General features: G+C 38.9%; 1 protein-coding gene and 1 long non-coding RNA gene across 9 annotated transcripts; both read left to right on the plus strand.

The window, feature by feature from the left end:
* Positions 1-10812: 10812 nt before the first annotated feature.
* On the plus strand, positions 10813-26557 carry INHBA (inhibin subunit beta A). Of its 2 annotated transcripts, XM_015855015.3 has the most exons (3): positions 10813-10946; positions 13612-14133; positions 24815-26557. In XM_015855015.3, the coding sequence occupies exons 2-3, from the start codon at positions 13746-13748 to the stop codon at positions 25699-25701; spliced, it is 1275 nt and encodes a 424-aa protein (XP_015710501.1). In that variant the 5' UTR covers positions 10813-10946; positions 13612-13745; the 3' UTR covers positions 25702-26557. The 2 variants fall into 2 exon arrangements, with proteins under 2 accessions (XP_015710501.1, XP_015710500.1); XM_015855014.3 differs by lacking the exon at positions 10813-10946 and having other exon boundaries at positions 13326-14133.
* A 25214-nt stretch (positions 26558-51771) lies between these two features.
* On the plus strand, positions 51772-96092 carry LOC107309864 (uncharacterized). 7 transcript variants are annotated; one of them, XR_014943485.1, is made up of 4 exons: positions 51772-51959; positions 52949-53029; positions 55814-55963; positions 95310-96092. It is a non-coding gene; the product is annotated as an uncharacterized LOC107309864 (long non-coding RNA). The 7 variants fall into 7 exon arrangements; XR_014943486.1 differs by lacking the exon at positions 95310-96092 and adding an exon at positions 74683-75281; XR_014943484.1 differs by lacking the exon at positions 95310-96092 and adding an exon at positions 60954-61978.
* The last annotated feature ends 48087 nt before the right edge of the window (positions 96093-144179 follow it).

The following is a 144179-nucleotide window of genomic DNA, read 5'->3' on the forward strand; positions in this document are numbered from 1 at the left end:
AGGGACCTCAAGGATCCTGAATCTCCAACCCCCCTGCCAGGCAGGGCCACCAACCTCCCTATTTACTAGGCATTTCATACTATTTGAAGCAAAAGCTGAGCAGAAATTGCCTGGTGTAATGTACCAACACTGAATTCAGAGTATGATGGCCTATGTCTGAAGCATTTAAATATATTTTGGAAGATGATGTTTTCACTATGATATATATCACTAATGTTTTATAAGGCAAGTGTCGTCATACTATGAGGATCTCCTGGAATGTCCCAGCTTCCAGTTAAAAGTTTTCCTTCATCTCTAAATAGATTACACCTTCAGCAGGTGTTTGAAATAGGCAAAGGTCTGTAACCTCATAAAGAGGAAAAAAAGAGGATGATTGGTCAGACATGGAAAGTGTGAGGTAGTAATTATTTTCATATGACATGCAATAGATGCTATAGCAAAGCTGACTAAAGCTGAGCATGAATTAGCCAGTTCTCCTGAGAAGTGATGTCAGCCAAATTTTGCTTTCTCCACAGCTATGATTAATAAACAGGGAGGATTATTACAGTAACTTACTCTTAGTGGGCAAGGAGTGACATCAGCAGCAGCTGAGCAAACTGACCAAACTTAGTTGTGTGTCGTTGAGTTTTTTTGCTAGCAGTGACTAACAAGGGGCTAACAGCATCCCAGGGTACAAAGAGCCCTTGGAACTGAAAGGAGGCTTCTGGTGGAGCTTTGCAATAGCAACCACCATTTTGATTTTCTGCTTTATTTTACAGGTGAAAATGTTTTTGGCTGGCCTGCAACAAGCTCTTAACTTTCTCTGTTCGTTAGCTGTACTCACAAGCAAACTCAAAACCAGGCAAAAACTACCCCTCTGCCTTTCCAAAATAAATCTGTATGCACAGTTTCCCTTTTCTGCCTCTTCTGTTGATATACAGTAACTTTTTTCTTAGTTACTAATTCCAGAATATCATTATAAGAGGAACTTATGTATCCTTGGAGCATGGATTTTAACAGTAACAGCATAAAAAGTTTAGATGTGAAATGTAGAATTCGGAGCATCAAGTTAATCTTGTGAAGAGTGCTGTGTTTAATTACATTTTCTTTTTCCAAACTGATAGAGACTTATAGGAACCCTGCCTGCCACTTAACCTTTGTAAATTTGCCCTCCCTAAAATTAGACCTGGCCACCTGGAAATATTTACTAACTGAACTGAAATACTCTTGTGAAAGCACTGCCAGTGTAAATTGAATTTTTACCCCTGTAAAGTAACAGCACTTGCATTGTTCAGCCCTGAATGTAACTGTCAAGTACTCTGAGAGAAGGTCAGATACTTTGGACTCTGTATCATGTTAACTTTTTCACATGAGGTGAACAGCATTTGCACTGACAATCAAAAAAGCATATGACACTGCTTTCAACTTCTGTGTTGCATGCACTAAGAAAACAGTTCCAAACAGGAGCCAGAGGTTTGACAACATATTGCTAAAACCTCCCTGAGCTGATACTATTCCAATGCCCTTTCTGAACAAAAAACCAAAACCAAAAACAAAAACAAAACAAAGGAGTGTGCAAGCCAAGTTCAAACACTAATAACACCACGCTTCACATTTTCACACAGACATCTTGTGAGAGAAACAAAAGGAATTTTCTAATCAGTGAATAATGGTCCCAGTAGTAATATGTGCAGGCTCAGCCAGAAACTGAGATACAAAGTATATAGATATTGAAATCATAGAACTGTTTGAGTTAGAAGGGACCCTTAAAGACCATCTAGTCCAACTCCCCTGCAATGGACATGGACACCTGCAGCTCAGACAGGTGTACTGAACCACCTTCAGCCTAACGTTGAGCATCTCCAGAGATGGAGCATCCACCACTGCCCCTCTGGGCAACCAGTGCCAATGCCTCACCACCCTTATTATAAAAACTTCTTCCTTATACCCTACCTCCTCTCTTTTAGTTTGAAACCATTTTCCCTTGTCCTGTAACCACAGACCATGCTACCATGAAGGCTTCTCTTCTCCAGGCTCCAGAAATGTTCTATCATATAACAGTTAACCATATTCTAAACGGTTTCTCTTGGAGGTTTTGCCCAGCACAGAGTGGTTTTTCAGTTCCTAAGCCATATTTTAGCCAGCAGGAAGAAAAGCTCGGAAACCATGGCAGGTTCCCATTCCCATCCTTCCAAGTATGGATTTCTTTGGAAGCCCTGGGCAGCCAATCAAGCACTATGAGCAAACTTCCACTTTGTATCTTCCAAGTTAAAATAGAAAGACAACAAATACTAATTTCAACACTTACCTACACTGGAAATTAATCAATAGATTTCTGAAAAGATTTTTACCTATTGCGTAGTATCTGAATACCAGGAATGCATGCTACCAGAGACCCCCGATACTTTGAAGTTCAAACACATTTTAAAAGACAAATTTAAGTTTTGTGCACTTATTACTGTATTTTAGTCTGTTTTTGAGTCCCAGAATATTCTTGGGAACTTTTCTTTTCCTGGAGGTATCAGATTTTCAGCTATTGACTCCCAGTGTCTCCAACTCCAGTAATATTAGAAATGTCTGTATTTGCTTGCAGAAGCAGCTTATTCTACGTGGATTTTTTTAAATGAAATACTGCTTATTCTATTTGGATATTTTGTAACGAAATACCAAACTGTCGTACAAACAGGTATTTCATTTCTATGAGATAGACTTGTCAAAGGAAGCTACTGAGATGGCTTCATGTGGAACACTCACCTCCTGACTTTCACCCCCCTTTTCTGAGTCAGATGTCCTACTGCAATTCCAGCCTCACCTCCTGTTTCTCTTTCCAGATGGTGACATGCAGCAGGCTTCCCACAAACACTGAGACATCTAACCATACCTGGGCAGCTCAGAACAGCTTCACAGCTAGACAGCAGAAGCAGTCTTTCCTAGTGATTCAGCTTTGAGACTGTGAGAAAGCAGTCTAACATATACAAAAGATGTTTTTTTAACTTTTCATCTTAACCAGAGTTTGACGTACTGTTTCAGCATCACTGGCTGAGGAAATCCTTCCAATTGCATGTGATCACAGTTAACCAATAATCTTTCTAATAGTGCTGAACTCTAATACTATTTTTCCTCTTAAAAGCCACCAACAAGCTGACCAGAGGTGGGGGTGTGTGGAAGAACTGCTGTTTGGTGTATGACAGTTTTTTCAGTTCCAGATTGAAATCCAACCTGTGTCAGTTGTGACTAAGATGGTTATTCACAGGACTAACTTTTGTCTAGGGCAAATTTCCTGTGAAACTGATGGTGAGAGATAGGCTTTTCTGACAAATGATTCAGGGCAGGAAAAGGTAGACTCTGCTCTGAATCACCTTCAGAAGTGTTCTTCTCCATGGCATGGAGACAGGAGCCTCAGTGCCACATGAGGAAGCTTTTTGCATGGTCCTGCCAGTAGTCCATCTAACCCTTTTTTTCTCACAACAACAACAAATGCTCTGAGCAGAGAGAATGTGAGCCTGGCCACTTTCTGTGGGTCTTTCCCTTCAAACTCCCCAGCATCTGCAATTGTTGTATTAAGGATGTTAAAGGATATGTCCCTGCCTATTCCCTCTGGTAGTTATTTATGGACCTTTTTGAGTCTGCTGATACTGTCTGCCCCACAGCCTCCTGTGGCAACAAATCCCAGAAGTTCAGTCTCCATTGTGTAAGCACTGTATCTGTTTTAAATCTTTTCCTACTAGTTTCAACGAGTTCCCCCTGGTTCTAGAACTGCAGGGGTTGGTGGATAACAGTTCTACATTCACCTTATCTGCCATTTTCATGACTTTCTAAACCCCCCAAGCATGCTTTCCTCAGCCTTCCCTCCAAACTTCAGTGTTTTTGCCTTTTACTCGTTTCAATTATACAGCTGCTCCGCAACCACAATCATTTCAATGTCTCTTCTCTGACTCCACTGTGTTCTTGAGATGGAGAAAGCAGAACTGCACACAACATCTATGTCAGAGATGCACCAAGGCCTTATGTACCAATGCAAATAATGCCTTCTGTCTTACTCTCCACACTCTTCCTGACAAAAGCACACATTTTGTTGGCTTTTTGATTTCCACTGATCATGACATAGATAACTTTGAAGAACTGTCTCTCCCTAGGGTGCAGATATCTCTCAGCAATAATACCCTGAGTGCCACTTCCACACTGACTATGTGCTGACTGTTATGAAAGGATTCCGTTCTCTCAGGTCAGTTCCCACTCAGAGCAAGTCACAGCATCAGGCAGCTCTGTTGAGTGTCGCATAAGCTTGCTGGACTGTGGGGATGAACTAACCTCTGCTAGCTCCTGTGGGTGAGGAAAGCTGTCCTGTGGCTCTCCCTGCTGTAATTCTTCCATGAGCAAGCAGATTACATTAGTATTCAAAGCTGTCATTTTGGCTCTGATCAGAAGAGCTAAATTCAGTTTAAGCGGGAGCAAAAAAGAATGAGAACTAACTCAAAAATCTGCTTCATGAGAAATATCTGAACACTTCTTTGTTGTTTTTATACTTCCTAGATGCTTGGTTACTGCCTCTGAATTGACAGCTTCAAAGAAGCAATTAAAAAATGTGTGCATGGACACACAGATGAGCCCTGTTTGCGCACAAAAACTTTATTCTGAGCTACCTTATGTCACCCCTTTTAGCAGGAGTCATCACGAGGGCATGACACCAATAAGCAGACAATGAATAAAGAAAATAACTGTTTATAAGTTCATAGCTGGCATACAAAAGTTTTTGAAGAGGAACTGATATTCTAGGCAAGTGGCCATCACTGCTGCATATCAGCCCGCTTCTCCCAGTGATTACAGGATGATTTTAAAACTCATATTAAAAGTACTTCTAAGAGATCTCTGAGCTTGGCAGGTACAATTTTGTGCACTCTGATAAGCAAACTTGCCTCATGTTGTGTGCACACTATAGTCTGTAGACAAGGACACTGGGCAAGCAGGCACTGCATTAGATGCTGTCTTTCCCACCTGCACTGAAATACAAGCACAGTGTTTCAACTACAGCAGACAAAATCACATGAGAAAAGTTAGTGGAATTGGATTACTGAGTTAAATCCAGATCTGGGGACACCGCATCCATTCCAAAGGATTAGCCTCAGTGCTACCAAGGCAAATCCCAAGTGTAATTACTCCTAGATATAGGGAAAATTCTGAAATAAGTTCTCAGAACTTAGATTTTCATCTGAATGTGGAAATTCTGACTTGTAAAAGGGGGGCAACTTAGTTACATTAGCAAGTGATGAGTGTTTATTTTACTCCTCTCACTTCAAATGTGGAACATTCTCAGAAATTTCCTAGTTTCTAACAAAAATAATCACTGAACCCCATCCCTCAGAGGTTACATGCCTGTGCTGGACACGAGTCTGAAAGTGAACTTAAATCACTGAAATTGAATCTGGTGTTGGTAGTAAGGACACAGAACAACATTGCTCACTGCACATTATATGCTTTGTCTGGAGATCATTTCAGGGTAGGGAACTTCTGAATTTGGTGGTTAATGACACATTGAGGTTCTTAATAAACACACAGGTATTTGTGTCCTCTTGCTCTGTGAGAGCCATAGCAAAGTTACAGAGCTTGAAACCGCCTCCCTTAGAAAGTCATTGCTGACTGAGAAACCAGCACTGGTGGATACTTCCAAAGGTACCAGAGAAGTGCAAAACACACTGGGAGCACTGACTACACTTCACTTGATATCAGCTGAGCTTGTGCATTTACCCACACCCTGCTTCCATTTACAGCTTCCCTCCTTCAGATCCCAAAACACTTTGAAAAACCAAACAACTGCAATGATTTGTTTGCTATTTCTGATCCACAGATCTCAGTACTCCCCATCATTTTGGTTCCATTTTGCAGGTGGGGAAGTTATAGACTTATGTGCAGTTATACAATTATACAGTCAATAGGTAAACAGAGGTTAAACATATGTTTTTTTCAAAAGATTATTGTCATAGAAAAATAATCTATGATAAATGGAAAATGCTCACTGATGCTGAAGGTTCTCAGTAAACTCCACAAAGAAGCAATTGCCAGAGAAAGAGATCCTGTCTTAGTGGTAGTCAGCCCTTAAATGAGATATGGCAGAGGTGAAGCCAAGCTCCACCCCTTCCGGTAGGGCAGCTGAATTACCTTCACCTGTGCTCCTGCAGCTGACTCATTGCTTGCCTCAGGTAGTTAATCAGCAGTTCAGGATGTGATCAACAGTTTCCCACACAACTTGTCCTAAAGGTCCAGCAATCAAGAGCAGAGCTAGAGAATCCAAAATTCCTAGGAACCCATCTAATACTCTGCTTAGAAAAGCTGTAAGCAGTCAGGTTTCCCCTTATCATTTTCACTTCTGGATATGTTGATTTTTCCATGGTGATTTGTTCTCTTGGGGATTCACAATGGGAAAAGCTGTAGTGATGCACAAGATCAGCATGTCCTCTTTAAGGCATGTATTGGTGTCCTCAGTGTTTTACTTATGCCATTTCTCTACCTCTCACTCTCACAGAGAGGGAATATCCATCAATGTGGGACACTACAAATTTTCCCAATGGCCTGTGCATGATGACTACCTTGGAAGATTTGCCAGAGTAATCTCTTGTTGAGTTCAGTTCAAAGCAAATGACCAGCTCACGAGCTTCATTCAGTTTTCTTCCACTCATCTGCAGATTTAGAAGTATACAAAACAGTAAAAAAATGCATCCCAATCATACAGGGAGCTAAAGCTCCATTGTACATTAACTAAGCATTCAGCCCTCCTCTTACATAAAGAGTTGCAAGTCTTTCTGAAATGCACATCAGCTGAACAGGTTTTGTATAAGCCTTGATTTCTAGTCTCTCTTTCCATCTCTTAATGGTTAATCTTCAAAGTCAAAGTTCAGTTCAACTGACTTCTGGTCCCACAGACAGTGTTAACTTCAGCGGCCTAGAGAATCGGCTCTAAAAGCAGGAAGATAATAGAGTTTGCATTCAATATGCAGTGATTAACTGCAGTAAAAGGAATACAGAGCAGAGAATTCAGGACTTGTAAGAGAAATAGACATCCATTATTCCTGACAAAAATCTACTGGCCTGAGAACAATTGTTACTAGGAATGATTGTGATGTATTCACTATGCAACTTTATTTAGTGCAATCTACTTTTCATGATTAGCTTTAACTTACCTATTAATGCTAAATACTTCTCCAACCTTAGCCATAGATTTTTCACCCACCTTGATACCAAACAGAATCAGTCATCTGGGGCTTCCTCACTCTGTGATTTAAATCATTGTCATGACACTAATCACATCCTCTGGAAATATCTTTGAAGAGAGTATCACTCAAGACACATTATAGAACTGCTTCTCAACGTAAAAAAATGACTATTCCAGTAACGTGAAAATCAGCCTGTCAAGCCAACAAGGCAGGACACTAGGTTTTATGAACCACTTCATTTCATTTAGTCAGAGTTTAATTCCATACTCTCTGTGGATTCAAAAAAATTCTCATTATAAATAGATTTTAGCCCCATATGAAATGCTTTAAACAAGCACTGATCACAGAACACATAATTTGTATCATGCTATCTCATACCAATATCATCATATGGTGTATCTATTCATTTATCCAGCTTCTTGTTTTTAAGTGTGAAATGGCAACACACATGCTAAAATAACACAGACATAAAATATCCCTTTTAAAGGAATAACTCACTGTTCAGGGATTGGAAACAAAAATCAGTGAATTGCATAGCAGAAGATGTTGTTACAGTTCAGACAGAAAGAAAATATACTTGCTTTTGTTAGCCAGGCTGACTTTATACAAGAATCACTTCAATCAGAACATTTTTATTATTATTCTGCCCCCCTGAGAAAAGTGTCATCCATTAGTATAAAAAAAAAATATATTAAAAAAAGGCAAGAAGTTGAAAGCTATTATTTACCCCACCCTCTAGATTGAGTTCTTATCCTCAAATGAACTTTATTTTTTGACCAGCTCACTAATTATGATTGAAAACACTGGCCCCTCCAAACAGCATGTAAGTATTAGAGTTTGCAGCAAAAAGACAAGGCATAATTGGTCATTATACATAAAAGTGAAAACATAAAACTTCTAAATATAAGTTTCTGGCACATCTTTTGTTGCTATTACAGTAAAATAAGGTACACCAGAGTGAAATTCCAGCTGATTTGCACAGAAATCTGTGCCAAAGTGTTTTCTAGTGACTGCTCATCAAAGGAGGAATGGAGGCACACAAATGCTATTGTGTGCAATTTGGAATTCCAAAATAGCCAGTAAATCACACAACCTCTGCTAGGTGAATAACGAAGTGGCATCGGGCCATCCTTTTTAATGGCTTGTAGGATAAAACCCACAATTAGGAAAAAAGAAGCTGCTACACTAAACTTTCTCTCTGGCCCACTACTTTAGTTATTTCTGATTCATCACGGAACAGAAACATGCCCACAAGCCAGCTAGATAGGCTTGTTATCACACTGATGTTTTATGTGGTCTCAACTGGTGGCATCAGAATTTACATTAGAAATCCCAGCTTCACTAAATGAACAGTGATTATCTGGATTCTGAAGCGGGGGTGGGAAAAAAAAAAAAAAAAAAAAGAGAAAAAAAAAGAAGGAAGGAAGGAGGGAAGGGAAGGAAGGGAAGGAAGAGAAGGAAGAAAGAGAGAAAGAGAGAAAGAGAGAAAGAAAGGAAAAAAGAAAGAAAAAAACCAAAACAGCTAAAGTCTTTCCCAAGAGCAATTGCCCTTTCTGGAAGGAAGGGGTAAAAATAGAGGCAGCTCATTAATATGGCTTGGCAGTGCTTAATGGCAGCTGGTCTGAAGAGCCAGATCAGTGGGCCTTTCCAGTAGTACTCCCGGACCGCTGCCAGCAGGTGTTGCTGTGTTCAACAAAATGAGAAGAACTGGAGGGGTGGGGAGAAAAATATTTATAGAGAGAGAAATAGGTGTGAAAAAAAAAATTAGTCACTGAGTAAAGCTTTCATTAGGCCTTTGGTAAAGCTATACACGAATTCCCTGAGGCAACAAGGAGCATGCTCTGAAATGAATAATGCTTTTCACTTCTCCTAATCTCCTTTCAGAAATTATCCTGGCTATAAATCATGCACACGGTTGCTGTGCTCTGCGTGGTAGCCCTTTGGTTCTGCCACAGACCACACACCCTCCCCGGGACCCCAGCCCTCAGCAGCACCCAGGTCTGATGCTTGGGTACCAGCACAGAGAGCTCTGGTACTTGTGGGGCAGATTTTCTACTCTCTATTAAAACCAAGGCAGTACAAGATCTCTTGCTGAGTGCTTGTCTGCTGCCAAATGACAGCAGTCACTGTGCCACCAGTATGTAACTAATTTCAGAGGACACTGGTTAAAACCAAATTCAGTTTGGTCCTGAGAAAAACACCATTCTGAGACCTCTGTCAAAGCTTGGGTTTAGGATCCCCATAAAAGTGACTGTCCTGCAAAGAAGTAGGTACGTGCATGCTCACAATCTGTTTCTTCAAGCATGCCTCTCTCGCTGTCCTTCAAGGAGGAAAAATAAAAATAAAATGTTCTTTGCAACAACTGGAACCCTCAGTGTCAGACTGCAGAAAAAACTAATGAAACCTGTTTCAAGAGGCTTCAATCCACAGCACATTGCAGCTTGAAAACTTATTATATGCATGTAAAAAGTGGGAAACAAAACAACCTATCTGGTCATATGTTTCCCATTAACTCCTGATTTTTTGCTCATTCTACTAAAGCTGTTGTGTGAATAGAGCACATACTTTGGTTGGAATCGGTGCTGCTCTGAGTACTCCCTGGTATCAGGGAGTTGAAAATTTCAAGTCTTTTTTTTGCCTGATCCACAGCAGTCTTATTCTGAGACAGATTAAATTTACATTACCAACAGGACATAAAAATACAATTGTAAGTACGATTCAGGCCAAAAAATAAAAAAATAAAAAATCTGAAGGATGGGGATTTTCTGGTAATCAGTGGGTGTTTTGAATGAGTAAAGACTGCATGATCATGCCATTTGTCATAAACGGTACCTCATAAAACCAGTTATTATGTGTATTTAAGAAAGGAGACTGATTTTGAATTTACTTTTGACCTTCTGTATATATATTAATTTTGTACTGCCTAATTGGCAGGCAGTAATTTTTGAGTTTTGTTAATGTAAAATGAAATGGAAATTTAAGTTGGTTTTATTTCACCTGTAATTCATTTTAACTTATTTTTAGATGTCTAAATAGTTTTTAATAGTGATGTAATCTGCACGTCAAGAAGCCATGAGACTTGGACATGAGCAATATGATTCATTTTTGAAGAACTTTAAAAGTATGCCTAAGTTAACAAAAGGACATATATATACAAAGAGTGAACTAAAAATTATATCCTCTGCAAAAGGATTCTTAAGCAGATGCATTTTCCCGAATTTGAAAATAATCCAAATTTGCAGTTAGATTATCTGGTATATCCTTAGCGTGATAGCAGACTAAAACAATTTGCTAACTAGTAATTAAATATCTGGCAAATACTGCATTTGAACTAAATCAGTGTTATCTACACTACATAATATCTATAACTAGCTATGCAATAAAACAAGTTGGAGAGTGTCTTCCTGACTCATTGTGTTTGCATTCAGTCTGATTTGAAGTTCTATTCTTTAAATGGATACAGAGATCTCCACTACAAGTTGAATCCACGATATTTTGTCATGCTAGACAATTAGGAGTTTCCATTAGATAATTACCAGAAGTATGTCTCATACAGGAAAAACAGTCAATTGCTGATGTAACAGGATTAACCAATCCAGCACACTGATCCGGCCCACTTACTTTTGACAGACACTATATGTGAGTGTACACACGAGAAGTACAGTATAAAGCTTCGCATTATAAGTACCACAAAGAGGAACTTCAGCAGTTCTTAATGCACAATACAGCAGTCTCCTTCTCAGAGTGAGGACTAGAGAGGTAAAACTTTAAACCAGCTTCTTCCTTTTTAAAACTAAAACTTTTAATTCATGTGCATGCTGTTGCTATTGCTAAGGCAGTGCTGGATGAATGCATATGCAGAGCTCTGCAGCTCAGGTAATTTTATGGAAAGAATCTGAGCCATCGTATCTGTATTTATTCAAACACTGTGTTTTTTTGACATGAACATCTATGTATGTATGCATGCATATTTGTAAGTATGAATGAACTCTCTATCAATGGTACCAGCAAACTCGCTTTTAGAAAACAATGCTTTTAGAAAGTTATGCTTTAACGTTAAATCTGTCATCACCATGGCATGTGGGTATGCTACAGTATACCTATATGTAATAGACTGTGATAAGTGTACCTGTTATATAGGCAAGCAGCATACACCGCACAACATGAACTCAAATGTACTGTCTGTCTTTTAAATTGAAATGTGCCTATCTCTTACTTTTCATCAGACGCTTTTGGGATAGATACTATATTAGAACTATAAATAACGCCTTTAATTATGTCATCTGTTAGTACATCTAATCATGAATGCGTATTTTCATCTCTCTCTTTTTTTTTTTTTTTTTTTTTTTTTGTCCAATTAAACTCGTAGTTCTATTTCAAGCTGACTTTCAGACTTTGGGCTGTTCACAAGATCCAAGAAATTTCAATGTATTATAGCGAGGTTTGTGTTACCAAGATGTGTTTATAAGAATGGCTGCAGGGCTTATAATGCTGACAGACCTGTAAGTGTAACAGTATATAACAGTATAGCAACTGAGGTCAGTAAAACGCAGATGAGGGTGTACTGTGAATGCCTTCTAACAGTGAAAGACTTATAAAATACCTTAATTGAAAAGGACTTGAAATATATAACATTTGTAAAACTTGGTTGATTTTTCAATTACTTCTGTATGTTTCACTTACTCTAACTATAATCCCTTGCCTGTCTCTCTGCCCGCATGCCTGTAGTTATCTCACTAAAACGACAGACCTTACAATGCTTATCTTTATGAATTATTCTTTCCCCCTAAAATACAATGGTTGATGGTAATACACTGAGAGGGAAATGTTTTCTGGGAAGGAGGTAAGCACACCTGAGAAGAAGAAAGAGGTTTGTGCGTGTGTGTGTGTGTGTGTGTGAGAGAGAGAGAGAGAGAGGGGGAGAATGAAAGAAGGTAAATACCAAAGAAGCAGAAGCTCTGAGAAAATCAGAAAAAGTTCAAGTCCAGCGTGAAAGAACCTCAGAAGTTAAACTCCATCAGCTGTAGTTTTCTCAGTTTCTGTTACGAACTCCAAGTGTGAAGGAGTTTGTTAGCTTTATCCTCGCTAAGTAAGGTGGAGAATGGAGATGCTGCTGAAGTTAAAGGCAATGTGAAGCCTTAACAGAGACTTCCCATTGCAGGGCAGAAGCCTTACTGGAATAAACTGCTAAGGTTCTGCTGACATGGACTGGAACTCTGGCTCCTAGCAGTGCTTTAAGATTGCATTTCACTCATTATGTCTTGATCTAATATTACGATTGTGTAGTTTAAATGGATGAAACAAAAAGTTCCTTCGAATAACAATGGGCCAAATGTAGAAGATCTTACTCAGTCTTCACTCAGACAGAATTATTATTGGCACTGATGAGGGATTTGCTTGAGTCAGGAGCAAGTACGATTTGGCCAGATGACATGTAATATGTTCCGTCTTCAAAGCATTTTTCAGACATTACTTGATTATTCCCAAACCTAAATAGGAACTTCTAGGCACAGACTAGCATAGTAGCAGGGATGTTTTTGGTTCCTGAGTAGTACCTTTGCATGTCACAGACCTGTGCCCTACCAGCTCCTCCTGCTCTCAGTGCCTGGCTTGCATTCTGCAGCTGGAGAGAGTATCAAGTATAATAGAGCCCTCCAAACAACAGGATTATTTTGTTTCTGTCAGATCTCCTGCCAGTGTTGATAACCTCCAGCATTTACAAGTGAGCAGAAAAGATCTTTTCTACTCAAGGCAGAATAGCATTCTGCCCAAAATATTCTCAGCCCCTGCCATCATCCCGGTCTCGTTCACAAGCTATTTAAGATCTCCTGCTAACCCTAACAATACCATACAGGACAAGAGCAAGGTGCTCATTAATAAAAGGTTTCACTCTTCATTCATTCATGTTTCCTCTGTTTAGTTAAGCCAGAGATACTGTTGAAGGAATAAAACAAACAAAAAAAAACCAAACCAAACAAAACAAAACAAAAAAAAAAGAAAAAAAAAGGAGGGGGGACGACAGCCAGGAGGGAGCCCCAGGAGGGTCAAACTGGGAAAAAGGAAGAGTAAATTTACAGGAATTAAGAGATTTTACACAGGAGGGCAGAAAGCCTGAGTAGTGATATTTGAAGAGAGGTGTGTGTTAGAGGAGCAATGAGCATAAGGAAGCCAGCCTGCCTGTTCCTCCCCCTTCCTAATCATAGCCTTTACTCACAGACAAAACTCCCTCCCTCTCCCATTCACTCACTCACTTTAGGCCAATCCGTCCTCTCCCTCTCTCTCCCTCTCTCTGTGTCTCTCTCCTACTCTGAGACAGAGTCAGAACTCTTCTCCCTGACAGCCACTAACATCTACAGCACTTATTGCATTCAGAGAGGGAACCTGCAAACAAAACTTCACAGAAAACTTTTGGTTCTTGTTCCAGAGAATTTGCTGAAGAGAAAGAAAAACAAACAAACAAACAAACAACACAAACCAGCCCCCAAAAAAACTGTGCGTGAAGGGGGAGGAAAAGCAGGGCCTTTTAAAAAGGGAATCACAACAACTTTTGCTGCCAGGATGCCTTTGCTTTGGAAGAGAGGATTTTTGTTGGTGATTTGCTGGATTATAGTGAGGAGTTCCCCAACCCCAGGATCCGAGGGGCACAGTTCAGTCACTGACTGTCCATCATGTGCCCTCACCACGCTCTCGAAGGATGTGCCCAGCTCACAGCCTGAGATGGTGGAAGCAGTAAAGAGGCACATACTGAACATGTTGCACTTGAGGGACAGACCTAACATCACCCAGCCGGTGCCCAAGGCAGCACTTTTAAATGCCATCAAGAAACTCCATGTGGGAAAGGTGGGAGACGATGGCTATGTGGAAATAGAGGATGATGTTGGAAGAAGAGCAGAAATGAATGAAGTTGTGGAACAAACCTCAGAAATCATCACTTTTGCAGAATCAGGTGAGTGCTTAAAAACAAAGCAGTAAAACAGCCTATTTGTCAGAACTGCAATTAACTTCTCTGTAGCAGTACTGCTTTATGCGAGGTTGTGAGATGAGACCTGGGGGAAGGGAGAAGGACGAATGGGGTGGGGTGGGGGGTGGAGGGGTGACGGGGACTCTGAAGGAATTTGATTTTTCTGATTTAGTCTTGCCTGCAGATTGCACTTGCTAGTCACAGGCAGACGCGCAGGGAAGAAGCTCTTTAACCCATCTCAAGCAGAAAGTCAGGCTGCAAAGGGGTGCTCCAAACTGCTTCTGAAACCAAAGTACTTGCACTAAAGTACTGGATTGCAGTGCTGATGGTGAAAGAAAAAGGGCTCAAGGCATTTGGGGATTTTCTAAGGACAGAAAAGTAAGCTGCAAACTACTTGAGAAACTGCCCTTTTAAAAATTACAGTGGAAGTTATAAAATCAGATGAGCCAGCTTTAACTTTTAGAAGTGAGAGGGCTTTTTTGTTTTCTAATTTAACACAGCATCTTCGGCAATAAAGAGTTGCAGGGACTGTCAGATGACTTCAATAGAATTGGACAAGTTGCTGTAGCTGATCCAATTTGTAATGCAGACTTCTGCATGATGGAAAAAAAAATTCTGCTCCTAAACTGCTTCTGCCAAAAAGAAAAAAGAAAAAAAAAGCAACTTTGATAGTTTATATTTTGAACTTTTTCACAGTTCTGTTTTTTCCTAACTCTTGTATAGTAAGGGTTAAGAATATAGATATTTATTAACTAATGGCTAAGGCTCACATCAACTGCCTATCAGAAACAGCTTTAAAGTTGTAGTTTACTGTCTTATTCCTACATGAATAGGACAAAAACTCATTTTAAATCAGTGGATGTGTATGTGCATATGTATCTGTTTGCATATATATGTTTATGCATGCATCAATGTCAATATCCTGCAAAAACTCTATCATCTAACAGCAACTTTTTATGATGCTGTCTAGCCAAAGCATTTTTCCTGTTGCCAAGACAGTTTTAAAAGAATGTCATTGTTTTGTTTGGTACAGCATATGGTAGGCAAAGTATGCAAAGGAACACCAAACATTTTTGTTTAAAAGTTTGCTGCAGCAGTATAAACAATTAAGACAACACTCAGAGTTTCCAGTCCTGAAAACCTGTTGACTCAGATGTTCTGTTTGCAGGGAAGCCATGCATAAGAAGTGTGCATGCTTTTAAGATCAGACATTCCTGCTGCCTGTCCAATTTCCAACTGCACAGGGACCCCTTGCCTTCGGTGTTCTTGTCAATACACACATTATCAGTCCCTTCAGCATGCAAGCTCAGGCTTTTTTTCTTTCTTTCTCTTTCTTTCTTTCTTTCTTTCTTTCTTTCTTTCTTTCTTTCTTTTTTTTTTTTTTTTTTTTTTTTTTTTTTCATCCCCACCACTTCAGAAAGCAGGCAGACATCAGTGCCAGAGGTCCCCAGAACCAGGGGTGGCTCAACCTTAGTTTAGAAATGAGCTTTTAAAAGCAGCGAAATCTCTACGAGTCAGATTCCCCACCTGGTATTCAGCAGCTCATTCTGAAACATATATGGCATGAGCAGTGGTTTCTCGTCCCTGTGTGAGTCCCAATCATTTGTAAACACATTATTGTCTCTCCTGAGCTCTCACACAAAGGAATTTGGAATTTGATATATGCCCACTCAGTACGACATTCTCCAACGGCGGCTCTTGAAGCCAATGGCTCCCAGGGCCACGTGAGCAGAGAAAATCATGCCCAAGCCCACAGGCTGGCCAATAGTTCAGCCACTAATCCCCCTGCTGCAACAACCCCACACCAGTGCATCACTGAATTTGATTTAGATAGTATTGTCCCATAACTGCTAGCCAAATTCATTTAAGAAGACTTATGTTATATGTTATGGAGCATGTTAGGGACATATGCTATGTTCCTATGCCTTTCCTTTCTTGCTCTCCTCTCCAGCTCCCCACCAAGCCTGTCCTGGAAGGCTACTCCAGGCCCACATCCCATGCATGATAGGCTTTTAACTGCAAGAAACAACCTAGAAACTGAGTTCTACGCTTTGGCTTACTGTGGAAATGTTAACTCCACTCTGCAGAGAGACTTCCAGTTGTTGAAACATTACTTTTCATCTGTAGCTGTTCATAGTTGGAGCCTCACTAACAGTGGTGGACCCACCATGCTGCACAGGTTCCAGGGCTGCAATAACTTGAGAAAACTTTTCCTGGGTTCTCTTTCATTTCTCCACCAGCAGTATTGTGTCTCAACTTTATTTTGAGGAAACTGAGACAAAAAGAAGGCAAGTAGTGTGTCAGATAGGAATTATTAGGAATAAATAGTCAGGAACATACTATAGCCGCATGAGCAGTTACCAGTGTTCACTCTGTAGAAACTGGAATAAGTTTAAAGCACCAAGGAGCAAAACTGAGTGTGTTACTCTCACAGTCAGATTAAAGTTCTTCCTGCTTTTAATATGAAACTTGCTGCTTCTCCAAAAGGGGATAGGAAATCAATGAAAATGAATGGAAGCATATTGCCTTATATCAAATAAATGTCTACTGAAAGAGAAGTAAGACTTTAGGCTTTTTGCTCCTTTAGGTATAACTTGACATAAGCCAGCCATTCCCCTTACCTTTTAGAAGCCATGTTTACTGCTTGCCTTCATAAAAAAAGTAGTATTTCCATCCTTCACTAGCTGTATCCTCAGACATACAATGAAACTGAGTGAATGATCAGACAGTACCCTGTGCATGTGGCTCTGGCTTGAGACTGCTCTTTTATAAAAATTCAGGTGAGCACAGGATACAGACAATTAGGAGAAAAACTACATGCAGTGAACTTGTCTGAAACACAGGTGTAGTTACGTCCAGGAAATCAGCAAAATAGTTGGCAGGTAGTTTTCACAGCTAACAAATCCAGGCAGATCTTTGCAAATGTAATGACTGTATTGGGCAAAAGTTTACAAATGCACCCTACTGTCCTCTGGCACTCTTACAAGTAAAACATGGAAATGATTTTCTACTTGCATATCAAACTGCAATTGCTAACCTCGATTAGTTCTGCTATGAGGATAGCTGTGCCAGAGCTCTGTGGGTTCCTTCAAGGACTTAGAAATTATTTTGAGGAGAGGGATCATATACATTTAAACAAATCCAACAGGTTCTATAACTGAGATAGCCTGCACTCATAAAATGTGGTTGTCCACTAAGTCCTTCATTATTTTAAATAGGTCGCTGATTAAGCAGACCTGGGATTTTTCCAAGTAAATTTGATCCTGGCAACTAAACTGCCAATTAAATGGGTTGCTAACATCAGCCCCTGAAATGTTGATGGGAATTGCTGTGTAGAAACATAGAAATCCAAAGGCTTATCATTAGGTGAACTGTCGGGGGGGGGGGGGGGGGGGGGGAAGGATAGAAAAGTCTGACAGATATTTACATTGCTTCTGCTTTTTTGTACCCCTTCACATAGTTGCAGGTAAACTACCTTGATCTTGTAACACCTACTTTTATTTTCAGATATGCGTAGGTGCACATTCACAGCTTTTCTTAGGAAGATGCCTACTCCTATAAAGCCAGGCTGGCAGATCAGGAGGAGGAAAAGGATGGGCCATTCATGACTCTAAATAATTTCATCAGTTTGCTCTTGGAAGGCAGTATATTTAACGATATGGCTATCTGTGCTGAATAAGGAATGGCCACGAGAGGGCACAATCCAAAGGCTTTTTGCTCCATGTAGGCAACCTTGCAAGCTCCTATTATACCTAACTAAATCCTGAATCCCAGAGATCTTTAAGCTTATGTGTAGCTTCTCTGAGTGGAGCTCTTGTTTCTCTCTTCTGGGTTATTTAAGAGGCAGAGATTCACTGCAGTGGAAGACTGCAAGTAAAATAATGTGCCAGATGAAAAAAACTGATTAAATGACGGAAGCTAGATGTTCTGGAAATCTGAAAAAATCAGAAACGTTCATTATTATTTTTTACCAGATACTGTGAAATGTGACCGTGATTCATCATCTGAGCTGATTTTCTCATATCTGTTTTTAAAGCAGCTTTTAACTTTTAGAAAACAAGTCTCCTTCCCTCCAGTTTTATTTTGTTTTGTTTTGTTTTGCTGTTGTTGCTTTGTTTTGTTTTGTTTTTTTTTTCCTTTGGCATATTTTATCAAAGATTTCAAGTTTAGCAAATGAAAGCAAGTTACTTCCAGAAGAAGAATGCCATTCTGTATTTATCTGTTTCACTGTAAGAAAATGTGAGAATTCAGAGAGGCTGGTTAGTTGGAGAACAATTTGAGAAAGCATGGATGAATCTGAGAAGGTGGGAAACCAGATTATGAAAAGATACCTGAGAGAAAGAGAGAGAGAGGGAGGGAGAGAGGGAGAGTGTGAAAGTAGTGCATGGGCCCCTGCCTGTGGTTAGCCATGCATAGGTACACAAATATAGCTGGAAATACATGAGAATGTATTTGCTTGTATTTGTGTAGAAGCATGTCCAGAGGCATGAATATGCTAGAGAAGGCACACTTATACTGCTGAACCTGCACCACTGAAATGGGAATAGATTCCTACATATAACTATGTACGCATATGTGACTTCCTGAATGTAAGGTATACCTACACTGCATACATGTAAATTTATGCTGAGCAGTTCTTCTATCCCCTTATATCTATATGAATATGAAAAAACAGTCTCATGTCATGCAACAGTTTTGCAAGATGTAATTCAGAACTGAGCCTTAGTCTATTGAAAGTTGAAGGTTTTGCTATATTCACTTCAGTGGACTTGTGTATTAGACCTTAACACACAGAAATTAAGTATTTGAATGAAAAGAAATGCAGCTTCTGATGCATTTGATCTTAGAATTTAAAACAAAATACCACAAGTGTGTACAATAATAATAATAATAATAATAATAATAATAATAATAATAATAATAATAATAATAATATCTTTTCTGAAAGACAAAGGCTCGGTATTATTTATATCTTGAAATATGTTATTGGTGCAAGCGACTCTAAAATTACTGGCTATTTTAGATGTAAATGTAAAAAACAAATAATAAAAAATCTCAACTGAACAAAAACCTTTTCTCTTTCTAAATATTGAATACCATTTGGGGGAAGGGCTTTCAATTTGGAAGGTGCTTTAGACTGTGGATGTAAAGTGTTTCCCTCTTGACAAAATAGCAAAGGAGAGTCAAGGTTCACCAGAACTGAATTATTTCACATTCTGAATGACCTTGTCAATGCCTCTTTGGGTTAAGTTTTCAAGAAAAGTTATTTAAATAAGGTTGCTGCTGCTTTCTCTTCCACAAATGCTTGGGGAATATTTTTTTTTTTGTTTGTTTTTTTCTTTTCTTTTTTTTTTTTTTTTTTTCCTTCTCATAACAAAAATCCCTTTCAGCTTGCTGAAAAGAGTATATGAACATAACGATAAATTGTTTATTTGTGCCATAATTCTAGAGGTAACAGTCACCCGGACAGGGAGCAGAAACAAAACTGTGCAACCCAGATGACCAGTCACATACACGAGGTGTTGAATAGATAGAATAAATCATTTGTCAGTGATCCATAGGCTGAAATGCATTCACAGAAACAGCCACAGCCTAATCACAGTAATAACACATTCGTAATAATCAGCCTGCCCAGGAGATAATTGTCAGACGATAACAGTGCTAAATTCACTGAATAAATTCTGTACCCTGAACAATTCATCCAACTCCAGTGGTCACTCATTAGTAAACATTTTGAGCAATTATCTCTCAATAACTGTGCTCCTCTCTTCACTCTCTTTATAGGAACCTTTCTAGTAACCTATTTTTTTTTTCTGTCTCCTGGGGAACGGAAATGAGAAGTGAAGAGAAGGATGCTTTTGAATGTAATTACACATTGGTACGCTGCACAAATTCCCCCAAATCTAAACATAGGCAGTAGTAAATTACCAACTAAAAAAGGAAAAAAAAAAAAAGCCCTTGCTTTGTATGGAAAAACAGTTCACATACAGTATAAATATAAAAATGGCTCAAAATGAAACAGTGGTGAAGAATGGAAATTTAAAGTAACAGTGCCTTCTTCCACACAGCATTTTTGAATGGAGAATTTAAATGCTACTTGTTAAGAGAAATTAAGAATAAGTCACATGACTGTTAGGAAGCATAATCACTTTCATTCTGAAAAAAAAACAAATCAGCCTTAATCATTTAAAAGCATGTGGTTATAGGGGAAAAAGTAATTTAAAGTATTAGCATTTTACTCAAAACTAAACAAAACCAAACAAACGAAAACCACTTAAGTGTATAGTTTAGGCCCTCCCTTGAACACATGCAGCTCAAGCTAAGCAGGCATGACCTTGAGGCAGGTTGCAAGCTGCAAATCAGTGTTTTTGACTACACAATTACATCCAGTGGTCCTGTAGGTGGGATCCTTTAGCCCCAAAGGCCAAACCCTGCTTGGTGGGCCCAGCCTCAGGCCCTCTACGCTGGCTGTGCCTGGGAGCAGGCCAGGCCTCTGGCTTGGACCCTGAAAGCCTTTGTGGAGGCTCTTGCGAGTGAGGTACCTGTGTGAGCACCTCACCCATGTTTGGGTTTCTGTCCTAAAATGGTGTGTGAGCACTGAAAAGAAATATATATGTGAGCAAACCCCTCATGCTTATATAGTGATGCAGCACTCTTTCCATTCAGTAACTCCTTCCCTTAAACATTTTAGCATAAACGCACTATGTCATAGGGCTTGTGTTTTTAACCATCTTTCGTGGATTTTGCTATGTTCCTGGCACTGCTGGGTGGTTCCAGCAGAATCCCAGCTTTCTTTCTGGAAGAGCATTTAGCCCAAGAGCAGAGAGGTGGCCTCTCCAGGACACTGGGAAGTGGAGATGAAGAAAAGCAATCATGTGGGGCCCAGTGTAATCCGTCATCTCCTTTTTCTGTTGCTTTCTTCAACAGTAACAATTCAGCCTGTTGACTCTGCTGTTTATAGGAGTGCTGAAGTGTTGAAGGCATTACCACTGCTGGTCTAGGGGTCTTAGTGCCAGAGTAAGGCAGGAGGAGCAGGATGACTACAAGTACAAAAATATGCCTGTAAATCAGCTGTGGCAGATGAAAAGTCAGGACAAAAGGATAAACCAAGTGTAATTATGAAAGTGATACTGAGCCCAACTTTCAGGAGGGTCTCCTTTTTCCTTTCAAGTAGATGAACATCATATATCTCTAACAGTTTGAATGGGGTTGTTAACTCAGGCTGGAAGGAAAAGACTGCTAAATCCCTATGCAAAATGTGGATAAAATGAAATTCAGCAGAATTTTGGTCTTGGGACAACTGAAGTGTACACTCTAGTGCAGTACAGAACATTTTGGAGATATAAAGATCCTGTAATAAAGTGAACATGTAATAATTGTAAGCCAGATTCAAAGATTTCCATTCAATTTCAATACAGATCAAACTTGGACTTCAAAATGAACTGATCTGAGCTTAAGTAACCTTGCAAAAACTGCAGGATTCATACCATTTGTGCTGTGTGATTGCAATACAGTAATACTAAATGTGGAGAGAGCTCAGAAAAGCTTTTCTTCCTGATGTGAAAGTATGATTCAGTTCTGGACCATTCCTAGTATCCTTGTAAAAAGATCTGAGAAAGGAAGTGATTTTTTAAATTGTTATTAAACCTTTCATTAGCTATGCAGGTGTGAGGACTCAGTATTTCATATCATGAAGTAATATAAGGTTCATATAAGCTTCCTAAATCTTCTCTCTTCAGGAGCTGAATCAACCATTTGTGTGTGAAAATGCAGCTAACCACATCCAGGGAGTGTGTTACTGTAGGTAACAACCTACAGGGAGGCTCTTATTACTGAATAAGGACAGGTCATCTACTTCCTTGCTCTAGGTTACTTCCCTACAGTGAAAGGAAGTACTGCAAGTATGCTCCTATGCCTTCACTTTCTAACATCTTTAGTAGTGAGAAAAACAAACAAACAAACAAACAAAAACAAACAAACAAAAAACTTTCACACTTACAGGATCATATGAATCTTTTTTTTTTTTTCACGTAACATCAGTCAGAAAGAATGATTGCATTGGTACACTTCTAGACCACTGCATAAGTTCATATGAATATTTACTGTTGAAGTTATGTCGCTTTGTAACTATTTTCAGTTCCCACTAGAATGGAAATTATAAAATATGAAATACCATGCATTAACACTTAGCAACATTAAGTTATTCAGTAACATGGGGCTGTCCAGCTTTTCTGGCCTGCTGGGCACTGCAGCTTCTTCCCCTGTCAGTGTAGCAGGCACAGCTCAGAAGCCCTTGTCAGAGCACATGAGAAGGCCCATCATCAGTATCCATGTCCAGTACAGCTGATCCCGCCTAGCACCAGAACTGCTGTCTGTGCTCATCGTGGCACCTCAGGAACATAAAAGTTTTGCATTTATCATTGTGTTTGTATTTGTGTATATAGCTATTTACTGCCCTGGTCTGATTTGCTCTAGGGAAAGAGGAGCTCCTGGAGTAGCCCGCTCCCCTCAGAAAGGGACCATCAGCACTGTGTTAAAGAAAGAGATGAGCTTGAAAGCAGCAGCTTGCTCTGTGAGACAAGGTCTGGGAGCTGAAGATGCAGGCTGGATGAGTGGCACTCACAGGCCTTAGAAGTGTCATTCTGATAGAGCACATTCTGTATAACATCTCTATGTAGAATGCGGCCAGTCTCTAGAAGCAGGTTTGCTTTGGACTGGTGGAACATCACTGTACACCTCCACGTGCCCTTGAACCCAGGAGGGTGGGGATTAGTGTCTTATCAGCTAACCTTTAATCCAGGGCAGCTTTGCCACAATTGCATATCCAGAATGGAAAAACTAATGTTACCCTCTGATAGCTACCTAATGATACTGAACAAATCTCATTTAAAAAAATACTACAAAAATAGTAACTCCAATACTCTCCAGAACTTACCTTGTCTTTTCTACAGTCTGTTTTCTAAGTCACAGTCTCATAGGTTCACCTATCTGCCTTGGAAGTTAATGGAGCTAACTTTGGAGATGTTCATCAGCAAAGTCTGTGAGAAACAGTTAACACAAACCATGTGTTTTCCTACCTTGTTGACAGAACTGAGTCTACAATTTCACACTCTCACAAACAAAAACCACAAACAAAACACTGCACTAGCCCTTTGGCCACTCTAAATTAGACATGTTTGTCTCCTTGACCTGGGAATGCCACCAAGGAAAGCTGAACATGTCAGTGCAAGGACTTTGCAGAGGAGGAAAGCAACAGGTAGCTCAAGGGGCAGTACAGCCTACAAACACACTTTAGAAACCAGAATAGTCAGGGAGCTCATACTAGAGGAGTTCAGAGACAGCGGGAAATGAGGAGCAGAGCCTTGCTGCCACAGGAGCAGTTTTTGCTCTATGCTTCCAACCACTTCTTTGTTCATCACTTGCCCTTTCCAAGGTACAAAGTTCCCCTTCCCTGACAAGCAGTGCTATTGCATAGCAAAACAGATCAACAGTCATGAGTTGTTCAAAAATAATATCAGTGAAAAACTGGTAATTATGAATATTGCTTCTGTCTAGCTAAGGTGAGATATCTGCGCATTTCACACGTGACCTCTGGCCTCCATAATGAGAAAGAACAGAAGATGCTATCAGGGCTTTTCCTTTTGTTACGAAAACAGAGAAGTTCCTCTCTTAAAAAATAATATACCTTCCCCCCAGCAAATTCATTCTTTCTTAACTTTTTTATGCTCTAGTGATCAAATCATTAAACAGCCCTCATTATTCATTCCAACTTCTGCCAGGGATATGAGCTCTGTATCAGAGAAACACCCCCTCACCATCATAATCATCATCATGACATCTCAGCAAGTTGATACAATTATGCCAGAGAACCATCCTTATAATTATACAGTTCTTTAGCTCATTTTTTTTTTTTTTCAGTGTGTTCACCATTACTATAATCGCTGCAAGTACAGTGTGTTAAATTAAGAACAGAAACTACAGCTAACATCTCACAGGATGAAGAATCTGCCTGCTGCAATTCTGTAATTCCTTACAATTTAGCTGCTAACCTCTCAACGCTTATATTTTGGTATTTCTTTGTTTTTGAGAAAATTGATATTTACTACTCATTTTAAGATGCACATGATGATGGTGTTTTGCAGAGGGAAAAAGGACATTGCTCCCACCTCATTTTCAAAAGAATTGTCAAAGAATTGGCAGGACTGGAACCCACTCCCCAGCTTTAGCAATTAGGCTTAGATTTATGTGGATGGTACATGTAGTCACAGGCTGTCATCACAAATACATTTTTGCCTTTCAGCTAACAGTGATCACTAAGACACTAATTCTTAGCAGCTACTGGAGCTTATTTACCATGAAATGCTTTGTGTAAATGAACATAAAGATCTCAGTGCTATAACAAAATGCTTAAAATATGCTACTGGAAATGTTAAAATATGATACGGAGAAACAACGGACAAACTAATAGCTTTCTGAAGAGAGAATTTGCACAAAAGAAATCGAGGAGGGGATTGGGTGAGGGAGGATTAGAACAGAAGAATCATAAAAATGTGGAGTCAAATAGGAAACCTAGGGAGCTCCATGCCTGCAGTGACAGTGAAGTCTAACAGAATGTAAATCGACATACTAACTAGCTCTTCCTGTCTATTTTCATTTACCAAATCAGGAACACCCAAGAAAATGTTGCACTTTGAGATTTCCAAGGAAGGCAGTGAATTATCAGTGGTTGAACATGCTGAAGTATGGCTCTTCTTGAAGGTCTCCAAGGCCAACCGGAGCAGGACAAAAGTCACCATCCGCCTGTTTCAACAGCAGCGGCAACCAAAAGGCAACTCTGAAGGAGCAGAAGATATGGAGTATGGGGGGCTGAAAGGTGAAAGGAGTGAAACTCTGATTTCAGAAAAAGCAGTAGACACTCGAAAGAGCACTTGGCACATCTTTCCTGTCTCCAGCAGTGTCCAGCGACTCCTGGACCAAGGCAAGAACTCCTTGGATGTGCGGATTGCCTGTGACTTGTGCCAGGAAACTGGGGCCAGCCTGGTGTTACTAGGCAAGAAAAAGAAAAAGGAAGATGATGGGGAAGGGAAAGAAAAGGATGCTGGAGAACTCACAGGAGAAGAGGAGAAGGAGCAATCACACAGGCCCTTCCTGATGATGCTTGCCCGGCACTCAGAGGACCGCCAGCACAGACGGCGGAGGCGAGGCCTGGAGTGTGATGGCAAAGTTAACATCTGCTGTAAGAAGCAGTTTTTTGTCAGCTTCAAGGACATAGGATGGAGTGACTGGATCATTGCACCTACAGGTTATCATGCTAACTACTGTGAAGGAGAGTGCCCCAGCCATATAGCAGGCACATCTGGTTCATCATTATCTTTTCACTCCACTGTAATCAACCATTACCGCATGCGGGGCCATAGCCCCTTTGCCAACCTCAAGTCATGTTGCGTGCCCACAAAACTGCGGCCCATGTCCATGCTGTACTACGACGATGGCCAGAACATCATCAAGAAAGATATACAAAACATGATTGTGGAGGAATGTGGCTGTTCATAGACATGTATGCATGAGACCCTTCTCTTTACATTGTAAAGAAAATGTTTTAAAAGCGCAAGAGGAAAGACCTGGCATGGTGTATAACCTTTCTGAACAAAACAATCATCTGAAATACAGGAAAAAAAAAAAAAAAAAAAAACCCAACAAAAAAACCCAACAAAAACAAAAATTAAAAAAAAAACAAAAACAAAAAACATAAAATGGAAAAGAAAAAAAAGGAGGGGGAAGGTTTTTTTGTTTCTTTGTTTTTTTTTTTTTAAAAAAAAAGACTTATGGAGAAGAGGAGTACAGCTATTAAGAGGAAGAAAGCTTCATGAACCCAGGCTTGAATGAGATACATCTGAATGGCAATATGGGTTGGGGAGTTTCTCCTTCCTTTCAGTGTGCTCCTTGTCTTATTAGTATATTAAGCATTAGTTATCACTAGAGGAGTTGTGTTCCCTCTTCTAGTTACCCATCAGTTCAAGCCTTGGTAGCAGCTCATGTAACCTGCAGCAGTTTGGACTGAGTCCAAAATGTTATTGAAATTTCTTGAAAAGCCGTGTGTATGAACACTACATTCACTGGCACTTTCCTCCCAAATTTACGGAGGTACTGAGTAGGTGTGTAGTGTTTGTGTGGACATATATGTATCTACATATTTATATACATATATTTATACATACAGACACCACACACTTACATATATTTATTCTGATAAAGGGACAAAATTGTGCAGGTGTATACACCTTTATCTTCTGCACTAGATTTGCAAAAAGAAAAGAGAAAAAAGAAAAAAGAAAAATGAAGAAAAAAGATTAAAAAAAGAATGAATGAAAGAATAAAAGTTACATTTTGAAAAGGTGCTTACGATGTTAAAACTATGCAACCTAGTTGGTTTGAAACTGTTTACCTGCAAGAAAATGAAAGAAAAAGCAAAAACAAAAACAAAAAAAAACAAAAACAAAAAAAAAACAAAAACAGAAAGACTTTTTTATAAATGGAAGTAACTTGTTTAAAAAAAACAAAACAACAACAAAAAAAAACAAACAAAAAACAAAAAACAAACAAAAAAAACCACATTCTTCAGTGAGAGATACTTGAAAGGAATATGTTTGTCCAGATACTGGAGCCAAACATTTCTATATTTTGTAAAAAAAATTTTTAATCGTTTACTATTTGCACTATGATGGTGTCTGACCTGTCTAATCCTTATTTAACAAACATTTGCAAGGGAGAGTGGTTGGGCGTGGGAGGGGTTGAGAGCTGCATTTATTGTGAGCTATACAAGAACTGCTATGGCAGACAAAAATAGCTATTTTTATTATTATTATTATTATTATTATTATTATTTTGTACCTTAAAGTGAATAGACATATACACCAAAGACATTTTTTGCGAGCCTCTAAAAAGTCTATTTGTGGTTGGTACCATTCACTTGTAATAAGTTACAGGTTGAGTTAAGAGTCAGTTGGTTGATTGCATTCAGGGTAGTACATCTGCTAACCAGTTAAATTAAAATTCTACCCTAAACAGGAAATTGCAATTTGGAGTAAGCTCAGAAAAGCGCACTGGATGCAAGGCGCTTGGATCCACAGTCCATCTAAGCCTAATTATACTTGTTTTGCATGTGCAACACTTAGACTTATCCCTGATGCACAGAAACTGCATCACTGAGAAACAACTTTATAAAAGGGATATACATATATATATGTATATATTTCTATATGTATATATGTGTGTATACACAAGGTATAAGCACTTCTGGCTTCACTTTAGAATTCTTAAAACAATGAATGTTTGTGTGCAAAGCACAGTATATTACAAACTTGTTTGTTTGTTACTAACAAGCAGGGGGGAGCACATTCAGAATGGTATTTGTGTGAGAGGAACCTAAAAGTGGTGGTGTACAGAAAGTATTGATGTAAAACTGCAAGCAGCTTTGGGCCTTGCCCACCTTCACCCTTGCAAATACAATGGCAGCTGTGGTTGGATTTCTGCTTGAAATGCAGTCTTCAGCAAAAGGCTGGCTGTCTCAACCACCACCCTTTAAGCACGACAACTCTTAATGGGTTTGCGCATTACCTGTAAAATGTATAATCTAATTTTCAGTATCAGCACCTAACCTGAAGGGTCCAACCTGTAGGGCATAGGTAGATAGGTTTTAAAAAAATTCTATTGCTGTCATATTTAAAAGAATGTTAAAGTTATAACTTGTGTCTTTGAGTACAGGAGATGAGAAGAGGGAATGGGAGAAACCTTTTGGCCCTGTTTACACTGAATTTGATAACCTTGATCCTGAACTTTTGGACTCTCACAGGTTTGCTGGACCAAGTCCTTGTTCACTGCCTTCTGATAGGATGGGCTTTCAATGGCCTCCCAATGAAAGCAGCTCAAAAACGGCTCCCCTCATTGCTGAGAGCACAGTTTGTAAAAAATATTTAAAAAAAAAAACAGAAAGGAAAAAGATAGCACAATTTAACCCAGTCACATTGGCTAGGGATACAGTGTTAGCACCTTCATGGAGGGACCCATGTCTAAGCAGTGTAATCAGGGCCTTCATTTGTTGTCAGCCAAAACTGCTTGTGTGTGTGCGGTGCGGGTGCGCTCCAAGTCTGTATGTGTGTGTGTCCCAATTTGTATGTATTGATAGAAACATTAAAAAAAGAAAAAAGAAAAAAAAAGAAAAAAAAAAAAAGAAAAACAAAAAGGAAAAAAAAAGGAACGACAAAACAAAGCCCTTTCCTCAGTTGAATAGATATCAACATACGTGCTTATAGCTAAGTTTTCTATCTAATTTATTCCACAGTATTTAGATTGCATAGTACAGCTAATTGATTATACATGTATGTACTTTTTATACAGTGCATTTTTACAGACCTATTTGCAGTTTGCAAAAAAAGAAACAAACAACAAAAAAAACCAACCATTCAAAAAGTTGTAACAATTGGGCAACCAATAAATTTGTCACTAAATTATTCTGTAAAATATCAAGGCTTTCTGATTTAAATTATTTACAGCAGGTGCTTTTTTGTTTGGTTTGCTTTGGTTGGTTAGTTGTTTGTGTTGAGAAGTTTTTTGTTTTTTTTTTTCCTGGGGGGGAGTAGGAAAAAAAAAAAAAGATGTACAACTAATTATCTTTATAACGTAAACCAAGTTCCTGACTCTGTTTCATTTTAAGCAATTAGCAGAATGGCTATTTTGTTTTTCAGGAGAGCCAGGCTCTGGAATAGCAGGAGCAGGAGCATAGCCTGTGACATCTGAGGAAAGCACCTTTTATTTCCCTGAGCTTTGGACCAAGACTTAAAATTAGGTGCAGATCATCCCTCCGCACTCACTAATGTCAACAGGCTCACTGACATCTCCTTACAAGAGCAGTAACACTGCTTATATGAGTAAAGGTTAGCCAGGCTGAACCACAGATACCTTGTGCTGTAAGCAGTGTGAAGGGAGAGAATGGATTTTGAATGAGTGGTACCATATCCAACACCATTTAATTCAACTAACTGTTAAAACTATGCTGCTTGCATCATGGGTTGTTCTCTGAATGTAGTGGCAAGGGAAGCAGGTGAGATAGCTCATGTTGGCAAAAATTATTCTCAAGTGTTATTAGTTAGAGAGCATTGGAGTTCTGAAATCCCAGCACCTTCCCCAAAAGGACTATGACAAAACTCCCATTGACTGCAAATAAAGTAGGTTGAGGCTCACTGTCTTCTTGTCCAAAGTTGACAGAGCCCTTAAAGTGAAGTCTGAGTCTGATACCTGTATGGTGCACTAGGGCTGGCCCTAGAAAGCACAAAATTAGCTTGAGACAATTTGCATGTGAGAAAAGAAAGGAGGATTTTACATGTGGTGAGTGTGGTTTATAATAGGTACACCAAAACCAGAAGAAGCTTTTTCAAAGCAAAAAGTAATTATTCCTAAACCCTGCCTTTTAGCTTTCATCTGTCTGTGTATACTATTCGCAAATTGAAAAGGTTTCTCCCTCCAATCTCAGTCATGGAGTTTTGATTTGTGAGCAAAGTTATTTAAAGCAGAGGAGAATGAAAAACTATATGATAAAATATGATAAAATTGTGATGTTAGTCAAGACTGACTGATTCCAGCAAAACACCCTTACTCCCTATAATTTGGTTTAATTAAATCCGCATGAACTTATAACAGTATTAGAAACTGTTACCATATTTAAACAGTTTTCCAGGGAGATGCAGTCTCAAAAATTACTTCTCCTTTCAGGTACTACTATAGGGGAAAGAAAAAAAGAAAAAAAAAAAAAGGAAAAAAAAAGGCTTTTAACTACTAACACATTCCTTTCTGTATAATCCATTTCCTGTTTATACTGAAAATGTATTTTCAGTATATATTTGATCACAGAATGTACTTGTTTAGTACCTCCATCTTCCTGCTCCAGGGCTGACATTTGGTGGTCTTTTCCCCTCTCCATGTCAGATGCTCACTGTATACACAGGCCTACAGAGCTGGCAGAATTACACATTACGGTATTTGTTTGGAGGGATGAATGTATTTGTATTCTCGGGGTTTAGCAAAAGGAAATGTTTACAGAAGCTTATGATTATTCTGCACTTACATGTCACAGCAGAATACAGATCTAGGGCCTGGAACTGCAGAACTGATTGAAATGGGAGTTTTGTCATTGATTTCAATAGAAACAGACCCTTAGCCCACCACAGCAAACTAGGACTCTGTTATAAATATCTACTTCTTTGTCTTTAGTTAAGTTTCAAGCCATCCGGTTCATTTAACTGTGACACCACAAGGCCACACAGAGGCTAGCAGCAATATCTCTGAGTTAGAGAAATTCAGGCACCTGTAATGTCTATGTGCAAAAGGAGAATTTTTATGGACTATCATTACTTATGTGGAATAGTGCCTTACTCTGTAAGCAATGCTGTTGATTTCAGAGTGTCTCCTGCCCTAGAAAGTTACTGTCAGCATGAATAACATGAGAGGAATCTATTTCTGGAGTGTAGGTAGAAGAGATGTGACCGAAATTAGTTATTTCCTTAAGCCTCATGTCAATACCATGCATCTGTATAAGAATCAGATGCTAATCACGTTCCAGACACTGAATGAACTTTACTCCCAACCTACTCTCATTGCCTTACACATGGAGTAAAAAGGTTTTCAGTTTGAGTAATGAAAATCATAATTTGACCTTTCATGAACAATTATGAACAACATTTTCATGGGCAGAAGCAAGCAACACTTCTGGGCTATATAATTATTTATTTTTTGAGATACAGTGAATCTGTGTTAATTATCAGTGGGTTTCTTTGTATTTAAATACTTTCAAAAACAATACATTGACGATGGGTTGAAGATATATATATGTATGTATGTATATATACATATAATATATATATATATCTACAATATATATATACACATACAACCATATATATGTATATACATATATATATATATATATATAAATTATGAAAGCCAAGATATTATGAAGCCTATTTTTTTTTAATCATTTTGTGTTTTGTTGTTGATATTATTATTATTATTGTTATTATTATTATTTTGCATACTACATGCAGTGCTTTAACCAATGTCTGTTTGGCTAATGTAATTAAAGTTGTTAATTTATATGAGTACATTTCAACTATGTCAATGGTTTCTTAATATTTATTGTGTAGAAGGACTGTTTTTTTTTGTTTTTTTTATTTACATTATGTTTAAAGAGGTAACAGTTTGATATGTTCTCATTTGTTTATATTAGAAGTTATTTATTTTCATGGCATTCCGTCTGGTATTTTGATATTTGGAAGGCATGCTACCTATACTTTGTACAGTTAGTGGGCAGTATTCAGCAGCTCCCGGTAGATCTTTAGGCCCTATGTTAAATAAAAGATCTGTTTGGGACTTTTATTTTAGATCTTTCTTATTGGTTTGCCAGGAGCACTCAGTGCACTTACTGCCAGACACCCTGCCTGCGTGACCAATTTATTCCTGCTGTATTTACCCAGGACAGAGGACCAAAACCACCTCTGGTGTAAGTCCGGTGACTTCAGTGAAGTTACAACAGAGATGTCTTTGGCTCACCAAGAAAACACTTGTGCAAATCAATGCAAAGAAAGGACAGAGAGAAAGTGAGAAAGAAAGAAGGAATGAGTCTTTGCATTTGGAACGGGATTTCAATATATTAAAAATGTTTGGGTCAGCTACTATTTTACTTGGTTCTTTTTTATTTTGCTCTTTCTTATACAATGACAGCAACAACACAAGTGAAATAAATAAAGGGAGTTTCACCAACCATTGTGTAATTGTCCCTTAATATACATTCCTGGTTGGGATATACATAGGAGTTCGAAAAATACTAGAAAAATTTAACCTTAGAGGGGAGACATATAGGTGTCTCTTCAGATACAGCAGTGTAATGCCTTTGTCTCTGATGTGACTTATGCTAACTGTTCAGTCAGACTCCTAGTCCTACATGTAATACAATTTTAGGCCATTCACCTAGTATGAAAACTACAGTCAGTGTCCGCTTCCCTCTGTCCATGGGCCATTAGGTTCCCAGCTATCACCACAGCTCCCTTGAATAACCCAGAACTAGATGCTTACCCACATAAAAGGAGAATTTGTATTTCCCAGACAAAATTGCAAGGATGTTGGTTCACATGCACTAGTTTATAAATTGATTAGTAGGCAGATGAAGTGATCAGAGAAGCCTGCTCACAGGCAGCAATCCCTGGGCTGTGTGAGGAGCCATCTGAATAACACTGCATTTGAAAGTAAAGTGTACTTATGAGGGATTTTTACCAGTCATTGCATTCCTAGGGTGATAAATGGACTCCTGCTACATTCCAGTGGGCTGAGAATCAGGGAACAAGAATTCTGAGGTTGATCTTTAAATGGATTATTTGCACGGTGCTCAAACACAAGCCACCACAGCCATTAGCAGGCCTTTTAATAGTCACACACTGCAAGTTGTTTTCCAAAGGCTGGAAAAGTGAGTTTCTTTCCTCTTACTGAGAGAGAGGTTTTCAACAGATCAGTGCAATCACAGTTACAGAACACCTTTGTTTCAGAGACAATTAAGATTCGATTGAATATTTGCTTTCTTTCCTTTGTTATGATAGAGGTCTCCATTCCCCTGATTAAGAAAGTGGGCAGGAGAGGTAGAAAACCGGCATGGCTCAGCAAGGACCTGCTAAGAGAACTGAGGGTGAAGAAAGGGGTGTACAAGCTCTGGAAACAAGGCTGTGTCACCCGGGAAGAATACAGGGATGCCGTCCGAACCTGCAGACGTGGGATCAGGAAAGCCAAGGTGCAGGCAGAACTGAACTTGGCGAGGGACATGAAAAACAATAAGAAAACCTTCTACAGGTACATTGGCCAGAAGAGACAGGCCAAAATGAGCGTACCTACTCTGGTAAATTTAAAAGGAGAAATGGCTTCAACAGATGAAGAGAAAGCTGAGGTGCTGAATGAGTTCTTCACCTCGGTCTTCACTGGTGGCCAGGATTCTAGTCTTTTTCACGTCCCTAAGTCTTGCACCCCCATACCTCTATGTGGGGAACAAGGAGGTAAATCCCTCCCCACTGTAGGGGTAGAGCAAGTCCGAGAGTACCTCCTTAGACTGAATGAGTATAAGTCTATGGGGCCAGATGGCGTGCATCCCAGGGTCCTGAAGGAGCTGGCTGAGGTGGTTGCTGAGCCGCTCTCCATCATATTTGAGAAGTCGTGGCTGTCAGGTGAGGTCCCGGATGATTGGAGGAAGGGTCACGTCACTCCCATTTACAAGAAGGGGAGCAGGGAGGACCCGGGTAACTACAGGCCAGTGAGTCTCACCTCCGTGCCTGGGAAGATTATGGAACAGATCCTCCTGGACAACATGCTTGATCACATAAAGAACGAGCATGTGATCTGAGACAGCCAGCATGGCTTCACCAGGGGAAGGTCATGCTTAACTAATCTTGTGGCCTTCTATGATGGAGTGACGGCGCTGGTGGATGAAGGGAAGGCGACCGATGTCATTTACCTGGACCTGAGCAAGGCCTTTGACATGGTCCCCCATCACATCCTCGTCTCCAAATTGGAGGGAGGTGGATTTGATGGGTGGACAACTAGATGGATAAGCAATTGGTTGAAAGGCCACAGACAGAGAGGGTGGTGGTCAATGGCTCTATGTCCAGGTGGAGGCCGGTAACGAGCGGTGTCCCTCAAGGGTCTGTCTTGGGACCGGTGCTCTTTAACATCTTTATTAATGACATCGATGAGGGAATGGAGTGCACCCTCAGCAAGTTTGCTGATGACACCAAGCTGAGTGGTGCAGTCGATATGGTGGAGGGAACGGATGCCATTCAGAGGGACCTTGACAGGCTGGAAAGCTGGGCTCGGGTGAACCTAATGAGGTTCAACACGGCAAAGTGCAAGGTTTTGCACTTGGGCCGGAAGAACCCCAGGCACCTGTACTGGCTGGGAGGAGTTGTCCTTGAGAGCAGCTCGGCAGAAAAAGACCTAGGGGTCCTGATAGATGAGAAACTTAACATGAGCCAGCAGAGCGCTCTGGCAGCCCGGAAAGCAAATGGGATCCTGGGCTCCATCAGGAGAGGGGTGGTCAGCAGGGATAGGGAGGTGATCGTCCCTCTCTACTCTGCTCTTGTGAGGCCCCATCTGGAGTACTGTGTCCAGGTGTGGAGCCCTCAGTACAAAAAAGATATGGAGATTTTGGAAAGGGTCCAGAGGAGGGCCACAAAGATGATCAGGGGGCTGGAGCACCTCCCCTATGAGGACAGGCTGAGGGAGTTGGGTTTGTTCAGCCTGGAGAAGAGAAGGTTGCGGGGTGACCTCATTGCAGCCTTTCAGTACCTGAAGGGAACTTACTCCCAGGAGGGGAGTAAACTCTTTGAAAGGGCTGATAATAGCAGGACTAGGGGAAATGGTTTTAAGTTGAAGGAGGGAAGATTTAGGTTGGATGTTAGGGGAAAGTTCTTTACTAGAAGGGTGGTTAGGTCCTGGAACAGGCTGCCCAGGGAGGTTGTGGATGCCCCGTCCTTGGAGGTGTTCAAGACCAGGTTGGACGGGGCCCTGGGCAACCTGATCTAGTAAAGGTGTATGTTTGGTGGCCCTGCTAGGCAGGGGGGTTGGAACTACATGATCCTTGAGGTCCCTTCTAACCCGGGTAATTCTGTGATTCTGTGATTCTGTGATGATCGCTATTGCCATTAAGGATAAATCCAACTGGCTTTGGAAGTTGCACAAGCAAAATAAAATCACGTGGGCTACTTGATTCAAACTGCTATCAAATTAACCTGTTGTAAACGAGACTTACACTTCAGGTTAAAACAGGGAGTTAGCCTTTCTCTGGCACAGCATAAAGATAGCACTGGATCTTTATGTTACTGGATTTTTTCCATTTTCTCCAGCTGTTTGATATTCTTTTTATTTTAAGAATACTACTGAGAACTGCTGCTATTGCTTGGTCTTGTTGAAATGCCCCTGCTCAAAACAACAGTAGAGAGCAAAGAGCTGTCTTTGGCATAAACCAAACAATCTGTTAAATCCAAAATAATTACCTCGAAGAAATTAGACCATGCTAGTAAGATACAGTCAAAGGCATATAACACACACACACAAAAATTCAAAATAGATAGTGTCTACTCAGTGTGGATTTCCTACCTCAGAGGAAGATTTTCATGCTGCAACTTGGGCTGTTGATTCACTGTGCCAGTTTCGCTACATACCAGATTTTTTTTCCCCCATAGTTGTCACAGGGCTGACAGAGCTTGTGTTTCAGGTAGTATCAGAGGCTACCTTCTGTGTTCCCTTTCTTACTAAAGTTTGTCTGCCTCCCTGAAACAAACACAGACTGGCTTAAAGCACTGCTCAGAGTTTCTGTCCTCTCTCATACGGCTAACATTGAACAGCCATCAAACCCAATGGCTCATATATATTTGCTGCCCAGCTTCTGTCTCTGGGTGTAACATGGCTTCAAATGAGTTATCTAGTTATCTCACACACTGTCACCATTTGGTCACTGTTCTCCTGACTACCATTGCTTCTCATCACCTTTGTTGGAGGTGCACTGGCTGGAAAAACAGTACAGAAAACTACCAGCAGCTAGAGCATCTTAAATCACTTCTGTAAGACAGTTAAGTGAATGGCAACATTTCCCTTTCCCTTTCTGAAGTTTCCCAGAAACTCCAAACACTTGAAGTGGAAGGATTAGAAGAAAGCTCCACATAATAGATGCTGTCTATGTATCACTTTCTTGTGATCATTTTCTTATAGCTTCTGCTTATGAGAAAAAACTTCTTCATTGTGGGGGTGACTGAACACTGGAACAGTTTTCCCATAGACATTGCTGAATCTCCTTCTCTGGAAATATTCAGAATCCATTTGGATGTGTTTCTGAACAATGTGTGCCAGGTGACTTTCCTTGATACAGGGTGGTTGGACTAGATGATCTCAAGTGGTCCCTTCCAACTTCAACCGTTTTGTGGTTCTGTGTGTGGGCTGTGAATAGGGACGTTGCAGTGTATAGGTGCAGTGGCTAATTTAATGCACACATTACACCACCACATCAGAAAGCAGCATAACAATTATTTTATATGTCTGAATCATCCAGTCTCTACTGCATTAGAAAGTCATTCTATCTCAGAAAATAGAAATGTGTATTACCAGAGTTATGACCTCCAGAACTGAATATAACAGAAGATAAAAACAACATAGCAGCTTTATTCAAAGAAGAAAAATATTCAGTGGAAAGTTGGCAGAGCAGAGCTCCCTAGAGGGACTTTTGAGATGACTGCTCCTCCACAAGCTATGCATTCACAAGAATGACTCTTATAGCTGCATTAGGATGCAGTTTATAGACATCGGCATGATTTTAATGAAGTCAGCAGGGTATGACAGGCCTGGATGGCTTAGCTGAAGGTAAAATGAAGTCCTATTGTTTGAGAAAAATCACTCAGTATAGAGGCGCGAAGAGTAATGTGGTAGATGATGACACTTTAACAAATTGTGTTTGAGAGTGATCAGAATTGTGTGCCTTTGAAAAATGTAAAGATAACCTAAATTGATAGAAAATTTTCCACTTACAGAATTTAGCTTTACAGCATCCATATACATAAGGAGCCAATTTTAAGGTCTAAATCTTTTTAGCTCTTCTCAGATGAGTTGTGTGTCTTCCACTTCACTGATACCACCTTTTCTGGGGACATGCCAGCTTCAGAAATGGGGCAATGAAGAAAGAAGCTGCAGCACCAGAGCCAGAGACTCACTCCCTTTTCCATTCTGAGAATGTACAGCAGTCACAAGTCTATTTAAGTCAAAGCAGACAGATTGGTTAAGAAGTGATACATCAAACTAATTTATTTTTTTTTTTTCCTTTTTTTCTACCACATGACACAGCTCTCAGAAGCAAATCAGGCCTGTTGTCTCAGCACTGGCAGGTTACCTTGGTATGAATTAGGTTTAAATTTCTCATGTTTTCAAATGCATACTTTTTTATGCAAATCCTACTCCTTTCTCATGCTTGCAGTGGACAGCCTGGTCATTTGTACACAGCTGTTGTGGTGAAATTTGCTCTTGGCTTACGCTTCAAGCTTCCCTTCTCCATTCGTATTTCCATAGCCTAAGAAAATACTCTCAGGCATGGGAGTTCTATACCACCCCCACATGTCTGGGCAGGAAGGACAGGAATCAGATAAGTAAGTTAATTACATCAACAAGTAAGAGACATTCATTACCGATGGAAAGAAACTCCAGGCTCAAACAGGAGATGCTCAACACAAGACCTGTCCTTCCAACCACCCAGCCCACTACCAAGAAGGTCTGAAGCACCAGGGGAAGATTGGAGGGACTGCAGGTACCTAAAAAGAGTGGCTGAAAAAGCTGCTTGTAGTCTGTTTCAGTGTACTGTGTGTTAGAGACATGGTACTGGAAAAAGATCCAATATGATGAGTAAGCAGGATAAAGTCATTTAAGAGAGAAAAATAGAAAAGAATGAAAACACTGGTAAGTTAATTCTAAAAACACAATGCAGAAAGTTAGAAAAGAACTTAGTACTCTGCAAAATTCATATTAACTGAGTTAAAAGCAGTCTGTGTTTTATAGATGGAAAACCTGTTTCTATTTCCTTGAACGAATCAACAAGTTCACGGAAAGGAAATGACACTGATATAGTCAGCCTGAAGTTTACAAGAAGAATTTACAAAGACTCCCAGTAATATCTCCCCAAGTCAACCGACCCACCATGAGATTAAAAAGGCCACACAAATACCAATAATAGTTTTTATGAGAAGAGATGAAAGAAATGTGTCATCAGTGTCTGGCTCTGAATATGGGTCTGTGCTATGAGCTTAAAAATCTGAAAATTAGTATGAAAAACCAAATGACAAAGTTTTCTGACAATATGAAATTAAGCAAAGAATATGGCTGACTGAAAGGAATTGCAGAAGAACTTCACAATATAATGAAATTGCAGCTGGAATTCAGCATTGGTGAATGTAAAGTAACACAGGTAACATATGACACATGCAGGAGGAAACAGTCCTGATTTTACATGAACAGAATTGAGCTGCCCCTCAGGAAGGGGACTTGAGCGTTATAACACAGTTTTAATGTCAGTGAGAAAAGAAAAGTGAACACTAGGGATTACTAGGCAAGACAAGTTTTGCTGCTTATTAGACCCTTGGTATACCTGGAAAATGCAGGCATAGTTTTGGGTATTGAAAGAGAATGTCAGGCTTTGGGGTGAAATAGAAACTTCCTTTATATTGCTGAAGGCCTGCTTTTTGGCTTCTCTCCTCCAGGCTGAGAAAGTCCAGCTCACTCAAAGTCTCCTCATACATGTCCCTTAAAGGGACAGAGAGAGGCGAGAAGAATAAGACATTTGAATGTCATTGTGTTGCTGATTGGAAAAGTTTGTTGTTGACTCCCCATTAGTTCTGTCACTTTTGCCTCAGTATAATCCCACGCTCCTTCTGGAGGATCAGGTCACAGCAGGCATTGATCCCACATATACAGAGAGAGGTTACCCAATACCACAAGACAAAAATACAACTATGCTGCAGCAAATAAGACAGCTCGGATATGGATATGGATTCAGCCAGTTGTTTTGATTCCTTTAATCCATCTTTTAAAGATCCTTTCCTGTTAAAACACAAAGCATTATAATCCTCATGGATGAGCTGCTACAGCCTGTGATGATTATTTCTGAGCCTTCTTCAAGAGCCAGTCACTATTTCCTTCAAGCCCAAGTTCTAGTCTGCTTCAGTTGCACAAGCTTCCTGCACCCTGTGAGACAGCCTCATGGGCTGTGAACCACCAAATTCTCTGTCCTGTGCATGCAGTGCAAAAGCAATGTAAACTTTGTTGTTCATATTATCATTCGTATCTAAAAGGAAAAGTCAGGTGAAGGGACAGAAAGAGAAACTAAAATAAAAATGAATTTAAAAACAACAATAAAATAGTCTTCATGTTATTTCCACACAAATGCAACTGTTTGACAAGAGTTTTCTCAATAGGGGAAAGGAGGGACCATAGACTGAGAAGGACGTGACTTCAAAGATAGAAACACAACAGTGGGTAACAAATACTTGTAAAACATACATCAGCCTGTCACATACATTTTCTACAAAATGATATACGAGTGACTAAAGTGCAGTAAAGAAATGCAGAGTAAAGTAACACAGAATCTAAATTTAGGCTCATGCAGATTTTTCCAAATATTGGGTTTTGAAGTATTTAAAAAAAAAATACAAGGAGAAATGATGGAGACTTTTTTTTCCCCCCAAACTAAACACAACTGTTTCACATCTTCACATATTTTTTTTCTTTGTTTCTTCCTTTTATTTTTTATTTTTTTATTTTCCCTCAACTTCCAGGCTTTGTTCTCTTGTCTTGTAACACGTTGTTATTCTCAATATGACAAAAGTTGTACTTTTTATGCCCAATTGTTTGATACATTTTAAAAAAGAAAATGAAAGACAGACCTTTGACAGCAAGATGTGGAAGTTTGCTCGGTGCCATAATGTGCTACATCCGCCATTTCAGTTCACCCCTTTCCTGGGCCAGTTGCTGCCTGTGCGCCCTCAGCCACAGCTTCCTGTCACAGCAGCTGAGTGAGCACCAGTGCTGAGAGGTACTAACTGCTTTAAGTTCCTTAGGTGCTCCTTTGAGATCTAATTAAGGCTTTCCTGGTGCATTTCGCAGAGTGGTGAGCAGATCACTGCATTGGAAGTGCTTGGCCTCTAAAGAATAATGCACGGCGTGTCTGTGCTTGCTAGGAGAGTGCAGAGGAGAGCTACAAAGGGCCTGGAGCATCCCCCTTATGAGAAAAGGCTGAGAGACCTGGGACGGTTCAGCCTGTTTCTCCTGCACAGAATGACTTCAGACCTGTCACCAGTCCATGTAACACATAGAGCCTGGTGGTGTCACTGAGGGCGCGAGTGACAGAAGACAGGATGGCAAAGGCAGGCAGAGGCCTCAGAGCACCCTGCAGCCTGCAACAGCTGTAGATCCCAACAGTGCATGCCAACAGCTTGAGCACCTTGTGCTGGGTGTTAGGAACGACAGCTTTTAAACTTAGAAAATGAGTACTTCTGCAATAGAAACAACTGTCAGACAAATATAGAACCCTGAAATGACATTTTTACGCTCTCTTTTCAAAGTAATACTACACTTTAAAGTACAGTGAAACATAATGACAGTTTGAAAGAGAAAAAGAACAAATCTGATTTTGAAGAACAGATCTGATTTTAAAGACTAGGTATAGAACTGAGTCAGACCTGATCTCACAGACATCCGAGGAAATTTGGAATTACTGCATGAGGACCACTTCTGATGTAGGCAAGTACAACTGAAATAAGGACCTAGCAATTCCAGAACAACCAGAAGCAGAAATATGCTCTGCTGTTGAGGACCTGAAGTCAGTCACAAAATGAGAACAGGCAGGGGATGCTCCAAAAAGCTTTCTGAGTCCAAACCAAAGTCTGAGTACTTTCAGTCAGCAGAGAACTACATCTCAAATCTGCCTGTTGATTAAGTTCTCTAATTTTGGGATGCTGTGAGGCTATTAGGGGGATGTTGAGGAAACCTTTGGGGTCAAGAACACTTAAAGCTATTTCTCAGGCTGACCCTGGTGATACTTGTGTGTGAAGTCATCATGAAAGAGGCTGGAGAGGCAAAGTTAGATACAGAAAGTAGAAAAGTAAAGATTTTGAAGACCATGGTAACAATTCTGAACTGGATCTGAAGCTGCATATAAAATTACCCGCATAGCTGCAAAATTGCGTGTTGCCCTATGAGCTGTCTTTGTAAACAAGGCAACTTTAGTGCTTCCCTCAAAGGGCTCCTTGCATCCTCTAAGGCAGTTGTTGAAAAAGTAAAGGATTCCTGTGTAAGGCTGAAGGGACACAGAATCCAAGCACAGATTCTCACTAAAAGTAAGGGATAGATAGGCATGTGCTCTTTCAGCAGCACACGTGGCCAAGCTGGTAGGGGAAAAAAAAAAAAAAAGACTTGGTAAAATCATGCTATAGAATAAGAAGTTCACCATAATTCCTTATGCTTAGGAGCATTTGGCATAATTTTTTGGGTTTTTTGAACACTTTCTTGTGATCTGGCATAACAAAAAGAAATAACAGAGATTGCAGCCACATAGAGGAGCCTTTGCATTGATCCATGCACTCTTCAAAGCTATTCTGAAAAGAAAAGACAAACAAGTACAGCCTTCTTCCAGTTACCTGCCCACTTCAATTTCTAATATCATGTCCTATTCTAATAGGGCTAAAATAGGGCTTGCAGTGGGCAAGAATCGCTTCTTTCTCTTGAAGTTATTAAAGCTGTTGCACTTCATGAAATAGCTCTTTAGCTTTCCAATGTATCTACAGTCATTGCACTTTTTTTTTTTTTCTCTAAACGTGTTAAACAGAGCCCATCAAAACATGAAGAACCCTTTGCCATCAAAATCCCTCCTTGCAGAAACCCTTGCTGGTAGAAGTGCTAGCATTTTAATTTACTCAGACTGCAACTAAAAGTATGTCGAATGATGACAGTTATGCATGGAATTTACTGTTCTAGATTTGTTCATCTAACATCTTGATTACATGACTTTATTCACTTTTTGACCTAAATTATTATGCAATCTTTCTCTTTGTGCTATTTAAAAGTTGCCTCATTTCACCTTGAATACCACTAAGCAATGACAGCTGAAGTGATTCCTAACATGGTTTGCAAATGTAAGATCTTATTATCTGACTAACTATTATATGCCTGGAAATAATCTGAACATTTTGTTTGGAAATTTTAAGCAATCAGTTTTCAGGAGATAAGTAATGAGTGAACACTGTTTGAGATGAATACAGTAGTTTTATTTTGGTATTGTCTAACAGAAGGATTTACGATTTTTATTTTTTATTTTTTTAAACCAAAAGTCTAAATACAGTATTTTGCATTTTTCTAATAGAGAAATAGCAGAGAAACTATGCAGAGAAAAAGTTTATGTTTGATAATAAAATAACCTGATTACACAAATCATGTAGCTTATTAAAATAGTTGCAGTAAAAAGGGATGAATGGCACTTTAATCCCCTAGTGGTTTCAGAGGCAGAAGCCACCAGCAGTGGTCTAACTGTTATTTGGCTCCTCTGTAGGGAGAGAAATGCCAGGGAGAGGAGAGGAGCCACAAGCCACACACAAAACTGTACCCTTACAAAACTGGTCAGCAGCACATGAGAGCATGGTGTGTCCTGGATGCCCTTTGAAAATGGTTACTGGAGGACCTGAATGTGGTTTGAACCGTAAGTGAAAAGCCCAATGTGTAGCAGTGACCTACTGGGTTTCCTAGGTACAGAGATATTCACTGGTTACAAATACCCCTCTAGTATAATCTGGAGGCATTGCTGGCATTTGCGAAAGTTGTAACCTAATCCTGTAGTCATCCAAATTTCTTGGATGGCTAAATTTTAGTGGCCGTCATCTCACAGGAGGCAGCTCATACATCTGCCAGTATGTAGCCTCTAAGCTTCTGGTTACACGTGATAGCAACAGTCAAGAGCTCAATAGCTTCACAAAATGCCTCCTATTTGTTTCCTTTTGCCATGGAAAAGACGCAGACATACATCATCTTGTTAAAGCCGCCTCTGTCCTGATTACCCAGGGGCTAGTAAGCCACTCATCTAACGCATAAGAGCCAGAACTCCACAGCCCATCCCCCAAAGGAGTGCGTAATTGCTGTCCAAGGCAAGGGCTGTGGCAACAGTACAAAACTTGACCACTTGCTTTGTCATATTTAACCCAAAGTAAGATAACAAAAAGACTAAGAGATCCCCAACCTGGATCAGCGGACAACTTAAACACACTTCCGGGTAAAAGCTTCTCTAATGTTTCTTAAAAACAAAATACCAAAAATGGGCTTTATTATCCTTCCAGCTACACTATCTTTGGTCATTACTTTGTTATTCTGCATAAGCAGTTTCACTACATCCAGTAAATATATATGGGGGCAGGATAAGCCAGATTCCCCCCCATTTCTGCATTACTGCAACAGCCCAGCCTGACTGAGCAGGGCGCAGGCTCCCTTTCACATGGTATTTAGCAGGAGGCTCTCACTCTTGCTAAGATTCCCTGCACTTTCCACAAAAGTCAGGCTATTAACCTCCCTGACCTGACCATATTCCGCTATTCATCAAACCCCATGGGGGAAGAACTCGCTTAGCACTGACTCAGAAGAAGATTGCCACCCACTGAATCAAAACCATACCACTTAGCAGCAGCCTGAGTATGTACATACAGAGGCATATGTGTGTTTATAATGTATATACACACTGTATGGTGAACAGAAACCAATGAGGGATCTGATATGGCTGTAATTCGTGTCTCAGAGGAACATGCTACAACGTTCAGTGGCAGAAGTTGTTACACAATCACATTGACTTACTGGGTACGTTGTAAGCCAAATACAGAATTTTCCCTGATGCTCACAGTTTTGGCATCCAGGGAGAAGTCCCTAATCTGTAACTGTAGCCTTAAATAGGTGAATTTGCATGGGCAGAAGAGCGAAGCAGGGAGTCAGACCCACATTATTTCTCTGACCTCACTGTTTCCTTTCTACATTGAGGCTGCTAACAATAACTTTCCTGTTTGATATGTTGTTCTTTCTGCCAGCTGCCACCTTAAATTAGGCTCTCGTATGTCCTTTGGTAGGAAGGATCTTTGGGTTCAAGTCAGGAGATGTATTTAACACGTTTCTGATACTCCAGCATAAGCAGCTGTGACATGCAGGCAATTCTGAACATCCACAAACATCACCACCAATTACCCCCTTTATTAGTTCGGCATTGCAGTGGATGCCCAGGGAGAATTTCACTGTCAGTCTAAGCATTTCACAGCTTCCTATATTTCACGAATATATATATACGCTGTGTTTCACATTTCACTTATTTGCTGTTCTCCCAAACACCAGCTTCTTAATTTTAGCTGTTTCAGTAATAAGGCATAAATCACTTTTTTATGGCTGCTGCACCATTTTTCTGCTAGCAGCTGCCATATTGCATTAGGCTACATTATACACAATGAAAAATGAGGGAGAGGTGGAGCATAACATATGCAGCCTAACGAATTTATTATGCTGTTCAGCTGATAGGCCTATTCGTCTTTCAACACTGAGAGTACAGTAAGTCCTACTAGCCCAAACTAACAGCGCTCCATGAGAATGTTAAGAATGTAGATTATATACAAATCAGGGAACTCTGATACTGAGTATTCAGCTGGGATAATCTGCTCCTTGATAATGGAGCTCATGTATTTTAGGCATCCATTACTCTCAGGAAGTTTTTATGGAAAGACTTTTATAGTTCAGTTTTCAAGCACAGTGGAAATCTCTACTGAACAATGGGACTGTCTAGCTTGTGGTTATGTTTATACTGCTCAAATACACTAAGGACTGGCAGAACGTCTACACCACAGACTGGGGGGTGACGTGGAAATACAGCATCACAGCTTCACTGTGAGATGCATCCATGTCCTGTGCATTGGGAGTGAGTGTGTACCTATTGGGAGTGGCTCAGGGAGCAGTGGAAAAGCCAAACCTCACTGCTGTTTTCTGCAGAGGTTGTTTGCAGCCAGAGACTTCCCAGTTCACGTTTATGATTTCAGCACAGCTGGATTTCCCTGACACAAGACCATAGTTTTAAAATTAGCAATAAAAAACGGCAAATGCAAAATTCTGTTCAACACCTCTGACTCCAGAAATTCCAGGATCTCTTACAGCTATCCCGATATGTGATGAAATTGAAATTTCCATGTGGAATCCTTCTAAACAAAGAGCAAACATTTTTATACAGAGAAAACATAAGTTAAAGCTAGTATGAGTATAGATTATTCAGGCTATAGTAGATCAGACTACAGAGAATTTCTGCAGCTTAACAAAGCTTTATGGAGTTCTTAAAAGAAATATTCTTCCTCTTCCTTTCCCAAGCAAAACCCCCAGCTGCTTTTGCTGTTATGGGGAACTCTTTAAACCACAGCACTGAGACTCCATATTAAGGAATACACACATTAAAAACTTTACAATTTTAACTTCTGCCTAATTATCTTCATAGCATGGGGAACACTGTAAATCATAGAGTAATGTAAATTATGTGTAAATGGCAATTGTAAAGGTTTAAATAGTGACCTACGTAACTATTACTGACCATGTTTATGGTCCTCTGGTAATATCATAGTCCTAACTAATGCAACAAAACCCTACCGTGGCTTGTCCTGAAGTCTGAGTAAAATCAAGGGTAAAGAGTAAAATTTGAGTAAAATCTCAAGGAACAAATTTTCATTTGATTGCTTTTTAGAGAATATTAAATCTCTCCCCCCCTGCCCTTCAGGACACAGATTTTAGAAGCTGGACAATTTGAGTCTGAATTATTTTATAGAGGTTTGAAGAAATCTGATTCCATTAAAAATACAAAGTAATCCATGCTGTTCTGAATTTAAAACATTTGCAAAACAGTGTTTGAATGAAGATTTTGGCAAATCTTTGTTTTCCTATCTGGATATCAACTCCACTTCACCCAATGAGGCCCTTCTATTCATTGCATGTTCTCAGACCCATGTGTGATACTTATAGTCCTTTGCTTATCTAAATGGTCCTGAATTTTAATCCTCCAAAACTGAAAACAAAAACCAAAAGCAAAAACCAAAACCCACTTGAAAACCAGCCTCAGATTTTGAGGTTTTATTGTGGAAACAGTCCACCAATCTGAGTCAGCCTGAAGAGGTGTTCTTTAAAATCCATGATGCATCAAAGCACAGATTTTGTGCTCTTTACGTCTGATACCAAGTTGTGTATGTCGTCAAGATTCTCCTGCAAACCGTGAATCTTTACATGCCACCTAACCCCAGCCATAAATAAGCAACTGTCATGAAACTGTGGGATTTCTTTGAGGGGCTTTTGCTGGCATATAGGAGATAAAGCTCCTGGACATTCAGATTTAGAATTTTGTTAAGACTCAAAGAGCATTGGCCAATGCCATGTCTGGTCAGCATTACAATAAATGGTCAGCAAGCAAAAAATGAGACCATGCTTTTCTTTCTTTTCATCTCTTTAAAATGAAGTTCATATAAGCTGCCTTCTGTCTCAGTGTACGTGCTCAGAGAGCCTGCAGTTGTAATGTGTCGGGGTGTTACTCCTCACTCCTTTTGTGCAGCCATACAAGACCTGGGCACATTTTGTTTTGAAGAGGTTAATCATGCCTCAACCTTATGAAGTGTTTTGAGTGTTAATGGTCTCTGTTCAGTCCTGCACTGCTTTGAAATAGCCCAGCTTATGTATCTGTTTATTTGAACTCAGATTAGCTAATGCAGTTGTTTATTTTTCCTTAGCTAGAGCACTAAAACACTTATTCTATATAGTTTTAATCATTTATTCATAAGAAACACATTTTTTCAGCATAAGAACTTGGAAAAAACTTGTTCACTTTGAGTGGGAAGAGTAAGATGATTTTATCCACATTTGGGTTTTATTGTTTTAAAAGCGGAAGAGAAATGACAAAATGTTGAGACAATTACATATGTGCAAAATTATTTGTTTATTTGATTTTTTAACCTAGCGAGATGCATGTATTTGTTTAGATTTTGTTTGGATAAAACTTTCCCTTGACACTGTAGTCTACGTATTTTAATTTGGTTTAATGCCTGGATGCTTTGTGTAGAGCCAAAAGCAAAACATACATTCTCCAGCTATATCTGAGAGGATTGCTTGTTAACCGCTTTTTAACCTTTCCTGTCCTCTTCAAAGAAGTATATCAGTGACAAAAAGACCACTCTCATTCCCTTATGTGGAACATCTTTGTGAGAGAAGAACGAAATTCTGGGGTCAAAACAAACATTATGGAATGTCCAGAAGGATCATATTGATGTTTCCAAAACAAACTTTCCACTTCTAATTTTGCAATCAGGATTTCTTTTGAAATTTACCTATATTCAGTTTCAGTGAAGGTCAAAAAGCCCAAAGGAAATGTTTTATGGCCTGAAATGACACATCTTTCAAATTTGTATGTTTGTTGCTGTTTGGCAAGAAAACTGATAAATTTTCATTCTGGGTGGACCAAAAGAAATGTTTTTATTGTTGTTGATTTGGGGGTTTGGCCTGCATACAAACACAAGTAAATAAATTCTTTACACAGCTCTAGTCTTCAGATTAGAAAGAACTAACTTGATCAGCTAAAGTGTCTTTTCAGGAAAAGAAAGGAAAAGAAAAGAAAAGGAAGAGAAGGGAAGGGAAGGGAAGGGAAGGGAAGGGAAGGGAAGGGAAGGGAAGGGAAGGGAAGGGAAGGGAAGAAAAGAAAAGAAAAGAAAAGAAAAGAAAAGAAAAGAAAAGAAAAGAAAAGAAAAGAAAAGAAAAGAAAAGAAAAGAAAAGAAAAGAAAAGAAAAGAAAAGAAAAGAAAAGAAAAGAAAAGAAAAGAAAAGAAAAGAAAAACAGTGTAACACAGCCACATCTCTCCCATGTGTTGCTCAAAACCAGCTGAAACAAAGCTGACTAGAAACTCTGCAGAGGCATACTTTGGAAGCAAGCAAAATAAGTTCAATTCTGCAGCAGTAAAGCAACTCCCTCAGCCACTGCTCTGGGAGGAATCAGGGGAGTTTCAAGGGGCTGTGAGTAGAAAAGAGGATTAGGAAGAGTCAGAGGGACTTGGCCGACCTTTGTTAACTTCCTGACCTCCACTTTTCCCCCACAGGATCTAGGTCTGGCCGTGGGAACAGCACCTGCCTTCCCCAGCCTGACTCCTCATCCTGGGAGCTGTGCAGCCCAGCCCAGCCACTTGGGGTTCTGCTGCCATCTCCTGCCAGGGACCCCACGGTGCCCATGTTTATGGGACAGGGAGAAAAGGGCAAAGGGAAGGTGGCGCAAAGGGGTTGGGTACTAGGGGTTCTCTGATAGCCCTGTCAGGAAAATCACCTAGTCCTCTCTACTTGGGGAGATCCCAGCTGCTGGAGTCACAGCACCTTGACCCTTAAGACAACACAGTTACAGAAGTCATCATCATCCTTAAGCTTGGGCCTGTGCCCAAAACTGCTTTGGGGTCACACAGGTGGGTACCAGAAGTTAATCATGATCATTAACCATCCATCTTCCTTTCTCTTACACCCGAGTTTTAAAGCCATCAGCTACAAGGATTTGAAAATATAAATAAACTGAATATTGAAGCCCTTCCCTACATCATCCTAACTCAATGAAAGGGAGTACAGTAAACTGTGCACATATTTCAATACATGTACATGAAATATACATATGCACACTACAGACTCAAAAGAGAACAGTGTTTAGGTCAGCAGCTTCATCTCTACTGGTTTCTATATGGACAGATTTTCTTATGTAATGTCACGTGAATGCTGAGTATACCTTCAAATGTACATGTATGCATGTCTAATGTACAGGTCTTTTATCTTTAAACTCCTCTTTAGAGGAGGACTATTTAACCTACAATAGTGATGAACCATATGCTATGCAACGTGTCAACACAATGGTTGTGAATGACCCAGCACTCATGTGAAACACAGGCCATTGCTTTCACAACTGGCAAATGCTTTACCCCTACAAGGTTGATTGCAGGCCCATGGAAAAAAACGAAGTGGAAAATTGTGAATATGCAGAAAATCTGGACAGGTTGATGTCTGTAGATGAGCGTAGGTTTTGAGATAAGCAGTGAAGCAACTAATTGTCTGAAGAATCAGCAGAGGGAGGAGAAAGAACTGTCTCTCAGAATATCTGATCCTGGTGGTTACAGCAATCATTTCTAGGCAAATAAGATTCGTATCTGTCTAGAGCTATACGGGAAGCAAAAGGAGACCTCCGCTCTGATTTTGATCTTTGTTTTGGGATGAGCCTATTTCAAGATGTTTTTCACTTGGTGCACTTCTTTCCTCACCTGCTCCCCCATTCTCAGAAGAGCAGAATCTGGAAGAAATGAACCTGCTTATGTTCATGCCTGGTAGTTGAGCCCTCTTTGCATGAGAGCGTGGTTTGCACAGGTACTGGTCACAGGTCTGGAGTTTTCTCTGTAGCATATGAGATCTAGACAGAAAAGTGGGAAAAAAAAGTTCCTGAAGTGATCTACCCTTAGTGGCACTGAGGTTAACTCCCTAAATGTGAAAGCTTGTTTTATGAGCCCTTTGTGAGAAATAAAACTACAAGCAAATTGCCGAGACTGCTCTCAAGGAGATAGCTCCAGTAAAATCTTATAACTCCATTTAAATAACAACATGGAAACCTACTGATTAATTGCAGTATGTTTTTAGAAAGTTTGGGATGCTTCAGGTGGCTACACTGGAGCTTTAAGCAACAAATGCCTGGAGGACCTCAAACATTCCGGGTTTTCCTGTGCTTAATATGTTGCATTGCTATCTTGATATGTAATGTCACAGATGGTAATATTAGTCATGAAAGCACAAAGAAGCCAAGTCTGTAGACGAATTAAGGTGGGGAGGGGGGGGGGGCGGGGGGAGCAGAGGAGGGAGCAGGGAGTGAGAAAAGAAAGCCAGAGGGAGCAGTGAATGCCTACAGCAAACAAATTTTATTTTAAAGCGTCTTTATATGTGCTGAACACCTCCTCAAGATCTATGTGTTGGCAAGAGCAGCCATAGGAGGCTGTAAGTCCTTAACCTGGCTGGTATCCACTGCAAAAAGTAGAGCAAGTAGCATAATGAAAATACTTGGAAATGAATAGATGAACTTAATTTAACAATGGGCAGTCATCCCACAGATTCTCTTGCAAGAGTGATGGCTTTCTCTCTGTTTTGTTGTTGTTGTTGTTTTTAAAGTAACTGCAGAGCACTTCTCCAGCAAGGGGATTCAAGGGGCTTGCATCTCTCTTCCTTGCACCTTTCAAATGTCTTTTTTTTAACTATTCGCTTAAAGTACATTTTACCTACCATGAAGAGCTTAAGGGAAAGCTAAAAGTATAGATTAAGAAAGAAGAAAGTATAGATTAAAATCAAGTATGGAAAGAAAGAACAAGACAGTGACTGAAGGACCTATATAAAGCCCATGAAACTACATATACCAAATGGAGTCACAGGGGCACTTCTTCCAGCTAAACTTGATCACTAGTTCTCCTGCTTGCTAAGTTAATTGCATCTCCATGAGCAGAGGAAATGGAGTTCATGTTAAATGAGGTAGCATAGTTCCATGAAAGAAACACACCTCTTGAGTAATCTCTCAAGCCAAATATGCAATCTTACTGAAATAAACTCAGGTGTAGAACAACTGTACTGGTGAAATTTCCTTTCTCATTTGAGTCACCTAATGGTTGGGGCAAACAGTGAGAAAGATAACAACTGGGCCAAACAGCTGTAAACTGATATAATTGAGTAATTTTGTGAAAAGAATTCATTCCACATAGCAGAAAAGTCCAGACACGATAAGAAAGTCACCTCTAGTAAAGGTAACAGGCTGTTCAGCTTTGAAACAGATGTCTCACTTTCCTTTTGCAACTGTTTGATTTTGCAGAGCTCTGTGTATATGTGGTGACATTTAACAAGAATTTGAAGGAAGAAGGACAGAAATTGGTGTCTCACAGCTGTGAATAAGACATTACAAATGAACTAACTTGTTTTTAGGCCGCGCAATAGGGAAAACTCTTAACACTGATTTTATTCTGCCATGAAAGAGTCCTCAAATGAAGGGATGGATGCATAATAGCCTGAGATGGAAAATACTGTACACTGAGAGTACACTTTCACTGGCAAGGAAATGCATAATTTAATAGGTCCTTTCCATCTCTATGATCCTATAACTTGGGGCCATTCCAAAGTATTAGGCAAAAAGGAAAGATACACTGAACTTCTGCATCACTTTTATAAAGCATTTGATCTATCTTGGCACACAGAGTCACTAACAGTGAAGCTATTTTGTTTGAAACATTTTACATTTGGAAGGAGATATGATCATTCTTCAGAGACTGGACAAATAGAGTAAAAGCAGAAATAATGGACAATGCTACCCTTATTTCTTTTATTTTATAATCCAGATCTGCTGCAATGTCTGGATTCCCTTGAGAAAGAAGTAGCAAGCTAAATAACACTGCGTATGATGGCTTTGTGTTCTTATTTACGTCTGTCATATACCACTCTTATTCTCCATACCCATGCTTTTATGTAGTCTACCAAGCAGAAGGTCTGGTTTTCATTTACAAATTTATTTTTTCCTATGTTGAAAGGGCAGGACAAAAGCTTAAATTTGCACCTTCAGTATTGCAAGAACCTGAGTATACACTCAAAAAGCTTTATATTGTATTTAAAGTCCAGAGTGTGAATGAGCTTTCTCAAAGACTCAATATTTTTATTAACTTTTAGCAGAGATATATTTTAAAGGCATAAATTCAGTGGGTTTAGATGTTTAGAATGACAATTTCTGAAGAAACTGAGGCAACCTAAGTAAGATCTTATCCCTTTTACAGAAGAATATGGGAAAACTAGTCTTGGGTCATTGAACTGAAATGTATTTCAGTTAAATAGCATGGTGTACAAATTCCTTCCAGTGTTTCTTTTCAACCTACTGGAAGCATAGGCACAAAATTTGACCTTTCATACATTGACACAGAGTATTCCCTTCCTCCCAAAGTTTCCCCTAGTTGATGTCATCCACACAGTCGGGATAACAGATATATTTTCTCAGATAATGAATCATTTCAACCATACTTCAGCAACACAAGGAAAAAGGACAAAGTGCTGCTTCTGCTCCAGAACAAAATTCAACCCTTAAACATCAATGTCTACTTCCATTTAGGATATATTTATTCCAGCTAAAGGTAAGTTTTGAGAACCTTTTTTCTTTAAAGAAACTGCTAAAATGTGCATGGATAAGTAATCATATTCACTTTTGCTCTAGGATGCACAGATTTTAGCAATTGTATTTTCACACATCGCTAGGATGGAAATGAGAAGAGTTTTTATTAGTAGGTATTGAAGCAGGATAGATTGTACAAAAATGTATTGAGGAGAAAAATATATGAACGAGTAATAATGTTGAAAATATAAAGTGGTCTTGACCTTTGTGTGGTATTAAAATTACTAAAGGTACCGATGAACAGCTGACTACCTATCACATCTTAAGTGTCAGATATAGCTGACATAAAACTTACAGTCTAGTAATCCACTGAATTTGGATTCTAATAAATGCAATAAATATTTATCTGTAGTTAATGTATGAACACTATGAAAGTTGTGAAGGCATCAGAATTAAAAGTATATGACAGTCCTGTTAGATAAGATGCTCTTAGAGCGCAAGAAATATAGTAGTATTTGTTGAGAGGTTGAAACTCAAAATGCTGTTTTCTGACAGAGCAGGATTTAATGAATGCTAAGAATGCCATAAAGATGCCACTCTTAATGTTGTAAGTAGTAGATATTTTACTTTTCGTGAGCATGGCAACAGAAATGTTACAGAGATTTGAGGCTCCTGTTTCAGAATTTGTATTTGTTGATGTAGAATTCATCCCAGCAGTTTGGTGTCACCAATACGTTAGCTAAGCAAAACCTAAGAATCAGACAAACAAGAAAACCCACAAAAACAAAAACAAAAACTCCTTCTACTCCTTGATTTTTCTTTACGATTCAGTAGAGAAAAAGTTACTTTGTTTACAAATTAATGTTAAGTCTGTCTGATCCTGAAGGTAATATGGGTTTTCTTTTTTTCTGTTTGGCCCTCTAAGTTCTATTTCTTTCATCTGGCCTGAGAGTCACAGCACCAGAGGCAGCATGGCATACACAGCATCTTTGTCTCTGTGTTTCTTTCCAGTTTCAGCATTGTGCTGAGGAATGATGAAAAACATTGTCTATGAACAGAGACCAAGAAACTTCCTGAACTTTGCATCATTCAGTAAGTTATATTTGAGGTCACAAGGTGCAGACATGTTGCATGATTCTTCTTGTTAGCCAGCTTATTAACCAAAGAGGCCAATCACCAGCTCGTGAAGCTGTGCTAGCATGCAATTCCTTTGTATAAGTCTTGGTGCTTATCTTCACTCGTGACAGACAGCATACACAGAGATAGGACATTTTCCCCATCAGAAACAGGGCAGTTCCTCTTGAAGATAAACTGATTGTGGTTGTCTGGCTTGGGATGAGAACTGTGCCAGGCACTCTGAATGTCCTGACAAGATAACAGATTTCTGTGGATGGGATGCTGCCTGAGGATCACAATGAATAGTACTTTGAACAGCTACTGCTACTGACTGCTGTCTCCTTCTGATACCAAAAAAGCTCTGCCAAAAAGGCTTCTTTTTGCCTACACTTTATCCCAGTGTTTGGGTTTCTGTCCCTCCCAGCATCACCAGCATATGGAGTGAGCACAGGAGGGGGGGACATGCTACAGGATTGAGTTCTGGCAGCAAGCTGGGACCAATAATGTGAGTAGAAGTTCCTAGGAACATGAAATAACAGTTCCAGAAGGGTAAACAACAGCAATTAGGCACATAACAGAGACATCTTTCAGGTGTGTCAGAGAAACCCTACTGTTATTTCCTATAGAGCTGAAGGAATTATAGACTTCTAGAATATTTTTGTTGTTGTTGTTGTTGTTTTCTCCAGTTTGGACAATTGTTTTTTCTTCCACTAAAAGAAGGAATTGCTTTGGTAGAACTAGAGACCAGAGTGTCTACAGGAATCAGCATACTTGCGGGCTTGCTGTTTCAATATTGATCTCTTCTGTTTTATTGCATGAAGATGGTAAACAAAACATTGCTGACTACATCATCAACACATTTCTTTTTTCTCCTCTCTGCCACTTCACGTTGAACACGAAACCAAAACTAAACTGAGAAAAGGCTCTAGGAAAGCACTGAGAATTGGTTAATGACAAAGAGTCTATGTTGCATGTTCTACAGTGCACTTTTTAGGATAAACTGTATTCTAAGGGGATGTAAGAGACAGGGTTGGATACTAAATAATGGGTGATTATAGAGAAGATGAAGTTTGATGCTTCTCAGATCTACAAAGCAAAAGGACATGTGATAGTAGCTGCAAAATCCAGCCAGGGAAATTTGGCCTGGATGTAAGAAAAGACCTTCTCATTGTGAGGAGGCGAAGGATGAACAGGTGCCCAGAGAGTCTAGAGAATCTCTGTCTTGGAGAATATTCAAAAGCTACCTGGAGACAGCCTTCAGCAATCACACCTAGCTCCCATGTTAGCCCTGCTTTGAGCAGGAGGTCAGACTAGAAGATTTTCCAGAGATCCTTCCAAGCTACATTAGTTCTCTGTTCTTTGTGACATGAAAACCTCTGCATTTCATGAAAGAAAGGTGAGTCTGTGTTTCTTCTCGAGGTGTCACTCTGGGATATGACTCAGCCAGGGATGTGAATGCTTACAAAATATGGCAGTTCCAAGCCTCTTGCAACATATTTTGCCTGGTTCTGGCCTCATGCACACTGGACCTGCAAGAGCAGGCCCAGGGAGAGGTACACTTAAAGGCAGAGCAGCTGATGAAGACCCAAAAGACGTTGTCTGAGGTGTGAAAACATGACAGGGTACTTTGGTGTCTGTGCACTGTGCTGTGATCCATTCAAGCATGTGGACATGACCTGCTGTGACGATCCATGTGAGGGGGGCTGCCTGTCCTGCAGCCATGGCTTCCATCTCTCTTTGTTCTTTTCTTAGGAGGGGACAGGGGCCAAGGAAAACCCACCTGGCTGAGGTTGTTGGCACAGAACACTGTTGACAGACCAGGGCTGACCTCCCTGCTGAGACTCTCAGTAGAGAAGGAAGCGAAAGGCATACGTGGTTTCATATGCCTTTGGCTTTTCTTGGACTAACTTGATCCCCAAAGCTTGCAGGAAAGAAGAGCTGGGGAGACAAACTTCTCCAAAAGTAAATGCCGCCTGGAGACTTGGCTAAGAATTAGACAGACACGTTACTGAGCCAAACTGTAAATCTAAAATTTTGAAATAAAGTTCGGAATTTTCCTCAGAAAAGCTTGGCCACCAGGAGGTCTGACTGTGAGGTCAGTGCCAGAAGAGGCAGAAAAAACTGGACTGAACTTCAACAAGCAAGACATTTCCTGATTGCCAGATATTGACAAGCCTTACTTCAGCCCCTCTCCTTGAACAGACTGAAGTAGTTATCGGGAAAAGACACCTACTGTAAATCTGTGGGGAGTTTGGTGCATGGTTCAAGCCTGCTTCTTACAAAGGCACTTCCGAGGAGTCAGTCAGGAGCAGCATGCTTCTCTCAGTAGCAGCAGAGGCTTCTGCAGTTGAGAAAACAAAGTTGAAAACAAACAGCTGCATAATGTATTGCAGTAAGGCTTTCACGGCAAAGAGATAGTGGGTCATAAACAAGTCCCCCAGTAACTGGAGGATATCCAACAAGGCACAAGGCCTAAAAAGAACTATTTGTTTTTTCACTCTTCATGAGATGAAATGCACACTGCAGGAAAATCCCGTGCAAATCAACATAGTGTCATGGAAACCAAGAGACCATCAATAAAAGTAATAAATGGAAAAGGTTATAATAATATATACTTAGCACTTTACATTCTCAAAGTGCTGACAGGACATTAATCCTCAAAATACCCTTCTGAGGGCAAAGGCAGCTTTAACATTTTTAGGTGGGCTTGTGAAACAGTTTTTGATCTCAAATTGATCTTCCCTGACTTCTGTTCACTAGGATCACACTTTTCTGAATTAAACGGAATTAGAGAATCTTCACACGAGATAACAAGATACTTCACTGTTTCTCCTCATCTGACCATGTGAAGCAAAGCCCAGAGTCTGCTAGACTACGCTTTCATGCCAATTCTGTAAAACAGTTTTTAAGGTCAGTTCTTCCTCTTAACTGGGGCCTATGGACCATTGTGTTTACTGTCACTGGAGAGCTTTATTACATTCTATTACTCAGTTAACCTTTACCTCCCATTAAAAAACTATGTAAGATATACATGCCCGTAATTCATACACCAAAAATGCAGACTGGCCATTTCCAATGAACAGAGAGAACTGTCTCCACAAGAGCCAGAAAAAGAAAACAAGAGAACATAAGTTATATTTTATAACTTCAAAGGGCTGCTTTTTATCTTCCACAGATTATTTGTTCAACTGCAGTTTTGAATTAACTCTGCTTCTCCTTGTCTAAGTGCTCAGGTCAGGGCATGGAGTGGAGGAGATGGTCAGCTGTTCGGCTCTCTACATGTTTTCACTCCTATTTCCAGTTGTTTTCTTTTGGGCTGTGATTCTTCTACCACCTCTGTTACTGTTCATTACCTCAGTAAGTCAGAATTTCATAAATGCTGGAGACTCCTTGTGTAGCTGTGCAAGATGAGTTTCATTAAAATAATATAAAGTTAAATAGATGGCTACAAATAGAACATGTATCAACAGCAGAGTTCAAACTTAGGTCTTCAAGAGAAGTGATTAATGAAAAACAAAACTAGAAAAGGTGAGTTGGTGACCATAGAGTGGGAGAAGAAGTACATGGGCAGAGAGATCTAAACACCTACTTCCTAAGTATTTCTGGGTATCTAGCAGCTTAGCGGATAAGATATTCAGCCCAACTGTACGATAATTCAAATACTGGTCCTGTAACTTTAATGCTAATTGAGCAAGTAGTTGAGAAGCAAGATTTATGATAATTGGAACTGAGAGTGTTCACTGCTCTAAACTGTACAGTGTTTGAGTAAGAATGCTAACTATAAGAAACAGCTTAGTTTAAGAACTTCTGGGTAAGGAAGGAGATGCTTATGAAGGTTTTGAGCAGATTTTATTAGGAAAGGTCCAAACAAAGCAGTTTTCTCCTTTAGAATCACTGTTTAAAAATTCCCTAAAAAATGGGAAACTATAGGCCACCAATCAGAGAAAATGTTTAAGCAATTCATTCCTAATAGAAACAGTGGAATGAGTATGTGCTGCCTCTGGAACAAACAGGTACTTGGCTGATGGGTAGTGCATGAATTTGTATCTGGGTATGGGGGAAAGCTCCACAGTTAGATTCTCCCAGTATTTTGTGACCCCGGTGATTCCCAGATGCATCTGCAACATCCTGAAGATGATTTCTAGAAGCAGTTTTTGTTGGATGCTTCCATACTGCTTGTCCAAAGAGATAAACAGAGCTGAGAAACAACTTCAAAATATGCAAAAATCTTTGAAGATTAAGTCCTTAAAATGAGGGAATCACCTCCTCATTTACTAGTGATAATGAGATGAGAGTAAAAAGTATATCAATCTATCAACCATTTCACATCATGTGGTGGGAAATCATCTCAGTGAATATAATCAAGCCAACTAAACTGTGGTGGCCTAAAATTTCTGTTCTGCTGTCTATTTGATGACAGGCTATGAGAGTTTTGTCTGCACACAGACTAACTGTAGGTACAAGATTTCAGTGACACAAGCAGATCCCAGACAGACAGTAATGACTGCTCTCAACTCTGCAAACTACGAGTTCAGGAGTTTAATCTGAAACAAATAGCGTGTTTTGCCATTGTAAGCTCTCTCTTCTGCTTATCTTTAGATTTTGAGTTGTGCTTATTACAGTGGCATTCCTTATAGGCTACTCTTCCCACAAATCCCTCTTGCCAAACTAATAATGATCCTGTCTTGATATAAAAAACAACAACAAACCAACAACCTCATGCAAGACACGATAAACGCTAAGGCAATTAGCTACATCACCTGCTCCATTCTTTATACTGTAGGAGACGCCAACACATTAACAACTACAATTCTGCATCCAGACTCAGACCAACAAGATGTCCTTCCACAAACTTCCAATTATGTTTATTTGTGGCTACTGAATAAGACAAACTTCCTTTTCACATCCTATTCGTTTATCCCAAGGAGTATTTAAAATTAGAACATGGAAAGTTTCTCTGACAAATTATCAAAGAAAGATGAAAGAAAAAAAACCACCAAAATGCATAATTTGCAGGAAATCATGTGCCTTTTTAACCAGATCAGCACAGAAGAAATGTGGACATTCCTATGAAAGACAGGAATTGTATTTTGTGGCAAAACTGAATAAATAACCAAGCTTTCTACCAAGTAAACCCTAACGACTCTACATAATACATATGCATATTTGCGGTTGCATGTTGACCAAAGGACAGAAAAATATAACCAACCCAAACCAGACATTCCTTGCTCCAAGATGTAAGTACCTATTTGCTGCTCTAAAAGAGAACAATTAAAATAGATCTCCTTCCTTGAAAATGTTTCCACAAAAACTGTATTAGCACAGCTAACATAGTTTGCAAAAGAGTTGAACAAAAATATAGGCATATTCAGGTTACACACATTAAAGGCAAATTTGGATCCCCCAACATATTACTGCCTGGAAGAATATACTTATTGCCATACTTAGAATTCTCATCTACTTCTTACTATCATCAGTGAAAATACTACATTGGTTTGAAGTGTAGAGATCTGAAACAGCATTCAAAGTGCAAAGCTTCAAGCATTTGCACACTTTCACTGGTTGTAATGAGAATATAGACAAAGAGAGTTAGGTATGCAAACAAGAATCCTGCTAACCAGGGGACTGTCATAGGGAATTGTTTCTATATCAGTAAGCAACTAGTAAGAACACTAGAATGACTAATATGGAGTTCAGTAACTAATCTACTTGGGTTTAGCCAAAGCATTCTGATTTACTGTATTTTCAATTGAAGGATCTAGTGGAGTAGTGCTTATACTTGGATCAGCATTGTCAGAAGAGAAATTAAAGTAGTCATGAGGATAATAACTGTATTATTTCATACAGCCTGGATATCTACTGCAAAAAAAAGTGTGTATATGGCTTCATTTTTTATGGACTCAGTACTTGTTTATTGGAAGGAGATGAATTCCAAATTCACTCCCCAGGACACTGTTGCACAAACAGTTCTTATTTCCACTTTATTTAAGTGCTTCGTTGAAATGAAATGATGACCATTTCTACACTGTTACTAGAAATGACTGAAATGACAGTGAGGCCAACGCAGCCGGACAGCAGAAGGGAAGATTACTGTGTACAGTTTTGTATCACATGGGTTTCCCTTTCGATCTAATATCTGGGAAGAAATAATGAACAAGAATTCTGACTTTACCAGACACCTGCCTGCATCACTGTATCTATGAGAGACTGAAACAAAGCCACTATTCATTGTGTAATTATTAGTCAGACCTAAAAAAACCTCAAAAAAAATTCTTAATCTTTGTGGTTTAAGCTGTGCGCTCCACCCTCTTAAGCGAGCCGTTTATTGCACAATTTATGCTTAAACAAAGTGTTCTCAAATTCATAATGCATTGTTGATGCATTATGAAAACAGAGGAAAACAGAGGATGCACATGAAAACAGAGGAAAAATGCAGAAAGTATGCACCCACCCCTGTGACCAGTTCACAGTACAGATGAGATAACACTCAGCTATAATTAGCAACAGTGCTAGAGCTTAGCAGTATTTGGTTCTAAATGTCTAACTTGAATGCAGTCCCCAGGTAAGCTTCATGATGAGATTTTGTTCCTTTATAGCTATGAATGGCTGAAAGCAAAATGTCATCAACAGCAGCAAAAAATCAAACTCCGTGCACTTATTACAAACTGGCACACTTTTGCAGATGATGTAAATCTTTCGTTCTACAGTGGATTGTAATTATCTAAACAAAAGGATTACCACAGCCAACTGATTTTTGGTAGTAATATTGAAAACTGACACTGAAGTTTCAGTAAGAGGCTTGCCAGTTGGCACAATGAGGAAGGGAAACCCCTCCAATAGGCAGCACATGATAGAACTCCTCCCTCCTAAAGTCAGAAGCTGCAGTACTTATTTTGTGATTTTCTATTATTATTATTTTTTTTATACTTACATTTCATATTCAGATTTTCAAACCTTGCTCTTGTTCCAGAGCTATAAAAGCAAAACTGTTTTGTTTATCTGAGTGGGCATCGAAAAGAAAACCAGGGAGAGAGCATGAACTGAAAATAGCTTGTTTTCCTGATTCAATAGCTCATAATTCTCACTGGATACTCAGGGCACAGCACCCCTTACATTCTCCCATGTGACATTGTTCCCACCGTGGTGCAGCCTTGCAGACAGCCCTGGGAAACTCTCCTGGGAAGCATTTGGGATTGCATTGGTAGAGCAAAGGGGGGCATAGGTCTGCTTCATTTCAAAAAATGGCAGTGTTGGAATTACAACATGGTGACAGGACTCATCAGAAGAATTTATTTCTATGCTTTGGGCCTGTGGCCTAATGAATTGGAAAATATTTGCCTATGTCCTCTGCTAAAGCTCTAAATTAAATTGACTTCTTTTAGTAAAAATGCCAGTTTTACAAACTGAAATGCATGATGTTCTATTGTCTGTTTGATAAGACATGCTTCCCTGTAGATCAATGTATAATATCGCCTTTCTCTTGACATATATGGGGCCATAATCATAGTATCATAGTCTTGTGCGAGTTGGAAGGGACCTTAGAGATTATCAAGTCCAACCCCTGGGATTAGAGCCTCTGTGTAGCAGAGCGGCACTTCTACCACTTGTGCCACAGGGGGGATTCGAACTCCGGGCCCCAGTGTTGCAAGGCAGCATTCCTATCACTGCGCCACCGGGACACATGAGTTCCCAGCAAATCTAAGCCCTGAATGGGGTATTCAAGGAGCTGTCTATACTGTCTCTATGTAAATCAACTTAGTGCACTGAATAATGCTGTCAAGGGTATAGCACTAGGATTATATTCTAAATTACAGACGGATTAATATTTATTTATTATTAGCTTTCCATTGGTGGGGCTGGGATTTAACAACCTTGACTGAACTAAGGCTTTCATTCTTAGCAGTCTTAGAGGAGAGAGGACTTCTTCCCTGGGGAACTCTAAGGATTTGCACAGAGGTAAACCCAGCCATGCCTACATGTGGTACAGCGCTCTGCCACTGCATTACTTCAAGAAGAGCAGCAAGATCTTCAGAGCCACCCCCAGGAGCCTGATTCTGCATCTGCTGGAGATTTTCCAAATAGCAGTTTTGCTCTGCAGAGCAAATGAATAGTTCAGTAACATTTCCTCTGTAGCCTAAAGAGCCAGATAAAGGCAGCAAGGAGAGATTTAATTTATGCTTCAGAAATTCACAACTGTGTTCCACTAATGAAGTGGTCTGATGCTGTGTGCTTTTCTGGCTGAAAATACAAAGGCTGATACGCTGTGCTAATTTTATTATCAGGAGTTTAAGGTGTAATATACGTATCCTCTAACTGATATTTTCCTAGAGAGCAAAATGAATCTTGTGAAGTGGCACAATCCGGACAGTCTTTCACTGGAGGTGGATAAAGGAAAAGTGAAAGTGGTGGTATCACTGTTCATGAAAGATACATTCCTCATTTCCTATTTTCATAAGTACAAGGGCTACTGAAAGCAGTGCCTCCTATTTTGTTATGTTCACTTGTGACATCAGAGGTGGATCATGGTGGTATGGCAGTAGGGGTTGTGCCTTCTTGCCAGTATCCCATTGCATTTTGTTGCCATGTGAAAGATGGCAGCTGAGGGGCAGTCTGATCAGATGGTGACTGACATGCGAGCTCATATGAAGCAAAGGGGTATAACTGAATCCCACCTTGTACAAGAGACTGCACCCACTGACTATCCTGAAAAACAATGCTTAGTAGTTAAGAATTTCCTCTATCAAATAGTTTTGTTGTTCTCTTTGTATCTCTTGCTGTTTAGTGGAAAATTTTGTGGAAATAAGTGGAAAGCATTACTTTTGAATGAATCTGTGTAGACACCATGAAAATTCTTGCAAAAATCACTTTACAACACTGAAAGATAAGCATGAGTGACATCCACACACACACACACACACACACACACATACGCACACAAAACAAAAACAAAAACAAGCCCACCAACCCAAAATGAGTTTCAAGTATCTCTGTTAATTCTGAAGTGAATGCCAAAACTTTTGCAGCATTGTGAGCAAATTACTTACAGTATGTGCTTTTATGTTCACGCATCCTAAACTGGACAGGAATGGTAAATCACCAACTACGAATACATATTTGTTGCTTACTGGAGACATGACAGTACGTAAGAAAAGCACACCAAGCATTGAGATCTCTTGACATAGGAGCTTTCCCCCTTACAAGCCTCCTCTCCTGATGCTTGCTTGCTTCCAGACTCTTTGTACATTGTGTTTCCTCTTTTTTCCCCTGCCCACAGCAATTCCCACATAACAGTGGAAAAGTTTTTATTTCCCTATGTGCAGAAATACAGACCCACTCATCTGTCATGTCATGGTGTGGAAGCTGGTGATGTTATACAAGTGTAAAGGTGGTGTGAAAGGGCAATTTGGCTCTCTGTAGTCTTCATCTGTTCAAGCTCATACTAGTACACTGAGTTCCAAATAAATAGAAGCTCCTCTCCAGCTGGTGTTTTGGTAGAAAAGGTGGTTGAGCAACCCAGTCTGGATTTTCCTACTTCTGAAGATGCCTTGAACATTACATACACTTTCCTAATATGTTTTCAGTGTCGACTATAGCACAGCAGTGGGTGGAATAACAAATAGGTATTCTTTGGGAATTAATTGCCACTGTCAGGGTTCAGAAGAGTTCAGAGCAAGTATTATATTAGTGTTTATTCACTGGTGCTTTCCACTGTTCACCAGATTTTTCCTCTGCCCAGTCCATGCAGATACACACTCAGAAGAGAATTCCCTTTGCTTTGCTGCCAGAGCTCCCCCTCGGTTTTATTGCCCACAGAGTAAGTTTGCACAGTGATGGAGGAATACAGGGACTCTGAGTGGTATTTTGCAGATTCAAATTTCACTCCTGGTCCTGTTACTGACCTCCTGTGCCCATGTTTCTATGCAGGCTCTTTGGAGACAGCACATGAAGGTTAATGTGGTGTGCATCATGCAACTTAATGTTATGGATGAGATTATGTTGTTTTTTGTTTGGTTTTTTTTGTTTGTTTGTTTGTTTTTTGTTTTGTTTGTTTTTTTAAACTAAATCACATATTTCTGTTTAATAGGTTGTAAAGCAACAAATGGGTAATATGTCAAACCCACCTACTCCTTAACCCCTCCCTAGCAGTAAATATATTGTAAAAATGAAAAGGGAATATGAGGGTTGAAACCTATCAATGGTAAACTTACGCCATTACAGAGGCTTCTGGATGTTTTATCTCGCCACAGAGTGGACTCTCATCCAGAAATTCAGGTGGCTTCTGTTAATAGCTAGAGCACAATGAAAAATCTAACTGAATCATCTGGAAGACTATTTTAATGAATGACTACATTAGCAAGTATTATCAGCTTCCTGCTCAGACTAGGAGGAACTTATTCTTCTAATGCAACTACCTCTTTTTTTTTTTTTTCTTCCCCACCCCCCCCATTTTCTGCCTCCTCTCGTCTTCATTCTCTCGAGTTTCACAAGTGTACAGTAACAATTAATTATGACTCAAACCATGGAGGTTAACACTGTACTATTAATATAACCTTTCTGGGGAATTATAAACTACTTTTGTATTCACAGTGTATATATGTAGCAATATTTATTCATGTAATATTCATCAGGATATGATGAGCTGAATAGAGAAGGTTGTATTAGTGTGGATAAATTAAGAACAGATGAATATCTCACCTTAGAAATCAAACTGAATGCGGACTTTTTTTTCAGTTTGGAGGCTTTAAAGTGATCTTAACATTTTTCTGCTGTTCATCTCTTTACTTATTTATATAATTCTTGTTACATTCCCACTACATTTCCAGGCTTCATTCAATGATAGCACTATGTGATAAAAAGTGAAACTAGAAGTATCATTCAAATCACCTTAACAAGAAATTTGCAGAACAGAGAAAGTACTGTAAAGGCTTGTTGAAAAAAAATTCCTAATGTTGTTATTTGCATTTCTGTCATTTATTTTGAGGGAAACATGACTGCATCTCCTACCTAGAATGTTCTTCAGACATAATGAAATTTCACGAAACTCCCCATAGACTTATTACAGTATGACAATTAAGTTGTTCTAAATTCTTATCAATAACTAATTCTCAGACAACCTTACACATCACATCTTTGAACAGACAGGAAGAACAAACTGCTAATTAATTCATATATAAGTACTGAAATGTCACTTCATAGGTGGTACTGGAAAGAACCAGTATTATATGCAGATGCTTCCAGAAGTAATGCCTCCTATTTAATTCTATGTTAACTACAACAGATACAAAGAACACATTAATATCATTTGATACAGCACATTCTCAGCTACAAAACACTGTTTTTCAACATGATCACCACCATTAGCTATGGTCTTTTGCCAGTGATGAACAAGAGCCCGCATGCCTCGCCTGTGAAAATATTCATGGCTGTCTGGAACATGGATTGTCTTTCATGTCACTGGCATCGCTGCTGAAACAAACCACCCACCATCTCACCGTGCTCACATCCACTCTTTGGTCTCCATAAATATTTTGCAAGTGTTGATGAATGCAGTAGGTGCCATTTTTTTCAGCATGGAGGAATTCAGTGACACCTCATTGCTTCATATGGACTTCCATGTCAAATGCGATTTTGTCAGACCGCCCCTCTGCTGACATCTGTCACACAGAAACAAAATGTAATGGCATATTAGTAGGAAGTTTCAACTTACTTATACTGCCATATTACCAACATCTGCTTCTGATGTTACCTGCCAACATAATAAAATAGGAGGCTTTTCTTTTGGAGAAGCACTCATAGCATCAAACAAGTACACTATTCAAGTTAGTTATGGACAAATGTACTTAGGAGTGCTGTCTCATCCAGAGTAATAACAAATCCCATCCCCATAATATCACTAGTTGTAGAAACACAGGGCATTAACAGGGGTCTGGTATGATGATACTGTCATTTTTAAATAAAATGGCACTAGATCTGCTGAAAAAAGTGGTAGATTTTTTCATCAGCATTAAAATTTCAGCAGGGAAAAGGACCACATTTTCCATAAACATTTAATCACAGCTGCAACTCTCTGATTCAAATATTTGAAATACGGAGACTTTGCTACTGAAATTATGAATTTTAGAATGTAACCAGGAAGTATCAAAGTAATAAGTTTTCCCTGTTTTCCAAACAAGTCTGTCACACTGTAAAGATAAATTTTCTCATTTGTTAAATTATACATGCCTAAAAACCTTTGTAGGTGGCATATTTAGGGGGGACACTTGGAAGGGGAGGAGGGGAAAGCTGAGGGGATAAGAAGGAATCTTTGTTACTCTGATTTTCTGACATAATGATTTACCGCAAAAGAAAAAGGAGGCGTTGCCCAATTTTCAGTCCTTGTTTCAGTCCTTTCCTTCCCACAAATTAATTTATTTCAAGAAGGACTGCATTTGCTCAAGGTATCCACTTCAGATAACAAAACTGCAACTACACGTGAAGCCTCATTTTTAATTTTTTAGGGAAAAGTTTAAGAAAGTTTAGAATGAGGATTTTCCAGGAAAATTTCATGGGTAGAACACAAGCTCAAACATTATTAAGCTATATATATATAGTTTTATCTGTACACAAGCTCACACCCTTTTTTTTAATACACACCCCTTTTTGTGGCTTGGAACTACTGCAAAGGACAGATGGACTTGGGAGGGGTTTCATAAGTACTGCAAAAGGTCTCAGGCACTGCGTTTGTTTACACTACTTTGAAACACAAAAATCAGTCACTTTAAGGCAAGCAAAAGAAAAAAGGTGTTGCAAGCAAAACACATGTATACGTTTTGTACTAAGAGCGGAAAGCTAGTGCATCTGCAGTAACCCACAATAAATACGGAAAATATAATCTACTGTAACTTGTGCTGCTCTCTATGTCAGATCTATTTTAATAACTGCTTGCAGCAATGTTTAGTTGTAGGCTGTGTTGATCTCAAAGGAGAAAAGAGATGCTTACAGGAGTTGGGAGCATAAAGCTGGTGTGCACTCAGAAGCAGCCACAGAGTTCCTTCAGCCAGACTGAAGCTAGGATTCTAAGCTACTAAAAGTACTATGAACTCATAGTACACAAACCTGGTGAGGACTTAGTCATGTCCTTAAGGGGCAGAGGTGTGCTAAAGAGTGAGGTTATAGGCATCCACACCTTGAGTACTGTGTTCAGTTTTAGGCCCCTTACTACAGGAAAGACATAGATTCCTCAGAGTGTGTCCACAGTAGGGCAACAAAGCAGTTGAGGGAAGTGGGATTGTTCAGTTTAGAAAAGAGCAGGCTCAGGGGAGACCTTATCATTCTCTACAACTACCTGAAAGATGGTTTCTTCTCAGAAGAGAAATTTATTCTCAGAAAGAGTGGTGTGGCATTGGAAAAGGCTGCCCTGGGAGATGGTGTAGTCACCATCCCTGGTGGTTTTTAAGAAAATGGTGGATGTCACACTGAGTGATATAATCAGGAGTTGTCATAGGCACCTGTTGATGGTTGGACTAAATGATCTTAGTGGTCTTTCCAACTTTAATGATTCTATGATCTTGTGGGTAATAGTGTCTGAAAGGAATAAACCCCTTAAAGGATCTCTCAGATAGCACCTCCAGAGAGATGGTGCCTTTGGGAACAACTAATGACCCTTTGGATGAATAGCCCTTGCCTGGCCCCCAGACCCCTTCCCAGTGGAAGAGACACTCATAATACCCAGGGCAGTGGGAGTACCTCCAATGCAATGGGCAGCACCAAGTTAAGTACTATTTCAGGAACAAAGTTTACTGCGTAGTTCACATAGCCTTTCTCAAAAACTTGTCTCTTAACAAGAACTTCAATCTCCAACCACCCAGCAAGTCCCAGCAGTACTTCCCACTCCTTGGAGTGTAACTGTCAGCATGAGGATGGGTAACTCTGCATAGTTATTGTATTTTAAGAGCAGAAACATCTATCTGCATTTATCTCCATCCTTTCCAGTACAAGATTCACATCTCTTACATTTGTGAATATAAAACCGAGTTCTTACTGAGATGCTTGAGGACAAACCAGAGAATGATGAATTCTACCTACCTCTTCTATGCATATGCTTTGCATATGCTTTGCATCAGAAAGTGGTCATCAGAAAATTTCCTGGCTCCCATCTTCTTGCTCTTTTTCTTGTTCCTCATTCCCCATAGTTATATTTCTTCCAGCTGCTAAGTCTTCTGCTCAGCTACCACTGCCATTCTTAGCACAGACTGAAGGTCACATACATATTAGCATACCTGTGCTCATTATGCCATGCACCTTGACTGGGGTGGTTGAGTGCTGTGTGCCTTACACTAAAGTACTTCTGTGGAAGGCCTTCATAATTTTGCAGTGGTGGGCGTAGGAAAAAGTATATGCTGCTTTTAGCTCAAAGTCAGCACAGTTTAGCTTACCACCAAATTCACAGGCGAAGCCACTTTTTCATATTTGGCAAAATTTACTTATGTGGTCAGTCAAATGTGTAAGTCAATAAAACAGTGTAGGGAAGGATCTAATTATCCAAGTTAGTGGTTGGATCCATTCTTCTCCCTTTCTGTGGGGAATAGCTTCCACTGAGCTTGAGATCCCACACTGTGAATAGGAGGGAAGAGGCCTGAAAGTTTTTGCACTTTCACAGTATACTCACTACTGACATTCTTCAGAGCTTCTGAATTACAGCTTTCATCTGCAGGCTTTTTGAGGACAATCTTTATTTCCTTCTATTCATTTATGGATGGATCTTTTGAAATTGTGCAAAATCATATTTCCCCGGGCAACACAGATAAATCAATACATTCCCTTCTCCCAAAGTTTTTGTACAATTCAACAATCCTCCATATTGCTGCTGTGTGTTTTCAGTTGAGAATATGAAAACACTTTTCAGTAATTATGCTGGTAAGCACTACAAAGTAAGTTCTGCAGAGATATTAACTGAGCCATAGCAGAATTAATGGTATGTTCAGAGTGCGTTAGGAGCCATTAGACTCGCGTAGCTTTCATGATGCTTGCAGGTCATCTGAACCAACTTTGCACATTGATGCCAAAGATGAGATTAATTCTACTTAAACAACAAAGGGCAAGCAAAACTTGAACACTGTGCTGTTCTGACTAAATGTAGAAAATCCAACAGGTCATACAACTTCTGTATATGCTCTTAGTGGCAAAGCTGTTAAAAAATCTGTATCCCAGAGCTATCTATTCTCTCTTCTCTGAATTTAATGTTTTCCATTTCAGCACAGGCCCAATGTAACAAGAAGGAATAGCAAAGTTTGTATTTCTGCCACACTCAATCTATTTGCATAATGTTACAGTATGCTAGACAAAATGATCCATTATTCATTGCAAAGGAATTATCCAGTCATTCAATATATGCCAGCAGTCAGAGCAAAAATATCAGTATCAAAATTTCCTTAATCCAAATCACTATTAACTTCATTATACTCTGTCACATCTTGACAAAGCTGCATTTGATTTAACAAGCTGTTTCTATCACCTAAGCAAAGAATTTTGGTAGCAGATAAACTGTAAGGGAACTCAGAAGACCCTAGAAGGGTTTTTGAAAGCTCTCATAAACATCCATACATACTGTACAATTCATTTGCTGCTATTCATCGACCATTTTATGTGATGTAAGAACTTTAAAAGGTTGCATGCCTGGGTTCCCGTAGCAGACAAGAGCGTGCTGGTTGTTATTTAAATGGGTAACAATCACTTTAACAAGAACAGAGATGTCATATTCTCGTTGCTTAACACTTGCCTACTAATTTTCTCCTTCTTAATGTAATTTTGTATAGTTTTGCTGGATTGGCTTGGTAAGAAATCACAACAAATTATTCTTTCTCCAGAGCTGCATCAGTCTCCTCCATTGACTTTCCACTCTCAGTTTTCCTCCAGGTTTTTTTAGGCTTTGCTACTTTGCTCTTTCTCTTATTTTTCCACCCCATAAATCTATCTGTTTAGTTTACCTGCAATTAAACAGCAGTCCATACATTTACTTGCTGCTGTTAAGCACTCGAAGCAAGCCATATGGAAAAAACCCTACAGGAGTGCTATGAAGGTGTTATTTGCACAATGACCACATCATATCTCACTGCTTGTTACTGCTGTCGATTTCCCCTGGCAATAGCCACCCCCTAGCCAAGTGACAGACAGACATGAAAATCCTCACTTTCCAGGGGCAAGCACAGAGTATTCCTCATCACTGTGTGTCAGCTGCAGTTTTGGTCTCTGACATACACTGTACAGAATTTAGCAACTGATAGGCAGAAGCCAATCTCCCTAGCCAGAAGGGCTTATGTTCTAATTGCACCAATTCACTCTGATAACATTGAAAATAATACAGGATAGTCAAAGAAGTGTTCGGGATTCAAAGCATTTGTGATCCAGTGACACTGATGCTATAAAAAGGGTCTTATTCACCCTGGGGGAAATGGAATCTGAGTACCAGAGGCAGCTTCATACCACGAATCATTTGAAGTTACAGTGGAATCCTGTATTTATCCAATTTAGAAAGTGTCCAGTGAGAGAAACTTTATTTTACTAAAGAGTATTAAGGGATGGGATTCAGATGTATAAGGCATTCAGTGCCATTTTAGATACGCTGTGCTGCCTGAGACATTTGCAATGAGCTGCGGGATATAACACAGGACCTTCAGGAGATATCTAAGTACACAGTAAATGCTCAGTGATTGAAGGCAGCCAGAAATCAGGAAAAAGTTTTGTTAAAAGAGGTGTTTTAGGGCAAACAAAGACATGCTTAGTTAAGGAATCTCCTCCTGTTTCCCTGGCTGTAGGGCTCACTGTTGTAGGGCCTGGCAGACCAAGCAATTTCTGCTTAGCAGCTTGAACTCTCAAGTTACATAATGGTACAACAAATGAGAACCCACTCACTCTGAGCTAGGAGAACTCAAATTACCTTCCAGGTTTATGAACAAACACTATCAAATCACTCAGTAATTTTGTAGCTTTGGTTAAAAAATAGGCCTGTTGGTTGCTCTTAAGGAAGTCTCATCAGATGCACTAAAGACTTTTCAAATCTTAGAAGCTGTCAGTATAGAATAAGTTAATGTTGCATTGTCAGCATTATCTCTTTCTGTTCATACCAAAAAGGGACAGACAAATAATTAGGCAAGAGAGGGATTCACACAGCTATATGTAACAATAACCTAGCAGAATTACAAGGATGCTTATGGCTAGAATTATGATTCTCAGTAAGGCTGGAGTACAACATGGGAGCCTGGTTAGGATCAAATATGAGATGATAGAATAGTTTGATCATTTCACAGGGTAACTGATAGCATGCAGTGGCAAAGAGGAGGAGAATGGACATTAAACTAAACAGATTAAAAAGAACTGCATTCAAATGTACAAGTATTATGCCCACACTGCAGGAGACAGCAGGAGGCAGTGAATCATCCAACATTTAAATCAACACCCCCTTAAAACAAAATGTATTCAGCTCAACGTGGGTATCTCCAGAGGGCTCCAAAAGTTCTGACAATGCGTGGCACAGGTTACTCACATCTCACTCTGCCTGTAATGCAGCCGTTTAGTAAGTAACTTGATTCAGAGACATGGAGACTTTCTGATGAATCATAAAACACTCAGTATCTCATTTAAAACCTTTCTGTTACCACTGTAGTGATAATTTTCTGTAGAAAAGGGCTTTCAGGGACAGAATGATGGTGGGTTGGGCAGCGGAGAGGAGAAAAATGAGAAGGGAAAAATGGACAGTGAAAATGCCCTGGAAACAGCATGTATGTTTGTTCCACTCTTTTTCTTTCTTCTTCTTCTTCTTCTTCTTCTTCTTTTTTTTTTTTTTTCTTTTTTTTTCTTTTTTTTCCAAAGAAGAGAATATTGAAGAGACATTAATCAGATTGTTAAAAACCTGGCAGAATAAATGTGTCAACAAAACTCCTTTTTAACCCACATTCTATTAAAACACTTTGAAGGATTTCTATGGAAACAGTAGGCTGTTACAATGGGAAATACCCAGCATAACTGAAAATGTCAGTCTTCCTTTCAGCAGTGAACTGGCCATAAATAGAGATTCAGTGGAGCAAAATTGGTATCACTTGGAAGCAGAGCTTCAAGTGCATCAACAAAGGAATACTTACAGTCCAAGACAAAGCATGTGATTGCCTCTGTGAGCAGCAATGTTAGCAATAAAATATTTAATTACACTGTCTTTTATTTCTGAAGATATGGAGATATCAGAATATAGTGTCTATTTGAATGTATCAGAATGGTCCCTTCTTTTAATATTTGTGAACTAGGAGGTAACTTCTAAGTACAGAACAAAAGGGAGAGCTCACAGATTGTCCAATTTATTTATTTATTTTATAACTGATGACATGCCACATCACACAGTCAGTAATATTGCCTCTGCCTTATCTACTACCCACTCACACCTCCTCTTTCACCGCACCATCCTCAGTATCATATTTAATTAACTCTTCTAGTGTCTTTCCTAGTGCTTGGAACAGATGATCCTGCATGAATTCAAAACCAAGACCTTAAAACCACACTGTATTCTTTAAAACCCCGTAAATCAGAGAAGAGCTCTTGCTCTTTTTAGAAGACCCTCAGCTATGCACACTTCCCTCCCACACTCTTCCCACACACAGAGATTGTATGACAGGAATAGCTGCTTCCTAAAGCATGAAATATTATGAAGGCTCTTTTTAAATCTTAGATCATTAATCTCACTTAATTCTTTAAATCTATAAATCATATTAAAATGTCACGATCACATTTTACAATACATGAGGTGTGCTCCAAAAGTAATGCCACACATTTTATCATGTTGATCAGAGGCTTATGTTGGTGGTATGGCAGTAGGGGGTGAACCTTTCCACAAGTATTTCTTTACATTTTGTTGCTGTGTGAGAGATGACAGCAGAGGGGCACTTTGACAAACTGGTTTCTGTCATCGCTGGTGAAAATGCATTGCTCATGGTGGTGACTGTTGAAAAATAGTGTTTTGTAGCTGAGAATTTGCTCTGTCAATTGGTGCTAATGCGCTCTTTGTATCTGGTATAGTTTCCATAGAATTAGTCACGCAACATTACTTTTGGAGCAGCCTATGTATACTTCTTCTGCTTTTCACACATAAAGAAAATAAGCACTCCTTCAATATTCAACTTGTTTAGCAATATATTTGTGGAGAACAGTTTCTTATTACAGTAATACACTTCCAGTAATTTCCAATCAACAAGGCAGGTTTTAAAATGGTGACAGAAGGTGTTTTGTTTTTTTTTAAAATGTGTTTCATGAAAGGATAAAAAAAAGCACAGAGATGTCATAAACATATCTTTCATGACTGCTTCTTAATGTCTGCATTTGGAGGGCCAGGCCACTTGCTGATTTTGCAAGTGATTTTGACAAGTTGGGGTCAAGGAAGTGGTGGCAAGTGGCATCTTGGGTAAGATCAGACAATGATTCACAGGTGATGTATAGGGTAGAAACTACTGGTCTTGACTATGATAATCCTGTTGTGTTAGATTGGTATCACTGCCTAGTCATCAAAAACGTGAATTGCTGTCAAATACTAATAAAAATGCCTTTTCCCCTTCCCCCCCTCATCTCTCATATTTCCCCCAGAATGGAATGCTTTTAACATACGATGAAATCTGGAGTGCCATGACATAACTTGAAAAAAACATTGCCCATTGCTTCTGATTGTTATTTATTGATAAGTCCACTTAATTTAATATGCCTAAGTAATAACAAGATGGAATTTAAGATAAGCATTCCAGAACATATTATTTAGGAATTCTGTGGGCAGTATGGTGTTTCATGCACTGTGTTGCCCGTTGTATCTGTAATGAGTTCATGACTAAATACCTTTTGGGTGTTTGCCAAACTGGTGGAATTGTGAAAGGCTAAGTACTGCAAGAGTGATGGCCTGAAACTACAGAGCCCAGCAATCACAGAATCACAGAATGGCCCAGGTTGGAAGGGACTTCAAGGATCATGAAGCTCCAACCCCCTTGCCTGGCAAGATAAGGTTGCCCAGGACCCCATCCAACCTGGCCTTGAACACCTCCAGGGACGGGGGCATCCACAACCTCCCTGGGCAGCCTGTTCTGGAACCTCACCACTCTCCTAGTGAAGAAATGTAGAAGGGCTTCACTAGATCACTAGAGGATTTCTTGGTACCCATTGGGAAATTATGCAATTACACCTGATCAGCGTCAAACTCGTGTGGACTCATGTTCAAAGGGATTGAACAAACACCACAAAATCACAATGCAAAGAATAAAACAGCACTACACTACAGTACCTTCCAAAAAAAAACCAAAAACAACACCTGTTTGTTTGCAGATGCTTTGAACTGGGTACTCCAGATACAATATGATCCATCTTCGCATAACTAGTCTGCCTTTAAAACTTCGTCTTCTTTCTGATAATCACTTGGTAACACAAAGATTTTTTTTGTATCTTCATCAGTGAATCTTAAAACTAACACAATGAGTCAGTAAAAACAAAGAACAAAAAGATCCCTTGCAGCTAAGGAATTTATTTTTTTTTAAACTTTTTTATTTTGCTATTTATTTATTTGTTTGTTTGTTTTGAAATGAACTAAATCTCATCATGACTACATTAAGAAAACAGTAAATCTGAAGTGTGATGTATTTTCTGAAAAGTATTTTCACTGCATAATGTCCTTCCTAATGTACAAGGAAGTAAACTCATTCAGATTTTTGCCAGAAAAGAAAGAAGAAAACATATGCCATTTTATTGTTACTAGAAATGTCAGGAAGTTCTGAAAGTTTCAGGTAGAGGAATGAATTTCTTCATTAAAGTGAACACCAGATTCTTGTCTTACCACACTCTACTCCACCAGGCCCAGTTATTCTTGCAAACCAGCACTGGGTGAATAACTGGTCATCAGAGAGGGAGACAGGTTCACAACTGACAATACCTTTCTCATGTCCAGAGTTTAAAATCATCAACTTAATTATAATGGAAACATGAAAAATTGTCCCGGATGAAAATCTCTTCCTTTTGTTGTCATTCTGAAGAATAAGGACATACATAGAAATAGACAAAAATTAAGACATTACTAATAGAATCAGCAGCAAAGGTTTATGTCTATAGGAATAAGTTTGAATCAGTTCTACTGTCAAAACTAATGTCCAATTGTAATTCACTGCTATGAAAATAGCTAATCACACCGTTCTTGAGATGACAGTATGTCAGTGCTCTTGACATCACAAGGCTGACCGTGTTACGTGATTTTGTTTTGTTTTGTTTTCTTTGCAATATTACCAGAAAAGGAAGGGTCCGAATGAATGACACAGGACAGGCTACCTCTTGAATTCTTGAATTCTACAAATTTTCTTGTTAATAGTAAAATGTAGGACTGAGGAGGAGATGCTTTATTACAACAATAATTTCTGTATGGGTAAATGAAAATTAATTAAATGTGCACAAGAGATAAACAGCAATTAAATGCCTTGTGGAAAAGATCTATTTGAAGTACGTAAGACTGAAGTCAGTTTGAGAGATACATTTAAGTCATTCTCGTGCATCTGAACTAATGAATCGTGCTTACTGTGACCCTTTAGTCCCCTATAAGTTCCTTCACTGAATTAACCAACTTCCCTCCCACTCTTCCAACCTAGATGATGCAGCCCATCTGACAGAGATGTCATGTCCAGCATGGTGCCAGGGCCTGAGAGCCCTGCAGACAGGGTCTGCAGTGCCTGCTCCTCCTGCTTCATCCTCAGTGTTCCTGTCTTCAAGGCTGGTTGCCCAACTCAGCTGATCATGCTCCCAAATCTGCACAGACAGTTCCACCTCTGAAAACTTGATCTCCCTGTCCAGCCTGGCCAGATGTACAGGAAAGATAAAGGATAGGGGAGCAAGAAGTGGAGAAATTTGAATACTGACAGATACAGACAGATCAGGTACTTAATTCTTGTCTTCTCACAAGGATAAGCAAGTTAAAATAAAAATCAGCGATGTAGAACAGAGATGGAGTGAATCAGAAGATGTTATAATACATTTTACTCAGAACATAGTCCTATATGTTATTAGCTATAACACAGCAGAAATGAAACACATTTAATAAGCCCTCGCCCCTCATCTAACAAAATAAAAAATAAGCATGGAATATAAGGTAATTTCTTGCTACCTGTTTGAAAAAGAAGGCATCCACTGTAGCCCTAAAAGTTAGCTTTCTGTGATTTTGCTTTAAGACACTAATAAAAGATTTCAATATTACTTTGAAATACCTTAAGACTTGAACCTGTTTTCAGATAGAGCCTGTGGTAAGGAATATTAATCAGGATGTAGTTGACTGATGTAATGAGTACCGTGGGAGATGGGATTTGGTAAAAAGAGTTAATTGGAGTTCAACATGGAATTGGGGCATGATCTGAAATCTTGCTGCAATAATTCCAAGGCCGTTTGTGCATATGTATGTGAAACCCTTGATGGCAGCTTTTCTTTGGGAAGTGTCCTTTCCATAATCCCAACACACTGTGCAGGAACCAATTAAAGTTCAGTGCACTGTTCACCAGAGATGAAATTCTGGCATATAAACTCCTCCAGACTCTTAAATAATCTGGGACCAATTCTCTCTTTGTCTGTTAGGTTCACATCAGGCTTTCCTTCCTTGGTAAACATCCTCAGTGGTGTGCCTAGTAACCCAATAAAAAAAGAATAATTCCAGCACATTTGCATGAGCATTGGAGAGCACTGAGCATGGTCATGTTGGAATGAAATAACTGAGAGCATGAAGCAAGAGTATGAGAGGAGTGGCTATGCAAAAATACAAAAATCCAATTTACCAGATGGTGTCAGAAGTAGAAAAAGAAGGGAAGGAGAAAAGGGGAAAATATTCCCCATCAGGGTTTTCCTGAAGATCTCATGCTGCTGCTAACTAGAAAATTGCAAAATTCCAGAGGATCAGTGCAGAATTCATACTGCTCTTGCCAATAGAAATGTGAATTCTTGTCCACGGGCAGGGGACATACACTTATCTCAGGGCAAGTGTTGCACTGGTATTTTCAAACCATCTACCCCCTCATAAGTTAAACAATGTCAATGAAAACATTTAAACAAACAAACATTTAAAAATCTGATGATAAGAACACAAAAATGTTCAAAAAATTTTTGGCCTCGGTTTGTTTGTTCACAGCTAGTGGCTTATTTGTTTTCGCAAAGGGGCTACTGCTACTGTAAAAGCCATTTATAATTTTATCAGAATTTTAATAAAAGTAACTAAACACTCAAATCTCCCAAGCTCTTTCAGTTATAACCCAGGGAGGGAGACACTTTTCTTAATAGCACTCAAGTGACTTAGCCAACATCAACTGTTTTTGTAACACTGGCCTTATTGTTGGTGATAATAAGAGAGAGAGACTAAGAGAGAGACCTTGGGAGGTAAACCGCACATTTATTTGGTCTTTAAGATTTACTGTGGTGTTGGTTACTGTGTGATTTTTGTGAAACTCAAGGATGCAAAATGCAGTGTTTACATAGACCATGGCCAGCAGCCTGGACACGGCTTTCCCATTCTTATTTCTGAGAAATTAGATGCTTCTTACACTCAGGTGTTTGGCCCCTGGTCCTGCAGTCCTGAGAATGTGTCTGGTGCTCAACTTCCCAGCTTATTTCCTTGGGTTGTATTCAGCAAAGTGTTTATGTGGTACTAAATAGATTGCCAAGTATGTTCAGGAGAGCTTGTCAAGTCCTGATGATACAATAGCCCTGAGCCAATTTACCTGTTGGACACAGCAGAACTCGGCAGGTACCCACAAGAGAGACTGTGACTGCCCCAGGAATAATCTGTGGTGGAACAGAAGAGTTGTTGTTGGTCTCTGATGCCCATTTCATCCAAATTAACTGGAGTCAAAGCAAAAAAACTGCTGAAGTTGGCTGTGCACCTCATATCTGTTCTGTTCTGTCCCCAGCTACAGGAAACATAGGGGTAGGGCTGCATGGGACTGTAGAATTAGAGAGGATCTCAAGCCTTCCAGAAACCACTTTTGTGTTCTCAAAATAAGAACTTATTGTAGAAGTAGAAAAGTTGCACACCCTGAATATTCACTGGATTTCCCTGTTCAACATTATGGTAGTTATGCTCTGTTGTTTTTTTCAGTGAACATAAGTGGGCTGTGTAGTTTTCTGTTTTTGAGTCTCCTCATTATACTTCTTCCAAGTTACCTCTTTCAGGGAGTTATTATCAAGCTTATCTAATAATGCTTGTTGAAAACTTTATGATTCCTTCCTTCAGAAAAGGAAAATGTTTCAAACTTGATAACTGAAGTCAATGGCATAGCTTCTTGTTTCAGTCAGTGATAGATTTATCAAACAGCTACCATTTGGATTATATTTTCTGAGGCTCTGAAAAAATGTTTAGCCTGAATGATTCAGCCATTGTAAACACAGAGGGAGAGGTGATGGGGGGATAGAAGAAAATTCAACCCAAAAAGAAAGACAAAAAATAAATTCACCTAAATCCTAAACTCATTTATGTTTTACAACATAAGCTTTCTGGAAGCAACTGGAAAATAGAAACCTAAGCTGAAAGGTGTTGCCATTGAAGTCCTTTGATCAATGCCATTTTGGTTTGATTTGGCATAATTACAATGATTTGAAAATCCTATTTTGTGCATATACAGTAAAATAAGTGTCACTTAGGCCTTTTAGAGCCTTGGAAACTCCTTCTTTTTAGTACAAGATGGCATGAGTCCAATTCCCCACCTTGATGTTTCCCTGTTGTTGAGAAAATTGTTTTGGGGTCATCTCCAATTGAAGCTGATTGCTTCAAGCCCTCATTAACACACACCAACTTAGAAACAGCAGGGTTTTATGTTTGATTTAATATCTCTGAGTACTGTTCAGAGTCAAAAAGTTAAGCCTGCACATCTGAATCTTAATCTACATCTCAAAGTTTATCAGTAAGCTTTATAGAATCTTAGAATTTCCTAAGCAATCTCAGGAGAGATCTCTTCCAAGCCTTATGAAATGTAAGTTTGAAAATATGGACTTCTTTTTGGAAGTGAACATGGCTACAGATTTTATATTAAGGCAAACAAGAAAGCTCTCAACTCCATGGAGATTAACAGCCATACAAAATAATAGACTGTCATGTTTATATTAGTTACATGACACAGTAGTTTCCACCAAGTCTCCCATCCCAGAACAAGTGCAAGTGAAATACCCCATTACTGAAGAGTAATAATTTCAAAAGCAAGAAAGATGAAAGTTACTCATCAGTTGGTCGTTAGCCTCCTTCCCCACCCATTCCAAAATACACTTGTTGATAAACTCATAGGGAAGAGGCTTTCATATTTTATCACCTAATAGCATACAGAAATTCATTTAGAAGAAAGTTTAAAAGGCTTTGGGTGAATGCAAGTTTCTCTACTCTACAGCTTCTTCCAGCCTTTCCACATGTGGAAATTCACTTGAAAAGTTCCAGAAACAGAATTTTCAGCCTCGTACGTGTCATCTTTGCTACAGCTTACAGTTTACAGGAACATGAGGGACCAAATCCTTACCTGACATTGATAACTGTAGACAGCCCCAATTGGAGCACATCTACTTGCCTTTGGGACTGCAGGAACGTGAGCCCACGCACCCTGCCCAGTGAGACAGAGCGGGTCAGAAATATGTAGACTGAAAAATGCATTATGAAAAAGTAGTTTGCAACATCAGCTTGGCTGGCCATTTGTAATAGTGGAAAACACTAGTGTTGAATTCTAGCATTATGATTTGTTCAGTACTGTGCTATGAGCTTTTAAAGCAGCCTAAGGAGAAGAAAAGAGGAGAGGAGAGCCTCTCTGCTTCACTTTCCCAAGCCAGTAGTAATTTGAACAGTGAATGCCAAAAGAAAAAAACTTTGCTTTGCTTTAGTCTTTTTCCCCATGTAAGGTTTTTGCTCTTCTAATACTAATTTTCCCATTTCATACTTGTTCATAGCACCTTACCATCTGTTCACTACCACTTATATACCATTATCCATCTAACGCTAAAAAATGCAATCTTCAACTATCTTTTCTTTTTTCCCTGGAAGACGGATTGACCAAATTTGTTTTTGATTACTAGTCTTTGAACTTATTTTATTTAAGTGCGGTCATCTTCTGAATATATCACTCCATAAATATGTCACAGTAGGGTTTTGTGTTTACTGTTTTCAATGACTTCCAGATCAAATTTATTTGGTTTGAAACCAGAAAGTTGGTACGTGTGCTTGGTTTTGGGCTAGGGTTTGTTTTGTTTTGTTATGGGTGTGTGCAATGGAACATGGACGGAAGCAAGACTAACCAGTATTACGCTGTCAGCCATGCCTCTGGAAGTCAGACTGACTCCTGCCTTCACTCCATTGCCCGCAAGAAAGATTTTACAACGGGGATTTCACTGACAATTCCATTTATGACATGAGAGACATGACAGTGTATATTTTTCTCTCCCATAGCCCTGATGACACTTCTCTAGCAAGAGGACTGAAATGTAATGACAGACTTTACTCCTGCAAGTGAAACATACATATGAAAGTAGTAATACACATAGGGAACAGATCTGTTGACTAAGAACATGCCATTTTCACACAGACACATTTCTGTCTGTAACCACACTTTATACTCCAGGCATGGTTCTGTTTTCTTCTGCTGTGGCGAAGCAGATGTGAAGCATTTAAAATCCTTTAACAGGACCCAACCTAAGGCCAAATGACAAAACCCTAACAACATAATCCTTAAATTTACATCTCTAGCATTTCCAAAGATCTCTAACAGGATTAAAAAAAAAAAAAAAAAAAAAAAAAAAGTTGTGATAAATCAAAATTCTCTCACTGAAAAAAAAAAACAACACACAGAGCCATGACTCTTTTAATGGTCAGTGAGGCAAATGTCTCTATGAACTCATTTTGAACAATAAAAGTTTTAAAGATGCAATTATAAAAATGCCTCAACTTCCCAGCCATCTTTGCCCACAATATACTGGAGGAGGACATGATATATATGAATTGGTTAATTGGTTTCTGGGAAATCTCAGCCATGTCCCTGCTAATATGCTAATTCTCCAGTCTAGGGTGGAGACCAACTTCCTTTGAAAGTGTCATATATTACGTTGTTCTTGTAAAGTGAAGCGGTGATACAGTGGACACATGAAACAAACAAACAAACAAAAGGTTGCATCTTGCTACAGCAAAGACTTCAAAATGTGGTTTCTGCAGGAGAATAGGACTCTTTTAAGGTCCCAACAGCCATTTCTTGGCCAAGTGAAATACCACTGGCACTGCAAATGTTTGTGGTTAGTTTATGACAATTATTCTTTTTCAAAGGTAATGTCTAGAATCTAATTTTACAGTAGACCCTGGAGACATGAAACAGACATCCAACTACCCATATTTTGCAATCGTTTCATGGCATGATCCACATGGTAATTAAAAACCCTTTAATGGAAATTGCTAACACAATTTGAAGGCTTCCTTAATCCAGCTATGGTATCTGCAGCACCTCCTAGCACCTGTCTTGTTCTCATAATACAAAATCAACAATACCATGGTAGGGCTCGAGGGGATGTCTGAAGGTGATGAGAACTCCAAAAGGAATGCCAGTATAAAAACTTAGCTGGTGCTTGGATTTTTTTTTTTCTTCTTTTTCTTTTTTTCCCCATTATTGTCTTCTTATTTATCTAACCATTGTTTTACCAGGAAATATCAGGGACAAACGAGTTTTCGTTCACAAAGATCAAATAATACTAAATTAAAACATTTAAAGACTGTAATTTTAAACATGGCCTTCAGCTACATACATTCCAAGCTACAATGGTTGTAATGCAATAAATCAAGGTGAGATATACACTGACATAGTAAAAACCTGATTTTTGCCAGGTTAAGGACAAAGCTCTATTAAATATTTTGAAACTGCAGACTTGAAATTATCAATTATCAACAGAGAGATGTGTGGTTCTGTTTTGGTTGTGTTTTCTTTTTTTCTGTTTGTTATGTTTTCTCCTCTTTCTTGTTAATGGTGTTTCTGTTGTTGTTTTTTTCTAAACAAAATTTAACCATTTGCTCTTGGAATTGATAACTATCAGTCATTTCTTTGCGTATGACTTGAATAACCCAACATGTTGCTTTCCAGTTTTTTTTTGTCCCATTGCCCACTTTTCCCAATAATACTCATGTTGTAACTTTTAGCGGGGAAAATGCACAGTATTCTCCTGAACAAATTTTGTTTATCAGGTTCACAGAGAAGGAAAAATCCAAACAATCATGCATACTGTGTTGTGAACATAAATTTTCGGGTTTTTTTGCTTTTTTTAAATTTTTTTTTATTATTATTTTTTTTTTTTTTTGCACTGGATAAAAGATTCCAGCCCTCCATTCCCAAGAGAAACTTCACTACAGTGTAGTTCCTGGATTTGTAATATTCAACACAAACCTTTTTTAAATATAATACCATTCTGGAGAGGTACTTGAGAACTGGCTGGAGGGCCAAGCCCAGAGAGTGGTGGTGAATGCAATTAAATCCATCTGGAAACCAGTTATGAGTGATGTTCCCCAGAAGTCAGTATTGAGGCCTGCCCTATTCAATATATTTACTGCTGATCTGGATGAGGGCACTGAGAGCGCCCTCAGTAAGTTTGCAGATGACACCAAGTTGGCAGGAAGTGTGGATCTGCCTGGTGGTAGCAAGGCCCTACAGAGGGATCTGGACAGGCTGGAGAGCTGGGCTGAAGCCAATGGAATGGGGTTCAACAGGACCAAGTACCTAGTCTCCTGCACTTTGGCCACAACTATCCCAGGCAATGTTACAGGCTTGAGGCAGAGTGGCTGGAAGACTGTGTAGAGGAAATGGACCTGGACATATTGATTGATGCTTGGCTGAACATAAGCCAACAGTGTGCCCAGGTGGCCAAGGAGGCCAATGGCATCCTGGCCTGTACCAGAAATAGTGTTGCTAGCAGGATCAGGGAAATAATTGTTCCTCTTCACTCAGTTCTGGTGAGGCTGCACCTCAAGTAATGTGGTTTTGGGCTTCTCAATACAAGAAAGATGCTGAGGCCCTGGAGTATGTCCAGAGAAGGGTAATGAAGCTGGGGGTCAGCCTCTTCTCTCATGTAACTTGTGATAAGACTAGAGAGAATGGCCTCAAGTTGTGCCAGGGGAGTTTAAGGTTGGACATTAGGAGTACTATTGTACTTCTCCAAAAGAGTGGTCAGATGCTGGAATGGGCTGCCTAGGGTGGTGGTGAAGTCATCGACCCTGGAGGTGTTCAAGGAATGTTTAGATGTGTTGAGAGTCATGGTTTAGTGAGAACTACTGGTGATAGGTGGATGGTTGGACTGGATGATCCTGTAGGTTTTTTCCAACCTTGGTGATTCTATGATTCTATAGCAGGGAAGTAACAAATAATCACCCATACCTGATTTTCCAGCTTATTGCACTTTTGTATACTGGTGGCAGAGCTGGTTTCTGGCCCATCAGAATGTACTGAAGTATGAAAGCACAATTCCTCATAAGGAGTCTCTTGCTTGTTGGGAACAATTCTGGTGCATGGAAGAATGGGACTGATATGACAGAAGCCCAGGGTGCTGGGCACTAGGTCTGTTTTCAGAGACTTTTACAGAAAGCACAGTGGAAGCTAGAGAAATAGACAGTTAATAATCAATAGCCTTTGCCCTAGATTTTATTGTTTTAAAATTCCAACAATATGCCTCCCACAAAAATAAACTTGTGATATTATTAATCTGTTAATCTGCCTCTGTCTTGTTATAAGCTATGGATAAGACATAAAACAAGCAACAATCAATTTAACCTTTCTCAGTAGACAAATACTGTTTATCTTACCACATATATTTTGAAAACAGAGCATTTGGCACAAGAAACTCAATGCATAACAGGTTAAATAAAGCTTTGTAAGAAAATACCAAGGAGTCTGCTATTAAGATAAAGTGTACTTCAGCTGCTAGTGTTGATTTCGAGACCAACTCACAGAAGCCCTATAGTCATTTATTGCTGTCTTACTCTGATGGTGAACAATAAAATACAGAAATCTGAAATGCTGAAGTTTCCTGAAATCCAGAAATTACTTAATTTTTGCATTTGACATCTCTTTCCTTGAGTAAGGGATGTGTGAATTCACTATAGACGTTTCTGCAAACTCCCTGACATGTCTATTTTGAATAAAATGTTATTGATTTCTAATCATGATCAAGAGGGCATATAAAAAATGAGAGAATCAAGACAACATGAAGGGAGAAAGAGAGCACCTTTAGAAAGCAATCAGTGCACAGTGAAATGCATATAAAATGAAGATAGAGTAATATATGAGGATAGTGGGAATGACAGCAATTTCTGTGAGATTAAAACTAAACACATCCATGTTATCCACATATGACTGAGACAGCATATGGCTGTTGATTAAATTCCTAAAATAACACTGACAACACTGTACTTGTTCCCTCCACCACTGTTATGACACATTGTCTTGGCATGAGCCATGAGTGTGAAGTCCACCCTCAACCTGACCTGGCTTAAGCAAAGCTACAGTACACCTTGCAGGCACTCGAAACACTTATTCTCCACCTTATTTCCAAAATTTGCTGCCTGAACATGTGCATCCATAGAAAAAAAGCAGCTGCAAGCTTCTCAGTTGTGTAGGCAACACTGAACTTTGCCATCCCATGGGTTAAGTAAGAATCAGGGCAGAGATACCTTGAGGCACTGGCTGGGACAGGAGAACACCAGCAGCTGGAATGCATGGCTACTCATAACCAGGCTGGGCAACTTGCTCTCTTTTATAGACCTATTTTGTTTAGCAAGGGCAGGGAGCAACTCGTCACCACTGTGAAATTACTGCCTCCATGAGTCTGCTTGTCTTATACAATGTTACTTGAGCCTAAAGAAATCCCACCCTATAGTTGCCCTTTTCAAGAAGTGAAGCACAGAGTCCTGACAGTTAAATGTGCTTTATATCAACTTTACCGTAACGCCATCTCAGAGTGAAAAGGCTTCAAGGCCTGTCTGAGAAATTTAAATACAAGAAAATCCCATGCAGCCACAGCTAGCAGGGTGGGAGGAGAAAGGGAATAGCATGTCTTGCAGGCAGGTGCCACAGTCACCAAGCAAGACACAGCTGTAAGCTACAGTAAATGCAATTATGCATCTCACCACCTCCAGAAGGCTCTGCCAAGACAGGGAATGAGTGGCACTGCTTTGCAGGGCTGCAGCAGCCTAGCTGAAATTGACTTGGAGAAGCAGCCCTTAGCATAGATTTGGCCAGAAGGTAAAACACTTTCCATATAGTTTAGAGCATAGTGGCTGCAGTGGCTAAGAAGCTGTCCAAAAGTTATCAGCTGGTTTACCATACTGGGCATGTAGAGATTGGAAACCATAGGCAAGCTCATTTAACTTCCTGCCAGACATTTATTTTGCAACACAGTAACACAAGACAAGACTTTGCATTGCAAACGCCCTGTTTCATGAATCTGACAACTCAAAAACAATTTGTTGACTTACATATATATATATTTTTTCTTTTCTTAATAAACTGGTTTGGGCTAATACTTGCATGAAAGCAAAAAGCATAATGGTTAAATCATGTTACCTTAGAGTAGCCTAAAATAGTGGAGGTCAGAGCAGGGGAGCTGCTGCAAAGGGGTTTTCACCACCTTGAGGTGATACACCAAGCAGTAGAGCTGGGCATGCAGCTACAACAAAACACAGGCAGGCTGATAACTGGAAAGCTTATCGTGGTATAAAGATTCCTTACAAAATTCAAAATGGGAAACTGAGTTGCCTATAGTTAAAGAGAGTCTCACTACTCCCATACACACTTGGGTTTTGATGTGGTACTGACTTAGAGGAAACCACTGCCCTAAACTCATTTCATAGATGACTACACAAAGGGGAGATTATCATCATTTCATTTGATGTTGGTAATTAAAGGTTTTGAAAAATAAATGAAAGACAACCCTTTCTTACAGTTTGGAGACTAAGTAAAAGCATATATAGTTTTAAAACATATATACTTAAAAAGGGAAGATTTCATATTCTAAGCTTTTATTTTATGTATAATTTATGTAGATATACTGTACTGTGGATTGTTGGGTATAACTAATGTTGGGGAAGAAAGCTTTTAAAATGTAATAAAATAAAAACCACAAAACCCCAAACAAGAATGGAGTAAATGTTATGTGAAAAACCCACAGCCCACACCATCTTAACCCTTTGGTTCAGTACCCATCTGTCTGTAGTTTATTCTAACACGATCAGTTTATACCTGTAAAGGGCCAGCATACATTTGTAAGTATTAAATGCCAGTCGACACAAACACATCCAATGAATAGATGAGAGACATATGAAGAAATTATACATACTTACAGAAAAGGGGTTTAACGTGAAATGAAAAAATAATATTATCCATTTTTCCATAAATTGCATATGTTTTAAATAACTGTTATGTGCATCTATTTATTATAAAATTCACATTTTTATTTTTATTTTTTTTGCTTTGATTATTACTGCTGTCTTTGAACGTCCACAGGCACTGCATTTCTTTAACTGACTGGACATTTCTGAAATAGTACCACTATCAGGTAGATCAGATTATTGGCAAAAGCTTTGGCACCAAAGAGACTCAACAAATAAATTTCATCATGCTGACCCTGTCCTAAACAGCAACTTTATGTGGATATCCTCATGGGAATGGAAGTTGAGAAAGAGCTATTTCAAGGTCGCCAATAACTTAATCTCTGTTCAGAATGCAAAGCCATTTTTTGTTTCCTTTGCTCAGAGTGCTAAAGAGTTTTTGGGATACTGAAGGTGGGGAGGGCAGTGTGGGGGGCAGGGGTTTGTGGGAGGGAGAGGAGATCCCACTCAAATTATGCCCCATTAAAAAAAAAAAAGAAAAAAAGAAAAAGAAAAATAAATAAAAAACCAAGTTTTTCATCTTGGAAATTCTCAGCCTCAGTTATGTGAGTGCAAAAAGTAACTTTTATTTGAAGAACTAACACTCACTTCTTTGTTAAGAAAACTTAGGGCACCACCCAGCAGACACGAAGGCTCCTATGTTATCAGCAAACTATTTCCTGGGTATATGTTCACCCTTTCCATGCGGCTTGCTTATTTTTTCAACCAAAGGGAAAAAAAAAAAAAAAAGAAAAGAAAAAAAAAAAGAAAGAAAAGGAGGAAAAAAAAGCAGTGCAAGCAAAACTCTGTAACACTGCTGAATGATCTGTGCAACAACTACGATTTTGTTGTAATGGAAATTTCAGAGGTGTCCAACTTTGCAGAGGCAGAACTGGAGGGGTGCCAAGGGGAACCTTAATGCACCACCGCCTGCTCTGCTCAAGGTGACCAGGCTCTGCCATTCGTCATCGCCAGGGAACGGTCTGTGAGAGCCAGAGGCAATGTGCTCAACCCTGCAAAATTGAGCAGGGTGGAAGAACACAAGCTCCTGGCCCCAGGTTAATGGTTAACCTAACCCCTTACCCACAAACGCGTGGGTAAGCAATGCAAATTTAGCAACAATCTCTGTGGAGGAATGAGCTTAATCGATTATGCTCTCTGCCCATCTGCCTTTCCTCTCAGTTTTGGAAGATACTGGTGAAAACTGTTGGATGGGAGTGGGGGAAGGCAGGTCTCCCAAAGGTATTAAGACCCTACAGAAATGCAGAAAACTGTGGGAGAAGAGCCAAGCAGTGGCTGTTCTACAGGGACCTGTGGTTCACCCCACAGCACCTCACACTTCACACCCCACTGGAAGGCACAAGGGGATACTGGAGAGATGGGGAAGGCAAGAAGGAGACGCAGGGCAGGCTGTGAGTTGTGCAAAGCGAAGCGGAGGCACTGCAGGCTGGGGAGGGCCAAGGGGAAGGGAAGCTGGTGCCCACTGCACTAAGGTAATAATGCTGGTCAGGCAGAGCTTCCCCTCTCCCACATCAATGATCACAACCCCCACAGCCCTGTCTGGCAGCACAACCACACAGCTTGCCATAAACTCCTGCATTTGAACCTCCTTATTCCCTTGGAAAGACAGATAGAAATGCCACATCTGCTGTCAGTAAGGCACCAAAGTCCTGTCTACTAGCTTCGGGCTGAACCTGACAGTGTGACAGTGCCATGCCTCTCCAATGGGCCAAGGTGAGCCACATGGTGTGATGGAGCTGGGCCTCACCAAGGAGCCAGGCCAAGTCTGGTGCTTTGGCGGAGCTGGACTTTGCTGAGGGGTTAGTCCTAGCCTGGCAGTGTGTTGGGGCTGGGTCTCCAGTGAGCTGCACAGGAATGTGCAGCACTAACAGAGATAGTAATACAAAAACCAGGCAGTTCACAAACCTCCTCAGCCATGCTAGTTTGGCACTGAATTTTTAAAATATTTTTTTTTTATTTTATTGTTTTTGAGAAATATGAAGATGATCTATTTTCCCTTCTACTTTAACTAAATCTTCATTAGAAATTTGGACTTCATTTAAAATACAATGCAGCTTTTCATGAAGCTGTCCTTGGAAATCAGCCATACCAGCATTGCTATACACATATATCAATATGTAGTACAGTTAGTAAGGTATTTTAGTTTCTAAAGAACTGGAAGGAGAGATGAAGTTACCCTATGAGAAGAAGCTCTTTTTTTAACTAGAAAATCTATGGATTTTACAGATTTTACTAGCAGCAGCCAACTGAGACATTTCCATTTCAGCAAACCAGTGCTTTAAACACACCTTTACATTTTACAGCCATGTTTTGTCCTTAAGAAAGTCAGGTGTCCATGGCTAGTTGTAGCCAAATATTTAACCACCACCCTATACAAATGCACCAAAAACAAAGGCTGTTATGGTAGGATAAAAACTTCCCTCTTGGGCCAGCATTTGCACTTTCACTCTGTCTAACAGTTCACTGCCCTTGTAAGGTATCTAGCAGCCAATGAACAGAGCCTAAATTTAAGAGAGCTTGCAAATGCCAAGTTAGTGTTACTTGCACACTTAGTGAAAGAAGAGCCTAAGGATTTTGCCATTGGAAAGTGAAGTAGCAGAACAAAACAAAAACAGAATTTTAAAGTTTATCTGCTGGAAACCTTCTGAACCCTCAAAACTGCCTTTGCATTTCAAGGCTTTTTTGAGCTGTCCTTGTTGGGCTAGAAAGATCTCCATATCATTCAAGAAAATACCCCCTGAAGTTTGATCTCATAAGACCCTGAGATATGAGAAGGCCGCAGATCTCAGGTTTTAAAGAAACAACATCAAAGACTAAACAAGTGAAAGAACAGAAGACTGGGATCAGAAGATGAGCTCTGGAATAAAACTTCAGTAGTTTACATTTTTTAAATATCAGGGAAAACCTTCAGTTGCAAGAGTCATTTTCAAAGTTTTTGTGTTGTTTTTTTTTGTGGGGGTTGTTTTTTTTTATAGCCCCTCAGCCTCAGAGAGCTTTTTTCCACTTGCTTTCTCTAGGCAATGGTTTTTCCCTTCAATTGTTTGCTATTTCACTCAGTCTTCAGTAAAATGTCAGAAAAAAAAAAATAAAAAAAATTGCCATTTGGTATCTCTACAAGGTAACGCAGGCAAAAAGGAGAATAGTGAAATCCAGTACCTCCCAGTAAAAACCTACTGTACTATCAGCACCTGATAAACTTCCTTTTCTCTGTTAGAAACCTGACCTTGTAAATATAGTTATTAGGATAGTGGTACGGGAGTACCTATCCAGCATGGTTGGGTAAGTTATCAGCAGGTCTTCCTATCGGAAGGCTGAAGATTCTTGGAAATCAGATACCTTCCCCAACTCGCTAATGATAGCTTTAAGAAGCTTTTCTCTGGACCTCTGAATGACATGGGTGAGGTTGCCAGAGACTTACAAGAGATCATGCTCTGAAGGACAGGAAGCAGCAACAAGGTCTGTTCAGGGCCTCCACTCTGAAAAAAGCAGTTTGAAAGTACTCACCTTTACTTAGCTTTCTCAGCACATCATATACTTAGTGCACACATACAGCATTCAGTTTGTCTTTACATTGTGGAAATACATAATTGTCAAAACCACACTTCAGAATCTAAGCTTTGAGGTGAATATGTTACACATAAATTGTGTTCTATATGAATATGATTTTAAGAATAATTTAAAGAAACACTAGGTAAAATTTGAAAAGATATGTTGCATGAGAAAACAACGTGCTGTTTTGCTGTATTTTTGCAGTGCTTGGTTGTATTTTAGTTAACTATTCAAATAACTCTTGCTCACTTGGACAACCTTGGCAATCCAGCACAACTCATGCAACTCTTGTTTGTGTGAATATGTTAATCTCAAAAATGTAGTATATCAGTAGCACTTCACAAATATGAGAACTCTGTACCAAAATCTAGCAATATAGTAAACAGCTACAACAACAAAGATTCATGGAAATTCATTGAGGAAAGAATTATCTTCAGAAGACTGTCTGAAAAAAAAACAACATAATGCAATCACATGAGTAGTTACACTGAAGTCACAGGAATGACCTGCATCAGTAAGAAAAGCAGGATTTGGTCCTGAAGGACTTAAATAAACTCCAAGCTCCTGACCTAAATTCTGCATGTAATTCAAGTTGGTCACTAGCACTGTTGTTTCAACAGAGTCTGTTTCACATTGCAGAAATGTCTGGACCACAACAATGTCACTTGTAGACAACTTATGCTTTTTAAATTCTTCAGAACTTTTCAGGAGGAAAAGTGCTATTAAAAACTTTCAAAATTGTTTTTATAAGCTTCAAGTTGCATTGAGTCTCACTAACAGAACTTTGTGATACATATGTTGAATATGATAAATGACCACCAGAAAATTAAGTCTATTACTACAAGCACAGCCAAGCTTGATATGATGTAAGATCATGAACCATAACATCCGAATTCAATCCTCCAAACAATGTTCTGAAATACAAAATAACTCCAAAAATATTTTCATCATACATAAATGTATACATAGAACAGAATTTAAAGTGTGGGAGTTAATCTAATCCTGGAAGTAATATACCTGTTTCACAATAAACATTAAAATGTCCCTAGGAGTTTTCCCTGGCCTGTTTCGCTTATATAGACATTCCAGTACCTTTTCTACCTTCCAAGCATGTTCCTTACATAGTATGATTACATCTACTTTGTTTTTATCAGTGTTTCTGTGATTCTCTAAAGACCACCATGAGTAAATGAGAAAGATCACACATTCTAATCAGCTTTAATTCCAACAAGGTGTCATAACACTGACAGAGAACAAATGTTGATAAATACTAATCAAACCCCTGTATTAGTACCACATCTCTATTAGCTATGTTGAGGAGTTCCTGCAAAATCTAGTAAGGGGGGTGGAGACAGTACTTGAGTACTGGTATTTTTCTTTCTTCAGAACTGGAGGGAAAGCATGGTTGTGGAAGATTACAAGATTAAGAAACTCTTAAACTGGACATTCATAAGTCCATAGGACTGTAAGTCTGCATCTACAAATGTAGATGAGGGTCATGAAGACTGCAAGAGACTAAATGTCACCAAGAAGAAAGATCCAGGGAACTACATGCCAGTCAGCTTCACTTCAGACCCTGGAAAAGTGGTGGATAAAATTCTGGAAAGTATTTCCAAGACAAGGAAGATGAGGTGACTGGGAATAGTCAGCATGGATTTATGAAGATGAAATCATATTTGATCAAACACATAGCCTTTCATAGTGAGGCAACAGGGCTGGTGGATGAGGGAACACCAGTGGATGTTGTCCATGTGGACTTCAGTAAAGTATCTGACAGTCTGCTATAACAAAGCTGACAAAGTTCAGGTTAGATAAGGAGACACTGAGGTGGACTAAAATCTGGCTGCATTGACAGGCCAGCGGTTGTGACCAGGGGCACAAAGTCCACTTGGAGCCAAATCCTTAACGGTGTGCTCCATGGGTCAATACTGGGATCAGCACTGTTCAAAATCTGCATTAATGACCTGGAGACTGGGACAGAGTGTATCCTCATCAAGTCCACACATGGTATGAACCCAGGAGGAGGTTGTGCTGTTTTTCAGAGGAACCTTAACAAGATGTACAAATGAACTGATAGGAATCATGATGTTTACCATGGGAAAATGTGAAGTCGTGAATCTGGGGAATAAACCCATGTACCTGTACTACATGCTGGGGGATAACAAGCTGGAGAGTAGTTGCTGAGATGGACCTGGTGGTCTGTCCATGCAGGGTTGAGCAAAGAAAGACAAGAGCATCCTGGGCTGTGCAAGAAAAAGATTTGCCAGAAAGTGAGGAAGGTGATCCCTCTGAGCAGCAGCAGAGAGGCCACATCTGGAGTGCTGGGTCCAGTGCTGGGCTCCCCAGTGCAGGTGTGATATGTAGGTGTGAGAGAGAGATAAATAAGGGTCTAGTGTATTCTTCATATTAGAAACGGGAGGAAGAGGTAGGACTGTGCAGCCTGGTGAAGAGGAGGCTCTGGGGTTATTTTATCAATTTCTGTAGAAATTCCCTCCTTGAAAGGACAGAGCAAAGAGGATGGAGCACCACTTTTCGGTGGTGCCCAGTGACTGAACAAGATGCAATGGGAACAATCAGGAAAATCTGTCACTTTAATACACCAAGTACTAGAACTATTAACTCATGAAGACAATGGAGTTATATCCAGCATGTACATGCATTCAAGCATTGCTATTTAGAAGAAATCAGCTCTCATTTCTCCATGAAAAGATGAGTTTCCACTGAATTCAGAATGACCCCACAGGTGAGCAGTGCTGAAAACTAACTAGTAAAATGAACAAGGAGACTGCTTTTATAAGCTTGGATTTCTTCAGACAGCTTTTTAAGAGATCCCAGGGGCAAAGAAACAGAATAATATATATGCAGCCAGAAGCAGATAATGTGCATCTACTGATAAAGCAACATTGCAAGATCAGAATTTAAAACTTCTTTCGAAATATCAAATAGTTAAAAGCCCCTAGAAAGAGCTTAAAAAATATCTTAATTATAAAGGTCATAGGAATCACTTAGTAATTCTTGCTTTTCAGTACTATTCTTTATAAGGTATCAGTTGTGAGGCATGCTATACCCAAGATCTAATATGCTAAATATTTGCACTGTTTCCTGAATTTTTTACATACCAAACCATCCACTGTTACTAGATGAAGTATACAACATATTTTACACATTGTGTCTTTTGATACTCATTTATCTGGAATTGCAACAGATTTTAATTCTGAACTTTTTATTATTATGTCTGTTTTCATATACTTAGGAAAAATAAAAACAAAAATGAAAGAAAGAAAACCTTTGGCAAATAAAAGCAGTTATGGCACACATACTTTAATATCACAGTACAGTCTATGATTTAAAATCCACTGTAAATCATAGACACTAATACTATCAAGTGTAGCCAGTAACAAAAAAGTATTTTCTTAAAAGGAAAAAAATGATGATGTGAATGATCTCACATGGTCCTGGTCTTCTGGAGCAAATAAAGTCAGGAAACAAAATCAGTACAGTATTTCTACAGCAGGTGGTAAGCAGGATGCAGCCATATGCATTTACAGTCAGGTGTGGGTTTACAATACTGTGGAGTCTTCAGTACAGGAGAGAAGTGGACCTGTTGGAGTATGTCCAAAGGAGGGATGAAACACCTCTCCTACAAGGACAGGCTGAGAGCTGCTGGCTGGGGCTGTTCAGCCTGGAGAAGAGAAAACTCTGAAGAGACCTGACAGCAGCCTTTCAGTATCTGAAGGGAGTTTATGGAAAGGAAGGGGACAGAGTTTTTAGCAGGGCCTGTGATGATAGGACAAGAGGAAATGATTTCGAAGTAGAAGAGGAGAGATTTAGATTAGATTTAAGGGAAGACTCTAAGGAAGATGAGCTGCTAGTACAGGTTGCCAGAGAAGTGGTAGAAGCCCCAGCTTGGGAGAAATTCAGTCAGGCTGGATGGGGCTCTGAGCAGTGTAATCTAACTGTGGATGCTCCTGTTCATTGCAGGGGAGTTGGACTAGATGGCCTTTAAGGGTCCCTTCTAACTTAAACAATTCTATGGTTCTGTGATTCCAAGAAGTGCAGTCATCAGTTTCAGTTTGATACATGTGTTTTCCCTAATCTGTTTCAGAAATATGTAATAATAAACATGCAAAAAACCAAACCAAACCAAAACAAAAAAGTGTTTCAGTGTATTGAATAGTATTGATGTTGGAATCCGTTAATAGAGACAGCTGTTACCTTCAGCAACCAGATCCATTGTTTTGTTATGTCTTGCAAGGACAGTGTGGCTAGTCATGGCAACGTTAACGTTCCTTTTCCTCCTAATAGTCCTTATAAACTGACATATCTCCATACCCAAAAATACCACCTGAGGAAAGAGACCACTGAGAGAGATCTTTTGGGTACTTTTGATGCTTCTTGAACTTGCAGAACTTATCTTTTTGAGAAGGTCAAATTTTCTGGATTCAAAATAGTGTTAGGTAGGTTGCTTTCAGTTTTACAACACCCTTTTTCTATATTATTAGCATAAGACATTACAGGTTGGCAATCTTAAAAAAATAGTGTGGGTGGCAAATGTTTCAGTGAAACAGGATTTAATGGAAAAAATGGAGTAAATTTACTAAAGCTGAAACACACTGTGGGAACGTACCAGTTATCATCAGATTTCTTATGAAAAATCAGCCTTGGAACCCTGGTGTGATGCTGTGAACCAAAGAGCGGTGAGGATCTGAGACAGCCAACAGCTCACAATTAGTTACACTGCTCACTGGGGATGTGGGACCTTCAGAGTTACTTTTCAGATAGTCACTCACTTCCCACATAAGGCTTTTAAAATTAGACTGTCCTGGAGGCTTCTGCTCTCACTGCAGCTTCCCTGCTCTGCATCCCTACTGTAGATGAGTAGCCTGGGTGGATGAGCTCCCTCCCACAGCTGCAAAGAGGAGCCTGGGAGAGATCCACACTGGAATAGCCCTCCTGAGACTTTCAGGAGATAGCACAGAGCTGAATGTGTGCCCAGAGCAGAGGGGTGTTGGCTGGTCTGCATGTTTGTGCTAGTGTACAAGTACACCCACACTCTCTCTGCGAGATGGAAAACTTTAGAAATTGTTTTTGCGCCCCCCCCCCCCAGTATGTAATAGGAACACTTTTGATCACGTGAAAAGTTCTTCTTTCAGAACAGAAAATGTATTTGCTAGGTTCTCAATGTTGCTATTGCAATGGATAAAGCCAGTATAGCGAAATCTTCTTTACAGCTAACATAGTTTTCACTGGAAAGTATGATTTGTACAAATGGCTCTTCTATGACTAGCTCCAATGTAATCTGTGGTACTACATTCCTAAGTAAGGGCAGTTTTTGCAAGCAGTGGAAAGAGGAATAGGGCCCAATGTGTATATTGTGTACGTGCAGCCAGAACTATGTGATAATTGTGATTTGGAAACAGAGGTAATCAATTATCATTATTCCCAAATGAGTAACTGGTGATAAAGTCAATAAAAACTCACTCCTACTTCACTGAATATTCTTTATTTTGTAAAGAACTGCACCAATTTTTTTTTCAGCTTGCCTGAAGAAAGAATTAAAATAGTAACTCCTCATCGCTCACTGCTGCTGCTATTACATCAGAAAATGTATGCTCTCCCTGTTTATATGGTTCAGCAGACAGAAATACTGAAAAAACTCCATTCAAGGAGCAATCTTGTGTTGGCAGGAAAATTGACAAGATGACTTAACTGGTCTTTTCCATCTCTAATTTCCATGAGTCTACTACTCCCATGGGGAAAAATAATTTGTCATCAAACTTATTATAGAAGAAAATATCACAGTAAAAATAGTTACAGAAAATAGCCCACCAACAACTTGATGTAAGACATGACTATATTTATTCTTGACAGTTGCTTAATCCTAACTGAGAAAAACATGTTTCCATATTCAGTGGAGTGGTCAAAAAATCTTGGATAGGAGTGGAAACCAAATGAGAAAGAAATTGCCAAATTCAGAGGAAGTTTAAGAGGTTCCTTCAATGCAATTTTTTTTTTTTTTTTTTTTTTTGCCTTCTTGAAAAATAGGTACATTTTGTAGAAACATGAAAGTTAAAGAATAAACAATTGTCCTCGCTTCTCAAATTCACCACCTCTTTTAGTACAGGGACAGCATATCTGTCTTTTCCTCAATTCATACCAATTTTAAAAGGCAAAGCAACCAAACAGCAGAAAATACCTGAAATATTATCTTTGACTCAAATGTTTAATGAGGAACCTGCATTCAGCAATGCAAGAGATACTGAGATACACTGTTTTGAAACTTAATATGTGCCTCTCTTTATGTTTTAGGAAAACCTGGATACAGATCTACTCAAGTATGGAATCACATCTGATTTATGGAGCACAGGATTGCATCTTGCACCATCTACTATAGCAACAAGCCTTGGACATCACTGCTTGGACATCCTTTTGACTAAGAAGTGTCTTCAGGGCAGCACATGTTGACCATTCTTCTTGTTTATTCATTTTGTACCTTTCTATATTCTCACCTCCAGCACCTTTATTTTCCCTCTATTTCAGATCTGAATCTCTTTTTCTGTATGTCAGCAAAAGTAATTACGTCTGTTTCACTCTGGCCTAATTATGGCCTTGACTGTGGATTACAATCGCAACTTTAAATCAAGTTGTATTCTCCAAGAGAAAATAAGCCCTGATTTTCTATAATGCAGCTATTGACACCTGCAGGCTACTTTGTCTTGTGGATTTATGGTGTTCTGTCATGCCAGTAACTTTCTGTGTTTAAGCTCTGAAAGTTATCAGGGGCAGATAATGGTAGTACGGCAGTAGAGGCTGAACCTTCTTTCAAATATTCCATTATATTTTGTTTCCATGTGACAGATGGCAGCAGAGGGGCAATCTGATAAAATGATATCTGTCATGGAAGTGTATGAAGCAAAGGCGTGGAATTGAATTCCTTCTGAGCCCAGTATGCAGTCTCTTGTTCAGTGATGGCAGAAGTAGTACTTTGTAGCTGAGTATATGCTCTATCAAATAGTAATATTGTGCTTTGTATCTGTTGTAGTTTCCAGTTTCCAAGGAAATAAATAGAAGGCGTGACTTTTGGAGCCACCTACTTCTTCTTTTCTGGTTCAGGTTGGGGTTTTGTGTGTGTGTGTGTGTGTGTGTGTGTGCGTGTGTGTGCGTGTGTGTGTGTGCGCACGTGTGTTCATCTGAATTGGTTTTGTTTGTTTTGCTTTTTAGCATCATAAAGCGTCCATCTGGATTCCACCCAGCTGAATACATGCACAAGATAATGAAATATGATACTGTCTGCTAATGTGATTCATTTCACATAAATGGTTATTGGAGAGCCATAATTCATGACTATGAGATCCTATCTGTGTTTATCCCATAACTGGAGGATTACCATAGAAGTATATCAAAGATAAAGTAGTCATGAGCTGCTTATCAAAAGATACATTAGTTACAGAAATCTATTATAGAAACTATAAAATATTCCATTATGTACCTGACAGGTAAATTTCTTGGTTTTCATCGGAGTCTAATTACAGAGACTAACACGTCAAGTTAGATTTAGGTTCACAGTGATATATGAGCATAGTCAGAAGCCTTAACTAGCTTATAACAGAGATGATGTGAAATGGACTCTTCTTAACTACTTCAATACAGTTCATGTGCCTGCACTCAGAATTAAAGTTTGGCCTATCCCATATTCATTAAGATTTCAGAGGATTCATTATGTATGGGATTTATTAAACTGTTTGTTCTGTAAAAAATCCCTTTTGTTTTTACATGTAATTACTGCAAAAGTATATCCCTTTGAAAAGGTAATTATCTTGGGTATTACACTATTATTTTTGGCATTTATTTTTGTTTCAAAGTAAATTATAGAGCATGCATTTCACATTTTTTCCTGCCCAAATCAGTCACGTCTGTTGCACTTATGTATGATCCAAAACAATTGATGGAGGGAGGGTGGAGGAGAAGGAGAGCTGGGCAGAGCTGAGGGTTTTGGTTGTTGTTGTTTCTGTTTTCTGTTTTTGTTTGTTGTTTTTTTTTTGTTTTGGTTTGGTTTTTTTTTGTTTTTGTTGTTGTTGTTATTGTTGTCATTTTTTAAATAGAAACTAAAATTTCAGCATTGTATTTCTTTTTGTTTGTTTACAGAATCACAGAATCATAAGGCTTGGAAAGAACATCTGGAGACCATCTAGTTCAATCTCCCTGATAAAACAGGTTCCCTAGAGCAGGTTGCACAGGAAAGTGTCCAGACAAGTTTTGAATATCTCCAGAGAAAGGGGCTCTGCAAACTCTTTGGGCAGCCTGTTCAAATCCTCTGCCACCCTCAAAGTAAAAAATGTTTTTCTCATGTTCAAATTGAAATTCCTGTGTTCCAGTTTGTGCTTATTGCCCCTTGTTCTTTCACTGAGCACCACCAAAAACAGCCTGGCCCTGTCCACTTGAATCACAGAATGGTTTGGATTGGAATGGACCTTTAAGAATGTCTATTTTAAATCCCGCTGCTATAGGCAGGAGCTCCTCTCACTAGACCAGCTTGCTCAAAGTCCCATCCAGTGCCTTGAGTGCCTCCAAGGGAGAGAGAACATACACAGACTCTCTTCCAGTGTCTCACAACAACGAATTTCTTCGTAATATCTAGTCTAAATCTACTCTCTTTCAGTTTAAAGCAATTTTTCCCTCATCCTGTTACTGCAAGCTCTTATAAAAATCCTGCCCGTTAGATATTTATAAGCGTAAGATCAACCCCTCACCCCAGCCCCCAAGTTTTATCTCCTCCAAGCTGAACAGTTCCAGTTCTCTCAGCCTTTCTGCATAAAGAAGATGCTCTATGCCCCAATCATCTTTGCAAAGGCAAAGGTAAAGACACAATGGCAGATCTTGTTCATGTTTTCAAAACAGAACCACTTAAAGAAATGAAGACCCATCTGGAGGATGCGCAAAGGAGAATATTCTCCAAATAGATGAGGAGTATCTTGGGAATGGAAGACTTCCCTTCAGTCAGGGAAGAGGTGGTCCACAAGCACCTAGGCAACACCAGTGTTCATAAATCCATGGGACCCGATGGGGTGCATCCACAGGTGCTGAGGAAGCTGGCAGAGGTGATTGCTGAACCGCTCTCTATCATCTTTAAGAGGTCTTGGAGAATGGGGGAGATGCCTGAAGACTGGAGGATAGCCAACATCACTCTGGTCTTGAAAAAGGCAAGAAGAAAGATCCAGGTAATTACAGGCCAGTCAGCCTCACCTCTGTCCCTGGAAAGTTGACGGAGCAGCTTGTGCTGGATGCCATCTCCAGACAATTGGAAGAAAAGGAGGTTATCAGGAGTAGTCAGCATAGGTTCACCAAGGGGAGTTCATGCTCCACCAACCTGGTAGCCTTCTATGACATTGTCACTGGCCACTGGCTGGGTGGATGACGGGAGAACGGTGATGTAGTCTACCTTGATTTCAGCAAAGCATTTGATACTGTCTCCCATTACATACTTATATCAAAGCTGAGGAAGTGTGGGATAGATGAGTGGACAGCGAGGTGGGTTGAGACCTGGCAGACTGGCAGAGAGCACAGGGTTGTCATTGGTAGTGCAGAGTCCAGTTGGAGACCTGTAACTAGCAGTGTTCCCCAGGGGTTGGTGCCAGGTCTGGCCTTGTTCAACATCATCAGTGACCTTGATGAGGGGATAGTGGCTACCCTCAGCAAGTTTGCTGATGATACAAAATTAGGAGGATTGGCTGACATGCCTGAAGGCTGTGCTGCCATTCAGCGAGACCTGGACAGGCTGGAGAGCTGGGCAGTAAGAAACCGGATGAGGTTTAACAAAAGAAAATGTGGAGTCTTGCACCTAGGGAGGAATAATTGCATGTACCAGTACAGGCTGGGGGATGACCTGCTGGAGAGGAGCTCTGCCGAGAGGGACCTGAGTGTCCTGGTGGACAACAGGTTGGCCATGAGCCAGCAGTGCGCCCTCATGGCCAAAAAGGCCAATGGCATACTGGGGTATATTAAAAAGACCATGTCCAGTAGGCCGAGGGAGGTGATCCTCCCCCTCTACTCTGCCCTGGTAAGGCCTCATCTGGAATACCGTGTCCAGTTCTGGGCCCCCCAGTACAAAAAAGACAGGGATCTCTTGGAGAGAGTCCAGTGGAGGGCCACAAAGATGGTGAAGGGTCCGGAGCATCTTTCCTATGAAGAAACACTAAGTGAACTGGGTCTGTTTAGCCTTGAGAAAAGAAGACTGAGAGGGGACTTGATCCAGATCTATAAATATCTGAGGTGTGAGGGGCAAAGTGATGAGGCCAGACTTTTTTCAGCAGTGTGTGCAGACAGGACAAGGGGAAATGGCCAGAAACTGGAGCATAGGACGTTCCATATGAATGTGCGCAAGAACTTCTTTATGGTGAGGGTGACGGAGCACTGGGACAGGCTGCCCATATCTCTGGAGATATTCAGTACCCACCTGGACACCTACCTGTGTGATCTGGTGTAGGGAACCTGCTTTGGCAGGGGGTTGGATTTGATGATCTCTGGAGGTCCCTTCCAACCCCTATGATTCTGTGATTCTGTAGTTTTTGTCACTTTTGTGTTAAGCAAGGAATAGCCCACACAGTAGCAAATATATGTAAAACTAGGCCATGTTAAGACAAAAAAATTATCCTTTTCTTCAGATAATGGCAAGGGTTAATTGGCTGACTCACCTTTGCAGTCAGTAGAAAATCTCCAGTTAAGTTTGTTAGTATGGATTGGGTATCTGTGATCTTATGTCCTCACAGGTGAAAAAAATATTAATAACAACAGTAACAAATAAAAGCATCGGATGAGGAAGATGGGAAAACAAGTAGTCTTTCTTCTGTAAAATGTACAGAAAGCTAAACCTCACATTGCCTTCAAGAATTTGTGTTTTTAAAGCAATAAGAGATGGAATTCAGAGAATTATGGGACCTGCTAAAAATACAGTTTCACACTCAGATGTGAGTAACAAGACTTTTGTAATTACAGTATTTTTTAATTAACCACTTATGAGTTACAGCCCTTCATACCTTTGTTGTTGGAAACTAAATATAAAACTATTCTCCACCAGTTAGTATTCCAGGTCTCTATTTTTTTCCCACCCTCCCAGAACCTCAATAGGAATTGGAGGAATCAAGCCATGAAGCCACCGCTTTTTATATTAATAGAAAATACAATGAGAATAGATTTGCTGTTACACTGGAAGGGATTTTTTTTGGGGTGCCATACCAGTCAGATATCACCATTTAGTGACTGTCATCAAGTCATAAATCTATCCATGGGAGTCCTACAAAACTGGCTAAAGTCTTCAGGACACTGCACTGGGAGGTTGTACCTTGTTGCCATGCAGTGTTCATATATTTGTTCATATACCAGTTGCAAACTTCAGAGAAAAAGACAGAGTGCAAGTTCTACCCCTACCTACCAGCACTAAATTGGCTTGTGAATTAGCAGTACTCAGAACTACATACACCTGTTTGTTGATTCCACTTTGTCTATCAGAAAGTCATTTGTAACAAGGCAATCTCTGACATCATCTGGCTATTTCAAATGCAGAAAATAAAACAAGTGTGCATTTTGCATTCTGTTCATTTCAAGATGGGACAATATACAAAAATGTTGTGGCAGCCTGTGCATGCATGTGTTGGGAGTGGCAGGCCAGCTCTTTTATTTTCTTCTGTTTTCTTCTTGAAACATTACATTTTGTCCATCGCCAGTATTGTTTCAGGAGTGATTTTAATATGTTAAAGATGGGCTTGCAACAAATGTTCTGCCACTTTTTAATTATTTGCACTGGATTTCAAAGCAGTCACGATGCAATTTACAAGAAAAGAAACCTTCTGTAACCATTTGAGAAAGTTTTATCTGTTGCATCATAGATGTTTGGAGTTTCAGCTGCATGAGCTTGTAATTTTTTTGCTTTTCACAAGGAATAGTATGATGAAGAAAAAAAAAAAAAAAGTAAATCTGATGGAATCTCAGAATATCAGTAACTGAACCAACCAAAACTCAAACAAGAAAATAAAAGGGGAAAAAATTCTAAGGGAAGAGTCATGTGAAAGTCTGTACAATTTGTGTAAGAGTGTCTTGTGCTGTGCTGACAGATTTAATCATTGCATAACATAGGTTGATTAATATCAGCACAGCTGATTCAGGGCACTAGTTTATCAGCTTATCAGAGACCTAATATGCAATGCTGCCCTTTCCAATAAAGGAAAAAGAGCCAAAAAAACCCACGTGACTTAAGTCATGCAGAAACTGAATGCTGAAGTTGCATGTAGCATGGCACAATTAAAACAAGAACTACACTAGTAAGTGAGAGAAAACAAGAACAAAATGAGCAAATAAAATTAAAAGGAGGGTGCTGCTTGTCCCTGCAGGGAGCATGCAATGCACAAACCACATGCAGGTTGCTGTGGTGATACGGAGAGGACTCCTGTGGCAGTGAGAGAGGACTCCGACCCTCACATCCACTGCTGGCTCTCATTTCTGCTTACAAACTAAAACCCCAGAGGGATTGTTAGATGCACATGCTGTGAATTCCCCACTGGCTCCCATGCTTCCTTCCTTGACAAAATTAAAAGACTTTCCCTCCCATTTTGCAAACATTTCCAGCTCCTTCTGTTCTGCTTTACCTTCCAGATTATTGGAGGGGCTGAAACTGCTTCAGAGCACATTTCTTATCTCTGACCCATTTATTTTCAATATTTGTAGCCCGTGTCCTCTAGACCACAGCACGTGGATTTATTCCTAGTTCACAAGTCAGAGTTTCTTCTATGACTGAGAAGGTGTGCTGCATGGACTGCAGTGCTGTTACAGAGAAATCCTTAGTTCCAAAGGTACCAATAACTAGCACAATGACACTGTGGTATACTGAAACTGAAGGCTTGTACAATCTAGCTGGAAGGAAAGCGGGTTTGGAAAATAAAGCTAATGAGTGACTGTTAAGAGGCAAGAGCAAGATCTTGGCCAACTGGCCTGAGAAAAAAGCATGGGTGGAAACATAACCCACAGTGTTCATTTATACTAGACACTAACATGACTACTTCAAGATGTATGAAGGATGTTCTGACAGTGGGCAGTTAAGAAAGACATCAGAGCTCACTAGAGAATGGCCTAACTATTACTATTAAATTTGAAATAAGTGGTGGGGGGAAATAAAATTACATTCTACAAGGTGTCAGCTATGGAAGACAGACCACAGTTGAAGCTGAGATATGTAGGGAAGAGAAAGGAACAAGAGGTGAACAGCTTATTTACTGAAATTAAGTCAAATAGCCATCAGAGTTCCATCCGGAACTATTGTTTTAAATGTGTGTGTGTGTGTGTGTGTGTTTGTGTGTGTGTGCAGTTCATAAAACAGAAGACTGAAAGCTTCCTTTTTGCTTGCTGACCCGATAATCTGTGGAAACTTAAACACTTAAAAATTTTTGAAGTCTTCCTCTTTCTTCAGATGCAAGAATTTACAAATTGCAAGTGTAAAAGAGTTTTTAATGAATCAAAATAGTACTTGAAATGATTATTGTGAATCATGACTTTTACACTGCAGAACTTTTTGGTTATGATTAATAAATGACGCATGTTTTGTTCATAAACTATAAGCATGAAGTTTTTAATCAACAAATTCTAAAACCGTTTAAAAAAACACTAAAACCTCTTCTTTAATGACTTGAAGTAGTACAAAAAACCTCAACACTTAAAAGTGAAAGTAATATATACCAAAAAAACTGAAAGTGATTAAAATTGTTAGGACTATGCTGTATTCAAAAAGCATAGTCAGGGAAGCATCAAATCTTCTGGAGTACAATGTAGAACTTTTAAAAACTGTTTTCTGTTTGTTTTACAATTAAGAGTTTGTTTTATAACTTACAGTGCTGATTAAAAAGAAGGGAAGGGAAGGGAAGGGAAGGGAAGGGAAGGGAAGGGAAGGGAAGGGAAGGGAAGGGAAGGGAAGGGAAGGGAAGGGAAGGGAAGGGAAGGGAAGGGAAGGGAAGGGAAGGGAAGGGAAGGGAAGGGAAGGGAAGGGAAGGGGATGGGAGGGGGGCGGGAGGGGAGGGGAGGGGAGGGGAGGGAAGAAAAGAGAAGAAAAGAGAAGAGGAGAAAAAGAAAAAGAAAAAGAAAAAGAAAAAGAAAAGAAAAGAAAAGAAAAGAAAAGAAAAGAAAAGAAAAGAAAAGAAAAGAAAAGAAAAGAAAAGAAAAGAAAAGAAAAGAAAAGAAAAGTAGAAAAAAAAAAGAAAAGAAAAGAAGAAAAAAGAACAAGAAAGAAGAACTAAGATTAGTCAGTGCTTCACAAAATCCCAGCATTAGTATTTGGCTTGCTGACCTCTCTTCCACTTCATGGGGCAGCTACATTTCAGGCTGTTATGAACAAACATATTGTATTGGACTGAAAATCCTAATAACGAATAGAAGAAATATATATTGAAATATATATTGAAATAGCTCCATTTTCAAGCCAAGCAGCTAAATTCTATATATTCAAAATTGTGCCTGTGATAACTGTATGAGACAATAGTATATTTTATTCTGAGTTCTGCTGTATTAAAAGGGATTCTTAAAATATATTTTGCCTTCTTTGATGATTGTTTTCTTGCAAAGATAATTAAAACCAGCAAGGGCCCACCCAGTCAGAGCAATAAAAGGTCTAGTCCTTGATGAGCAGTATTTGTAAGCACTCACTACTAATATTAATTAATTTGATAATTTATCCTCTTTTTCTATTCATCAGTTGTCTCCATGTGGTTTAAATATTCATCCTCTATTCAAAACCATTCACATTGGATGCATTTCATTCCTCTGCGGAGGACCGGCAAAAGGCATATGCATCACTTCAATTCTCTGAATCAGATTCAAGTAAGTCTCAAAGCTCTATATTGTCTCTCTGCTCATGAATAAATTTCACCATTCGGCTAGAAGTTCTTACTGAACTGCTTGTTGCAAGTCACTCTCTGTGCTTCTGCTGTTGTTCTGGTGTCTCAGAATGTGGCCCCAAGACTTCAGCCATGTGGGTTGCTATGTTTATTTTCACACTTAGCTGTGCATGCACAGCACCTCCTAAGTGCTGGACCCTAAATTCTCTGTTTACTAGACAAATGCAGACAAGTAGTCTGTGCCTGGGGGCATTTTCCACATGTCCTGTGGACTAGTCAGACCACTGATTCTGGGACATTCAGACATCCTGGACAAAAGTCTGAAGTCTTTCAATTTGAACAAGACTTCTGGGTAAAAAAAAAAGACGCATATACATAGATGTCCAGTGGACAGGCTTAAATTTAAACTCATAGTGAGAGGGACCATCACTGTCTTACCGTAATATAGTACAAAGCACAAGAGCTCATTTCTGTATTGAATATCTTATGTCCTGCTCCACAAACAGGCAAGTAAAAAGTAAGCATAAAACTCATGTAAGTTTACATATTTAAAATTTGAACTGAGGTAAGTAATTTCAGGTCCAAACTTGACTTTTTTTTTTTCCTTTTTGCAAACATTCTGCCAGTAAACTATTTACCTAGACACTATGTACAAAGCCATCCCAAAGTGTGAAGTCAACTGCAAATTTTAAGTGAGCAATTATAGAACTGCAGGAAATTTTTTTCTACTATGGCACTGACCAAGACTTTTTTACACTTCGGTATCATAATTAAACCAGGTCTGAAGCAAACACTTTACTTTCTATAATGAACAAAATTATTACAAAGCTACTTTGAGGATAGAAGACAAGACATAAAAGGAGCTTTCATTAAGAGCTCGGACAGAGTTTCGTCACTTATTCTCCAAAATTCATTATGTAGATTAGAAAGGAATGAAAGGTAGCAGTGGGAGGAATGTAGGCACACTCTTACAACAAATATGCTGTAGTGAGAAGTGATAGAAAATGATGCTGCACATCCTGAATGTTTATACAAGAAAATCTTTTGCCATGCAAAATTGATATAGATTAGCCTCATCCCCAGTTAATATTATTGGAAAGTTTTAAAAGACACTACTCTGAGAAGACTATGTCAAGTTAGGAACTAGAATTAAACAAATGCACTATAGATAAGGGTATTCCATAGCCCTTTGTCACTGTAAGCTTCTGCAGAATTAAAAAGACCCTGAGACTCAACAAGAGGGCTCAGTGGGGTGGCTCTCACCATGGCACACGCATGCTCAGCAAATAGAGCACTGCACACCTCATTTCCTCAAAACAGATCTGGACTGGTTCCCAACAACGTACACCAGCTACACTGCACTCTCTGAATAAAGTGTACTCTCTCAGCCAAGAATTATGAGAAACTAACATGGGAATGATATATCACATTTGAAAAACACAGTGCACATGGTAATGTCTAACTTCTACCCAGTACTGCATTCTTTGAGTTTTAAAAATTATTCCTGCAAGCAACAGGACTTATGTGTACAAAAAGAGCACAGTTAAAACACTGAAAGCTGTAATGTGTAGAGATGATGTTCAAAAAGCAGACCATTGAGAACTGTCAGTTCACCTTTTTTGTTATAGTGACTATCTCAGGTTGTTTGGCAGAGACTCAGCATCTTTTACATGTGACTGATGATCCTTATTGTCAGCTTTGAAGTTTGTCCATATTTTGCCTTGGTGAAGAACACTGAAGTACAGGTCCTAGCCTGACCAGGATTTCATTCTAGAAGAATATTTTTTTTTTCCTTTGTAGCACAAAATTCTTACTGATTTACGCCATGAAGCCAGAGGAAAAACTCACACATCCTTTAAAATCCCCATCTTCCCTCAAAAATGCAACAAAAACCTCTACATGGAATTTCACACAGCTAATTAAATTAATCAATGAAGGAGAGTGGGCACAGCTCCTCTGGAAGTAATGAAGGTTGCTCTGTTTATCCTGAGATTTAGGTTGGCTCCCGCTGTCAGCTATCAGTTGTTAGTTACTGGAGTTGCAATGACAGCATGAATCTTAATGCAAAAAACATGTTACATATTAAATGATAAATGAACAAATTTCAAGCCAATTCCTACTGGATCATCCTCTGTTATTCACTCAACGAATCAAAATATCTCCTGACTAGAACCAAATGGCTTGCTTTTGGAATTTCAACTTGAAGCGTACAAGACATTGTTTCCATAGTCTGTGACAAGCAAGGGGCTTCAGTCAGATGGCCACTTGTCATTTCAGACATCAAATACTGAATACTTGCTACTTAGGCCCCCATCAGACTCCTTTCCCAGATGCATCAATGTCAGGTCTGTTCAACAGTCAATTTCTCCAAGGAACATGAAAAATTACAGCTTTGTCATACCATCTTTAAAGTTTGTTTTGGGATAAGACAGCAGTTTCCCTGTGCTCTACAAACTCAGCAGTTTTCATACTTGCTGCCAAGAAAATGGAATTGCAACCTCAGACAAAGAAGACAGGTCTTAAGGCAGCAAACCTCTGGGACAAAACTCACTGAGTACCCTCTCAGTACAGAAATGCTGGTTTGAACTCTGGAAAACTGTTTGGAGTAAAAATGGAACAGGCAGCCTCTGGAGATCCCATGAAGCAAAGGAACGCTTCCCACATTCTAGGGTTCCTTACAGGAGCATAAGCACTCCTAACAGTACAAGATGGGAAAATTTGTTTTCCTCTGATTTTTTCTTGCTCAAAGATCAAATTTATGTATTTTTCCACCTATAAACACATTAAAAACCAACCAACCAAACAAACAAAAAAAGGTCTCTTCTGCTGTGCTGCCAGTCCTACAGATTTGTTGGAAAATATTTTACCATTTCATCTCAGCGTGTTCCCTATGAGAAGTCCGTGGTGATACAAGGTGATGGCACCACGTTTCATTCAGTGTTTCCTCTCAGTATGCACTTGAGGAGATTCTAGTCATCCTGCCTTCCGTTTCCACTTCTGTTAGGTGGTCTTGAATCGCTGTGAACAGCAGTGAAATTATTGTTTTTTTCAATGAAGGTCTTTTATTCCTTTCTTCAAAATTACAATTGACTGCATCCTGTTAAAATTGTTTAAACCACTGCAGGTCCTAAATCACTAAAGGTCACTTATATTATATAGTGCACTTAATTCTTACTCTTCCTTTTCCATTTCCCAGTTCAAGAGATTTTGATTTGTATTGCTCTCAAAACAATTTGAAAAAGACTGGAAAAATGAGAAATATAACAAATCCTTAGAAAGTTCCATACATTACACAGAAGCACTGATAACATATTCTTTCAGGAAGGGTTACAGTACAGGATATATTTCATGCTTTAAAAAGTAACAGCCAGAAAAGGGGTGAGGGAATGGATAGTATACAGTAACTGTAAAATTATAGCCCTCTTGTTTTGGATCTGGTTGCTAATGTGCTCAAAAAGATCTGCACTTCATCATATTTTATGGGGAGGATATACAGTATGTGCTCTATGGGGAGCACATACTATACTATATGAGTCCTAACATTGCTCAAAAGGACAGTTAAATAAATGACTCCACCAGTCAAGTCACTGAAAAATTTGTATTCCTGCCAGCTTGCTTCCAGCCCCTTTGCATCGATGGATTGTGGTGACAGCAGTTATGTCATCCATAAAGTTAAGAAGCTGGGAATCCTTACATCAGCTCTCAGCTTTGCTTCTCTGTCTGTCCTGCAGTTATCACTTGTTATTCTTAGTATTACTGTATTTTCTAAGAGAGAAACTATGATAACCAGCACAAAAACTGTGAAAATATGATTGAGTTTCAACTGCTATAAAAGATCTTCTTTAATCTCATGGCTTGTTCAAAGTACCTCAGGATGGAAGAGGAGGTGGGATTTTTCCTTCTTTTGTGTGGTCACACAAAATATCCCTTGAAACAATCTATCCCAGTCAGGAGTGAACCACCAATATTTTGTTCCCATATTTGCTAGATATCCAGCTCTATGAATCCATTGATTTTCAGGTAAGAGAGGGGACATTTTTCTGGGTTTATCAGAATCATCCTCTATGAGGAACATCAAAGTGAACATGAATATGACCATGAAACATGGCTTTTGTTTTTATGGTTTTTTTTTGTTTTTGTTTTTTTGGGTTTTTTTTTTTTGTTTTTTTGTTTGTTTGTTTGTTTTTTTTTTGGCCAGTGTTCCCACTTCAGTGCAGTCCTCTGAGAAGCTTTGGAAACTCACTTGCCCATGTTTCCTCTATTGCTCCTAATATCCACAAAGCATACGTAAGAAGGCTAGAGCTTCATAGCAGAAGCTCTACAGCTGCTGAGAAGGGAGGAAAAAAATCATCTGAAACAATGCCATAAAGTCCTTCTAGTGAAAAACTTCATTTCTGTGATAAATACCAGCACGTCCCACCTTAAAAAATTATTGGCAAAAGTCTGTGTCCTACTTGCTGAGCTACTGGCAGGAGTCTATGTCTAATAGATGGGCGATACACTCATGGACAACAGTTTATGATTCTGGCGCTGCTGTACTTCATGGCTGTCTTAGAATGAGTCATGGTTTTCTCTATTTTTTTCCCCCACAACTTTCCAAATTCACTCAAATACTGAATTCAACACAGCTCTGCTTTTGCATTGCAAGTCCTTCACAATGAGCAGGCCCTCTGCAAGAATGCCAGCAGCTGGACGAGCAGGGACAGAGGTTGCTTTTACTAGCTATAGTGAAATGCCCAGAAATGCAGGAGAGTGGATGAATCCTGGTGGCAAGGCTTCTCATTACCTTCTCCTAACCACAGACAGGGTAGGTTAAGTCTGGGGGCTGCATCAGTGCAAGCTGACTTACACTGCACATGAGGTGAGAAACACTGTGTTCAACAGCCAATCTTGCAAGTTCATGCCCAGGCCACTCCACTGTTGTCTACCACTTAAAACTGTTACTACGACTGGCAAGTCTCTGAGCAGGGGCAGCAGCTCTCAAACAGTAGCTCCTGATGTTGAACACATGCTGGTTGGTTTACTGCTTGGTACTAATAAAAGGTTTCCAAAGAAGACTCCTGTGAAGCACGCAGACTTGCCTTGTATCACTTCCAAGAGGGCTTTGCACTCCCTTCATGACCAGCTCAGTGTGACACTCTCTTATTTGCCTTGTCAAGGAGACATTTGCAGTGGAGCCAGTATTCTCTTCAAACTCTAAATTGTCTGTGGTGTACACGACTGCTAGATATAAACACAAAAATGAAGAAATATTTCAGAACCAAGCTCAGAGTCTATTTTTTCCTTCATCAAGTTGTTATTTCTTATGGTGCTCTATCCTAACGTTTAGATAGCATTACCCTTTGCTTAAGCTACAACACTTGCCAGACTTAACAGACATTTCACAGTGAACTTAAATAATGATGTTGATTAATCAATGCCCAATGAATTGATTGGGAATGAAACAAGAAAATCTGACTGATGGGGGCTGATAGTAAAGCCCAGCAGTTGCATAATTCAGAGGCTGGATAAAGTTATTAGCTTCATAAGCTTGTCCAGCAAAAGGGGAAAAAAAAACAGCTTGCATGGCACAGACACTTTTCATAAGGAAAAATATTCAGGCAAAAAAACAATGCTTACGGCAGGAATTTCAAACAAAAATAATGCTGCTTAAGTAAAGCATGCTTTGGCATATAGATTTAAAGAAACCTAGGTGAAATTACACCTTAATTAATTTTATTTTTTGGGGGGGGGTGGGTGAGGGGGGGGAGGGGGGGAAGCATTTTCATCAGAATATTTTGAAAATTTTTGAACCTTGCAAAAGATGTCTGTATTTCTGAGACAATTTTTCCAGAGAAGGATCAGGTCTTTAGATTCAAATATGCCTTATTTTGGGGTAAAATCCAAAGTACCTCAATTTTTTTTAACTTTTTTTTTTTATTTTATTTTTTTTTCTGTGTGTTTGTGGTTTTAAGCTCATTTCTACATTTATTTAAAGGAATTCTTCCCAGTTATTCTTTGGGAAGGTTTTATGTCTTTTCCCTCTACTCAGCATACTGGAATACTTTCCCTAGCATAGCTGTCAACACAGTTTGACACAGCAGAAGAAAATAACAGTACAGATAGACAGATTAATAATGATATTCAATCCAATCAGCGTACTGCAAGAGTCAAATAATTTTCTTCAATATTTACTATAATTTTATATGAATTTGCTATGGGGCTTTTTGTTTGTTTTGTTTTGTTTTTTTAAACAACTGTCAGGCTTTCAGTTAGTTTAAAGGCTTTTCACTTTACCCTATATTTTCCATGAAAACAAACAACTGATCGGCTTCCTTCCCATGAGTGAGGAAGTTACTCCTACACATTTCACTGGACTTCTCTCTAGTGCACTAACAGGGAACTATGTGGGGAATATAATAAAGTAACTTGAAAGATCAGTGTCTCAAACTCCAACATGCATGTACTATGGGCAAGCATGGAACTGAGTAAAAGAGGAGTCCCTTTGTTTTCCTCTAAGAAAAACATGAGCTGTTTTTTAATAATTTGGGGATGTGATGTATAGCTGATAGCCCATGTAGTCATTATTCTGTGAACACAAAATTATTGTGGGAGAATTATTTGATGGCTGTACAGGTTGTTCCATTCTCCCAAGTCTTCTCCAGTTAGTTAGCTTGCTTTTTGAAAGGGCCTTTGGAGAGTTTGGCTGCATTCACATCAACACCCCAGGTGTTAGAGATGGATGTCCTGAGAACTACCGGTGTGCACAGGGCTATCTCAGAGCCTGTATTGCACCTGTGTGGCACACTCAGGATTGCCACAGGACAAGAGGAACAGGAACATGGCTTACAGGTACCTAATTCCTTTGTGTACAAGAATATCTACTGTAAATCCTGTTCAGGATTCAGACATCAAATCTTGTCTTATATTTTCTCAAAAAAAAAAAAAATGCAATACAGCCTGTTGTCTTAGCAATGGCCTTTGGTTGCTCACCTTGGTGCGGGGATAATTCTTTCCAAAACTGCAATGTTTGGATCAGCCTAATGAGATCTGAACATGTTGTAGGGCTTAATATACCAGTGTGCAGTCTTAGCCATCTTATCCAGCATTAGAAATTGATCGGCTCAGGAACTTCACTCCCATCTCCCCCATGTGTCATTTCAGTATCCTTGTCACCTGCTGCTTGCACTTTTAATTTCACTCTGCTTTTCGCCCCCCTCCTCCCCCCCCCACTTCCCCCCACCCCCCTTATCAATCAAAGAAGAGTAAAATATTTCTACAATGCAGAGCTTTTCAGACTGAGCCTGGTTGTCCTGCACTGGCTAAGTATCTTCCTGGGGATGGTAAAGCCCTTACCAAAATCCCTATCTCAGCCAGACAGAAGGATCTGAAAATACATCTGATCTCAGTCACTGTGTTACAGACACTCGGCCATCGGACAAATGAATACAAATGCTAACCCAGCTAAATCAGAAGCATCTCATCCCAGACACTGGCATAATATGAACGGGAATAAAAACAAAAAAAATCCCTTCTGTCTTTCTGCAGGCCAGGCTATTTTGACCTTCAAACTCTCAAGCATGTTTTCCACTTCTGCAGCCACTGAGAGCATCTCATTTAGCTCTCCTTCCTTTTGTAACAAAAGCCTACAGCCTGCATAAAGCTGCTGTCAGCACATAGTATTTGAAGTCACCTGGATCTCTGGTGCTAAGCAGAGTAACCCATACCTGAGTATCCTCAAAAACCATGGCACTGGAGTCTGTACCAGGTTATGGCCAGCTACTTCCTAGGGGCTTATCATCACCATAGTTAAGTACAAAGTAATGAGCAAAATTCATCTCTGATTCAAGTTGCTTAACGCGTGTGGACTTAAGCCAGAAATAAACTGGAATGTTTTTAAAACAGACACATAAATTCAGGAATAAAATGGGTTCAGGAGGGAGGACTGAAAGGCAGGATTTATAGAGAGGCTTGGATAAAATCAGTGGTTTAAGGATCCAACCAAATGTAATTATCTATCTCCTAATGAATACATGCTCAAGTACTGTGTGGTATGATACTGTAGCTTGGGAGAGGGAATAGATTTTGTTTCCTTCTAAAAGAACTCTGTTCCAAAACAACAATCACAACAACAACAACAACAACAACAACAAAAAGATGCACGCTTCACAAACATTCCCCAAAAGAGGATGTAAAAGGTGAAATGTGGCCTAAACTCCTTGGAGGTGAAAGACAGCACACAGCTGTGTCACCTGCGCTCCTGACACTCTGCATTTATACTTAATCAGCATCAGCCCTGATAAATTATTTACCCTGGAGGAATGTAATGGGACGCCAGTTTGTCTGTGCATATGCTCTTGTATTCTGCTAGACTAAATAAGCAGGGCTGGGGGCTGGGTGCTGGGTGCTGGGGGCTGGGTGCTGGGGGCTGGGGGCTGGGGACTGGGGACTGGGGACTGGGGCCTGGGGAAGGAGCCCTGATCTCTGTCAGTGGGACAGCCTCTTTCTGCACAGCACTGTGACATGAGGCTTGTTGGGCACACTCTTGACATGGCTCTCCATAAAAGGGAGGTTCAAGGCACTGGGGGCATGCATCAAAGTGCGTTAGACACAACAGGCCTCAGAAACAATAAACTATCATGCACTGTGGTTGAATGATGAATGAAATCTATGGGGTAAGAGATAATACTTAGCATCCAGAAGAAAACAACGGCCTTGATATCATGGATAACATAATCTTCCTTAACCTTTCTTTTAGGGACCTGCCTTTAGATTGTAAGAGTCAGTTTTGATTGTAAAAGTAGACATTCTGACGCAATTAATTGTCCTTACATTTATTGTCCTTACAACCATACGGTTGTATATTTGCAAAAGAAGATAGTGAACATTGGAATTCCAACAGGGAGACCAGATTGGATTGCTTAAAATGTTTAGTTATAATTTCAATATTAAATTTAAGATAGATCTTAACAGATTTGATTTCTAGAGCCCTTCCAGGCAGAGAGTTGCCCTGTAGTGCACCTGATTTAAATAGATTTGATTGGAGATTAGACTGCATAGTAACAAGAGTGATTTACATTTTAAAAAAATATGACCCAGTTATACAAAGGCTAAAACAAGCACTCGGTAGGAACACAGAAAGAAAACAACAGCAGCTCTCCCTGTCACTCTTCAGCATCAAAAAGGTAAAAATATCACAATAAAAGCTAGTAAACAATTTTTCAAAGGTGAAAATAGACAGAAAGCTCATGTGGATATTTAAGTATTTTGGTGTTCCTCATGATCTGTAAGAATAACCGGGAATCAAAGAGGTTAGGGGCAGAAATCTATCTACATACAAAGGATTCTGGAAAAGGAGTAAAAGCAACAACTTTTCAAGGGAATTCTTATAAAGAAAACAATGCAACCACACTACAGGCAGAACTCCCTCCTCAAATGAGCATCTCTTCCCTGTCAAGATAGTATTGTCATCCCTGAAGTACAAAATGACTCTAACTAGCCATCTCTCCACTTTTTGTAATAGATTGCAAACAAGTAAATTCTGCTTTTAACACAAATTGACTCCCATTCTTGAATACAAGTGTGAAAAAGAAGAAAAATACTCAATACCTCCTCCTAATATTGGACCAAATCTCATTCTTTATCACAGTGCCTATCACAACTTTTGCTAACAGCCTTCTTTTGAAACAAAGGCAACATCTCCCCGAGGGGGCTGGGAAGGAAAGAAAAGAGCCTGGCTGGAATAAGAGGATGAGGGTGATGAGATGGAAAACAGAGATGTTGATCTGGATTCAGTACAGGATCAGAGATGACTCTAAGTCACCCATCTGCTCTCCTATTTCTGGAACAGCATGAAACTGTACCCAGTCTGCCCAGACACAACTCCTACATGCCTGGGTGAGGAAAGTATGCAGCATATAGATGTCTCCATTGGATATTGGATTTATTCCATTTCCACCAGGAGAATTTCTGGCTGCCTTGGTAGGGCAGGCCTTCGTTCCCTGAGCAGCACATGTTCTCTAAGCACACTTTTTGCTGCTGCCCTTGCACTTTCACCGTGGCCCTGAGAAATATGACATCACTGGCAAAAGCAATAAACACAGTATCTGCTAGCCTTTCATGCTCACTTCACCTGCGTAGACAAATATGGGATGATCAGGTCTCCTGAGTGATGGGGACTGTAAATGCCTGAGTACATTGCCAATGTAGAACATTTTAATAATGAACAAATCAGATAAGCTAGAGGTAAAGACTTTAAAGTCAGTTAAACTGCACACTGCAGTTTGTAAATGTTTTCTTGCAAAACACAATTCTTTGGGCCCAGTTAGGTCTGAATGTACTGGTTAGGTCTTGTAACTCATTCATTTAATTGCATTTATGTACCTGTTTGCATTCTTAATTGTAGTAGCACAACAGACATTCAGATCATCCCAGATCTGAATATATACCTGTCCTTATTTGTCCCAGATAACAAAAGATAACTTGGATGATTTGCATTTATATAAAAAAAACTAAATGTTTTTTTCAAAGATTTGTTAGAGTTGCTAAGGAATACTGGCATATCTGTCTACTACATCAAATACATAAAACCACAGAAAATAAAAATTAAGGCATTATAAATCTTAGATTGTTTAGTCAAACAAAAAGATTCTTTTCAAGAATTGTTTTGAAACTGGTGGTAATATACTTGCTATCTAGATTTCAATTAATTGATTTAAAATACACTCCTAAGTGGGATTTATCAGTTAGAGAGCCTTTATGGTTTAGGGTTTTGTTCCTATCATTTTATTAACACATTGGTTTCCTGGTTATGTTGTCATGTATTCATTTTAGCAGAATTGTTTTTAAGGAAAGCTTTATAAGGTGAAGTAGTGAGACTGAAACACTGGAACCTAAGGATGGAAAAAAGTATGAAGCTATTTGACCATATGTTTAACAAAACAGCCTGCTCCGGAAGTAATGCCTCCTATTTTATTGTGTTGGCCTATGACATCAGAGACAGATGGTAGTGGTTTTACAATAGAGGTTGAATCTTATTGCTAATATTCCATTATATTTTTGGCTGTGTGACAGATTAACATCTGCAGAGAGGCAGTCTGACAAAATGATATCTGACATGGAGACATATGAAGCCAAGGTGTGGAATTGAATACCTCCATGCTGAGAAAAAATGGCATCCATTGACATTCATCAATGCTTGCTGAATGTTTGTGGAGATAGATAAACAGTTCATGTGAGCACAGTGAGGCAGTGGATAGTGATTTTCAACAGCAGCAAGAGTAATGCTGGATCACCTCTGTTGGTGCAGATTGTTCTGTGTTGCATGCTGGCAGTTCTTCATTGCTGGTGAAAATGCATAGCAAATAGTGGTGAGTATGAAAAACAGTGTTTTGTAGCTGACAGTTTTCTCTATCAAATAGTGTTATTGCTCTCTGTGAATCTGCTGTAGTTTTCTTGGAAATAAATAAAAGACATAACTTTCAGAGCAACCTATGTACTTTAGTATTCCAGAACAGAAGAATATTCTGCCTCGAAATTCTTGCTTGAAGTTTGCATGAGACTTCATGTTTTTTATATGTGTGTAAAAATGTCATATAATTATTTTTCATATTTTGGGAAAAAAATCAGCTGTTTGTTTCTTTGATTTTTATTCTCACAGTTTTTGTTCCCTTTAGCTGCTTTTCAACTTTCTTCTCTTTAATACATATATATATATATATATATTTTATTTTTTTTTTCACTTTTCCTTTTTCCCCTCTTATTTTGCCCCTGACAAATTAGTGGAGGTAGTGACAAATGAGACTAGAAAAACTAGATTTTAATTCTAGTTTTCTTTACACAACAGCTTCACCTTGCATTTAAATTAAATTGTATTAAAACCTTCCTTGATAAGGAAACTCAAGCACAGAGGTCTCTGTGTACTTTCAAATCCTTCTTCTAGGTACAGTAGATATGTGATTGCTCTCCTCCACAAGAACTCCAAAGGTTCAGCAGCGTGAATGCAATTACCATGCGCCACTTAGAGGCAGAAATTGCATGTGAGAGTGATCACTGCTATGAAGGAGAAGGCAAATACAGACTCAAGGCAAAGAGACAAGAAAATTCAGATGGATTTCTTCCCAGTCTGTTGGCCTCCTAGAACTAAATGGCTATAGATGGAACAAGATCTTTCACCATGTTAGCATTTCCTCTTCTCTTGCAAATGTAGAGGGGCTCATGCAAATCACCAGCATACAGCATGCTGCAGACTAAAAGAATATGTCTCCACTGGCACTATGCAGACAGATATGCATCTGCTTCAGTGCAACCTCTCCTTCATTGCTAGGGCCCCCTCTTCCTTTGTACTATCACCGAGCTCAAACCCTACAAGCATTTCTTAATCCTTTGGTAATCACATTCATGTGAAAGATAATTATGATGTCCCACAGGACAATTCAATTTCCCAATGTGTTTTTACAGTACAGAGGCTCCCTCTTTTGTAATAGAAGCACAGTATGTGCATGAAATAGCACTAAAATACACTATCTGATGTCACTCTGTTAATTGTGCATCTTTCTTCTACCCCTCACTCATTCCCTATACTGCCATACTACAGTAATGCCCTAGCCATTTAGTAAAAGGATGTATGCACATGAAGAAAGAATTCTGAATGCAGTTTCTTTTGCTCTTGTTAGAAACTGCTTTTCATGGGTTATGAGACCTTCATGTTTCCATTTGGTTAGAAGTTTGATTTGCTAAAGGCAATTCTGCAGTCACCAGCAACTTTCTGTTATCCATGAAAGCATTTGTCCATATCCTCATCACTTTTTTTCCTTCTGGAACTTACACTGCCATCAGCAGAGAACCTTTCATACGGTGTGTATTTCAAATAGGTCTTATTTCTTTGAATCAATTGCTGTACCAGGCTTTTGCAGAACTTCAAAGAAATTTCCCATTATAGTCTGTGGAGAATTTTATGCTATCCTCAGAGCACTGACTGCCATGTTAAACAGTTCAGGCATGCAAATCAGGAAGAAAGGAGAATACAAATTGAGGAATTAATTATTTGTTACACTAAATACAGCCATTGGAACCCACTAAAATAGCTTCCTTGTATGAATTCCCATGTAACAATTCTTCCAGTTGCCACAGGGACCTTGTGGGAACAAAAGGGGTGGATTTTATTAGCACAAGTGGGAAGGAAGCAGATCTATGGCACAGTATCTGCTCTAGAAACCCTTGATCTGAAGTCTGGGATGTTATAAGTTAGCACCAAAATAGAAACACTCAAGTGATAGAGGAATGGACAAACCACAGGCCACTAGATAGGAAAAAATAAGATACTCTAATGTGAGGCCCCACAGGCAGGAGAGAAGATCTGGACAATGTTACCAAAGAGAGGGAAAGAGAGAGAGAGAAGTAGAGAAAAGAACTACAAATATATATGCACAATACAAACAAGAGCAGAGACAAAAGAATTTGTCATGTAGCGTTACATTGTCATTTTATTTCTGCACTAAAGATATACAGGTTAACTGAATTACTTCTCTGATCCTGAAAACCTTCTTATGTGCCTATCTATTTGCTTATATAAACACTGCAGTGCTTTATCACTCAGATCCAGATCCAATAGAAAAGACTGCTACTGACTGGAAGATACTTCTATTCAAACAGTGCATGGTTGCATCCAAATGCATACTGATCTCTTAACCTACTGATTAACTTGCACTCGTAATTGACTCCTTTCTTAATTTCATTCTATCAAATGCACTCTAATCAACTTTTTGAAAGCCCGGTACTGCCATTATGGAGATGTGGTCTTCCATTCAGCTTTAGTAAAACTTAAAGTTGCTGACAGCATATTATTATTAATTTCTTCAGGGTAAAATGTTCATGGCCACCATGCAACCAACATGTTAACTGCATACTTCATTTGGTGTCATATTGGATGTATCCCAGAAACAGTTTATCTAGATACTTGTATGACACTCATCACCACAGTATCTTGTGTCTTCCTGAAATTGAACATTATTAATATATCTGCTTATCCACACAGTCTCTATGTCTGCAATAGAGTAATACCACTGAAAATAGCTTCTTCCCTCATCATAAGCTGCAGTCCTCCAAACCTGGATGCTAAGATGTCATTGCTGAAATGCTTGATGATGCCAGCCTAAGTGGAGAAGGGCAAAATTCTTGTGATGCTCTACAGTGCTTGTAAGCAAGCCAGTGACTCAGCAAAGACAAGACAGTTATGGTGGCAATCAGGGGCTACTCAACTTTACAACAAACAGGAATTTGATCTTCATTGCACTGTGCTGATTAAACTGAAAGTGAATTGTTGGGAAGCTGGCTCACAAAATTGTTTGCCAGGAAGTGCAAATAATGCTGAATGAAAGACAGGTGGTGAAGCATCAGGTTCTTTTTGATGATAAGCCCTATCTACACCATTTTCTCTTTTCAGCTAAGAGTCGTTCACAAACCAATGTATGACAGGAAAATGCATTCTAAGAGCATAGATGATTATAAAAATGTTGACCAAAGACTGTGATTGTTCAAGCCAGCACTGGAACTAGCCTTTTCAACATCTGCAGTATCAGCATGTATGTTGACAATATGGGATTTGAATGCATTCCCTGAAAATCCTATCTTTGCTTAAGATGACCTTCTAATTACAGACAAAATCAGTTAGCATTCATTAAAGGCAGCAGAGAAGCAAATCTGATAGAAAGAACTTGACAAGAAGGACTTCCTGTAATCATGGTTTCCACTCAGCCTATTTTGCATTTTGTAACACAGAAATTTCAGCAAAGATGGCACAGATTTCTCCAAAAAACAGAATGATTTATGCAAAACATTCAGGAAATGAGAAAAATCTTTTGCTTTCACTAAAGTTCTTACTTATTTATCAGAACATTTTGAGAATACCAGATAACCTGGGATTTGGAATTTCATGAAAATACTTGGCTATATAAAATGGTGTTAAAAGAATCCATAGCAGTACCTGTAGGTGTTCGCATGAAAGAATGAAACCGTGAATCCATGGTTGTTCACATGAAAGACACTTGGAATAATTGTGTCTGATTTCTGCAACAGCAAGTACTGGTAAGCATATTGCACTATATGGTCTCCACTACTCTGTTTTATTTATTTATTTTATTTTGCAGATGAGGACCGGACATCCTACAAGGTTGGGATACATGTCTGAATTGCAGGAACATTGTCCATCCTTTCCAGACAGGATGTAAGGCCAAAGGCTGTCTGATGGAATATACTTTTCTGTATTTGTGGTAGTTGCCCTGGTAGCCTCTTCCTAACAAGATTACCTCTCCTCTGCAGATCATTTTGCTGCTTCATTCTTAAGAAAATTCAAGACAGGCCAATCAGCTTTTCCAACCAACCAGCAGTTTAAAGGAAAGCAAAGTACACAGTACATACCTTTGGAAGAGCGTGTTTCAGAAAATATTCTTTTTAGGTAGGGAATGTTATCAGTGGCAGCATTAATACCGGAATGTGCATCTAGACAAGGTAGATGTCCTTTAGCAAGCTTACACCTCTCTGGAGTCAGCCTAGAAGAAAATTTTCCAAAAGACAAAGTGCATTAAGGCTGTCATATTAGCCATGCTTCTGTGCAGACATTGTTTTGAGAGAAGCACGGCAAGGTGACCAACAGCAAAGTCTTGTTCTGTGTCAACCACACATCAGCCACAATACACATGATGAAATCCACCTACAGAGGCCTTGCTATGTAGTGGAAGGGGCAGGTTGCACTGCCAGTCACCTCATTCACAGGGTGGTGTGTGGTAAAAAGTGCATGTGGACTCCTGCTTATCCACCCACTTGATCCATTATTCCCCTATCGTACTGTCATTCTTAGCTTCTCTATTAATGAACTTCTGGTAGAACCCGAAGCTTCACCGAATGTGTTCAATTTACATATAACCACAAACATCTCTTAAGGGGGAAGAAGTGACTTTGATCTCAGAAAAGGTCAGTACACTTTACAGCTTTAAACATGACATGCAACCAAGGAATGAATATTTGAACAGACATCTTATCCATGGTACCCACAGCTGTCCTCTATTATTGTTAATAAAAGCTTATTAGTAATGTTTCACAATCATATCCTTGTAAACAAGTCAAAAGGAACAAAAGCAGAGTGTTTGGCTTGTTTTTGTTTCATTTGTTTTTGCCTCAAAAATAAGGATTTTCCAATTACATTAACTTTTGAGATTCTGTACTGTAGCATGTGTTTTAAAGTCATGGAAGTTTTTCAGTAGCACTCAGCACATGTGTAATGAAGACAACTAAAATAACTTGGAGTTTCACTATGTGCTACTGACGCAGACACGCAGGGAACAAACTCTGTAATGGATAAAGAACTTTAATTTCACAAACCTGGACCCATCTTCCAAGAAGCATTCCTTAGCAACCACACAGTTAGCCACACAACAAACAGATCTTTACTGATCAACCGTTTGATTTTTTTCTATTAAGTATGTCACATATTTAAAATAAAATTGTGATGGCACATCGAGAAAGACTGATGTCAATAATCTCCTGACAAAAAAAGCTTACTTTGCAAATAGGGATTATTTCATAACCTGTATGCAGGGAGAACATGGTGAATATATGGTGTCAAAAATTGCAATTATATGTCTTCAGCTGTGGAAAAAACTACTTGTTTAATTTGACTGTATTAAATTTGTAGGAAAAAAATCTCCCATGATCACCACAGTGCTGTATCAGTAGGTCACAGATATTGGAGGGGTAAAAGAGGAGTAGGAGCAAAGTTTTGCAGTAGATGGTGGTTAGAGTAAAATTAAAACTAACAAATTAAATACTAGAGCAGCAGGCTTGTTTTATGGAGATACATCTGTCTCAGAAGTACATTGGGCTTTATTCAGGAAAATGGTGCTTGGCTACATGAGGAGGTATAGTAAACACAGTGGTAAAATCACCTGTTTTAGATACGTTACAAGAGATGACTGGAAACACAGAAAACCTCATATGTGACCATTCCTAGTTTACATGCAATCTCATCATGCAGTCAATCTCAGACAATCAACTCAGCATGTCAAAAATTGCTAACACTGCTCTCTCATGTCCAACTTCTCATCCACCAGGACCCCCAAGTCCTCCTCTGCTGGGCTACACTCAAGAAGTTCTTCTCCCTATTTGTTTAAATACCTGATATTGCCCCAGACAAAGTGCAGCACCCTGCACTTGGCCTTGTTGAACCTCATTAGATTCTCACGGGCCCACTTCTACAGCCTGATCAGGTAACTCTGGATGAATTCCCTCCAATGTACTGATTGGTCAGCTTGGTGTCATCTGCAGACTTTCAAGGGTGCATCATCTGTGTCAGTGACAAGGGTGTTGAAAAGCATCGGTCCCAAGACCAGCCCCTGAGGGATACCACTTGTGACCAGCCTCCACCCCGACACAGAACCATTGATCACAAACCTTTGGCTGCATCCAGCCAACCAATTCTTAATTCACTGAACAGTCCATTCTTCAATCCATACATCTCCAATTTAGAAAGAAGGTTGTGGTGAGGGACCATGTCAATGACCTTTCAGAATTCCAGGAGGATGACATCCATCTCCTTTCCCCTGTCTACTCATGCTGTTACTCCATCATAGAAGGCCACCAGATTGGTCAGGCAAGATCTGCCCTTGGTGAAGCCATCTGTCTGTCTTGGATAACCTCTTTGTCTCGTATGTGCCTTAACATAGCTGCTAGGAGGATCTGCTCCATGATCTTTCAAGGCACAGAGGTGAAGCTCACTGGCCTGTAGTTTCCTGGGTCTTCCTTTCTCCCTTTCTTAAAAATGGAAGTAATGTTTCCCTTTTTTCAGTCACTGGGTACTTCACCCAGGCAGCCATGGTTTTTCAAAGATGATAAAGAGCAGCTTGGAAATCACATCAACCAACAGGCTCCCCCTATTCAGGTGACCTCTAGCAGACTGCAATCACCAGATGTCCTCTACTAGACTGATCCTTGATTTTAACCCACAAGATTTCAACCTGATGGTGGCTGTTTCTCAGACACATCTCTTCACAATCTGTTTACTTTCTAACATAGAGTACAACTCCTTCATCCCTTCTACCCTGTTTACCCCTTCTGAAAAGCCTGTAGCCCTCAGTCAGAATATTTCAATTGTGGGATACCTCCTGCCATGATTCTGTCATAGCAAGTACGTCATTCTTGCCCAATTGCACCATGGTTTCTGAATTCTCCATTTATTTTCTGTGCTGCATACATTGGTACAGAGGCACTTCAGTTTGGCTATTGGCCTTGTTGTTTTCTTGGAGGAGCCCTCCCTAATACCTCCTGAACAAGTCTACGTTTTTCCCCTACCACCTACCAGTGTGACAGCATTCCCACGCTCTTTTCTTTCACCCAGTACACCCCCTCCCCCTATCACAACAAGTTTAAAGCCCTTCTAGCTGGCCTGGCCAGCTTGCTCCCTAGAATATCTGTGGCCCTTCTTGTCAGTTGCCACCCATTCGCTATCAGCATTTCCCTTATCAGATTTATCAGACTTCTCCCTTATATCAAACTACTAACATCAAGCTTCAACTTTCCCTACAAATTTACTGTTCACTGCTATATCTCAGTTTTTTCACTGTTTTCATACCCAGTGACTATTCTGGGAGGCCCTGATCAGATTGATATAACTGACTGTTATCATAGGATGGGACCCCAGAAAATCTTGAGATGTACTCCAACCTGTGGCACAGACACTAATTGGCATCCAAGATAAATCATCAACTTCTCTTATTTGATGTGACTGGATACATCATAGAATCATAGAATCACCAAGGTTGGAAAAGACCTACAAGATCATCCAGTCCAACTGTCCACCTAGTACCAATAGCTCTCACTAAACCATATCCCTCAACAAACATCTAAGCATTCCTTGAACATCTCCAGGGTCAATGATTCCACCATCCCCCTACACAGCCCATTCTAACACCTGACCACTCTCAGAAAAGAATTTTTTTTTCCTAATATCTAACCTGAAGCTGCCATGGTGCAACTTGAAGCCATTCCCTCTTTTCCTATCACTAGTTACAAGAGAGAAGAGTCTGACTCCCACCCCACCACAGCCATCTTTCAGATAGTTGTAGAGAGTGGTAAGATCTCCCCTGAGCCTCCTTTTCTCTAGATTAAATTGTAAATCAGTTCATGACTTTAAGGAAAGGAAAGGGCTTTTACTTTCCATCAGCAAGGACCATGTTTCAGAAAATTAATTAATGATTTATCTGATGACAGTATCCCCTCTTTCTGCGGGTACAATGATCAAAAACAAGTTCAGTTTATCCAGTCCACTTAACAGAGATATTTGAAACTTCTAGAGAACAGGTTAAGTGCAGAAAGATCTTTTCCACTAGTTAAATGCACAATGTGTGTTGGATTAGTTATTCATCCTTAGCTCTGAGTGAAAAGAATGTAAAAGAAACCACTTCCATTAAAACTTCTCTCATATGTAAATTCAACTGCTTGTTCAAATATTTGTGAGAACCATGACCTTGCCAAAAAGAGGAAGGAGACAAACTTAAAGGCTGGCCAAAGAAAATTAATAGAAATTTTCAAACAAGAATGCACTGTGTCCAACATTCAATTTCTCACTGTTCCATCTGTTAACTGATCATATTAAAGGGAATGAATGTTCAAAATCCACATGCTAAGTTAGAGATTGGCTCAAATCAAAGCTCTGAAAGGAGACAACCTAAAGATCACTAAAAGTTTTAATTCAAATCTATCTGGCAGCATGAATTCATTTTTGATATAATAGCAAAGTAACAAATATTTCTCTGGGAGAACACGAGCAAACTGCTTCTCGAACATAAAACAGAATCCCTTTGAGATTTTGGACCACACAGTCTTGCTTTTCCTTAATGGACTCCAGTAATTCAAGAAATTACATTTTATCTAACAAGTAAAATAAAAAGAAGAGTGCTTTCAGAACACTGAATTATGCTCAGATTTCTTTATTTATTTGCAATATACAATTTTATCAACACTATATCCATAAATCTTGGGCAAATTAATCCAATTGGATAGAACACTTCCAAGATATTTTCATCTTCAAATTAATTTTAGGGTGCCTAATCTCATTTGTCGTTTTACCATACCTGAGTTCTTTGAAAACTATTCTAGCTACAGGCAGGTTGATAGCCTTTCATCCTCATGAATCGTTCTTTCTATTCTCTTAACAAAATTGGACTTCTCTAGTAGTAATAGATAGTAAATTCCTTTTAAGTTACTTATGCTTAATGTAGTAAGTGTCACATCGTAACACTACTTTGTAGTTTCACACAGTTCTATTAATGAATAGTCAAGTATCAAAGCAGTCTGAGTCAAAAGGGTCTTGAAAGTCTAAAGAGATATGGGCTGGCATAGCTTTGGATTGTTGTTGTTTTTTTTTCCCCTGTTATTACTACATTTAATATTTTTTATTTTTCTATTTCCTGTGTCCAGTTTAGCTGATTTACAGGTTTGTTGGTTTTTTTTTGTTTGTTTGTTTTCTAATTGTTTGTTTGTATAATTTGGTTGAGGTGCAGATAGCTGTCTTTTTTTATTGGTTCGTTAAATTGTTTGTTCCCATGGAAACTTTTTAGTGCATTTTTTTCCTGAGGTTTGGAGGATGCTTTGGGGCTTTTCTGTGGTGGTCTGGTAATCTTCATCAGACTACAACAACATGTCTTTATGTCTTTCCCCACAGTCCACATGTCTTACTTTCTTAACTCTTTGCTGCTTACATGAATCTGGTGACCTCCTGTACTGTAATTTTCATACTGGCATTCAAATGAAAGTAAGGGAACAGAGGATGTAAAATGCATACAGTAAGAAAAAAAAAAAAAAGGTATATGATTTAAATATTGTCTATGCATAGGTTTAATGAAATTTTTTCCTTTCCACTTTAGACAGTCTGTCAGAATGAGCTCCTATCTCATGCAGGAAAGCATGTGCAACAGTCCTAGTGTGTGTTGGGCATAATTCTGCTTTGAACATCCAGCCCAGAGGAACAACATAAAATTCAACCTTCCAGCACCCAAATGATTTCATTTACTTCAAATCTTCATAATAATCATAGCTCTAGATCACTTCTGCAAAGCTCCCTTCACATGAATAGATCAAATTTTCTCACCAGCACTGCACTCTGTTCATGGCATGGCCAGGGATGTTTCGAGGCTGCTCTGCCTTTGTGTGAGAGCTAGGTACCTCTGCAGAGCTCCTCTGTGTCCCTGCTACTACCCCTGTGGGATTTGCTTAGTGAGAGCAGAGCACCAGCTCCACTGAGCAACAAAGCTATCTAAGGACCACATTACAAACTCTCTGCCACAGAGCAAACACCTGAGACACGATGACGATAACACTAACTGTATACTGAGGCTGAGTGCTAGAAGCCAGTTTGATAGTTTCATTACAAACACAGACTGCCATAACAGTGCAACAGCTACATATACACCTCATATGAAATATGTCATGCAGGGAAAAAAATCTAAGTGATAGACCTTGAAAAGTGTAGCACATCCATATCCAGTACAGCTCAGTGCCAAAAGACTTAATTGTCTTGTACATTTTTCTAAACAGAAAAGTGAAGCTGCACTGAACCAAAGATGGAAATTTACCTTTATTTTGTAGACTACTAGAAACATATGCATGTTCACGTTAGTTAAGAAGTTTCAGACTACATTTTCTTCTTTATTTACTATGCAATTCAGCTTGCTACATACCAAGTAATGTTTCCTCAACCTCCATAGTTCCTTTCATAATGCTCACCAAAGCAATCTTTGGTATAGAATAGCTATCAAAAAGGAAGGAAAAAAGAAAAAAAAAAGGCAAAAATAGCTGTGAAATACTTTTGTTGGAGCTAGGTTTGTCCTTGAAATTCTATAAAATCTGATTGTAATATTTGTTTAAATAATTATGTCTAGAGATGGTGCTGAGTGAAACATTAACATTTTATGCTACAAGGGCAATTATATCATCATCACTCTTCAGAGGATTTACTACAAAATAAAATGTACCAAAGAAATAGATACACAATAATTTTTTTTGTTTTCAGAATGTGCAAAAGTGAAGGTGCTGGACAAGAAGTCTTTTTGATCAGGTAGGAGAAGGTGAGAGCTTTCTGCACTCAATGATGAGATGCTTTGAATCCCCAGGGAATTATGCAGACTTGTGACTAAAATGACAACTAAGTAAACAATTAATAACAGGAGCAGTGCCATGCATATTATCATTTTTCAGAATGTCAAAGAAGTGGCTTTGAGATCTGATCCAAGCTAATTGCAGGTTCAGTCAGACCTCAGTCAGTTAACACTTCATTCACATTTGAATGTAGCATTTACAACCCAAAGAACTACAGGTGCTTTTAAGAGATAACAATTACAGAAGCTTTACAGCATTCTGCAGCACAGTTTTGGAATAAAGAGGAGAGTAGCATGCAGCGACAACTCTGCCAAGGACTAAACTCATCTAATCCTGGGTTTTTGTGCATGTGGCTTGGTAGATTGAGCTGAGATTGCTTTAGATTAGTCCTGTTCTTTTTACTTAATCTTTTATTTGGCAAAGATGGATTATGATAGCACAATTACCCTTGTAAAACCTCAAACTTGCAGCCTGTGCTAATTTTGGACACTGTATTTGGATGGTTTTGGAGAAATACTATAGAATTTAATGGAGAATGATACCCTCTCCTAAAAAATTCTCTAGTTTTTCCCAGTCATTCCATAAAAGCAATTCTGTGTTAGTCTACAAAGCTTTTTAAAATGTAAGCACTGTAATCATGGCCAGTAAATTATATAGACTTTTTGGATGAGAGAATCCCATTACATTTCTATAGTAAAGAATTTGATTTCATTCTTACTACCATTCTGTGGGATGTTTCCACAGGGAAAACTTGAGCTAAAGCAGAATCTCTACTATCTTCCTCGTGGCCTCCAGCTACTACAGAGTGTAACAATTATAAACTGATAAATCACTTGAATGGTTATGACATCTCCCATTGACTAGGAGGGCAGTGGTACATACACACATGCTGCAGCCAACATTAAATAATGTCACCTGAATTAAGTAAATGATGATTTAGCCTCAGCTAAACTTTTAGGGGCAAACTTTTTTCTCTCAAATAGACGTGATGGTTGTACTTCCTATGTTCAAACCTTGTTACATTTTAAAAGTCCAGTTCTGTTGATTTTACTAGGCATTTTGCCCACGCTGAAACAGCAGGGTATTGTAGCTGAGTCCTGCCATATAGATTTAGGTGGAGAAAAGGGTCTAATGAGTTTGAAAACATTCACACTAATCTGTGGACAAGAACAAATTTCATATGGAACAGATACACAGATGAGATTTATTCCAGAAATGTTTGCATCCTACGAAGTTATAAATAATTTCGAGCTTTTAGATCTATTATTCTTCTCTTCCCTCTTCCTGCTTCTCCTTCCTCTCAAAAAAGAAAAAACTAATACTGACAAGTGCTTCAACAGTCAATCGGCACTGAGTGGCATAACTGTATTTAACTAGCAGCCTTTGACCTGAAGAGCTGTTCTCACTACTGCCAACACAGCTCCAATTATATTTGTAGAGGCCTGCTAAAATATATGGAGTTTGATCTTTCTTTTTCATCTCTGAGAAGGAGAAAAAAAGGCAAAATGATGTGGGGTGGGAGTGCAGAGATTGTCAGGGTGAACACAAGTAGTTGCTCAGACTGACTGCAAACTCTTGCTTGCTTTCTGATGAAGATGGTGTCACTTCCATTCACTAACATGACCTACAGCTGTATGCAAACATTAAAACACAAACAAGCCAAGTTGTGCTGCTCCCTTCGCCCCTCCATTATTAAGAGTCTTTGGCATACCAGGCTTGTTTTAATTCTGTATTTGACCCTGTCTGACTCTCACTGCTAAGAGCACAAATTAAACTAAATATAGGAATCTTGCTATATTAATTACAGCTGTAAAATATGTAGAAAAAAAGGGGGAAAGATGGAACTGAATAAAGCACAGGGAAAGAAGAAAGTGTAGCTCATGCTTCACCCATGAAGAAAGCTAAATTAAGCAAAGAATTTCATTTTTGGAATGCATTTCTTAATAATGCCATTATCATGCAGGTCTGCTCAAGAATTATAACTTCATAATGAAAAGAATGCAGAATGGATTTTGAAGCATCTGATTTTCCATGCTGGTGAGAAGAAGCAAGCCTGTTTTTCTCAGTGTGTTCACAGAGAGGCTAAATTCAGAGCAGTCTTCATTGCTCCATCTCTTCCTTGCCTGTACTATTTGTAAACTATTGGTCATAAGCCATTACCTAATGACATTATCACTTGATAAACAATTCAGAAAGTGACTGTCACTGTAAGTTTAAGAATACTGGCATGTCATATTCTTCAGTTACCAAAATATAGACCTCTGCTTGGGAATGAAGTCATGAAGCCAAATATATTTCATCTTGACAAAATAACATGTGCTCATTTGAAGGCAAAGAGGTCTCTTTATCTCAAATATTTTATCCTTAATGATTCTCTAAGCCAGTGCTCTTTTTTCTTTGCCACACATTCCGAAACTATTATTCTGTCCCAAAGTTACCTTCACTTATATTCAAATGTTAGAACTGTAGTCAGAATCAAATATCTTTTTCCTACAAATTATGCCCATCTGATTTCTGGGGGAAGAGAGCAAGTGCTGAGATTCCTGAACAGGCTTGAGAGAGTACAGTGTTTCAATTCTAAGTGATTTCTAGACAATCTAAAACTTACTACTAGTAACAATCATATCTTTATACTTTATCATCTGGTATGTTACTCTTTACTGAATTCTGAAAACAACTCTTTAGCTGAAAAAGTAAAACCCACTAATTTTCAAGGATCTTTATCAGGAACAGTTATATTCATCTTCATCTTAAAGAGGAAATAATTCACTGCACTTTCATTTAAACATAACAGATTAACCCCTCTCTTCTCCTCAAATCAGTGCTTAACTTCCTTTCCCATTCCTGTGCATATTTCTCTCATACACAGTTACTTGCTCTCATAGGAAAGGAACTAGAACACATACCACACAGAAACAGAATAAACAAAAGACAAGTCCACAAGACAAAGCCACTAGGACACTGGTTAAAATATTTTCCCATGAATCTAAAAAAGATAACAGGCACTTGCTTATATGTCTCCTTTCATCCCTGAAAGCTTTCAAGTTAATTCATGGTTTCATAACTACAATAAAATAACCATGCAGAGATTAAAATCAGGGCCTCTTTTTATTTGGATATCAACAATATGAATCCCACCCAGGTCTTTCTAAAAGCAGCCTTGGCTGACACTCCAAAATGCTTCCTCAAGTCCATCTTCAGCCAAATAAGAAGTGGTCTGGAAAGGATTCATCCTTTTAGTGTACACAGAAGATCCTCATCTTGGATCTATAAACTGAGTCTTTAAATTCCATTGTAATTACTTCACAGTCATAAATAGAACAAACACTATTTGTGGCATCCCAGCTGGCTTTTTATACAAGGTGCATGCATCTTCAAACTTAGCTTATAAGACCTGAGTGGAGACAATATGGCCAGAATATAGTAACATATTCTCAAAAATTCTCAAAAAGCAAAAACAAAAACCCAAAACAGAACAAAGAAAGAAACAAATAAAAGCCCAATCTCCCCTCCTAATAAATAAATAAATAAATAAAATTTTAAAAAATCACAGCATTTCTTAAGTAACAGAGAAAGAATAAATAAGATTTCTTCTGTATTGAGGAGTATTTGCTCAGAAGCTGGATTCTCTCCTTCATTGGTTTTGTTTCCAGGAAGGCAGGGTTGGTACAAGAAAGAAGCTCTGCTACAGTAAAGTGTTTTAAATCGTTTAACTCTTACAATCTGATGACTTAATAACAGTCTTTCACAAATAACTGAGCTCTTCACTCTGAATTTAATAATCAAAGACAAAACACTATTTTTTCCCATGAGGCTTGTTTTTGGAGAGACAGTCATGGAAATTTAAGACTACTGCTAGGGCGAATGCTTGTTAAAAATTTTTACCAAGTCATTCACAGTCCCTCTGATATCTATAAATTCTTAGCTTCCACATATGCATATGAAATGGCCACAAGTCCCTGTGTTCTAAGCTGGGATACAATTTTTTCCACATAAACTGTCTGCCAGGGTGTTCTCCTGACCCACTACATTAGGTAGCTCTGCCACTAAACAGAAAGCTATACCAGACCATCAGCAAGGCAGCCAGCACTGCAGATTTCTGTTTATTATCTCAGTTTAAAATTAACATTCCTTAGGTTTTTTAATATGTACAATTCTTATAATGATATTTAAATCTTGGAAAAATATATCCTAGGAGTTTCAAATACTCCACAGAAAACCATTATTGACTAGAGCATTCTTGGCCGCATCATCCAGATTAGCATCTGATCTCCAATAGTGTCTCAACAAAAAAAAAAAAAAAAGGCACTCTATATATCTAACCTAATCTTGTTGACTTTATCCATTTCCATTTTGCAATCAAAGGCCACATGCAATTGTGACTTTTAGATGAACCAGTTTTCAAGGAGAGAAGATTGCATCTGAACAGTTTATTAGAATATATTCTGACCAAAGTGAGAGAAAAAGAAAAAGAAAACACAGAAACTGCCTAAGAAGAATTTACAAGTATACAAGATAGCAATATGGAAACATTAACTGTAGGAAACATTAACAACTGCAAGGCCAGACTGAAAGAACTGGAGCTTTATCTAGACAAAATGCAACAGGAAAGACATAATATAATTTTTAGGCTGGAAAGATAAGAAGACTACTGCAAAGGGCAGGCTAGCAATCTGCTTCTCATGATCATAGTGACAGTAAGTCATGGACTTCATGTCAAAAAAGAAGTTTTTTAAGCATTAACAAGAAACATCCTAGAGTAAAGGCACTGAATGTCTGTAATGGACTGCCTGGGGTCCTTAAAGAATTACTGTAAGTTTTGGAACAGGTTAGACAAACATCTGTCAGGATTAGCTCATGCTGCCTTGGGCTAGGGAGATGGACTAGGTGATCTCTTGTTCTCCCTTTTAACCCCCAAATTCTGTAATTATTAGTCAAGAAGACACAATTCCACAGTAAGAACTAGAGAATGTCATGGTCCACAAGCAAACTGAGGACAGTGATAAAAAAAAACAGTGGTTTTCCACAGGTTGAAGATAGAAAAACTCCTAATAATCCAAAAAATAAGGGCAAAAGTTTTGACGTGTGTTTTCAATTTGAAGAGTGAGAGCTGCTTTTATTGTAATTTCAATTTACTTGTGTCTGGAGTAAATTCGTACGTTCCTCTGGGAGAAAAAGGTATTAAGAATAATCTTCTAAACTTCCTTTACTTGAGAACGTAGGCTGTAAACTAAAAAAAAGATAAACAAGCATTCCCACAAGGTATGGAAGTCCTATAGTGAATGGACACACTGCATATGGTGCAGTTTGGGTCTTTTAGCATAGACCTTTTCTGTTTAATGTGGCATTTACAGAACCGTGAGATGCCATGAATCGTGCTAGACCTGCAATTACAGGTGGCATTGTCATGGACTGAGAAGACTGTATTTTCACTACAGAATTGGGATGGTGTTTGTGAGTGACATCATACTGCATTGGGTGTACATACCAGCCTTAAGCAGTAGTGGTTCAGGATTCCCTGTTGTCTCAGAGGTTTGAAAAAATAGTGACGGAAAAGGGCGTACATTAGATTTGCTATTTCAAGGTAAATATTTCTCAAACTTGTTATACATCTTCAGCATCACATCATCATTAAATGGTAACACAGTTAGGGATGCCTTCAGAAAGTTCTGAGCAAGATACAGACATAAGTTCCTTTAAAATTATATTTTTCTATGAAGTGGAATAATTCCACTCATGGAAAAACAAGGATATAGAGGCATGAGAATTCACCTGACACCTCACAAATAAAAAATTTGAACCTCTCATCTCTTCTTCACATATCTCTTCTCCTGCTTTAGTTATTTCTCCCAGGTCAGTACCTGAGATGCCCTTAGTGAGAACATGCTCCAGCTCTGCATCTTTTGGAGTATATGCTCCTGTTGTCAGCAGCTTTGACAAATCATTATTTGTCATTCATCTTTTCATGTAAATATTTTTAGCCACATTTCTTGGAGTCTATTCCTTTACAAAATAAAAATAACACTTGTGAGGGTAGACACTTTGTGATCTTTGAGCAGTGCCAGACCAGCTCAGCAGCTCTGTTGCTCCTCTTCCTCACAGCACCCAGTCACAGTGTCCTGCCAGCATTCAAAGGCATTCCAGGGTAGGCACTAATGAAAACCAGCAAAGCCTGTGCTGGCTCCTCATCCTCCAGAAGAAGAGTGGTTACAAAGAGAGACAGAGACAGAGGACTTGCGCCAACTGAAAGGAACGACAGGGAGTTCCAGAGTAACACAGAAATCTACACTTGTAGATTTTGCTTTGTCTTTTCTTCCTCCTTCAGTCTCCCTGCTCAGCTCCAGGTTTATTGCTTGTAAAATATCATGAAGAGAGCGCAGCTAAACACTTCAGGCCAATTAAAGTCCATTCAGATTAACACAGAACCTCTGCAAACTTACCCCAAGGAGTCCCCTAAAGCTTTCTTTTCCTCCTTATTTCCCTCTCAGCTTGCACCACCACTTCTTGGGTGAAACATTTACAGTGGTTAATGCAGGATGTGTACTTGAGAGACACTTACTATTCCACAGTAAGCAGAGAAAAAACATATTGCACACAAGGCTTATTCCATATCTGTATAATGAAACCCTTACTGTTTACAAAACACTACCTTTGCATTAATAACACCACTTAGAACACTTTGATTTTTGAACAAGGGTATTTTGCAAGAATAATTTAAAAGGCTGCAAACTATGTGAAATATGCAGTACCAGGTAGGCTTCAACACTGTATCAGATGTTGAGGAGGAAAAAAGGTCTTTTGGCACCATAGAGTAGCCTCATGAAATGCAGGTAGTGCTCCCAAAATATCGTGTTGTTAACTGTCCACCAACCGTCTGGAGCTGTGATGTGAACAAGACAGGAGATGTGGTTCATTCTTATGTCTCATGCCTTTGCTAAAGTCTCATCAATCGAAAAAACAGCTGGTTACAACATGCAACTTTCACCAACCAACAAGGCTGGCAACCCTGAATGTAACAGGGAAATTTAATGAGGTTTCAATATGTTACGCTAATAGACCTAAATCAGGACTACTATGACTGTCAGTGATGTTATCCAAATAAGTTCTTGGCCTGGACACATAAGTGGCTTCTGAAGAACATTACTTATCTGAGCATTAAATTGAACAGGGTTTAAATGGCATAGTTAAGGATAATAAGAATCTGTTCATGTTAAATATGCTGAAAGACTTCAGACACTAAAATAAATACAGTCTAATCCCTGGGGAAGGATTAGCATGATAAAGATGACTACAGTTTCACTGTTTAATTTTGTTACATAGATGCTCCCTGTAGAATCCTCACAGAGGTTTTCATAAAACAGAAAATGAGGTTCTCTTTCTGAAAGCATGCATATCCAAAGCTTAAGAAAACAAAGTGCTATTCAACCTTATGTAAACAGAAGGATAAAATTGCCAAATGTAGAATGGTATTGAGTAACATTCACACCCATCCAATTTAATAAGGTTTTGAACTCCTGATGCCAATTCTAGTGCCCGAGTTGGAAATACACAACTTATTCACTGACTTAATAAATCATGAGCTAGGACTTCCATCATACAGTTAAGTATAGGTAAAAGACTTTCTGAATTATTTACATAAAACCAGAAAAACCCAAAGATATCTTTACACCATTAAGTAATGTCATGTGCTATGAAGATTAGTTCAAAAGCTATCAAAATACAAGCATTAATGATGAATTTAGATTTCAGAATTTTCCTCAAATCCTAAATAGCATTTTCTTAGTAATTCTGAGAAAATGAGGCTTCTCATGACAAATACTTAGTAATACCAACTAATGACATAATAAACTAAATATTAGCTGAGACTTACCATGAGAAAAATCACCAGATGGTGATTAACTGACAAGTTTTCTAAAGAACATTAAAACATATCCCAAGATTACTAGTCTTGATCAATTTTTCCATACATTGCAAATATGTCTCTCTTTTACCTACACTGTTGTTAGTAGAAAGATAAACTTATAAGTCACCAAAATGGTGTGAAGTAGGAATGCACATAGTCAATGCATAACAGTCTGGGAGAGGATTTATGCTGCTGAAATTAAGTTAATCCTAAGTAAAATCCCTCACACAACTGGGGAAGTAAGATTTAAATTTATAGAAAAAATATTACTAAAATATTTACAACAGTATTAAAAAATCCCATGCCTAGATTATTAATTCTCCATGTCTGATCCCACATTTCACATCAGGATTCACTGAGGGATGTGTATATTTTTCTTCAGTTATAATAAGCACTCTACACTAATGATACTGAAAAATCCAAAACCAAACTCATTCACCCTAAAAATTCAGGAAAAAAACTGAAACTGGACAAACACCAGGCAGTAAAAATTTAGCTCAGCTGTCTGTTTCTAGAAACTCATTCAATGAACTTGTGAGGTTTTGATAAAATTTTAACTCCAGGCATCCCCTGTCATAATATTGTAGCTATATTATGCTAAGTTTTAAATATACTGCGCTGTATGAAAAATAAATAAATAAATAAATGGTTTACATCTTACTAAGTTAGGATTATTTTTTTCTCTAAGTCATAAAACTGATTGGAGACAAGCACAAACAAACCCAAATGCTGGAATATGTTTATAGTGTGTATAGTATACACTCATTGCTTAAATTGTATTAAGAACATCCTTCTTACTCAGCTCACTTAAAAAACTCTTATATGATAATAAACTTGTGTGGCATTTAATCTCTACTGTGCATTAAGCATTTAATCTATAGTATGCATTCTACACAGCATATATAAAGAAACATAGGCCTTCCCCTGCATTTTTTTCTGGAGAACAATATGTTTTTATAAGTGAAAACTGGTGACGGAATTACCAGAAATTCTATCATCTTGTTTTTTTCTGTATGAGGGAATGGGAAATTTTTTTTTGTATTGTCATGAGGTCACCGGAAATAGAACAGTGGATATGAATAAGTCCTCAATAGGCGACTGCTGTTTTGTGGTCATTATTTGGGAATGGATCTGGATTATCAACTTATTTTTTTTGGCTCTAACTTAAAGATACCTTCTTTAGTTGGTGGAAAAATAATGCTCCTTCTTTAGTTCTAAAAACAGCAGCCTAAGGCTGGAATGCTCTAAAGAAACCCAAGCTTTTGTAAAATGATGTCATATGCCAACTGTGCCAGGCAAATGTGTAGTAATAGCTAAAGCATTCTATAATTAAAACAAGTCCCTTCTTAAAAGAGACTGAAAGTGATCAAAGCTCTTTTGTCTTCTCAGACACTTGATAGATGTGAAAAGAGTTTTGCTTACAGTGAAGATGGTGCTGTGGTTTCTGTCTCCATCTTAAGTAGCAATGGAGTGTATCCTAAACTATGCCTATTGATAATAGAAATAATACAGAAAAATGAATGCAACAAAAGGGGCCTTAAACATAACATTATCTGGTATTACCTTGCTCTTGTAAGATAGATTGTAGCCTTAAATGTCTGAAACTTAACAGTGGCAAGGCAATAAAGCACAAAGATATTTCAATGATTCTGACAACAAAAAATTGTCTGCTCGGGCTAACAGGAACTTTTGGTACCAGTAGTTGCTTGATTTCAGCATGTGGCCCATGACTACTCAGATAAGTAAGTTGCCGTGTTTTGGGGCCATTTCATATTTACCAAAAAATATTACATAAGAGGAAATACTTTGAAAATAAATTATTTCAGCTGAAACACATTCCTCAGCTTGCCTCTGACCTTGTATATAAGCTGCCATAAAAGATGACATGGCTACTCAAGTGAATTATTTGTAAGGAATAATAATTTCTCATCTAACTACACCTTTGTATGTCACAGTTGTTCTTCATTCTTGGATTCTCAGAAGTAGAAATATAATAAAAGGCATACAGTTCTAGTGATAGTTCCAGTCATGTTTGCAAAAGAGACCTATATCTGGAAATTCTAAATGAAAGCCTTCTCTCCCAATATTTCCTTCACACTCCTAAGGAACAAAAATCAGACATTACTGAACCCACAGCACTCATCGCACTTAAAAATAAATAAATAAATAATCAGTTATTTGATCCAAATAGTGAGGGACAAAGTTGCAGAATACTGGTGGCAGTATGACACTGAAAAAGTAGACTATACAAAAGAGGCAAAACAGTGTGATCCAGCATAATGACTTAAAGGGAGCTGTTAAAGCTGATTTGAAGCTCCATCATAGGAAAGACATGAACAGAAACTTACAGTCTGTACATTTGTTGAGGAACTGAGGAGATGGTGAGCCCACACTCAGTTTATGCTAGTACATCATTCCTTGCAGAAATTGGGACTATCTTTCCATGTTGGCTTTAGACACTAGTAAGTTAAAAATTTCCACCTAGTTGTTTGACAGATTACAAGTTTTGTTGCAACAGCCAAAATTCTTGCCACCTTTCTCACCAAGTACCCAATGAAAATGCAATAATAAGCCAATATAAACAGCTTTTATAATATGCAACTTTACCAATTGCAAATTAACTTCCTAAGTAAGGTGATTTTCACTACACAAAAAAGGTTATTTCAGGTACAAAACTTCTAGCTCCAATAATTAACCTGAGAACAGCACAAAGCATAAGAAATTATGTAATGCATTCATGTTCCTCTCTGTCTGATCCAAGTAACATTTTATTTCTATAGTCAAGCTAACTGGAGTATTCCACTATCATTTTAAAAGACTTCAGTCACATTCTCCCTAAGGGAAATGAAACAATTGATACATGAATTTTGAATAAGAATTTCCTTAATTAAAAAAATAATAATTCAGCTTTCCACTATCAACCTACTCACAGTCCATCTGCATACTCTTAATTATTCAAGGAGAAAACCACAATGAAGATCTTCAGAATTCTTTTCCTTTGACCTATCTACACTAGAAGCTACACTGGAAATCTTATCCCATTATAAATGAAACTGAATCAAATAAGACATCATTTCTCCATCCAAATCATTCTGATAGTGCATTAGTGCAATATAAAAATGGACCATACTGTCCAATATTTTCTTATACCTTCTCTCCTAGTGCACAGACTGCTTTGAAAAGTGAAAACAAAACAAAATGTGCAGTTGTGTGTGCACATATGTAGAAAAATACTAAATCATACTATGCAGAGAAGCCTTCTCAAGGAAAATAAATAAATACATAAATAAGGACATGTATAGGCATATGATATTTTTCAGATTTTTTGTGTCAATTCTAGGAGGAATTTGACCTGTTTCTAAAATATTTCATCACTAAAGGCAAGAATAATGATATGCGGCTTCCTGGATCTTTTCCAGAAAGTCTTCATAACAGGGCTTCTCCCCTGCCTCTTTTAAAGCAGAGTTAATGTTCATTAATTGGAACTGTAAAAAAAAATAAATCCCCATTTCTAGTCAAGAAATATTAAATACCCCCCACTAATGGATTAGTGAATTGTTAGATATTTCATTTCTTAGTGTGATGTCTTTTGATTGAGTTTGTGTTTCCATCATCTCTCCTCTGATTGCTCATGTGGACATGATGAGACAGGCAGCTGCACAGTTGTTTTCCTGGCAGGTAATGTATTACACTTGGAGGTTTTAAATGGGAATGATGTTGAGGGCCTGGTCGCAGCAGCAAACTAACTGGATGTGAGAGGGAGCACAGAAGGTCTTCACTTACTCTATCTATAATGATAACATTCACAAAATATAGTGATGATTTCCCAGGAAAAAAGAATCTAATTTCAGCAAGATCACTGTTGAAATCAATACTTGGTATGATGTATAAGGGTGTAGATGTCTGTAGCTAGAAACATGATAAAATTACTTACACATTGGAAAAACAAAATTGAATATTAAAATTGAAATGCTTTCTAATGAAAAGAAAGAAATTGTTACATTTCAACACAGGTGTCAGGAAAATGCTAATAAATAAATAAATAAATAAAAAGAGCAGTGGGATTCTAGTTTTGGGTGGCACAGGAAAAGGGGGAGAACAGTTCTTATAAAAGTCAGTGGGGAAGGCTGAGAAGACACCCAAACATCTGTGAGACAGGGCAAAGCGAAAGCCTTGTAAACCTCTCAAGTACAGAATTTCTTGACGTCACTACCATAGAGGTCATTTGAACGTCCCAAGCACTGTCCTGCTCTCAAGACATCTTACAACAGCCTTGCCTCTCTTGTCTGAAGTTGTTATGAAATAATTGGAAATAAATTAAAAGTCATTATTCATTACAATGAGAACCAAAAAATAGTATCTAAGGAAATCCAGCATTGTGCAAAAAAAAAGTCTATGTGTTGGACTCCAAGTTCACGTTTCTATGTCTCTCTCTGTCTTTTTTTTTTTTTTTTTAATGCCACCTCACCTCCCTAATAATTAATAACTAACTAACTAAATAAATAAATAAATAAATGTGATGATACAATGGAAAGTTGATATAATAACAAGCAAGCATTCAAACAATATCCTCAGGAAATGACTTCAGTAGTGATGAATGAGATTCAAAAACACATAAATAAATGCTAACCTCATTACATGACATGGTGAGTTCTTAATAATACTGCATTTGGTATTGAAGCAGAAACAATCACAGCATTATCAAGTACTAACAAAGTACAAGAAAAGATGCTCCAGGCTAATTTCTTACACTGTACTAACTTCATTTAGCATGCAGTTTCAGTATGTTACCTATAAGAATTTAGATAAATCACTACTTCAACAAACCTGCACTATTTCTATATTACAGTTATTGAAATTTCATCTTTTCTTAAAAACACAAAAATATTGTGTCTTTTTCTTACAAGAATATGTTACAGAGGTAAAAACATCTATTCTGGTACAAGTGTCTATTTTAAATGGGCAATGACACAACTTCTTCTGAAACAGAGGTTCATTTTTGAGTAATGTGCTGGAGTAACATTTTCTAGTAAAAATAATCAGAGAATAAGTTGAAGAGGTTTTAAAGCTACAGCTTGATCTCTAGTCAGTAAAAACATTTTGAAATCTCTAGAAATAGAGGATTCCATGTTATTGTGAACTTAATGATATTTATGGTTCCAAGTACTTCCATTCTTTCTTGCCATTTATGTGTCTACTAACTTGATCATCTCTTCTTAAGGCTGAGTATTGCAATGTATGCAGTAATATATTCATATTACTGAAGTTTTCACAAAAAAGACAACATATTCTTACAATTCATCTTTTTCATGTTCTACATCAAGGAGAAGGGTATCACATTAAGGACACAAATGACAAGTTATTGCTACATCTGCTGTCAGGACACTAAAGATACATACAACATTAAGACTTATGTGATGAGCGTCCACCTTTGTATCCCTAAGGCAATTTAAGAAATGTATTTCTTAGGTACTTCTATTATAGAATGCTGAATCAAACATGAAGAAATGACTTGTTTTTACAATGGAAAAAGGAGGACAGTCTCCCTGTGGGAGCTGTTGTAAACACACAAACTAATATTTTAATTTCCTAGGAGCTATATCTGTTACCTATGTGTTTCTATTAACTAAGGGGATATTTTCATGTTGTCTGCTCAACAGAATGTTAACTATTACATTTTAACCCAGTGTGCCAGGGATAGCCTTGTTCTCCAGAACTGGCTTGGTGCCTAGCTCAATGGGTTGTTAATCCATGTCTGGTTCCTAGAAACTGTAATAAACAAGTTATAAATAGTAATAAAAAAACAATGGGTGATCGGAAACATCAGCTCCCATCAGTGCCCTGCATACTAGCATTTCTACATTTTCTTTCACAAGTAGAGGTGAAATTGAGCCAGTAACTGTGGAAATCGTATTTATCTATTTATTTATTTATTTATTTATTTATTTATTTATTTTAATAGCATTGTTGGTTTCTACTTTTATTTTCTATTGGTGACTTGTTCACTCGATTCACAAATGAAAACTAAAAGGATTTTTAAAAAGAGTGGTTGGGAAAAGTAATGGAATACTTGAAAAATATCAGAGGATTTCTTCAAAGTGCAAGCAGTATCAAGTCTCAGCATACAAAACCAGAGTAATCCTGACAATAAATAGTCAATAAATGTATTAAAATAATCCAAAACACGGTAACAATTCCCATTGTCTTTTAAAACAATAAGCATCCATCCAAGAAGTAAGCCAAAATTGTTTGTTGTATAACTTTGGGACTTTTTGTCCTATCATTTAAACTGATGGAATGTCTACAACCAAGTTGTTTAAAAAGAGAATGCACAAAATTACTTCAGGAATTTCAAACAATAATTTATGCTACTTACACTTTTGTGTTTACTGAAGCCCAGATGGTGTATTGTCAAAGATACACTTAGGACAAGTTTTATGCTATGCTTTGTAGTAATGCTGATTCAAAGCTGTTATATACTCACCTCTATCTTGAATCAAATACAATACTTGAATTGTGGCATTGGTAAAAAAAACAAACAAACAAACAAAAAAAAAAAAAACAAAAAACCCAATTATCTTCTCAATTGTGCAAAACTGGTTTCATTTACATAGATTGCTCCAAAGGCAATGCTTCCATGGAAACTACAACAGATACAATTAGCACAATAACACTAATATGTAGAGCACATTCTCAGCTACAAAACACAATTTTTCAAGTCATCACCACTAGCTCTGCATTTTTGCCAATATCAAATAAGTGCCTGTATACTGCACTCATAAAAATCTGCATGAGAAGAGGTGATATACAGTTAATGTTATCACTGCTGAAATGCACCACTTACCACCTCTCTGCTCTCATATCCATTGTTTGGTCTCTATAAACATTCAGAGAGAGTTGATGACTATCAATGGGTGCAATTTTTTTTCTGTATGGAGAAATTCAGTGACACACCTTTGCTTCATAGGCACTTCTGTGTCAGATGCCATTCTGTCAAGGCTGCCTCCCTGCTGCCATCTGTCACATGGTAACCAAATGAAATGGAATATTTGCAGGAAGGTTCATTGTCTACTGCCATATAATTAATATCCACTCCTGATATAGTGAGCCAATAACAAATAGGAGGCATTACTTTTGGAGCAGCCCTCATAAATTAACTTGTGCTGTTAACTGAGAATCACTGAAGAGAAAAAAGGTAATAAAACTATGCAAAAATTATTTTGCCTGCATCACGTACAGAACTGATGACTTGGAACAATGAACACAGAGTATGGAATTTGGAACGCAAAATGCAGAATGTACAACATGGTATTACTCATAGCCTGGCAAGGAGAGCTTGCAGAAGCTAAATACAGTTGGCATTCTTTATCATTCAAAGTGACACAACATTCTCTCAGAGCTCTGAATTCTGGAGACATGCCTGAATCATTAGAGTATTTTCATTTATGATCCATAACCAGAACCACCTACAGGTGTTCAAGTGTTGCAGTGGGAACCAAGTTTACCATAGCCTGGTGATAATTTGTCCAAGAGGTTCACAAGCACAGCTGGTATCCCATTTATCCATTTAAGATGCATCTTCAGATGGTGCAGAGGTCGTTAGGGTTTGTAAATTAATTAATCTCAAAATTATTTTTTTAATCTTTTACTCTTATATTTGCAATGAGGAATCAGTATCAAGGTCATATGTACTGCTTTTTCACATCTACATTCTGCTAGCAGCAACTGTTGTCCCAAAAGGCAGAGGAAAGAGTAAAGAATAAATATGGGAATTTTTCTTTCATTTTTAAGAAGTTTTTACAGAGGACTGAGTATGGAATTTAAATAAGTTCGGGGGAAAGCTCTAATACTAAACATGGAAAATGCTGGTTAAGCTTGCACCCTTGAAACCTCATAGTAAACCTCACTTTACGTGAAAAGCCAAGGTAATAACTGGGATGAAATGTTTAAAAGAAAAGAAAGAAATTACACCAAATTAGTAGAAGGACATCAAGCATACAGTGTGAAAGAATACGGCAGATAATGAGATGGAGAGTAATAATACTGCAAGAAGAGGAAAAGAAAGTTCTTATCAGATTTTGAATCTGGTTTCTTTGTGATTCGACACACCTATTTGCGTTCTTGGAGAAGAGACTTGACCATGTTAAAATGTCTTACAGAGGTATTCAGCTTCCTGCTTTCTGTAAACAGAAACACTGTTTGCAAGGGGAAGGCAGAATGTCACTGTCTCTGCCAAATAAACCAAATTTTATTTATCCAGGAAGTAGATACATTTTTTTTTCATAGAAAGGCAACAAAATAATATCAGAGACAATAGGAGCACGTAATTGACTAAAGATGTGCTTGAGTGTTTCACTGCACTGAGGCCAGAAATGGGACAAGATGACCTTGCAAGTGATAGTATGTAACAGACTTAAGTGACACAGGACAAATTCATAAATTAAATCTTACCTTTTCAAAGATGCAGAACATTAAAATACAACCAACTCCGGACCATTGTTGCAGCTGGAGACAAGAAGGTTTCTGATAGAGAAAGAACACAAAGTTTGGGCATCTCAGCTTGTGACTAAGACTCCAGAGTGTATGAGCGAACCCTGATCCAAAGTCTTCATAGGTAGATGTCAGGGGACACAAACAATGTATCAAAAACTTCCTTAAATTACTGAGAGTACTGATAATGTGACATAAATGCAACTAATTTGTTATATATTTAGATGAAGATAAGACAACAAAATATAACAATTATAAATATGAAAGACATATCAGCAGTAGGCAAGCTAGTAGAAGCACTTAGTAAATTTGGGTACAGTATAGGAATACAGAATTTCTTGTAGACAAGATAATTTTTGAAAACAAGAAGAATGAATGGATTTAGGAAAAAGCTCTACCTAATTTTCATAGGACCTTCCCAAGATCTTATCTTGAATGTAAATTACAGTTCTGTAGTTCTGTAGTGAGCATAGCAAATTAATAATGAAAAGATTCAGAGGGGGTGAAATGTGGGAACATAATAATACAAAAAAAAAAAATTAAAAAAAAAACTTAGCAGGGAAACAAACAAACAAAACAAAACAAAACAAAAGAAAAAAAACACAACGAAAAATCAACCATAGCAGCTTAATTTGTTCTGGAGTGTAATAGAATGCATTACTGCAGTACCAGTCCTCACTCATTTTTCACTCCAAACTTCTTTTGGAGCGCAGGCCATATGAGGAGGGACTGAAGGATCTGGGAATGTTCAGCCTGGAGAAGAGGAGTCTCAGGGGAGACCTCATTGCTCTCTATAACTTTCTGAAGTGAGGTTGTAGTGAGCTGGGGGTCGGCCTCTTCTCTCGTGTCATTAGTGATAGGACTAGAGGGAATGGTTTCAAGCTACGTCAGGGAAGATTCAAGCTGGACATTAGGAAATATTACTTCTCAGAAAGGGTGGTCAGGCAGTGGAATGGACTGCCCAGGGAGGTGGTGGAGTCACCGACTCTGGGGGTGTTCAAGGAACGATTGGACGTTGTGTTGAGGAATATGGTTTAGTGGGAGCTATTGGTAATAGGTGAACGGTTGGACTGGATGATCTTTTAGGCCTTTTCCAACCCTGGTGATACTATGATTCTATGATTCATGGAACCTAGTTCTTTCAGTTTCCCTACTTTCCAGATTAAAGAAGAAAAAGCTCCCATGCTAGATGAGACCAATGGTTCATGTTCACTGATACCCTGTTTTCAGTAGAGAGTAGACCTAACTAATTGAGAAACAGATGGAGCAAAACCTTCTTGGTAGGTGGCCATAGGATGAGTAGTGCCAGCCTGGAGAAGTTTCCTCCTGATCACAGACTGTCAAGGCTGGTTTAACCTCTCAGTACAAGAAGTAATCTAGTGATACAGAGACCACGTTCAGTGCTCTTTTACCACTTCTTACTGTAACTCTGAATACTCTTGTATAGCATATAGATATCTGATGTTTTTTTTTCTGATCTTTTAATTGCACAAAATGTGGGAAAAATATGTTTTGTTCTTTCTGATGCTCAGATACTTTTGCATTCCAAGCCACAGTGTCCAGAAATCCCCCCAGTTCATTTTAATATAATTTTCACTATTCTTTCAGCTGCATTCAAAGGATCAAGTTATGGCAACAGAAGCAGTTCGTTTGTTTCAGCAAAGTATGATATGTTTGTTTCAGACTGAGGAACATAAGAGTAAAAAGTCACTGTAGTTGATAAGTTGCTAATGTGTTCCAGCGCTGATTTCAAGCTACAACAGCTACTACAACATATAGATTCATAGC

The sequence above is a fragment of the Coturnix japonica genome, chromosome 2 (genome assembly GCF_054131305.1).
Source record: "Coturnix japonica strain WE chromosome 2, WE-NBRP24, whole genome shotgun sequence".
NCBI classification, from domain to species: domain Eukaryota; kingdom Metazoa; phylum Chordata; class Aves; order Galliformes; family Phasianidae; genus Coturnix; species Coturnix japonica.

Excerpts from the sequence above, each read along its gene's own strand:
- INHBA (XM_015855014.3), top strand. The coding sequence starts at position 13,341 with ATGAGCATAAGGAAGCCAGCCTGCCTGTTCCTCCCCCTTCCTAATCAT. Across the intron at positions 14,134-24,814 it reads CATCACTTTTGCAGAATCAG|GAACACCCAAGAAAATGTTG; the intron begins GTGAGTGCTTAA and ends TTACCAAATCAG.